General features: G+C 43.9%; 1 protein-coding gene, 1 long non-coding RNA gene and 1 other non-coding gene across 6 annotated transcripts in view; all 3 read right to left on the bottom strand.

Annotated features, from left to right (window-relative positions):
- Positions 1-2,727, bottom strand: part of LOC124993601 (uncharacterized) — a 5,423-nt gene extending 2,696 nt beyond the window's left edge. The window contains exons 1-2 of the long non-coding RNA XR_007110334.1: positions 2,626-2,727; positions 1,566-1,651 (exon numbers count right to left, since the gene is read on the bottom strand). This is a non-coding gene — a long non-coding RNA (uncharacterized LOC124993601). The remainder of the gene's footprint in view (positions 1-1,565; positions 1,652-2,625) is intronic.
- Positions 2,728-26,670: 23,943 nt separating this feature from the next.
- Positions 26,671-80,059, bottom strand: Tsc22d2 (TSC22 domain family member 2). Of its 4 annotated transcripts, XR_007110141.1 has the most exons (5): positions 77,291-80,059; positions 65,978-66,049; positions 53,032-53,189; positions 34,819-34,870; positions 33,490-33,576 (listed from the first exon to the last, which is right to left on the bottom strand). XR_007110141.1 is itself a non-coding variant. In XM_047563340.1 (4 exons), the coding sequence occupies exons 1-4, from the start codon at positions 79,255-79,257 to the stop codon at positions 33,316-33,318; spliced, it is 2,352 nt and encodes a 783-aa protein (XP_047419296.1). In that variant the 5' UTR covers positions 79,258-80,059; the 3' UTR covers positions 26,671-33,315. The 4 variants fall into 4 exon arrangements, 2 of the variants coding, with proteins under 2 accessions (XP_047419296.1, XP_047419297.1); XM_047563340.1 differs by lacking the exon at positions 53,032-53,189 and having other exon boundaries at positions 26,671-33,576; XR_007110142.1 differs by lacking the exon at positions 65,978-66,049.
- Positions 80,060-91,642: 11,583 nt separating this feature from the next.
- Trnav-cac (transfer RNA valine (anticodon CAC)) lies at positions 91,643-91,715 on the bottom strand. The gene has a single exon. It is a non-coding gene; the product is annotated as a tRNA-Val (tRNA).
- Positions 91,716-144,179: the final 52,464 nt, after the last annotated feature.

Below are 144,179 nucleotides of genomic sequence, written 5' to 3'. Positions count from 1 at the left end.
CTGTGAGATTAGATCTTTTGAAAGTTTTTGACAAAACTCTGATGGTATTTAAATTTCTTCCCTTAATACTTGGAAATTAAAAAAAAAAAATGGAGCCAGAAAAAAAAAAAAAAAAAAAACTAAGTACCTCCTTAATATTTAAGACGTTAAAAGAGTTTCATTTCTATGATTATTATTGTTTTACAATAAAAACAAAGGGGCATGCTCTCAAAAGGCACTGAGTTTTTGAAGTCCCTCCTTGCATCTTTAGGAATGCGTCTAGGCCAGATTCAATGTTTTTTGAAATTACGGTTGTAACCTGCTACTAGGTGTAGTACCAATTCAGTGGAAATTTAAACAATAAAATAAAATACAAAATAACAGCGTGTATTCTAAGAATTGAAAACTTTAAAGGTATACTTGTGTGAGTACTGGGTTCTCATGTAAAATCTATTTCTTACCGTGGATGTGATTGAAAAGTAAATTGCGAGCACCTGGACTACCCGGTGGTTCCCAAAGGGAAGTTCTGAGAACTTCCTAGAAACCCACATTCTCCAGGCTCGCCTGAGACTCAGTCAGAAACTTAGGGTGGATCACACCCCCGACCCCAGGTACTTTCTCTCTTTTTTTAAGGTGTAGATTTTTCCATTTTAAGCAATGGACAAACCCTAAAATTAAAGTGAAAAATAAAAGGTATGTGTCATGAGAAATTGTCCTTATTGAAACACAAGAGGATGGGAGGCAGAGCTCAGGGGTTCAGAGAAGCCTTTGTTCACTCCCAGACTCGGGCACTGTCGGGACTCATGTTCTGGAAGGGAAAATGGCCGTCAGTTACAGAGGGATTTTGGTTTTATGGGTGCAGTGAGGGGGGTCTAACTATTGGAAGCCATGGACGTGCAGTTTGGACAATCAGGCTAGTTGTACAGGTTAGAACTTTACCTTAGGAAGGTGGCTGTAAAAAGGTTGAAACTCATTGTTGTCTGGAGAGATAGGAGTCCAGACCCAAGAGATGAGAACTCAAATCTTGCCCATTGTTTTACTTTCTCTGGGATCCATTGTTTTCTGGAGTTACAATATTTGCTGGGCCTCCATTTAAGACTGATTTGCCATGGGGAAAGGTAAAGGTTCGGGGCCCAGCATTGAGTGCCCACCCCCTTCCTTCAGGGCCCCTTGGTATTAGGAAAGGGTTTGCCGGGAGGTGAAGCCTGGCTGGGTTCCCCGCCCTCCTCCTCTCTCCTGCAGGAATATCATGTTCCATAACCCTTCACTCATGACAGTGTTAGTACTGTTGTGACCTCATATTGTCATCTGTGTTTCATGGCTTATGATTTTGCTGTGGCTTTGCCTCTTCTTTTCTTTTTCTTGTCTTTTATTTAAATTGCGGTGGAACTTTCCCATGAGAGCTCCCCTTATAACAGATTTAAAGTGTGCCATGGAGTACGGCTAGCTGGTAGCACAATGGCAGGCAGCAAATCTCTGGAACTGTTTCTCTTGCATAAGTTTTTTTTCAGTGCTGGATATGGAACCCAGGGCCCCAAGCGTGCCACCAAGCTCCGTCCCCAGCCCACACAGCGGACATCTCCCACCTGGTGATCAGCAGCTCGTCCTTTCTTCTTCCCCAGCGCCTGGCACTATCGTCCTCTCTGCAGCGTTGGGTTTGACTCTTAGTTCACTTAAATAGAATGGGGACCAAAGATGATACTGGTGTTGAGAATAAAGCAGGTCCTGCCCCTTCCCCTGGTGTTGAAGGCTGAACACCAGAGAAACACTGAGGCAAAAGCAAAAAGTTTTATTTAAAGGATAGAAAGGGGGTGGGGAGAGAGAGAGAGAGGGAGGGAAGGAGGGAGGGGGGGGGAGAGAGAGAGAGAGGGAGGGGGAGAGAGGGGGAGGGAGAGAGGGGGAGGGAGAGAAATAGAGGGAAGGAGGGAGGGAGAGGGAGGGGAGAGAGGGGGAGGGAGAGAGGGGGAGGGAGAGAAATAGAGGGAAGGAGGGAGGGAGAGGGAGGGGAGAGAGGGGGAGGGAGAGAGGGGGAGGGAGAGAAATAGAGGGAAGGAGGGAGGGAGAGGGAGGGGAAAGAGGGGGAGGGAGAGAGGGGGAGTGGAGAGAGAAGGAGAGAAAGGGAAGGAGGGAGGGGGAGAGAGAAAGAAGAAGGGAGAGAGAGGGAGGGAGGAGAGAGGGGGAGGGAGAGAGGGAGAAGGAGAGAAATAGAGGGAAGGAGGGAGGGAGAGGGAGGGGAGAGAGAGGGGGGAGGAAACGAGGGGGGGAGAGAGGGAGAGGGAGAGAGAGAGGGAGGGGGAGGGGGAGGGAGAGAGGGAGGGGGAGGGGGAGGGAGAGAGGGAGGGAGAGAAGGAGGGGGAGGGAGGGAGAGAAGGAGGGGGAAGGAGGGAGGGGAGAGAGGGAGGGGGAGAGAGGGAGGGGGAGGGAGGGAGGGGAGAAAGGGAGGGGGAGGGGGAGAGAGGGAGGGGGAGGGAGGGAGGGGGAGGGGGAGGGGAGAGAGGGAGGGGGAGGGGGAGGGGGAGAGGGGGAGGGGGAGGGGGAGGGGGAGGGGGGAAGGGGAGGGGGAGGGGGAGGGGGAGGGGGGAGGGGGAGGAGGAGGGAGGCGGGAGAGAGGGACTCCTTCGCAGAGGAGGGGTCCAGAGCTGGTACCTGGCGGGGTGGAGGCCCTGCCCCGTGTACACGTTTCAGATTTCCTTTGTTCTGGTGTCCCCTCCTCCCGTCCTGCCTCTGTGACCACAGGAGTGATCCAGGGCGGCGCAGGAGCCATCCATGGGTATCACAGGCAGGGAACTGCCCAGCTGCTACTCATTAACAACTCCTGAGGGGAGGAGCAATTCCCGGAGGCAGGTGACTCTGGCCACAGGTTGGACGGGGGCGGAGCTCGGGTATTGGCATTTCGTCCCCTGACCATCTTCCTGGTTTTGCGCCCCTCCCTCACGCCTGCACTGACTGGCCTTGGGCGGCCTCAGACTCCTGTAGTCTTCTGCAATCTGAGTGGATGTCTCCAGTCTGGTTCTTCTTTCTGAAGCTTTCTTTAGCTGTTCGGGGTGTGTGTGTATGTGTGTGTGTGTGTGTGTGTGTGTGCTTGCATGCACATGTGCACACTTGTGTATGATTCCAGATACCTTTTAAGGTTTTCTATTCCTGAAAAAAGAATGCTGTTGGGATTTCGATGATAGGAATTGTGCTGAATCTTCATATCCCTTTAGGTATTATGGACATTTTAACAATATTAGTTCTTTCAGTCCATGAATATGGTTATATCTTTTCATTTATTTGTGTCAATTTCCTTCATCAATAATTCATAGTTTTCAGTACATGAGTTTTTTCTCCTTGTATAAGTTTATTCCTTAATGTTTCATTCTTTTTGATGCTGTAATGAATGGAAGCAATTTCTTAATTTTGTCCTCACGCAGTTGTCACATAGAAACGCACCTAGCTTCTGTATGTTGGTTTGATACTGATACCACCAGTGATGAAAATCGGTCAGGGCCCAGTCCGATTCCCTGATGTGAAGATGTGACACCTGAGAAATGCCCAGGCAAGCACAGAAGCAAGTTTCATTCAAAGGATGGGACAGAGATAGGCCCCCCACCCCGGGGGAAGTAGGGGACCCAGAGCTGGCATCTGAGGAGGAAGGGGTACCCTGCTCCTTGTGTGCATTTCAGAACTCCTTCTCACGCCCTCTGCCCACATCCTGTGTATGTGACTCCTGACCAAAGGCGGGCCAAGGGCAGGAAGGAAGCCCCCAGGGGCCAGGCAGGAAGGGCCCCAGGTGGGGAGGAAGGATTCCCTGGAGGCAGGTCACCTTGACCAGGGTGGCAGCAGGGGAAGGGCTCTGGAGGGTCAGAGCTCAGTCCTCCGGAGTCAGCCTGCCCTGCTGGCCCATCACCATCCCCCCCGCCCCCCTCCCCTGCCTTTGTCCCCCTGCCGCCTTTGTCCCCCTCCCCCGCCTTTGTCCCCCTGCCGCCTTTGTCCCCCTGCCTGACTCCCGCAACTTCACTCCACTTAAGAGTTCTAGGTTTCTGAGATCTTCACGAGTAAGACCAAGCCGTCTGCAGAGACGCTCTTACTTCTTCCTTTCTCATTTGGAGGCCTTTTATTTCTTTGCCTTGCCTGTTTGCTCTGGCTAGAATTTCTAGCACTGAGCTGAAAACAAAAGGCCAGAGTCGGGCAGCCTTGCCTGTTCCTGATCTTAGAGGAAAACTTTCAGTTTTTCCCACTGAGTGTGAAGTTAGCTGTGGGATTTTTCTTTTTTGTATTATTGGTGCATTATAATTATATATAATAGTGGGAATTGTTGGGATTTTTCATACATGACCTTTATGGTGTTGAGGTAAATTTCTTCTATAAATAGTTTGTTGAGAATTTTTTTTCATGAAAGAGTATTGAATCTTGTCAAATGCTTTTTTCTACAACTATCAAATTACTAAGTGACTTTTATCCTTCATTCTATTAATGTGGCCTATCACATTTACTGGTGTGCATACGTCAAAGCATCCTTACCTCCCAAGGATAAATCCCGTGATCCTTGTGTATGATCCTTGTAATGTACTGTGGAAGTCAGTTTGCTTGAAGATATTTTGTTGAGAATTTTTACATGCATGTATTCGGGGATATTAATCTGTAATTTTCGTGTGGTAGTTTTATCTGGCTTTGGTATCAGAGTAATGCTGGCCTCATAAAATGAGTTTGGAAGTATTTTCTCTTCTTCAATCTTTAAAAAGAGTTTGAGCAATTGCTGTTAATTCTTTAAATGTTTGGTAGAAGTCACAAGCAAAGCCATTTGGTCCTGGGCTTTTCTTTGTTCAGTTTCATTATGTTATTGGTCTCATCAAGTTAGACATTTCGCCATAGTCTTGGTAGGTTATATGTTTCTAGGAATTTATTCATTTCTTCTAGGTTATCCAATTTGTTGTCATATTACCATAATAGTATCTTATAATCTTTTTTCTGTGGCATCAGGTATAATATCTCCTCTTTCATTTTTCATTTCATTTGTCTTCTCTTTTTCTTAGTCTAGTTAAAAATTAATCAATTATTTCAAAAAAACAACGGCTACTTTCATTGATTCTTTTCTATTGTTTTTATATTCTCTATTTTATTTCTTTCTGCTCTAATCATTGTTATGTCCTTTCTTCTGCTGACTTTGAGCTCAGTGTGTTCTCTACAGTTCCTTGGGACATAAAGTTGGGTTGTTTGTATAGCGTGAAAGGACGGGAAGCAGGCCTCAGCGGGTTGAGAAGCCTTTATTCCTTCGTGGACTCCGGCACTGTCGGGGCTCATTTTCCGGATGCAAAAATGGCCGTGAGTTACAGAGGGATTTTGGTTTTATAGGGTACAGGGAGGATGGTTTAATCATTGGAAGGCATGGACATGCAGTTTGGACACTGAGGGCCTAGTTTACAGGTTAGAACTTTACCGTAGGAGGGTGGTTGTAAAAGGTTGAAACTCATTGTGGTCTGGGAGATAGGAGTCCAGACCCCGAGGGATGAGTACTCAAATCTTGCCCATTGTTATTTGCTTTCCCTCCATTTAGGACTAATGTGCCATGAGGGAAGGTCAAAGTCTTCAGGCCAGCATTCAGTACCCACCCCTCTCCCCCAGGGAGGTTAATCCTTGGCTATTTTCCCCTCCCTCCTCCCCAACCCCACCTCTCTCCATTTTTCTGGTGGGCGGGGGGGCACCTTACAGGAATATTATTTTCCATAAACCTTCAGTTTCAGGTCTTGTCTCTTTTTTCATGTAGGTGTTTATGGCCATAAATTTCCCTCAATATTACTTCTGCTTCTTGCAAGTTTTGGTATGATGTTTTTGCTTTTATTTGTCTTGAGACATTTTCTAATTTCCCTTTTGATTTCTTCTTTGACCCAATAGTTATTTAAAAGCATGTTGTGAGCTGGGGTGTAGGTCAGTGGTAGAGAGCCTGATTGGCATGCATGAGGCCCTGAGTTTAATCTCCAGTACTACCTAAATAAATAAAAACAATTTTAAGTGTGTTAATTTTCACATATTTGTGAATTTTTCAGTTTTTCTTCCACTATTGATTTCATTTCATTGTGATGTAGTTTCAGTCTCTTAAACTTATTGAGGCTTATTTTTCAACCTTACCTGTGAGCTATCCTGAACAATGTCCCATTTATGCTTGAGAAGACTATGTATTCTGTTGCTCTTGGGTGTCATTTTCTGAATATGTTGGTTAGGTCCATTTGGAATATGATGTTTGTTTCTTTATAGATTTTCTGTCTGTATGTTCTATACATTGTTGAAAGGTGGATATTGAAGTCTCGCACTGTTATTGTATTCCAGTCTATTTCTCTCTTTAGGCTGTGCATCTTTGCTTTATGTACTTGGGCGCTCTGATAATGGATGGACACACACACACATATATGTAAAACTATATATCTTCATAATGAATTGTGCCTTTCATCATTGTATAGACATGATATGTGAGGATTGATTTTAGGTCACTTGACTGGATTAAGGTATGCCTGGAAAACTGGTATCGTGTGTCCACAAGAGCATTTCCGAGGAGATTGGCATGTGAGTTGGATCGAATGGGGAAGAGTTGCCACAGTGTGCAGGCACCATCCAATCAGAAGGGGATCCCGAATAAAAGAAAAGCGGCAAGGAAAGGCAGTTTTCCTTTTCTCTCCTCACGTGATTCCACTTCTGCCCTTGGACTCCATGCACTTTGGGACTTAAACTCCAGGAACTACGTCAGAACTCCAGCCTCAGACTGAGTTATACCATGGGCTTCCTTAGTTCTGAGCCTCCAGGACCTGGGCTCAGCCATGCCCCTGCTTTCCAGGGTCTCCAACTTGAGATGCCTGTGGTGGGACTTCTCAGCCTCCATCATTTCACGAGCCCAGTCCCCTACTGAGCACGCTCATGTCTGTGCCTGTATCTGCCACTGCTTCTGTATCAGCATCCATATCCTATTGACTCTCCTAGAGAACACGAGCGGATACCACATGTCATTGGAACTTAAAAAAAAAATCCATTTGCTATTCTCTGTTGATTGGAGAGTTCAGTTCATGTATTTTAAAGTAATTATTCATAGGTTAGGACTTATGATTGCATTTTGTTAATTGCTTTCTCTTTGTAGTTCTTCGACCTCTTTGGCTGTCTCTGTGATTTATTGATATTTTTTACAGTGATGTGCTTTGGATTCCTTTCAATTTTTCTTTTGTGTTTCTGTTGTAGGTATTTTCTTTGTGGTTACCATGAAGCTTATGAAAAGCTTCTTATAGCTAAACAGTCTATTTTATTTTTTTGTATTTTTTATTAGAGCTTTATAGTTATACATGGTAGTTGGGCTCATCCTGACAATCTCATATATGCATGATAACCATCTATCTTAAACTGACTTTTTGCGTGCAAAAACTAATTTAACCTCTGTCTATGTTTTGTTATTGGTGCTATACTTTACATATTTTATATTGTGTGTACATTAATGAATTTTCCAATTTATAGTAATTTTGAACACATTTGTTTTTTGAATTTCATGCTAGAGCTAAAAGGACTTCCCACACCACAGTTTTCCTCTGTAGTATTTTTTGTACGTTCCGCCACTTAACCTTTACCAGTAAGCTTTTATACTTCTGTGTCTTCGTGAGGCTGTTCAGCATCCTTGCATTTTAATGTAAAAGGTTCCGTTAACATTTTTTGTAAGAAATTTGAGTGGTGGTGAACTCTCTCAGCTTTTGTCTGTCTGGAAAAGCCCCTTCCTCCTTAATTTCCAAAGGGCGGTTTTGCCAGGTGGGGAGCTGTTGGCTGGTGATTTTCTTCGTCAGAGCCCTGAAAGTCTCTGGCCTGCCAGGCTTCTGCTGAGAAATCCACTGTCTTATGGGGTTTCTTGTACTTGATGAGGCACTTTTTTCTTGCTTTTTTTTTTTTTTTTTTTTTTTTTTTTTGCGGTGCTGAGGATTGAACCCAGGGCCTTAGTGCTTGTGAGGCGAGCACTCTACCAACTGAGCTATATCCCCAGCCCATTTCTTGCTTCTTCTCAAGTTTCTCTTTGAGCTTGATTTTTGACAAATTGATTATCATGTAGACTTATGGGGTTAACCCTATTTGAGGTCTCTTGAGATTCATGAATCCATTTATCTATTTTGCTCCCCAAATTTGGGACATTTCCAGCCATTGTTTCTCTGCATAGGCTCTCTGCCCCCTTTCTCCTTCTCTTCCTACCAAGGTACTACCAAGGTACATGTGTAGGGTTGCCCAATAGCGTCTCATAATTCTCTTAGGTCTCTTCACTCTTTTTCATTATTTTTCTTTTCTCACTGGATAGTCTTAAATTGCCTGTCTTTGAGGTTGCTGGTTCTTCTGCTTGGTAAGTTGGTTTTTGAATCCTTCCAGTATAATTTTTAGTACAGTGATTGAATTCTTCGGCTTCAGAATGTGTTTGGTTCTTCTTTATCTTTTCTATTTCTTTGTTAATATTCTCATTTTGTATCATTTTCCTGTTTTTTGTTTGTCTATTTGTATTCTTTTGGAACTCACTAAGCTTCTTTTCAATGATCATTTTTGATTTTTGGTCAGTCAGTTTCCCATGTTTAGGATCAGTTACTAGAGATTTCTTTTGTGCATCTGATTGTGTCAGTGTTCCTGTTTTCTTTATGTTCCTTGTGGCTTTGCATTAGTGTTGGCACATTTGAAAACACAGCCCCACACCCAGTCTTTATGGATTAGCTGTAATTGGGAAAGACTTTCCCCGGTCAGCTTGGGTAGAGATTCTGGTTCTTCGGTCCTAGATGCCCCAGGCATCCTGAATTTTATTTTATTTGGTAGCTCGTAATCTCTTGCTTCTCTTGATGTCTGCTCATGCCAGTTCTTTCAGCACTCTGTGCAGGACAGGACAGAAGCCAGCCTCCTGGGGAGTATATGGACAGGCCAGAGACACTGGATATTCATGATGTCCCCCGAAGAAAGAGTCACGAGGTCCCTCATTATTGAGCTGATGCAAGTTAAGTGAAATTGTTCATCTAATCCGTATCGGTGTGACTGATCCTGATTTTGGCTCACATGGGAGTACTACAACTTCTTAACGAGATTCTGAACTTCTCTTAGAGGTATTTTTGTTATTTATACTGTTGTCAAATCGTGTTTCTGTGGGGTAAGAGGACTGGGACTTGCTAATCTGCTCTTTTGCTGATGTCGTTATTCAGGTGATGAACAACAAATGCTAAATTTTGGAGCCACTGGCCAGAGCGTTTCTGGGATTCATCCAGTTGCACAAGTTCAGGACTGTGTTAGTTATTTGATTAGTTAAGGCATCATTTTTAAAACTTATCTGATCATAAGAAACAGCTGGTATGATTTTAAAATACTCTAGAGATCCTGATTAAGCTGGTCTTGGGCAGAGAGGGTCTTGGAGCCTTATTTTTAACAAACATCCATGGTGATTCTTATACTATAGAAATGTGAAAACTAGAAAGTCTGTAGAAAATAAGTATTTTCTACATCAGAAAAATGACTCTTTTCTAGAGCAGAAAAAAACGCTTAAAGAGAAATCATTTATATGGAAGGAAAATGAGCTATTTGAAACAGAAGCTTAAAAGCTAAGAATAATCTGAACATTGTAACCGGAATGAGATGAAGTTTCTTACCTTTTGTAGGCCGAGACTGGCAAGTTCTCTTCTGCACAGCCTGCTCTGGTGTTCTGCCCCAGCACTTCAGGTCTAGACACAGCAGATACTAAAAATGTGCTACTCGACATGAACCTTGCTTGTCTATGATGTGTGGACCCCTGGGCCCAAGAGAGCTTGGACAGGTGTGGAGGAGATGTTTCAGATGTCGGCACTGCGGGATCAGGCAGACTTCAAGCCTGGGTAGGGTGAGACCTCACCTCCAAAAGTGCCGCAATTATACAATGTGACAGACTTCAAATAAAAATAAGCAAACTTAAAATAGTGTTCTGGGCTCCTGTATCACCTCACTAAAGGGCTACAGCGCTGCTTTTTGATAGAAATCTTATATATATCGGAACATCAGATTCGCTGCTATACATGGTCTCATTGAAGGACCACAGATGAAGATCCCACTTTATACACAAGAAGATTGGAAGGAAGGAAGGGAGGAAGGGCAGAAAGAGGGCAGCATTTTACAGTCTTCGTGTATTCTTGATTTACATGCTTTAGAAATTCCTAATTATGTCCTCCTTCAGAGTTCTCTGAGGCTCTTTCTAGAAATTCCTGGGTAGATCACTCGTCTTTATTTTGGTGTGTCCAGCCACTCTGCTTCCTTCTTTCAGCTTTAGATTCACTGGAGGAGCAAGGGTATGAGTGTTTATTTATTCCTATTTCTTATTTCTTGTTGCTGGTCCTGGGGATGGAACCAGGGCCTCGTGTATGCTAGGCAAATGCTCTACCTCTAAGCTACATTCCCAGCTGTAGGAGTGTTTAAAAATGTCACCAGTGTCAACACCCACCTCAATGAGCTGAGCCACCTGTGGATGGGGCCGGCGCAGGACAGCACTGGGCGAGTATCTGGGGCCGGGTGCTCGGGGACACGCTCACACGCCCTCCTTCCTATGAGGTGTTTTTCTTGGCGTCCCGGGGTAGGAGGTGACCTTAGCTTAGGACACAACTACGATCTTCAGCAATACAAGGAGTAAGTACGGAAGGCTGTGGATGTGACTTCTGGATCCGGTGTTTTCTGAAGTCAGAACCAAACTCTGAGATCTTGGTGGTCCCGCCCAGCGCTCAGGCCCAGGCACCCGCTTTACCGAAGCCGCTACGTCAGCCCTGCGGGGCGGAGGCTGCCCTCGGGGCTCCCTGCTGTCCCCGAGCTCAGGCTGCAGGGCCCCAGAAGCGCCCTGGGAAACTGGAAAGCGCGGAGGAGTGCAGCCCGTGTGGTCGCCTTCGGGGGGCTGCTGGCGGTCTGAAGGGGCACCACGAAGGCAGAGGGGGACCCAGGTGGAAGGGAATCGGGGGGCCGGGGGGAGATGGGGTGAGACCAGAACGATGCCATGCGCAGGTGCGGGAAGCCCCGGCACCCGGCTGCGCGGCCAGCCTGCGCCCGTCAGAGGCAAGGACAGGGGAGGGCGGACCGCAGGGAAAGCCGGCCCTGAGCTGAGGTGGAATTCCATCCCCGTGTGAGTCTGCCGGGTGAACCCAGCTGCCATGTCCGGCTTTTGAAGGGGAAAAACACGCAGAGCACCAGCCGCCGACGCCCTGTGCAGTAGGTGTGAGCGCCACTTTACAGGCAAGGAAACCGAGGCTCAGAGAGGCGCAGCGATGGAGCCGGGTGCCCAGCACTCGGCGCGTCAAGGCGCGAGGCCCTCCATGCGGGCCCCTCTGTGCCAGTCCCTTGCCCACCATTAATATTTAGCTGTATGTACTCTGTTTTATTCTTGCTTAAGATATTTTTAAATAGGTTCATTGTTTCATTTTATTTTGGTTTTGACATGAGCACATTTTGAGAGTTAATTTGACACGAGTGATATTCAAAGTGGGTGCAGGGACTTCGCCAAGGGAACCGGACCAGGATAACTTCCAGGCAGTCGCCTTCGGTGGGCTCTGCCTGAGAACAGGGTCCTGCCCCCGCCCCAGCCCACTCTCACTGCGCAGGTTTGCCCTGGGGACACAGGCCGCAGGGGCCGAGCAAACGGACCCTCTGGAATAAAAGCTCAGGTTCTATTGACTGGGTAACAGAGCCTTCTGCTACAAAGGAATTTCTTGCTTTTGATTTTGGCAAAGCTGAAGAAAGACTTAACCGAGTTATGAACTTCTTGACCACTAAAAATAATACCCGATGAGAGATCACTGTGTGGATTTTGGCACAGAATTCAAATGGACTCAAATATTGATACTGATGTAACAAACTCCAACTCTCATCTACTTAAGTCAACAAGACTCTTCAGAGATGACATCCACAAAAATGAAAACAGAAATGGAATCCGTGCCAAATCTGTCTTGTCCAACCAGACACCATTCTCGGTCTTGAATAAATGAATTGATCAAAAAAGATTCCAGGGGCTGGGGAGATAGCTCAGTCGGTAGAGTGATTGCCTTGTAAGCACAAGGCCCTGAGTTCGACCCCCAGCACCGCCCCCCCCCCAAAAAAAAAAATTCCAGCCACCGGGTTAGGGGTGTAGCCTGCTGGGATAGCACTTGCCCAGCATGTACAAGGACTGGTTTGTTCCCCAGCATCGGAAAAAAGTCACAACCCATACTGCCATACTCATTTTATTAGAGTATGTGTTTTTAGTACAACTTTTCTTTTTAAATTTAGAAATTGTCTATCTAGTGGGCACAGTGGCTAATCCCAGCGACTTGGGAGGCTGAGGCAGGAGGATGGCAATTTCAAGGCCAGCCTTGGCAACTCAGCAAGACCCTAAGCAACTGAGAGAGACCCTGTCTCAAAATAAAAATAAAGTGGGATGTGATTCAGTGGCTCGGTGGTAAAGTGGCGATGGTTCAAATCCCCAGGACCCTTCCACCAAAGTATCTATCATAAATTTTAATACAGATTTTTGACCAGTTCTGTATGGATATAATTATGATCATTAAGAAAAAATTTAATACCTTGAACTTTATAGTTATGGGTAATAAAACCATATTTTGCTTTATCAGCATATTTTTATAACAGCAAGAAGAACATGGCATCAATAAGACTTTTAGGCTTAAGCATGTGTTGCGGGAGTTGGGGTTTCTTAAGGGCAGCATGCTGTGGGGCAGATGGTTCTCTGCTGTGTCTGTGGGGTTGGGAGACCGTCCTGCACACTGACACCAATTAGCAGCATCCTGACCTCAAACAACTGGACTCAAGCGGCACCTCCCACAAAGTGGTGTTGGCCAAACTGCATCCAGATGTTACCAGAAGTTCCCAAATTGCCAGTGGGGAGAATCACCCATGGTTGTGACCCACTGCAGTAGGTGAAGTCTGTGGGGGGAGTAGAGCTGAAGGTGGGCCTGGCTCCGTGGTAGAGCACTTGCCTGGCCTGTGTGAGGCCCCAGGTTCCATCCACAGCCCTGCAAAAGCAAACAAATGAAAACATGAGTCACCTCTGCCTGTCACTGAAGAGCCTATTCATTTGGGGATGATAATGCGCATCCAGTCTCTGTGGAACTTAGATTCTACTCGGTCAGTCTGAAAGTGAGAGGACACTTCTTTTCTCCTTCCCATTGAGGCGTACATACACACACAGTAGAGGCTGATATATCATTTCTATTTCACATACCAGTTTTCATAATGGCCTCCTCGAGTCTGTTAACCTGTGCAACTGTGCAAGTGAGCGGGCTTCACTGTGGCGTTCCCACACACGACTGGGTCCCTGTCGTGTCCCTCCTCCCCGTCTCTGCACCCCTCCCGTGCACCCCTTCTGGATCCTCATTGTCCCGTCCTCTCTCAGGTCAGCTCGTTTTCCCCCCACAGGTGAGTCTGGTCTGTTTTCATTCCACATGATGACCTCCAGTCCGTGCAGCTCCTGAAATGAAGGGGTTTCACTCTCCTGGCTGAACAAGACTCCCCTGTGTGCGTGCGAGCGCGTTGTGTGCGTGTGCGTGTGTGTGCGCGTGTGTGTTGGTGTGTGCGTGTGCGTGTTCGTGTGTTGGTGTGTGCATTGTGTTGGTGTGTGCACGTGTGTTTGTGTGTTCGTGTGTGTTTGTGTTCGTGTTCGTGTGTGCGCGTGTGTTCGTGTGTTCGTGTGTGTTTCTGTTCGTGTTCGTGTGTGTTCGTGTGTTCGTGTTTGTGTTCGTGTTCGTGTGTGCGTGTGTGCGCGCATGTTTGTGTGTTCGTGTGTGTTCGTGTTCGTGTGTGCGCGTGTGTTTGTGTGTGCGCGTGTTCGTGTGTGTGTTTGTGTGTGCGCGTGTGTTTGTGTGTGCGCGTGTTCGTGTGTGCGTGTGTGTTTGTGTGTGCGTGGTGTCCTCTGCATCCGTTCCCTGTTGGCAGGCACAGACCGACGATCCCACGTCTTGGCCACTGCGAACATCGTGAACGTGGCCACGCAGGGGTCTCTTGCACGCCGACCTCATCGCCCTCGGAAAGGTGCCCCGGGGTGGAAACGCTGGGCCCGTTGGGGACCTGGGTTCGCTTTCCGAGGACCCTCGTCCCGTCCGCCTGCTGCCCTGACTCACGCCCGCCGCCGGGGCGGGTTTCCCCGGGCCTCGCCAGCACCCGCCGCGCTCTGCAGCGTGACCACGGCCGTGGGCGAGGGCCAGGCGGGTGGAGTCCCCGGGCCTGCACTTCTCCGACGGCTGCAGACGCTGAGCACCCGACTCTTCACCGGCCGTCCGCTCTCCCTCCTCCGAGTCAGGTCGGGGCCTTTTACGGATGGGCTCGCTGTTCTGTCCGGGGCTCGGATGGCGAAGACTGGAGCTCGCGTCCGACAAGACCTCCAGGCCCCGCCCACGTTTTCCAGGCGGGGCGGAGGCTTTTTAACTGGAGGGGACCCAGCTGTCAGTTCCAGGCCGGTTTCCTGGGCCCTGGAGTCCCGTCCAGGAGGCGCAGCCTGGCCGCCCGCAGTCCGGAAGGCTCCTGCGTCCCTTCCAGGGCTCGGTGGTGGCTCTTGGCCTCAGGGCTTGTGTCCATTCTCCGGCGCGGTCTGCACGGGGCCGGGGTCCAGTCCCGGGTCTGTCCGTGTGACGCGGAGTGGGTCCAGCGGCCTCGGGAAGAGGCTTCCTCCGCAGCGGGAGCTCCTGGCGGCGGGCCTCCTTCCTGGTCTCTCCTGGGGTCCGCGGGTGCTGCGCCCCGCCCGACGCCCGGCCCCGCTCCTGCTGCGGCCGCGGGCTGGCTCTGTGCCTCTGCGCGCTGCCGGGCGTCAGGTCCTGGCCGGGCCGCAGGTGAACGTCGGCGACGGTGCCCTGCGTTCGCCAAGAGCGCCCTCAGTCCGAAGGGGGCCCTGGACTTTCGGATCGCCCTGGGCAGTGCGGGCCTGCCGACGGCGTCCACCCAGCCCCTGAGTGTGCGAGGCACGTCCACCTTCTAGTGTCTTCTCCCAAGTCGTTCACGGTGGAGGGCTTTCACGTCCTCAGTGAGGTCTACCTTTCTGTGAGTGTGTGTGTGAGTGTGAGTGTGAGTGTGTGAGTTGTGTGTGTGTGTGTGAGAGTGAGTGTGTGAGTTGTGTGTGTTTGCGTGTGTGAGTGTAAGAATGTTTGAGTGTAAGTGTGAGAGTGTGTGTGTGTGTGAGTGTGTGAATGTGAGTGTGAGTGTGTGTGTGTGAGTGTGAGAGAGTGTGTGTGAATGTGAGTGTGAGAGTGTGTGTGTGAGAGTGTGAGAGTGTGTGTGTGAGTGTGAGTGTGTGTGAATGAGTGTGTGTGTGTGTGAGTGTGAGTGTGTGTGTGTGAGAGAGAGTGTGTGTGTGTGTGAGTGTGTGAGCGTCCACTGTGAGTGGGACTGACTGTTCCCTGATTCCTTTCCTCTCGGTGGGTTCCCTGCTGATCTGCAGGAAAGCTGCCCCCTCTGCGGGTAGGTCTGTCCTGCGCTGTCCTGGGCTTCCTCTCAGTGCCAGGAGTCCCTGGTGCAGCCCTGGTTGCCCTCTGCGTGTAGATCCCTATCGGCAGCAGGCCGGGGTCTGTTCCTGGGCCTTTTCTTTCTTTCTCTTGCCTGACTGCTCTGGCTGGAACTTCCAGCGCTGCACTGAGTGAGTGAGAGTGACAACCTCATCTTCTTCCTGATCCGGGAGGAAGTGCTCCGTCTCTCCCACTCGGGCGGGTGACGTTGGCTGTGGGTTTGTCATACAGTCTTTGTGATGTGCAGGTATGCTCTCTCCACTCCTAATATATCAAGAATCTTATCCCTGTTATCGTAAAGAGATGCCGAATCTTACCAAAGGCCTTTTCTGCACCTGTTGAGATGATCATGTGACTTTTACCCTTGATTGTACTAATGTGATGAATTATGTTTCCTGATTGACATCTGGTGATCCTTACTTGTATCCCTGCAATGAAAACAGTTTGGCCTATGCACTTTCTAATGTGCTGTTGACTCTGACTGGCAAGTATTCTGCCAAGGATTTTTGCATCTATGTTCATGAGGGATATTGATCTGTAGTTTCCTTTCTCTTTCTTCTTTGTTGTTCGTTGTCTGATTTCATAACGGGGTGCTACTGGATTGGCAGAACAAGTTTGGAAGGTTCCTTCCCTTTCTATTTTGTGGAATAGTTTGAGGAGCATTGGTATCGCTTGCTTAAATGTCTGGTAATACTTTGTGGTGAATTCACTGATTCTGGGATTTTCTTTATTGGGAAACTTTTTAATAACTATTTTAATCTTATTGTTATTGATTGATTTAGGATTTTTTATATTCTCTTGGTTCAATTTCAGCAGGTCATATGCATCCAAAAATTTGTAATTTCTTGATTTTATAAATTATCGGTGTGCAGTTTTTCAAAATATTTCCTAATGGTCCTTTGAATTCCATTGGCATCTGTTACACTGTCTCTTTTTTCACCTCTAATTTTATTTATTTGGGGCTTCTCTCTCTCTTGTTAGTTTAGTTAAGCATTGGTCAATTTCCTTTTCAAAGAAGCAACTCTTGGTTTCATTGGTCCTTTGCATCGTTCTCTCAGTTTTTATTTCATTTATTTCTGCCCTGATCTGTATTGTTCATTTATTTTCCTACTGATTTGGGGCTTGGTTCTTACTTTTCTAAGACTTTGAAATACATCACTAGGTTACTTATTTTAGATGTCTATTTTTTAATGTAGACTTTCATTGCTATGAATTTTCCTCTTAGCATCACTTTTTCTGTATGGGTTTTAGTATATTGTATTTCCATTTTTCCTTGATTCAGATCATGTTCAAATTTCCCCTCTGATTTAGTCAATGACCTACTGTTCCTTCAAGGTATGCCGTGTGTTTGGATAGCTTCCGCAGTTTCTCTTGCTGTTGATTTTTAGTTTCATTCCATTGTGTTTAGATGAGATAGAAGAAATTATTTCCATTCTTTTGAACTTGTTAAGATTTGCTTTGTAGCCCAATATATGATCTATTTTGGAAAAAGTTCCATGTGCTGATGAAAAGAATGTGTGTTCTTCCGCTATGGATGGAACACTCGGTAGATGTCTGTTGAGTCTATTTGATCTGTGGCATGATTTAACTCTTGAGTTTCTTTCTTGACTTTTTGTCTGGGGGATACAATGATTGGTGAGAGAGGGACAGTGAAGTAACCCCTGTTATTGTAATAGGGCTCAGCGCACCTTTATGTCGAGTTATGTTTGTTTTATGAACCAATATATTCATAGTTGTCATATCCTCTTGATGTAGTTGGTCCTTGACCAATGCATAGTGACCTTCTTTGCCTCTTCAAACTGATTTTGTCTTGAATTCTATTTTGTTGGATATAAGTACAGCTACTCCTGCTTAATTTCAGCCTGATTTGCTTGGAATATCTTTTTCCATATTTCCACTTTCTGTCTGTGTATGTTTTTGCAGGCGAGGTGAATTTCTTGTATGCAGCATATTATTGGTTTTGTGGGTTTTGTATTTGTTTTTGTTTTGGTGCTGGGGACCAAACCCAGGACCTGAGCATGCTAGGCAAGCGTGCTACTGCTGAACCACATCCATAGCCTGGATCTTGTTTCATTTAATCCATTCAAACAACAGTCTGTTCTTTTCATTGGAGATTTAGCACCATTTACATTCAGAGTTCTTATTGAAAGGTAGGTAGGTGCTTGTTCCTGTCAGTTTGTTGATTTTCTTCTGGTTGTTCTGGAAACTCTGTTTCTTCTTCTTTTATTCCCCTAGAAGTTTGATGGTTCCCTGTATTGGCAGTGTTGGGTTCTTTCCTGTTTTCATCTGTGGGTCTACTTTTCTAATGTGATCTGTTCTTTCACACACTAGCAGGATTTGTCTTTCTCTCCTTTCTGGATGTGGAATCCCCTCTTCTATAATGCTGATCGAGTGGTCTGGTGGCCATGGATCTACCTAATTCATGCTTTTCCTCAGCTATCATTGCTGGGTATAGTGATCTTGGTTGGCAGTTGTTTTCTTTCAGGACTCTAAATTCGTCATTCCACGCCCTTCTGGTTTTCAGTTTCTGATGAGAAATCTGCTGTTACTCCAATAAGTCTGCCTTTAAATGTGACTTGGGACTTTTGAAGCTTTTAATATTACTTCTTGGTTTTGTACTTTTGGCACTTTAATTCTATTACGTCAGGGAGAAGTTCTTTCCTGGCAGTGTTTATTTGGGGTTTTAAGTGTCTCCTCTACCTGGAAGTCCACGTCTTGCCCAGTGTCTGGGAGCAGAGCTGCTGCTATTTCACTGAGCATGCTCTCTGTGCCTCGCCCTGTAGCTCTCCTCCCTCTGGGGTGCTGACGAGATGATGGTCACACTTTTAGTGGAGTCCAGATCCTGTATGTTCTCTTCATTCTTGCTGTTTTTCTTCATTGCCATCTGAATTTAATATCTGGGTAGAGTTGTCATAAAGCTCCCATCTTTTTCCTTCTGCCGGATCCAGTCTGTTGTTGAGGATTTCAACTTTTTAAATCTGACTTACTGAGTTTTTTCGTTCCCAAGATTTGCTTCTCTCTTTTCCAGAGTCTCTGTCTCTTCATCAGACAACTCATTCACAGCCCACATCGTCGTTCTGAATCCACTCAGCTCTATTAACAGATCATTTTTCATCAACCTGAAAATATGTGATGGGGACACAGTTATCCAGAATTCCTTCAGGAAGAAGATCACTGCTTTGTATCACTTTATAAGTGGAAAATCAGTTGTTCTGATTGTTAGGAGTTGAATTGCGTTTCCCCACACATCAGATTCATTGAAGTTCTAACTACTGAAGTTCTACCTTCCATTAGGGTTTTTAAAGGGGTAATCAAATTAAAATGGGGTTATTAGGTTGGGTTCTAATCCACTATCACTGTTATTCTTATAAAAAGGGGAAATTATACACAGACACACACGGAAGAAAATGGTGTAGGAAGATGGATTTGTGGTGGCAGAGACAGACACTGGGCTGACAGCCGGAGTCAGGGAACGTCAGGATTGCTTGTCACCAAGAAATTAGGGAGAGATTTGAAGAGTCTGCCCAGAGTCCCACACCCCAGTTTTGTACTTCTGGCCTCCAGAACTGTGAGGCGATGATCTTCTTTTTTCTTCTCTTTTTTTTTTTTTCACCATCTAGGTCGTAGTCCTCTCTTAGGAAAATCCCTCATAAATTCACACACTTGTCATAAATTATGTAATAAAAAATATAATAAAAACAAGAAGTGCCCTGGCATGCTATGAGATCCCAGCTAGTTACTTACCAGCCTCCTGAAGACAGGCTGAGCCTCACTGTTTCCTTATTGAAAGAAGACTTGTCAATGTCACCCATGTTCACAGCGGCTGTTTGCAGTAGTGACAGGTGGAAGTAACCTAATACCCACCAATAGTGGCATTTCGGGCTGGGGCTGTGGCTCAGTGGTGGAGCACTTGCCTCGCACGTGCAAGGCACTGAGTTCAATCCCTAGCACCACATAAATAAATAAAGATATCATGTCCACCTACAACTAAAAAATATATTTTAAAAAAAACAGTGGAGTTTCAGGGGGAGATTAAGGGACTTTACAGCAAAAGCAAAGCGCTGAAGTGAAGAAGAATGACCAGAAAAAAATACACAGCCTTTATTGTATCATTCGATGTCCTCGAAGAGGAGGGGCAGGGACAGACTGAGCTGTCCGGTGTGGGTCTCCTGGGAAACCGAAGTCACTGATCACTGTCCGTTTCACTCCAGTTTCGTCTGATAATTCTGGTCCTGCAACATGCACAGGTAGTTACTCAGGGAGACCAGGAGACAGACACTTAGAGACGTTTAATCTGGATTAGAAGCAAGGAAGCTGGGGGTTAATTTCGAAAAGTAGAAATGGGAGTAGCTGAATCTTTTCAGAGTAGATATTATTTGAAACACAATTAGTGCACCTGAAAAATACACATGTAAAATGCTGATTTAAAACGAGTTCAGAAATTGCCTTTAAGCAGGGTTGTGTGATCTGTTGGAAAATGAGACCTCATTAACCAGGCCTCAGGGAAGAGCTCGGGGTCTGCGCAGGAAGTGGCTGGGTGGGGGTCACTTGCCGCCTAGCTAGTCCCCAGAGGTAACTCCTCCTCTTTTTTTTTTTTTTTTTTTAAGTATTTATAACTTCAAGTACATTTCTTCTAGCTTGTGTATTTTCAGAAATCTTCTCTATGAATTTGCATGCGGCTCTTCATTTTACTTGCTTTTATAAGGTTCTCTACCTGAGGGATTTTCCTTGGTCCGTCGTGCATCCCCACATGTGGGCCGCTGGTCTTTGCTGTCTTTTCTTCTCTAGGCTCCTCTCCACGGAGTGCTCCTCTGTGAATTGAACCAGGAGGTCCAGGGCCATTCCCACATGCTGTGAACTGATATGAGTGCTCTACATTATGCAGTCATGTTTTCTAGAAAAGTCTTGTGAAAATGAAACTTTCCTACCTTTCATATTTAGGGTTACCCTCCAGGGTGGTCTTAATGTTTGTGAGAGTAACTAGAGGAAGGCTTTCCCACATCACTTGGGTGCAGAGGGTTTCTCTCCATTGAGTTCTTCACGTACTCGAAGAGAACGGAGACAGATGAAGTTTGTGATGTCATTTCATTGCTCTGGGTGTTTCCAAAACTAGACTATTTAGGATTTCAGATATTCCAATTATAGTGGTTGTTGTTTTTTTTATTTTTAAATTTTTTGTACCAGGAATTGAACTTGAACTCAGGGAAAGTTTATTAATTTTTAATGTTAAGACAGGGTCTCGCTAAGTTGCTGAGGCTGGCTTTGAACTTGTGATTCTCCTGCCTCAGCCTCCTGGTCTCTGGGGTTCCTGACGTGTCCACCACTCCCAGCTCCGATCCTCCAGTTATGGTTGGAAACTGCCTAGGTGCATTTTGGGAGGAAACTGCCTAAGATTAAATCATTGAAACAGGGCTTATTGATATCATTTGTATCTTTTGAAAATCTGCTGTCATTCCAAGATTCTTGAAGGACATTGCTTTTTTTCATGAGTGCAAATTACCTTGGATTTCTTCTGGAATGTTTCTAGTCAGTTTCAGAATTGTGGCCCATTTCGCTTGCCACAGAGGCAGCTCCCGGAAGGCCTCCCCACACTGCCTCCCCACAGAGCATCCATCACAGCCACTTCTCTGGGGCGAAGTTCTCTACGGAATCCCCACAGGTCACTGGCTCCATTTCCGGCTTCTGGGGGTGTCCTGGTGTCCTCCCCAGGGGTCAGTGCAGGTCATAGTGTGACAGGAGCTGAGCCACTGGGACCTCTGTCAGCATTAAGGGTCCCGCCTGTGTCTCTAGGGGTCATTCTTATGAGAATTGGGGGAGAGAAGGAAGGGTCAATGATGACATCACAGCTGGGATCTGCGTTTTAAAACGCTTCGGCAGAGAAAAAAGGCGAATCACCACCCTGTGGCCACCACAAGACAGCACCACGAATTTGGTGGCTTACAACAACTGCCAACTATTCTCTCAGTCCTGCGCCCTCTCCGAAGACTCCACACCTACCCCTCGAACCCCGACTAGGTATTTACCCAGGAGAAGTGGAAATGGTACGTGACTGCTCAGGCTCAGAGTAGCCCCACGCTGGAAGCAGCCCAAACACTGGTCGACATACCGGATAAACTGGTCCATCTCTGCGGTGAAATACCACTCTGCAGGACAGAGAAGCCGACCGCGGATCCGTGCACGGTGTGAATCTTCAAAAGCACTGCAGAGAGCTGGAGAAGCCGCCAGTGCTGACCATCGACTCTTCCTGACTCCACGCACAGGAAGGCCCAGAGGAGAGAAGCTGAAGCATCAAACCCGACAGCCTGGGCAGAGGACGGGGCCAGCAGGAGGCCAGGCGCCACCCTCGGCTCTGGCTGTGGGGACCTCTACGCCCATTTGTCGAAACTCATCAACCCATTTATTTAAAATGGTGCATTTTAGCGTACCAAACATCCCTCAGTAAAAATCGATATACTTCAAGGTATATTTTGCCTGTTTCTCTGCTTTGATCAGCCTCTTGGAGCACCCAAGACCTGGCCATTTCTGCTTTTGTCTACAGGTCTTTCCCTGGAGGCAAAGTTATTCAGCTCGATGCAACAGAGGAGCACAGGGTTCAAAGAAGCACAGCTTTTGACATCTGGGCAGTCTGGGTTTTGAGCTGAGCAATGAGTTTCTGCCCTAATGACACATTAAACAACCGACCAACCCTAAGTTTCCTCTTTGTGCACCTCAGTCTCTACTTTCCTACGGAAATGGCGTAGGAGTAGCTCACAGCTCTGCCCGCTTCTCCTCTTCGCCACGGGAAGTAAAGGCAGAGGACTACAAGAAACGTTGGCCATTTTCATTCTAAAGAAATTCTCATATGACTAGACATAGATGCACAGAGAAGCAATTTCAGTTACCAGAAAAATAGGTGCCAACTAATGTCCGTTAGCAGGGAGATATCACATGGTGGCGTTTTGTACAGTACCACACGGTCACTGAAAAGGCTAACGACAATCTCCGTGTCACCTTGGAAGGAGGCCATCATGACTGTGGATTTGCAGAATGTGATTGAAGAATATGTTCAGTATGATTCACTTACGTTTTAAAAAGTACAAAATGTATGTGTGTCTTGATTACACACAGACTGCTAGCTCAGATTACAGAGTGGAACTAAGGATGAGTGAGGACAGAGATTTTGCTTTTTTCCTAAAACAATTTTGTTTTTGCACTGCTGGGGATCAAACCCAGGGCTCATGCACGCCACGCGAGCATTCTCCCACTGAGCTCTGTCCCAGCCTCAGATTTGCTTTAACAAAACAAAACAAAACCTCTACTGGAATTTTTCAATGAATGCTACTTATTAAGAAAACACACACTTCTAACCAAACTCACTCAACACCTTTCCCTGCACGAATCGAGGTTCATCTGGAGGGGGACCTACCTTCTACCCTTCCAAGGAGGATGTGCGCCAGCTGCTCTCAGTGTGCCCATTTCTGTGGCCATCTCTGAATCACAGAGCCACCTCAATGAGATCAAACAGAGGCATCAGCAGGAAACCAGCCAGGTACAGCTTCAACCCCGACTGTTCCAGAAAAGGAGTTCCTCCTTTCCTGTGACCTCTGACCCAGTCCATGGAAATGGGAGGAGACGTGACATACCCGGGCCCTGGCTGTAAGTCCAGTTCCCCCACCTGGAGTCTGAGATCTTGGGTAGATCTCAAGCTCTTTAGATTCTCTGAGCCTGTTTCCACAACTGTCCAATGTGCAACTACCTGGTTTTTTCCCCAAGTCTCACCAGTGCAGTTGTGATGATTCGAAAGAGTTGGGGCCAGGGCAGGGACAGGGGCAGGTTTTGTCAGAAGTGCTGTAAAACTTGGGTGTGTTATTACTTGGACAAAGTGCTGATTTATCAGCTGACCTGATTTATTAGAGGTGCTATTTGCAGGGACTAGAAAATTTCCCCCTCTTTTTTCTAGAGCTTCTGTTTCAAGAAGTGACGAGGAGAGGGTGTGGCTTTAACCAGATGCACCCAAAGAGGTCACGTGGTAAGGGAGAGCAGACCGTGCTCTCCCTCTGGGCTGGGTCCCTGTTAACTGACTGACATATTTTATCTGGTTGAATCCTCCCAAGGATCCTGTGATGTGGTTATCTCATCAGAAAACTCAAAATGCAGATAGACGTGGGATCCTCCCTGGTTTGTCCTTTCACTGATGAGTACCAGGTGCCAGGAAGCCAGCTGTGCTGGAGGAGTCTCCTCCAACAGGGATCTGGTTGAAGTGTCCCGGCTTCTGAAGGGCAAAGGGGAGTTCTCATCTCAGCTTCTGCTTCCACACCTTGGCACCCTGGTGCCATTCCTGGGCTGTCACTTCAAGTCCACATGCAAGGGCCCAGGACACGCTGCCCTTTCTCCTCCTGACCTGGCCTCCCCTCCCTCGGCTGAGGGACATTCTCGAGCATCTAGGGGTGGAAGCTGGCTCCACCAGTGTCTCCTCCCAGGGTGTGATCTGGGACAGGAGGTGGCCTCCAGGAGAGCTCTTTCCCAGATGACTCAGTCAGCTGTCATCGCAGCCATTTACCTAATGCTGAACCGGGATGGTTCCGGAAGCTGAAGTCAGCAAGCAAGCAAGGGGCTGGCCAGTTCCCATAACCACCACCAAGTCTCCACCTTGTTGGCCCTCTAGAGGGCAGGCCGGGCCAGTCTGAAGAGCCCCATTTTAACTGGAAGCTGATAGATATTCTGGGGACTCCTTTCCCATTTTTCTCAGTGACTGCTTTGGCAAGAATGGGCTACTAGGCTACTAGGTGGGATGGAGGCGGGAAAAGGGAGACCATGCTGGCTTGTGGTCCTTCAGAGGGCCACGGGAGACCCCGCCTCTGTGCCAACTGCCAGATCCTCTGGGGGGAACGGGGATTGAGCCCACAGCCTCATGTCCGCCAGGCAAGGCTCTAACACTGCTCTGCAGAGACAGAACTGGTCTCTAGATACTGCTTTCAGGAACACTTTACTTTGGGGCGACATCCCAGCCCTTGGTGATGTTTTATTTTGAGACAGGGTCTCCCTAGGGCCGCCCAGGTTGGCCCTGACCTTGCAGTCCTCCTGCTCAGCCTCACAAGTAAACTGTGCTTTCAGGTGTGCCCCACTGTGTGCAAGACCAGGCCTGTGGATTCCTAAGCAAATGTCCCATCACTGAAACTTCTAGTGTCTGGGGACACGTGGCTGTGGAGGAGCCGTGTTCACAGAGTACAGTGTGGCTGGCAGAGGTCCTGGGCGACTCGGAAGGGATGCTGCTCTCCGGGGGGCCGTCCCTGCGCCCTCTTTGAGGAGGCTTTCTGGCTGGCGAGCTTGCAAGGACACCGTCCGTCACACAGGGGGACCGTCCGCTTGGGATGCGTCCTGCCTGTGTAACTCCACTCCCTGGGCCCTCAGGCCATGCGGGTGCCTGTTCCTAGCTGCCCATGCTCTCAGGAAGCCCTGCAGCTCTGCGGGCCTCCTACCCGCTGCCCAGGGACCTGCGCAGGCCCGGCCCCTCCTGCAGACGCCTGTTCTCCCGAGCTCTCCGGTGCTCTTCCCAGAGCCGAACCCGCACGGCTCCGCAGACCCTCACTCCTCTGCGGTCCCGCAGTCCTGTCATTTTGAGGACTGGACGTGAAGGGAGAGGGTGAGGCCCTGCCTTCTTTCCAGGAACTACCCACAAGGCAACCGAACCGGTGTGGAGGGAAGTTTCTTTCTGGGGACGGAACGACAGAATCAGGAGTCTCCAGGACGTGGGAGGTGATCATCGATGCTGTCCACATCCCAGGAGGGGCGACCCGACAGCGGGGACAGAAGTGGAGACCAGCACTTAGGACCTGCTCTGACAGAACGCAAGCCCCAATCTGATGAGGCTGGAGAGCTAACTTGCACAGAAGACTCTATAGGACTGCAGTCCAGGAAACTCGGACTTCAGGGAAGGCCGCAGGTCAGACGACCCAGACTCAGAGACTTTCAAGGGAAAGGCGGCAGGGCTGGGAACCTGTGGATTAAAGCAGATTCGGAGGCAGCCCACCAATTCAGTATGTAGTCCTTATTTTAACCAAGATTCACACCAATACACTAAAAATTTATGACAAGCAGGGACGTGGACACTGGGTGTTTAGTGACACTGAGGAATCACTTTTACTTTAAGGGTGGAAAATGGTATTATGGCCATTTGTTTCCAAAAAATCATTATCTTTTTAGATATATGCTGAAATATACATAATAATGTATTTTATATATATCTAAAGTCTGTGATTTCTTGAATTTCCTTCAAAATAATGCCGAGGCTCAAGGGGAAAATGGGCAGGAGCCTAAGATCAGCCATGAGTAGATAATGGTCCATGCTAGGTGGCGGTACACAGGACTTCATTGCGCTTCACTTTCCCACGTGGTCAAAATGTCTGGAACTCAACGTAAACAAAATTTAAGAAAGCCACCAGAAGAAGGGATGTGGAATGTACAACCTCCCAGCCTTAAGAGGGCCAAAAATGAGCAAAGCAATCAATAGGACAGGGCGGCAAGGGAAAGTGGGAAGGGCCATAGGAAGGAGAGAACAGAAAATCAGATGCCAGTGATAATGACACACGGGAATGGAGAAAGTTCATCCATTAAAGGCAGATTGGGCTAAAAATAAGAAATTCAGTTATACTTTTCACAAGAGAACCTCTTAAAAATTAAAAGGAAATAAAGGCATAGAAACTATTGATGACACTAATTACTTGGTAACAAACAGGGATGGGGTCCAAAGAGCTCAAAAAGTAAGAACTGAAATGTGTGAAATAGAATGAGCAGCAATGATCAGTGGTGGACCCAGGAGGACAGCCGCAGGGCGGCAGCGGGGCCAAGGCCAGGCTGGTTGGGGTGAGCCGGACCCAAGGGGAAGTGCAGAGGAAGAGGCGCTGGGAGAGGACAGGGGGCTGCTTGTCTGCCATGGGTGTGTTGTTGAGCCTGTTGGATTCCCTCGTGCAGATGCAGAGGAAAGGCGGAGCAGAATAAGCGGTGGAGGCAGAAACATTTCCGGGGAGAGAAGACTGAAGCTGCTAAGACCCAGAGTGCCCGGGGCAGAACGCAGGGACAGAAGCGAACGCCTTCTGTTTTGTTCGTTTCTGATTTATTGATTTGCCATTACACAAACAGTACATGGATGCATATTCAAACATGGAACGTTACAGTTAGAGCTAACGCAGGCCACCAGACGGCTGCCACAGGCTGGCTGGTGTCCTGCTGGTCCTCTGCAGTGCACAGCCCAGGTGCGCTGTGGGTGCGAGCCCCGCTGTTACAGGGTGTCACCTGGTTACATGTATTGCTCTTCAGTTTCGCCCTGAACTTTTAACATTGTATCCTAGATCCTTCCCGTGGGTGCGCTAGGCCTCTCATTGCTTCTCATTGACAGCCTTTTGTAACCTAGCTGTATTCCACTCCCTTGTTTTGGTTGTCCAATATTATACTATAACAAGCAAAGGTGCAGATGACGTTACTGTGTAAGCTGCCCTGTGAACATGTTTCTTTTGGGTTATATATTAAAACATTGGAACTTCAGGGTCACAGGTGTGGGAATTTGGAATTCTAACGGCACCACCCAGTTGCGTTGAAAGAGCTGGGCTAGCCTGTGCACTGACCGCAGCGGGTTCCTGCTTCTCCACCCTCGCCAGCTCTTGATGGGTAGTCTTTTTAATATTTGCCAATTGGCTCTGAGAAGTTACTTTGTGTTTTCACCTGCATTTCCTTATTTTGCTGAGGGCAACTCTCTCTTCATGACCTACTTTTAAAATGATTTGCTTTTCCATAGCTTTCAATTTCTACGGAGGATATGGGAACAAAAAAACAGAAGGCTCACCGATAGTCCAGGTAGAACGGATTCTGTGAGAGATTCTAAACTTCTTACTTTCTTCCCAAATGGCCTTGCTGTCTCAGTACTAGCTAATTCCTTCTTTCCATAATGATTTGAAACACACTTTTATCATTTACTCCATATAGATATGTGTTTATTTCTGGATTCTCAGCTCTATTAGAGATTGATTTTTGGCATCGGGCACCTGAGTTATTCTTAACTTGGGTCATTGACTACTACCTGTTTTTGTTAGCCAGGTTGTGTTGCTTGTGAGGCAAGAGACAATAAATATAATTCACGACACATATCCTATTCTAAGTTAGATTTAAATCAGCTCCACTATCTATTAAAAACACAGGGTATTAAAAGATGTGTAAACTTCTCTCTCAGGCTAATTCCCTGTTGCAGGGGATACCTCACAGGTTGCAGGTAGAGGTGGAGGCTCTCTAACAGATCCCCTCTTACTAAAAGCATTGTCTGATGTTAAAGCTCTTTTGGTGATTTGAAGCCGCTTCCTGGAATAGCAAAGGGTCTCTTGACAGGGCCGTATTACCACTGTTTACAGGAGCCTTCCATCTCACTAAGGCCGAGGTCCCGCAGCCATGACGCCGACTGTCACCCTGGTCCTGCGCCACCTCAGCTTCTGCGTCATGCTGACCTAGGAGCCCGGGCTCGGCATAGATCACATCCATTCATCTTTCCATCCCTAAACGTCTAAGACAGGGCGCAGCACCTAAACTGAAAGAGAATCTAATCGCATCCCTCCAGTGTTTTTATAAAATTAAAAATGTACCCCAAATTCCTCCTGAACTTTGCTTTTGGTGCTTCACGAATTTACACATTTTTTTCAGTCCATGCAAGTCTGCCACTTGATTAAGTGATATCTAGTTATTTACTTCATTTCTAGTGATAATACTAGAACTGGACACTGACCTGAGGCTACATCTGCCCCTGTGGGAAGGTGTTCCTTTGCTGCCCATGGACCTCCTTGGGCTTCATCTATCTATAGATACGTTTCTTGCCTGTGAAATGAGAGCAAAACCATGCTCTAGAAAGTCTTTGGGGTGCAGTGGGCAAGAGTGCTTCACAGTTGTTATCTGGAAGCATCACAGGCATGCGGGACTGCAATGGGAAGGCGACCTGACTTCCTCCTGGGAGAGCTGAGGAGTTGCGTGTGCCTCGTTTTGAACTTCAGCTGCTTTTCCATGTTGGCACGCCTTTGCCTTCTCTTTTTGGAAGGGTGACCATGGCTTCTGTAGGCAATATCTTACTTTGTAAATTTAAATACTCTGGATCTGAGACGTCAGGTTGCTGGAAAATTCCTCTATCAGCTTCCCTGGCGCAGAGAAAGGAAAACAAAGTGACTCGCCACCCAGCTATGTTGGCCAATTCAAGAACCAAGTGGCTGTGCCAGTGCAAAACAGACTTCTGACTTTGCCATCGCTAATCCTGAAAAGCTGTCTTATTTTCCTTATTTGATGATTCCATTAAGGAAAAGAGTGCATATGTCTGTGAACTTGAACTTGCCTTATGTGTGCCTCGCGTAGCATTTTTATCTCTGAACACAGCATGCCATACCAACTGTACCCACTCAGTGCATAGTAATCCTCCCACTGACAAAGGGACGTCTGCATGTCAAGAGCAGATCTCGGTATGGAATTCTGGGACCTGCACAGAATTCACAAGACGAGGATATGTCTGGAATGTCGAAAAGGGGTACTGGTGCAGGCATACCTCACGAAACAACACGAGTAGTGTTGCTAGAAAACGAACAGGGACCACCAGGAGGCAGGAGATTGGCAGAGGTGCGGGACTGCGGCCTCAGCTGGGGATGGATCCACCTCAAAGGCCAAAAGGCTAAAAGCACAGCAAAACCTGTCGGCCTGGGGCTGTCAGGGCGACACCAGTGCTCCTTTCAGAGAGCAAGGTACAGCTCTTAGGGAAAGGCTCTGGAATCGTGCTAATCCTGGTCACCATAAAAGGATTAAATTTTATGTACCTTTAGGGCTGAATTGCCAGAGGCATAAAGTGACCACCAAGGTTCCTCCATGTCCCCCACCCTTTTGTGAGATTCTTGAAATTCTTTTAGCAGGAAACAAAGACTTGGGTTTCATAGAGCAGTATGTGGTTGCTGGACATAACAGACCGAGCTTTCCAGTATTAGCTGGGGCTCTTTGATTTTCCTTGAAGGGGCAAGGACCTGGGACATATTAGGTCGGGAGTGGAACACTGATTGACATGCAAAGAAAGACCCCAAACTTTCTCCATGAACTTCGAGGGAACTGCCTGCGCAACTCTGCCCTTTCATCACTTCTTGCCTGGATTCCTGTTGTCCCTCCAAAATTACTTCTCAGCTCCCAGTCTCAGTCCCCCCAGTCGACTTCCCACCTGCCACTGAGCACTACCACTCTGCCTAGTGTCTTCAAGAAGTCGCACTTGCTTTCTAAATAGGTGCCACAACCATCAGGGCTTGTGGGGCGGTCACTGCCAGGCTCTCCCCTGAAGCCCCGGGGCTGCCCCAGGACCCTTGTTCACGCTCTCCTCTAAACCTTTCTGCATTGTTTTCTTGTGCTTGGAATGCCCTTCCGAGGATCTTGCTGTAACCTCCACTCAGATGTCACCTTTTAGGACACCTACCCTGACAAAGCCATCTTTTGTACAAGTACTATGTAAGGATTTGCTTTTGTTTTTCTTTCCAGTTTCTGCTTTTTATCTGTTGGCCGGTCTGTAACTTTAAACTGTAAATCCTGAGGACTGAGCTTTATCCTTTTAACAGGATTACTGAAGAGAACTCAGTCATGTCTTAAAGAGCCTGCCACAGGCTATATAGCTTCAATTAACTTAATTATGAGTTAAAGTAACTATCGAATCCCAACTATCTGTGTGTGTGTGTGTGTGTGTGTGTGTGTTGTTTTAGGGGTGTTGCAAGTTGTAAGATCACACTGGAATTATGGAAAATGAATTCTCTTTGGGGAAAATTAAGATTTAAATTGTACACCTATTACTGTATTAGAAAAATTTCTACTTATGAATTCCTGGTTGGCTAAATAAACCAAAAGAATGCTTATGTAGCACCCTGGTCTGTAGACACTGCACTGAGAAATTAAAAATACATGACATACCTATACAACTGCCCCCAAGTTGGAGTTTCAACCAGCTAATATTCTAGCTATTTGGAGCAAGAGACCCAAAGCTTCAAGGTAAGACTGAAAGTTATTCAAGATCCTAAACAAACTGACCTACTGGGGGAATGCTTGGCACTTCAAATACAAGCCTGACAGCTTCTCCACTGTGCCCACAGGAGTGTGGGGCGTGCCTCGTGGGAGGTCTGGATATAAGGACTTCTCCTGGCAGCTGTTTTTTTGGCAGGTGGAGGTGTGGAGCTAAAGGGAGAGTCTGAGTTCTGACGGAAGGAGGTAAGCAAGGGCAGGCACAATAATTTTGCATTTTTGACGCTGCACCGTGAGTTATCACACCGCCCAACATTAAAGAGTACTAGTATTTAAGGCTCTTGAAACATATTGTCAAATTGCTTTCTCAAATACACAGAAAAGCCTGACTTACTACACGAAGCCCTGCACTTCAAAGATGCTTAACAACTGGCTAAAAATATTAACTTGCATTTCTTAGGTTACTAGAGGCTGAACCTTTAGAAACCACATTTTATTTTCTTCTGTGAATGTTTTCCTCCTTTTCTATTTTAACATGAGTAGAAGTAACTGCTGCTGTTACCATTTTAAACTTCAACATATTAATTTCCTTGATGACTGCTCTTCTCCTTTATGAAACATTACTCTATCCCCAGAATCAACACTTATCTCTTACTTTCACAAAAATTGCAACTTTTTTTCCCCAGTGCTGGGGATCAATGCAGAGCCTGGAGCACACGTGCCAGGCAGGTGCTCTACCACCGAGGGCATTCCCAGCTCTGCAGCCTTTTCTGGGGTTTCCTTCTCAGCCTGAGTGCGTGCTGCAGGCCAGTCCCGGAGGGTGCACTGGCAGGTCTTCGGTCAACATCCCCACAGCGAGGCTTTGCGCTCCACCTCACCAGCGTGGCTCTATTCAGACTCACTTCATGTTCTCAGGGTGACTCAAGCCTATAGTTAGTTCCTTCAAATATTTCTAGTTATTGACATTAAAAATGTGTCCACTGAAAGTACATCCTGCAGCACAACTAGAATATAAAATATTTGGTAATCCCACGTACATCTCAATTTTATGCCTTCTGTTTGTGGATAATCTAATCAAGTTTTTATTCAAATAAAGAACACATCTTTTTCAACATGGAGAGGTAACTTCTATTTCTCATTAACTCCTGATTAGTTAGCTGGCTACAGATACAGCACATGTTAATTTCTACAGGCACCTTTCTGAATTCAAGTAAAAGTTTTGGTAGACAAGGATTTCCTACTTAATGTAATATGAATATTGAGTACAAATATTGCTCACCATTCTTCCAATCTTTAAATTATTCACTTTGAAAATTTAAGAACTATCATTAAGTCATTAACAACACAGGTTTTCATTTAAGGAATACTCTGAACTGTGAAAATACAAATCTAGTCAAATTTTGAACACATATAGAGCCAAATATTTCAACAAAACTGCAGTTTAATTTCAGAAAATGTGTTAAAATATATATTTATACATCAATTTCTGACATACACTTAATGTGTTAGTATACACAAAATGATGCTTTCTCTTGAAACTGTATTTATGAAATGTACATTTTAATTTAAATACTCAGTATACACTGCACTTAATCTGCATGTTGCATTTATTAAATACATTAAAATCTGCAATGTAACAAAACGTTTTCTGCATACGAAATTCAAAACACCATTTTAAATGAACAAAAGATGGCTCACTTCATTTGTTTTTGTACAACTGGTGTACTGCACACCAGCTCAGCTCCACCACACTACCTGTTCGTTCTTTTTTATTTGACATTGTTCACAGACTAGTACATATTACAATAAGAGTGCTGGATAAAAACATGAGGTACGAAAGTGGTTCAAAGATTATAGGTCATGCAGATCATGCTAGACAGCAAAGAAAATTGTGACCGAGAAAACACTAAATAAAAATACATAAAGAATGTGCATTATAAAAAAAAAAAAAAAAAAAAAAAAAAAAAACAACAAAACAAAACTCCATTACACAGCTTTGCTTCTTTGGTTACAAAGTGGGTTGAACAATTTCACAGCTTTTTATTCCCAACCGAAAGAAAAGTCATACGAAATGTCGAAAAGCAGAGGAATCGTGGCAATTTCTCTATTAGAAAGTAGAAACAAATGAGCAAAATTTTCTTCATCAAAATAGCCCAATTATTCATTATATCACAATAACTGGTTGACTACCTGTACAGCTGCACTATATGTTCTTCATACTTACACTATACAAAATTTACATTCAAGCTGGGTCTTCACTACTGAAAATAAATACCAAAGCTAAATTGCCATTAGTGTTAGAAATATGCCAGGATTCTTTTGTTCAATTATTGCCTAAACGTTTTATCTATTAAATGCAATCCTGTCTTTCAGTTCCTTTACTGATATTTATAATTATTCAAAAAAATTAAAAAAAGTTCTGTGACATTGTTCATGTACATTATGAAAATAGCAGCCCTGTAATAAATAAAATACAAATAAATGAAAACTTATGTAGGCAAATATTACTGATATTGAAAGAAAAGTGGCTCTTTAGATGAACTGTTATTTATAACGTGGTGAGAAGGCTCAAGGTAAACCCATGGTAACAGGAAACGCGGAGAGCCACCGGAACTCTTAAAGACCTGCTCGTGCGCACCAGGTGAAACGCGGGCTTTCTGCTCCTTTTACTACACCCCACCGATTACTCTCCTTGTGTACTGGTGACACGGAACGGGACAAGGACAGCGCTGCATGACATCTCAGAGAGGAAGAGCTCTTGCAGAATGATTGTCTAATACTGAAAAGGCCAAACACAACCAAAGCGCGGCTACTTGCTTTCTACAGTGGGAGGAACAGCCGTGGCAGCCGGCCGCCGCGGTCCCGGTCCGGTCCCGGTCCCGTCCCGCAGAGTCGGGGCTCAGGCGGAGGAGACGTTGGGCTGCTGCGGCGCCTGCGCGGGCTGCGGGGGCTGCGCGAGCGCGGCGGGCTGCGGGGCGCTGCTACCAGGGTTGGCCTGCTGGGCGGGGAGCTGGGACAACTGGTCGCTGTTGGAGAGGGATTTTAACAGTGCGTTTTCTCGTTCAAGTAAAGAGTTTCTTTCGACTAATTCTTTTATTTGTTCCTTTAGAACTTCCACTTCTTCTCTCACTGCATACATCAAATGGCTTTTCACCAGATCCTGTGAAAACGAAATTCGGAACGTCAGAGTGAAAGGAAAAGGCACTGCTTTTTGGTTCTGGACCACCTGGTGCCTATAAACACGATTTGTTTTGGTTTTAGTTTTCCTGCTCCTGCTTTTAATGTTTCCCCTATACCACAACTGGCCTGGGTGATGGGTCGAGTAAAATCTAGTTCTCAAATACAGCAGCAAGCCCCAAATTCTCCTTTTCTTTCTTTTTTCGAGACAGGTTCTTGATATGATGCCCAGGCTAGCCTCATATTTGCGATCCTCCTGCCTCAGCCTTCCAAGTAGCTGGGATTACATGTATGCACTATCAGTCCAGCTCAAAGTTTTCCTTTCAAAATTCAGAATGATTTCCAAAAATATTCACTCCCCTAAATCAGACATTTAAGCTTAGAATTTAAAAAAAAAAAAAATCACATGCTTATAAGTTAGATCGAGACGACAAAGGAGTTATACTCCAATGAAAAAATGATATTAAATCAGCCACAGAACTACTTCAGAGATAAAGTGACCTGGAATTTCCAACTTTAAAATCTTAGGATTTATAAAATCCTAATACTTTGAGACTAACCGTCCTTATTTATAGTTTACCTATACTTTTAATTATTATTATTATTTTTTTTTTTCTTGTGGTGCTGAGATTGAAGGCAGGAGGTGCTTTACCACTGAAATAGATCCCATCCCTTTTTATTGTTTGAGACAGGTTCTCATTAAGTTGCTTAGACTGGCCTTGAATTTGTGATCCTTCTACCTCAACCTTCCAAGTTGCTGGGATTAGGGTTAGGGTGGTGCTATGTCTGGCAACTTTTAATATACTTGAATCAGTGTATTTTATATAACAAGAACAAAATCTTTAACAAAAAAAAGTAGCAAGAGCAGAGAGCAGAAACCAGAACCCGAAACCAGTCCACTCACTGAAGCTCACAGAGACATGGCTTTTGATGGGCAGAGGATGATGACCATACTCAGGGTGTGTGATCTCACCGGTCCCTCCAATGGCCCTTTTCAACTGAGATGCATGACATATGAGATATCCAGATGGCAGAAATATTTACTCAACCTGTACCTTTAGACTAAAAATTCTCAATGTTCTAACATTTTCAACTAAATCTCATTATTAAAAAATATAATTTAGTCAACTTTTAAGAAATTGTTTGTTATCTAGAATTGGTAAGCACCGAGTGCTTCATAGGACCCACAATCTAAGAAATTAGAGTACTATAAGCTTTTACTTACCATTGCTTGTTCTATTTTGTTGTCAATGGCTACAACACCTCCCCCAGATGCACTGGAAAAAATTAGAATATTTCATTAAATTATTCTATAAAATTTAACCTCCCTTCCAACTTTTCATAATGTAAAAGACATCTGTTTTATTTAAAACCAAATATGATCACTTAAAATAGCTTATTAATAAGTCTATTCTCCCAATTTCAATTACTCAAGAGTTCTGACTCTTAAAAAGAGGGTCTCAGTAAATGGATGATTTCTAAAATTCCTTTGTAGTTCCAACATTTGTAATTTGCCTGTGACATGTGTATGCTGCCTTAAAAGTAACTCCCAATTTTATTCAGGAGTTCTCCTGTCAGTGAGCAGTACCCTTTTATCTCTTAACACTTCACAGAACAACTACATAGTCTCATCTCTCTCATGTGGAAATCCCAGTGATTACGTGTGTTAAAACTCAGATGATGATTTAGAGATGGCTTCTAAAAACAATCCAGAGGGCTTTTGGGGCACAGCTGCTTAACGAGGAACTCAACATTCTGGCAAACCTACATGCTTTGACTATAGGTTACCTGCTGGCAAAAATCACCCAATAAGGCATGTGGTTTAGACCAGTTTTTCCAGAAAACAATTGAAAGCAGTCTAGCGAGGAAGTAAATCCCAAGTTCGAATGCTACTTCAGCACTTGTAAGATAATGACACAGAAGGTTGAATATTTGTCCTCTTTGGTGGTCTATATTCTCTCATGTATTAAGTAATAAAAGTAGGAAGATGTATCTACATTTTCTTATTGGTATTTTTATCAGTTTTGAAAAACAGTAGTAGGTATTAAAAATTACTCTTGTAGGGCTGGGGAGATAGCTCAGCTGGTAGACTGCTTGCCTCGCAAGCACGAGGCCCTGAGTTCGATCCCCAGTACCGCAAAAAAAAAAAAAAAAAAAATTACTCTTGTAAAAGAACATCTGATACTTTATTATATAAACACAAAGAAGTATTTAGAATAATTTTTACACAAAACATTACAATATATACAAAGTCAGAAGATTTGGTACTAAAATACCAGAAGACAATTCTACTTTAAATGGTTGTACCCTTAATGTTATATCAGATTAAGTCTCAGAAAATAATTGTGCCTTTCACACTGTGATCCAAGGAGGTCTGATTGTAATTCTGGTTCTGGTTCTCACTATCTGTGTGACCACCAACAAATCACTTACTTAGCACCCTATCCATAAAATGAAGGTGTTGGTGTCAAAACTTCAATGGACTTTCCACTTCTAAATCCCTGGAACTCTGAATACATGGAAAACACTACTTTTGTTATTTGAGCATTAACCACATTAATTACAGCATATTGTTTCACTTTTTGCTGTTGCCATTTCTTAGATGGAAAGGGTTTTGTATACCCAATAACTGGAAAGGACATACAGATGTATAACAAATACTTTATACATGTTGGGCTTTAAATGCTTGTAGAGGGCTGTGCAAAGCAAAGTAAGACTACATGCAACTATAAATTACAGAACTATATAAACTGTGAGGCTTTAGTGTAAAGTTCAGTGCCAGAATTCAAGTAACTATGTTTACCACAACTATCAACCATATTTGGGCAAAAAAGATGATGACAGGGAATTAGAGGAGCATTTGCTTGAAAATTCTAATCATACTTTCTGTATTTTTATTTCTACCAGGGAAGATTGAGTTAATTCTATTCCTTCAATATATATGAGTTAAATACTTTGAAATGTTATTAGCTTTAGTATCAGTTTTAAACAACTGAAAAAACTCTAAATGGTTTATTGCTTCTTGTTTAAAGATCAAAATCCTATACCTAAGGAATAATTACCATGCTATTCTTTGAATATTAATCTGACAAACTCTTGTCCTTGATTTCTTTTACAAAAGAAACAGACTTACAGGATGTAAATGGATAATGTTGTAGATACATATCCCTTAAAAGGTATCAACCCTTTTTTGTCCCATTGTTCCAGATGTGGAAAATCAAAAAACTTAAATACTGTGTATATCCATGTATTTATACAATATTATTATGTAATTATAAAACAATGTAATTATATATTATATATATAATATATATGTAATGTAATTATATAATATATAGTAATTATTATAATATTAATATGATATATATACATATAAGCTCTAGAATATTATTGCCAATTTATTTTAATGTACCTGTGTCAATTTTGTGGAAATATTTGCAGAATTGAAACCTTGGGACTTTGTGGGTTAGTATTTCAAGTCTGTTGGGCACTGTACTCTAAAAGAATTAAATCAGTCACAGACATGATTACTATCATTATAATGACCTTTGACTATTTTGAAGGCTGTTATTCAATAACCTAATGCAGTGGCCTCAGGATAGCATGCACAGTCATCTGGAGGTTAGGTAAAAACAAACTGCTGGGCTCCACACACCTCAGAGTTTCTGATTTAGCAAGTATAGGGTAGGACCAAGCAATATGCATTTCTAACAAGCTCCAGATGATGCCGATTCTGTTGCATGAACATGTGTGAGAACCACTGGCTTACAGAGATTATAGAGAAAGAAGGAAAAGGAAAGAAAGAAAATAAAAAAGAAAGGAAAAAAAACCCCTAACTCTTGTTTTAAAACTTTAAGGTTGGTATACAAAATTCTTCATGACCTTGACCTCTGCCTTGGACGGTCTCTTCTTACACTCCATCTGGTCTACTGCTCTATGGTCTTATATCACTACCTGCAATCTGTGGAATATAAGCTCTCTCAGGTTTCTTTGGCTTTGCAGGAAATGCTCCCTCATTTGGAGATGCTCACAGTTCCGATTCATGTGGCATCTTCCACTTGTCCCATAAGATTCTCAGTGCCAACTCTAATGTCTTTTGATTTTCTAAGGTAGAGTCAATCATCATCCCTTCTGCAGTCCACCAATAGTCATAAATTTTTTTGCAATGCAAGAAGGTGGAATAGAAAATTCTGGCTCCTCATATATGTATTGTGTAAATTCTTAGAAATTATTTAATATTTACACACTGCTGTTTTTTCATCTAAAATAAGGATTATATGTGCTAATTGATGAAACTCTTGTGAGGATTAAATGAGTTTAAATAGTACTTGGTATAGTTCCTAGCACACTGAGCACTCAATACATAATAATGATTATTTTTACCATTAAAATACTACTACTGGCGATCCTATTAGGCTGATATTCTTTTTTTTTTTTTTGGTACTGGGGATTCAACCCAAGGCACTATACCACTGAACCACATCTCTTTTTATTTATTTTTATTTTGAGATAGGGTCTTGCTAAGTTGCTTATAAAGGGCCTCGCTAAATTGCCAAGGCTGGTCTTGAATGTGCAATCCTCCTGCCTCGGCCTCCTAGTTGCTGGGATTACAGGTGTCCACCACCATGACTAGCCAATTTTTTTGAATTCTGAAAAATCCATAGTTTTTGAAGTGCAGCTCCTGGATCAGAGCATCAGCATCACCTAGGAAATGACTAGAAATGGAAATATTTGGATTCACTTTAAGTCTACTAAGTTGGACACTCTTGGGATGGGGCTAGTGATATATTTTAATAAATCCTCTTGGTGATTCTGATAGAAACTAATGTTTGAGAACCATTGCTTTAAATAGGAGATTTGTAAGGAGGATACCAATATGGTACTCTTAAGTAAATCAGAGGGTACTGCTCTATTTCAAGATCCCAGGATAAGGTTGAAAAATACCTTATCAACAAGGGTAGAAAGGTGTATTCTATGGTGTTCAATGTTAACACTGATTTGGCTTTCTTTTAAAATAAGAAAGCAATGAAGCTAAACAAATAACTTCCCTTAAAGTTTCTTTGCATCACCTAATGTTATAGTATCATACCTTTTCTTTTTTATTACTGCATTCACCACATCATATTTTGACGGTTAAGCAGTTTCCTCAACTTAAGCTAGCTAAGGGAAGCTTCCTGTCTTTCTTTTTAGTACTCTCAACAAAGTGGATATATACTCGGTATATAGTTAAGTATCCCAAAGGCAGACCATATGCTTTAGGTGAAGTGGTGTGCACATGTACATCCATACTCAAACTGAAACAAGTAAACTTCAAACCAAGTGCTATAATTACTGCCACAGAAGCATGGGGAAAATGAAGAGTTCAGAATTTTCCCTTTTAACTACTATTATATATACTATAAGTGCTAAATAAAGCCAAAGGATCATTTTTTTAAAAGCTTTCTGTTTACTATGGACCTTGAGAAGCATTTACACATAAATTAAAACTTGCAGATATGGAAGGAGTGAGCAGAAAAACAGAACTGTGGAGGCAGTAAGAAGGAATGCACTACCCTTTTACATGACAACTTTTTTACCTCCTGGAACTGTCCCGTAAGAACCAAATGAGCTTGAATTTGGTAAACAAAGCCAATTGCCACCACACTTGGAGGAGGAGTCAAACTCCCTACCAATGCCCAGGGAAGACAGCACGGCTTCCCGTGTTCTTCTAACTCGCCCCAACTGGCTCCCACCAGATTTTTTTGTTACTCAGATCTCCTTGATATTTATAAGAGATCCCTTGCAACCTCACTATGAAGAAATGAGGCTAGGTAGGTAAGAACCTTCACTTCACAAGTTAAAATCAGTGAAGGCAAGGGTAATCTAAATTGATTTCACATTTAAAAAAAAACTCTTCATGAGAAATCAACTTTATCTGTAGTAATGGGGACAGGTAATCATAGCTATTTGTCTAAAATAAGACCAATGCATAATTTTCCCTAAGTCAACATATTTTGACTACTTTGTCTTCTGTCCTCTTCTCTATACAAAGCTAATTAACAAAGCAAAAAGGTGGAGGAAAAGAATAATTAATCACTTCCCATTTTATGGCAGGCACAAATTATTTTCATCCTTTCAATAAGCCTGAGCAACATTCTTGTTGTACAAATAAGCCAAGTAACTTGCTCAAAGACACAATGCTCGGAACAGGATTCAAACCTAGACCTAACGTCAAAACACATTTCCTTCTGTAACAGTAAGACTGTGAAGAGGGAAAGCAGCTATCTGTGATGACTTAGAACAGATCCTGAGTCACGTTTATTGTGAAGAGTGCTTTAACTAAACACCATAAATGAATTGTGAAACCATAAGTATGGATCCAAAGATTAAACCACATTCATAATACCATTTATCTTATCTAGCACATTCCCAGATGTTCAGCTCTGAGAATAAGGGAGGCAACTTCTTAGAAAAGGCACATGCTCAATGTTTTTTTTTTTTTTTTTTTTTTTGCTCAATGATCTTTGAACAGTCAGTGTAATTTACCTATTAAGAAGCAAAATGTTCTTCTGGTTGTTAGAAAGCTAAAGATATCTTAAAACTACATGTGCAAACTAGTTATAAACTGATTCTTCATAAACTCATGAGTTGAAGTAAGCTACAAACCTTTCTTGGAAGTCCATCCTCAGAAATTATATACTGTGTTCCAATAAATCATCTACAATCTTCATTCCCCCCAACTTCCCAAAATAAAAGATACATCATTACTATCAAAATGACTAACAGTAATTCTAATTCCAGTGACAGTTTGCCTGTTCTCTAAAAAATCCATGTTTCGTTTGATTTTTAGGGAAAAAAATCATAAATTACAGATTATAAAGAATAAATCTAATGAATGCACACTTCAGCAAGCCTGTGAAGGTAAATATAATTTTAAAAAATTCACCGTCTTCTGTAAGAGTAAACTAAAAATTCTTGTTTCTAAAGAGTCTAGATAAAATAAATTCTAATTCATACGGAATTAACCTCTAGCAAAATGCAAACTTCTGCGATTAAGAATAAATTACTAGATAAATTTAACAGTAAATTAAGGCAGGAACTTAAAATTTTATGTATTCTGATTACTAAAGATAAATCCTACTAATGTAAAACAATCTGCTTAATTTTATGATTAAGAAACCCCCACAAAAATGCCCCATGGAGATTTTTACTAGTAGTAACACAAAATAAGTGATTTTAAAGCAATTATTCATCCTGAGTAAGCAGGTAAATGGCTATTTACAAAACTTATGTTATCATTTTCCTAAGTAGCCACTGTTACAGAGGTCTGATGAAAGTTTTTACCAAGGAACTATTAAAAACCAAGCTAAATATTTATGCAACAATGGATTATTATCATTTCTACAAAAATCTTGGTCACCGATGCCTTCAGCATATCTCATATTCATTCAGTTAGTTTTAGGTCAAATTCCTGATCCGGGGGTGGGGAAAAAACCATGTAAAAAGAGGACACATGTAGTGGACGGCATTGACATCATCAGAGTCCTGTTGTGGTGCTGTGCCAGCCAGGCAGGTGTTATCATGGGGCTGGGAGGAGAGTGTATGAGAACTCTGCCCCCTTTTTGTCTGTTTTACAATTTCTTGTGAGTCTACAATTACTTCAAAATAAACGTTTTTTTCAAAAAGATACATTCTTATGGTTAAAAATACATTCAAAGAATATGCATAAAGAAGTATGCAATCAACACAATGTCCCTTTTCTACCTCAGACGCCCTTGGTCCGAAGTCAACCATATTATTTATATTAAGGGTATCAAAAAAGATCACTTAAAAAGCATTTCTTTAATACTTCAGATTAGGAGAGGCTTGTCTATATATTTCTGAAAATATAGAAAAAATAAAAATCACCTTCAGCAATTTCCCTAAAATATAAAGTGCTTCTGGAAGTCTGTAAGACTAGGAGCTCAACAGAAAAACTGGGAGAATTCATATTGACAGTTCATAAGAAACACATGAAAAAATAATTAGTATTTCAATCAAGATAAAAATACAGATCAAAACTAATATAATACCATTTCCAGCACATATTCCCCATTCAACTCTCTTTTGACCTTAAACCAACAATCTTACATCTGAGAATTTATCCTACAGATATTTACATACGCAGGAAACACTATGTTTATAGCACACTGCTTATAGCATTGTTTAGAACAGCAAGGTTTCTATCAACAGGAATATAGTTAAATAAATCATGGCATGGCCATCTACGAGATTGAATAGTATGCATCCATTAAAAACATGAAGATATTTTTCTACATATTTAGATGGGAACAGTACTCCTGGAGATCTTTAAAAGTAAAGGTACAGAGGTGTGCTCAATATACTACCAGTTACGTGAAAGAATGATATACGTTGTAGGTACAAACTGAAAGAACACGCATGAGCTAAGAAAGCAGTTAGTTACCTGTTGGGAAGGTGGACAGACGGAGGACAGAATAGGAGACTACTATTATCACATTTTGGGAAATACTGAAAAACACATTGCCAAATGAAAACAGCTTGTGAAGGAGTTATTAACCTGTGTGGTGTGTAGTCAAGACATGAACAAATGGCAGACAGAGAAGTAATAACAGCAAAGAGAAGGGAAGGAAAGGAGGAGGGAAGAGCCGCCAACTCCACTTTCTGCAGAATCCATTTCATTCTGTAAGGTAAGGTACTACATTTACCATGAAAACAACAATCAACAGAAGTGATATTTGTGATACATAAAATTCAGGTCCTTGGTTTAGGGTGATTTATAGCCACCTGAAAATATGATGTCCATCACGTTTATAACTCCCAGTATGACTCTCTCTCTTTCTTTTGGTACTGGGGATGTAAGCCAGGAGTGTGTTACCACTGAGCTACATCCCCTAGCCCTTTGTCTTTACTTTGAGATAAGGTCTCACTAAATTACTTAGGTTCTAGCTAAGTTGCCGAGGTTGGCCTCAAGCTTGCAATCCTGTCTCAGCCCCCCAGGTCACCAGGAGTACAGGCATGTGCCACTATGCCTGGCTCAGTTATGTCTATTTATTCAAAATCAGCCTGGTAAGTACACAGTCAAAATTTAAGAAAAACAAATATGACATAATAGGCTACATAAACTTATGTTATATTAAAAATGCTTTCCAAAGAAGGTAAAGGTAAGATTAACATAAACTTCTTTTTCCACATATTTTTACATTTCTAAGTTATGATTTTTAAAGAGAATAATTTCAATTATTGGGGAACAAAGGATACATACCAAAGGGTTTAAAGTCAAGTTAAGAATTCAACACCACAGTGCTGAGCACTGTAAATTATTTCCTGAAGACTGAGAAAATAGGATATAACTGACAATTACCTAGACTTAGAGGGACACTGGTAGCTCAGAGAGAAAAAGGGGGAAGGGATTAGAAAGGATTTTAAATTCTGCCGACTTATTTCTAGCTCATAGCAACTAACAAAAACTTAAATAATATAATTATACAGAAAAGAAATAAAGAGGAACACAGTTCCATATATTCATTCTAGATATTCTAAAACCATTCCTTTAGTCTCCCAGGAGAGAAAGAAGCTGATGGTTAACCAAGCTTCTAAAAACATCAGAATTTAGTAATTAAAGTAAACCTTAATTTTAAAAAAAACTACATTTATTCAATACTGCTTTTAAAGGACTCTTTCCTTAAGAGTACAAAATTTAAATTAAAAATAGGAGAGAAAAGTCCAACAAAAATTCTTAGTATGCATGAATATAAAAATTCAAATTATTTCAGCTGGTTTAGGAAAAGGATAAAGATGAAGAAAGACTTCCAATGAAAGAACTATGATTAACAACTATTTTATAGTTGATGTTAATTTTCCTTTAAAAGGTTAATTACAGCATTCCTTTCCTTAACTAAGAGGAAATAATAACATTTAAACCACCTGAAGTACATGAGAAATTTTCATGATGTAATTGTATGAAAATGAACAAAATTAGGGAAAGAACATGATAGAAAAGAATGTCAAAGAAAATAAAAACAAAAAAGTAAAACTGTATTAAGATTTACAATTCACTTCAGAAACCAACAAGCACTGGATAGCCTTTCATCCAACAGTAGGGAATAAAAGCCTTATGGATATAGCTGGATCCACCTAAACTTTCTAAAATTCAAACTTCTTCAGTAATGACATAAAAATATCCATCTAGGGCTGGGGAGATAGCTCAGTCGGTAGAGTGCTTGCCTTGCAAGCAGGAGGCCCTGGGTTCGATACCCAGTACCGCAAAAAAAAAAAAAAAAAAAAAAAAAAAAAAAAAAATCCATCAGTAACTAGCTTACTAATGAAAGGTCTTCACATTCATTTCTAATCCTGACCTTTACTATATCATTTGAAAGGCCTGCTGAAAATTTAAATCGGATATTGTGGTTTGTTAATTCCTACTTTTTGCTCAGTCTCCCTCTGACTCTTTTGTGGAAATTCTATCACTCTCCTGTAGCTCTCAGCTTGAGTGTTTTCTCTTTTGTAAAGACTTCTCTAATCCTAAACAAAAGTAACAGTATTACTATGCAGTAAGCCCCCTTAAGGCACTAACCACATATAATGTGTAACTGTCTACAAAACTCTTAGGTGCTATACAAAATACCCACAAGTATGGCAGACATCTCTCTACTAATGAGTATATTTGCTGCACGAACCTGGATTCAAAAACTGCGAACTTGAAACTTGAGTCCTAACTCTAATTCTGAGGACTCTCCCTAGCTGTAAAATAGGATGGCTATGTAAGATCACTTCCAAAGCTAGTTCCTGCACTTAGCTGTGAAACCTGACTCTCTCTATAGAAATCATTAATATCTAACGATAATACTATGTGCTAACTACATACAAAAGAATAACTGGGGCAACAGTCCTTAATCTCATTCCTTATTTTTTGCCTACAGTTAAAAAATAAGTTCTTGCAGCCAAATATCTATTTCATACAACGAGGTAATCCAAATCCTTCAGAGGCAGTAGGTTATACATTCCTGACAAACTTCACCTCTTATCTCCCATATAGCTGAATCTCAGTAGCATGTAGCTTTCTGAATGACAGTTCTATAAAAATGACAGATGGCACTCAGTATTCTCTACATAATGGCTGACATTCGACAAATACTGGCTGGAAGAATATGAATTTGGGTGGCACCCATCAGTGGAAAGATCGCTAGATGTGGAATTAGTAAGTACACATTATAAGCTTGGCCTCCCCTCAAGTAATATGTCCTTTGGCAAATATCTCATTGGACTTTTTAAAAAAATCAATTAGTTTCATTGTTTTATGGAACCTAGTGTAGTCACGGAAATATTGTTTCTCTTTTCTTTCCTTTTTGTCCCAGGGCTAGAGTTGGTGAGAAGTGAAGATAGTAGTCATATTCAAGATAAGTCTCAGGGAAAAGTTATTTAAACAAACAAGGGGAAAACAGAACTGCAGACAGCAGAACACTGAGAAATGCGTGATCACAGGCAGGAGACAGCACTGTACTGAGGTCGAGCAGAATGGTTTTCAGCAACAGCAGCATGGTGAATCTGTAGATTGGAGAGACGGAGGAAAGGGATTCACCTATGGATGACGGGGTCTCTGACCTGGAACAGTGACAAGCTGGGAGACAGTCAGTGTGTCACAATGTGAGGGCAGCCAGGTTTGGGGTAGGGGTAAGGTGGGGTGTGCATGGTGGAGAAACCTGGGAATAAAGGAAAGAACATGAGCATTTAAGCTTCCTCTGAAGTGTAGATCCCGGTGGAGGAACTCGTGAAGGCGGCCATGAGAAACAGGGATCTAGCACTTCCTCGTTGTCTCTGGCCTGGAAGACTAGATCTGGCAGGCGGCTCACACCATGGGAGAAGATAAGCCTGTTTCAAAAGTGAGAAGATAAGCAGGGCACTGGAGAAAACCAGCAAGTAAAGAAATACGGAGAACAAGCGGCTGGGAGGAGGTGGCCCTTGGAAAGCTATTCATTCCTTTCATCTCATGGTCTCATATTTGCCTCCTCTTTCTCTACATAATCAGTATTTTTTTCAACTAAATGGCCACTTCTGAAGAAATCCTCTCAACTCCATTGATATAATGACACTTGAATGAAGTGAAAATAAGACTATTCCACTGTACACCAAAATCCAAATACCAATGAAGAGCACATCAATACTTTAGATCATTTTTTAGCTAACAATTTCCTTTAAACCTATTTCTTGAAGACACAAAGGACACAAGGGTGACATTTAGAATAGCTTTAAAGAAAAAGTCTAGCCCAGATATAGTGGCTCACACCTGTAATCCCAGTGGTTCAGGAGACTGAGGCAGGAGGATCTGAGTTTAAAGCTAGCCTCAGCAATTTAGTGAGGCACTAAGCAACTCAGCGAAACCCTGTCTCTAAATAAATAAATTTTAAAAAGGGTTGTGGATGTGACTCAGTGGTTAAGTGATCCTGGGTTCAATCCCTGGTACCAAAAAAAAAAAAAAAGGTACAGCATCAAACGATCATCACTCCATAATAAAATGAGAAAACAACTGTACTGGGGAAAAAATTTGACCTTTATTTTACTTTTAATAAATCAGTGAATGTTTTGCAATAGGAATGTTTAAAAAAAATCATACCAACTTAGCTCTCCGCAAAGAATCACCTCCAATAAATACAAAGATGGCGTGGTGAATATATAAGCCTTGAAGAGTGAAGCCATTTAGGCTGTCGGCTTACTATCACCTGGTTTAAGTCCCTTTTGTTCTCTACTTCATGCTGGGGGTCACACATTCTGGGAAGTAAAACCTTTCAGAAGTTGCCTAAGTGAAAAGTTGAATTCTTCAAGAATAATAAAGTATTTAAAAGCATAGGCTTTCAAAGAAGACAAGCTATTTTAAAATTCCAACTCTACCACTTACTAGTGGGGTGATCCCACCAAGTTTCTATATATAAAATGGGGTCACCGTTTTATTTATCTTAAAGGATTGCTGCTCAGGGCTATGTGAGGCTGTTTATAAGCCCTGACTGCTTTCTTCTATTGTCTGTATCAGTTTGAACTCTGATACTCTATAAGGGTTACTTCCTCAGTGTCTTAGATTATAAATTAAGTTAAACAACTGAGGCAGCGACATATAAATAAAAAATCAGTAATAAGAAAAAGGTTTTGTAGTTATGTCTAACCCAAAAGAACTGAATAATCCTAGTTATGCTGTAATAAATTTACTTGAGTTTTTGGTATTTAGTCAAATGCTAAAGATTCAATACAGTCACAGAATATATGCTAACAAAATTTGTTCATCTTGAGATTTAAATTCATAACATGGTGTACTAATAGAATTCCTGTGGACTGAACATTAATAAAGCTTGTACTGATCCTCTTTAGATTCTCAAAGTTTCATTGTTTACAATAAAATACTCTTACTTTGGGAAATTTCATAGGTTGCTGAAATGTAACTGGATTAATTTAACTCAACATAAAAGTTTCAAAAAACTGTGTAAATAAAAATGTCCCAGATCTTATTTTAGTATGTAAAATTTCAACAAATTATAACTAAAAGCAAATAAAAACAGTGGGATAAAGCATTGCTTTGCTTTTAAACAACTTACTGTCCTAGTCAATCACTGCTTTAGAATTACCTAAATCAAAAAGGGATTATGGCATAGGACAATAAAGTATAAAATAGTACTTCTGTAAAAATCTGGAGGGTTAATAGTTTTTCACTCAATAAGAACTATAATAAGTACACTGTCAGTGACAAAAAGTCTTTTAACAGTTCACAACCTTTTCTCATCTGTCCTTGAATTCTTGTAAGAGTAACAATTACAGAGTTTAGACAGACCGAATCTCACAAGGATCTGTACACTTCTGTGCGAGATCTTGTATGATGAAGCCCTAATTTAGACCATGACCTGGAGTCCAGAGTCCAGAGAGGAGGCGCCATCTGAAAGGTCTGTCTCATCTGCACTCGGCCCCTCCCTTCCTTGCCATCTTTCTGACTCTTCCATGTTTTGTTGTTTTCACCAGATATTCTTTCCTACACTGAACCTTAAAGGCTTAAGGGTCTACATTATAACACTGTGCACATAACTGATATTAAACATGTTACTCAAAGAAAATTATGAAACATGACATAATATTAATTATTTGGCAATATTTAATACAGGTAGTATTTTATTACCTAATTACATTTTAAAATTTGTCATGAATTGATGTTATGTTGGGTTATCATGCCAGGACAATGATCTAAGAAATTAACAAGTGATTTAAACTATTAAACTGATAGAATAGTTGTCACTGGAACACAGTAAAAATGTGCAGATCACAAGAACTTCTTTTTTCCCTGATAAAGTAGCTTAAATAAAAAGCCAGTGGGCCCTGCCTGCTGCTGACATTCCTCACATCTGGCTTTATTGAGAAAAAAAGAAAAGTATAGCAGTTTCTATGTGACACAGACAACTGAAGTAAACAGAAAATTATACAAGCAAAATTTTGAATCTCTGTGCACTGATCACAGTGATGGAAAAGTAACAGAAAACTTCATGGAAAATAAAGTGGAGTTTAAAAAAATTCTACTGATGCTCTGGATAAAAACATTGACAAAGACCTTTTCATATTGGAATCATGAACTTAGAGAAGAATCATCTGTAAATCTAGTGAAAGTAATCCTGTATCTCTCCAAGAGTTCTCTCAATGGACCAAGCTCAACCTAAAAGGAAAAAGTGAACGCAACGAAAGGTCAACAGGGTTTGCAGGTTTGGTCTGATAAAGAAGATAACTCAAACTGTCACACCTCTCAGCAAGCCTTGTGAACAAGCAGACGTTCTTGGTGCACCAGATGGGAGTCTGAAGAAATTCTGATATACTTCACTATTTTAACTTGATGGACACAAATAAAGGTCTCCAATGATAACATTACATCATTGCGACAATAATTAAGAAGTCAAGAGGATATGCTTGTAATCACTAAGAAATTAAGCAATGTCTCCTTATCCGGTTTGAAAAGAACTTTAAAACTATGTTTGTACTAATACTGTTGACTTAAATGGCCATGAACTGGAACCCATATGAGGGCAGCTATAAAACAGAACTAACTAGACAAGGTACCATTCCAATCTTTGAAATCTGTAGTGCAGCTAACATTCTTTAGTATGTTTCAAATGATGCTAATCATCTGAGTTTTCTGTTTCACATTTTAAGCTTCTCTGTTGTACAGAAGAGTTTATGAAAGGTTTAAACATGAAACTGTTAAAAAAATGACCATGAGACCAAGGTAAATATCCCTAGAAGTGTTCAAAGATGACAACTTGCAAGGTACAATGTAGACATGATTCAAAGTGGGGGCCAGCCAAGTGTTTAGAGTAAATGGCCACTAAATTCCCTTCCAACTCAAATGTGTAATTCTAGATTCAAGGTAAGCTGTGAGAGGTGGTAATGAATAAAAGCACTTTGGATCAGGCTTGAATCTCAACTCCATCACTTTTGGATACTGATTTCTGACAAATTATTCAGCCTCTCAGAAGATAACAACAAGACGAGGTAATGGGACTCAGTGAGATAACACATTAGTGTCTGACTCAAGGTAAACATTTAACATGTTACTTATATAATTTCTAGTGTTAAGTTATAGTGGCTAAAATCTAATCACAAAGTACAAAGGAACACTGATTTAGAAGTTAGACAATTTCTACATTTGTTTATTGCTTCTAATCATATTTAATTTCTGACATTCTTTTCAGATACCAAATTTTGGGATGCTACATGCAGAGGGATTTTGATATATTTAAATATTTATCAGACACTGGAGTTATAATGTCAAATAAATATAACCCCACGGTTTGAGCTTACGCTTTAATCCAGGAGATATACGAGTTATAGATATGGTAAATGCTAAGATAGGGCAAGATTTTAGAGGATGTTTGGGGAGCAAATAATATCTAGGGTTAGGAAAAAATGTTTAATAGAGGAAGTGTCATAGCTGGGCGGAGAAGAAGAGAACATTTAAAAAAATGTTCCAAGTAAAAAGAATAGAAGGCATGATTAGTCACATTAGAAAACTCAAATCATAAAGACCAATTAGAAGGTTGTTGCATCTCCATATGAAAAAGAACAGTGCCCAGAAGCGGGTAGGGGCATGGGAGATGGGACAGGCTGAAGAGACACTCAGTAGGCAGACTGCAACACCTTGTTCAGAGGACTCTGGGAGATCAGGGAAATGAAAATGCAAGAAGAGCTGCCCTACTGGAGGCAAGGGGTCTGAGTGCCTAGAACACACACCTGCCCAGGGCATAGAGACACAGCCACTCATGTGCTCCCAGCATAACGAAGAATGTCAGAAGAGGGTACGGCAGCATCCTGAGGATGCCAAAAATATTCAGGACAAACAGAAGGAAAAGTCTGTAAAAGAGTTCAAGCAGAAACAACCAGCAAGGTGTAGGAGAAAAATACGAAGGGACAGTATCACAGATGTCAAAAGTATCAAATATCAGTTTGAAATACAAATCCATTCACCTGTCAGTATGTTTTTAATTAAACGTTTTAAAAATTATTGAAAAGCTATTTAACAACCACAACTGCAACTATTAACATTATATATGTACTCAAAGTCAGGAAGGTAATATGCAAACACTGAGATAGTGTGTTAAAAAACTTGGATTAGATGTGATTGTTCTTGTTGTCCAAACTTTCCAAAATTTTAATTTTGAAAAGTCAAATATATTATTACTAAAGAAATTGGGGTACAAATGCATTATCAAGAAGGCTAAAAATATTATTTTCATATTCTGATAGGACTTATGAAATTATTTGTATATTCTTAACCATGGCAGTGAAAAAATGAAGTTTCTAATCAGCCAAAAAAAAAAAAAAAAAAAAAAAAATCAATTTAACTGAAGAGCAAACAAATTCTTATGGTTTTAACTTGTACTCGTTTTAAGCAGTATGATTACTTACTGTGAATTTAAGCCATATTTGGACACACAGGAACTTTATTATAAATACTTAAATATAGGGGACAGGTTATAAGGTTTGGAGCTCATCTCAGAGAAAAATAAACCAAAAGGATATACAAAGCAGGTACTGAGTAAGAAGTTTTTTCTTTTTCACTGACAAATGCATAAAATAGGCACAAAAGAGGTTTTTCAATAGAATTATTCAGAACTAAGGACGAATGGAAATTCTCATGAAGAATTTAGCAGGGAGTTTTCTATCTGGTATTTCCAACTACCACATGGAACATTGACAGCTCAAAGAAGTTTTTTAAAATGCCATCTAGTGCTTGCTATTTATAAATTCTGTATATTAGGGGTGAGTTCCTTAATGCTTATACTTAATACTATTCTAATAAGACTAGACTTTAAAATATGTACATATAATACACATTTGTGCTTATAATCATAAACATTAAATCTAAACAGAATTTCTTTTCTCACGCAGCAAGTAATTTTGAATAGTAAGCAACTTACGACAGGTTATTTTTTGGCCAATGCTCTACAAGATGACTTTGTAATAGAGGATGACTCACGGCTACTTAATTAAGTTCAAGGTAATCCAACTTTTTCATATCTTCATAAAATATAAAATTCTCCTTTGTCTTACCCTTCAAGTTAATCAGTTTACTCTGCATACAGGCCACTGACTGAGCGTTCATGCTCTAGTCAGTAAGCCAGACTTGAAGTCTAGTTTCTACTCAATGGCCACGTGACTTTAGCAAGTTATTTAACCTAAGTTTTTGATTTCCTTCTCTGTAAACTGAAGATAGTGATAATATCTAAAAATTAAATTAGAAAATGTGTCCAAATTACTTAGCAGAGTGACTGACACATAATAACCTTCAGTAGCAAAAACACAACTCCTTTGTGGAGAAATTCATCAACACTTGAGCACAGAGATTGAAATTTGAAATTCTTAAACCAGAAGCAGCGAGGCTCTGATCTGTCCCATCATTCTTACAGTGTCTTGAATAAATATCACTAGGAATCAATGTATTTGAAAATTTCTCTCATAAACCACTTACTTGGGCGCCTAACAAGGTGTGTCCTTTCGGGCATGAAACATTCCCTGGCAATATTAACTGTTTTGAAAATCTGACAAATACTCTTTCACAGGAATCTGAACATATGAAAAATGCTGCCCCATATTCCACAGAATTTCCAATTCTCTGAAGCCCTATTAAACATGGAGATCCTAGAGAAATTATTCTCTTTATAATCAGCTATGTGGATATATTATAGAAAATAAAGAAAACAGAACAGTATACAGGATAAGAAGTAACTTATTGGTTTGTTGTATGTATTTCCTTCCAGACTGCAATTGATCCAAATACTAATTTAAGAACTTTAGTTTAGAAAATATGATAAACATGAAGCTATGGACTACTGCATCAGAAATAATTTACATTATTCAAAAGACAGAATGGGTATGAGTGCATATAAGGAAGAAAATAACCCATCTCTGGTTAAGGATAAAGTTGGAAATACACAGTGCCTGTTTAGTTGGCATAACCCAGGCCTTTTGGCCCAACTCTACCCCCAAAGTTTTTACTGGTGCATAATAAGTATACAAAATGGTGAGAACTTTTGGTTTTTTTGGAAAATAAATAACTTCAAATAATTTTTGATAGGTTTCACAGGCTATGTGCAAACCACATTTTAATAAAAATATTAATCCTACAAATGTATGATTGTAAATATAAATTAACCCACTCTTTTTCTTCATTTGCAAAATATGACAATCTTCAGTTTAAGATTTTTAAATCTTGTCTTGAGCTAAATTCTATTCTAAGCCCACCCTCTCACCAAACAGACTTCTAAACAAAAGAAAAATAAAAAGGTACACAAAATAAATTAAAATTTATTTTTTTCTTGGCAGAGTACAATTCTGAGAGGAATTAATTTTCAGGGCATATAAAAAAAGTGTATTGACTTCTACTATATCATTTTCATATGATACTGGCACCTTAGGTGTTCTCCATGTAAAAATTAAGAAAAAAATTTTGGTTTTATTTTAAAACATTTAGAAGAAAATTGTCTTTTTTATCAAGAAAGTAAAATCCCCGAAAGCAATAAAATTAATCTATTTTATGAAGAGAATGATTTTTTAAAAGAAAAATAAGATATATTATTTATCAAATATCTCCTGGCATAATAATCAGAAAGTATTTTGGGCTCTTCACTATGCTGTAAGCATCTATGGCAGAGGCAACAGCAATATTTAAAGAATTTTAATGTGATACAGGATTCACTTTCTTTTTTAAACTGATGTATTCATTAAACACCACTGCAAAGATATGGCCTTAAGCCTCATATACTTATAAAGATTACAACTCCAAGTATTTAAAATTTCAAATTTTAACTTATATTTAATACTATACTCTTAGTAATACAATGTGCTCATTTTGTTCATAAATAGTCATGTCAATACAATAACATCAGGTATAATACATAAAATCTAATCCATTAAGTCTTACCAATTTATGACCTGATGAGACACTCTTGTGGACAACATTCAGTCCTTAGAAGCTAGAATAACCCTCCAACCATGTGAGGGCATCACAACTTTTAAACTTTCGGCTTTCGATCATTATTATGTCACATTCCTCCTCCGATGCTGAATTCTAAAAAAATTCTAGCAAAGAGTTTAAGTAAATAAGTGTTTTAATAAAATAGCCTTTAAAAATCTTTTATAGCAAAATTTTATGTTTTACCATGATTACACAACTGATATTTTATACTCAATATTTTAAATGTAAAATAATTTCATGTTTGATTTGGTTACTTTGAACTTTGAATTTCAACATGGACTTTCAAGGCCATCAGGAATACTTGTTAGTGAGAGTCAAGTAGAAATGGAACCAATTAAAGGTTTAAGATCAGGATCCAGAAATTATGATTTAAATACCACATACCTGATATAGAAAGTTTTGTACTCTATAGAATGGCATTTGAGTTCTACTGCTGGGTCCACATCCATAGATGACATTTTGAATTAGAGCTGGATTAGTACAATTGATGTGGATCATTTAAATGCTTAAAATAGCATTTGATTTTTATTCTTAAATCTTCGTCTGTTTCCACTGACCAATTATTAAAAGACAATATGTTAGTAAAAATAAATTTTTATGTACTCTATGTAATAGACATAGTAATGTATCCTACTCAGTAGTGGTCCTGAGTATGGGCAATGGAGAAAATTGAGGATAGGCAGATTTAATAATGAGAGAAACTACCTTGTTAAGAATATCATCCTAAATTTATTAAATTGTAACCAGAAAGTTTTCAATTGGGCATCTATTTTAAACCCTGAAGAATAATATCATTAATACTTTGTCTGATATGAATGTACATGTTACATTTTTAGTTGGCCAGTAATTCACAGAAAAGGCAACCCATGTTTGTGGGCATATTTTACCTAAATTAGCACCCTAAATAAAATGATATATACCTATATATAATATTTATATAATATATATACATATATATATAAAAAAATATATATAATGGGGCAATGGGTAAAGGGGAAAGAAAGAGGCATTATTGAGTAAGATCAGTATGTACAAGCTATAGAAAACTCAGAGTATTGTAAAGGAAACTCTGCAGCTATCTCAAGATATATTTGACCTAAGTGTATGGACTGGGTTATGCTGCTGTACAGACCTGAACTTTCAAGGGAACGGTTCTATCACATATGGTCATTTACAAATATGATCTTTCCAAATGTAATCTCACAACACATTTGACTTCAACAAAAATCATAGAAACTTATTTTGTCTTTTTCAAAGCACAGTTTTATAATGAAATCACCTGGGAATGCAAAAAAAATGTTTTTAGAAAGATTTTATGCAGTTCTTACTTCCTCTCAACCAAAATACTACCAAAAATTTTTTAATGCTCATTTTTGATGATTATTATTTGTGGGACAAATTCCATGAGAAGATCCTGTATGCAGTCACATTTAGTAAAATAAGTGCTTCCTGAAATATGTATTCATAATGCTGGTAATGTTCTAGTGTGCAAGGCTTTGATGAACTGGTAATTTAAAGGGCAGAATGTTTGACCCTTTGTTAAAGGGCCTGCCAACAAACATGCATTGTGATCACAAATGCCTGGAAAGCCTTTGGAAGACAGAATTAAACCAGAAATGAAAGCATTCAAATTCTTTTACTACGGAGCTTAGAGAAGAAAATTTAAAGGTGTGTGCATTGTACAAGCATGGCTTATGAGCTCTCCTACATTTAAAAAACACACAAAACTTTTATATCAAAAATTTCCTGAATATTCGTTATTAAAATTAGTTGTTACCAAGTACAGGGTCATATTTGAAGAGTTTTACTCACTTAATTCCAAACTGTAGAAAATCTTTATTAAAAACCTGAAATGAAACTGGGTAACTGAAGTTGTTTATAAATGAAAAGAAATTAATCAGATATTTTTTAAGACTTAAAATTGGAATTCTTCCTAAAAATGAATATTTTCAAGAAAGTTATATATGAATCATAATCTTGAATCTCTGACAATATTACTATCAGAAACGAATCCTGGACATTTCCTATAATTAATTATCATTTCATTCTTTTTCCATTTTTGAGGAAGAAAAAATCCCATTTAATTGACAATGTGCCATTAAAGGTTCTTAAAGAGTTTGTCAAGAACTAGGCTTATGTTTGTCATCACTTAGCTCACTTTTTTCATGGAAAATCTATATTAACAGAGCAAAATAGTGAGCAGGAAGGCAAAAAGATGAATGACTTGCTATTTCCAAGTAATTACCTGAAAAGTAAGTGATATGTAAAATCAAACAAACTGTTAAGAGTTCCTCATCCCCAGCTCAGTACCTGTTTGAATGCATGTGTTTAACTTAGTTGGATATAAAATTTCAATTTCAAGTGTAAACCACATTTCTTTCTTTCTTCCTTTTTTTTTTTTCCTCCAGTGCTGGGGATTGAACCCAGGGCCTTATGCTTGCAAGGCAAGCACTCTACCGACTGAGCTATCTCCCCAGCCCCCACCTAAATCACATTTCTTTAAAAATATTCTAAAAATTCTCTAGCACTAGTAATATTTTGCCACATTTTCACCTGCTGTTCAAGAAAGTTCACTTCACTGTTTTAAAAAAAAACAAAAAAACAAAAAAAAACCCCTAACTATGAGAAATACTTGCTCTTGAAGGTCTGAAATGCTTACTTTTAAATGGAGAAAGGGGGAAGTGTGGCATTTTCTGTATGCCCCAAATAAATTAAACACAGTTGTTCCACAGAGTATGTATTGGGGAAACCACTGTAGAAGAAATACCAAAGATAAAACTTATTTTTAAAAAATCAGTCTAATGTACATGATACAATAACAACACTAGAAAAAAAGTTTTGTTTCACAAAGTTAACATATAAAAAGACACACAACTACGAGAAAGGTCATGTTATCTGTGGTTGATCCAAGACCTAATTTAAGAGACAACTATTAGCTACACTAAAAAAAAAAACTAAGTACATGCATCTTTCTGTGTAGGTGTGGTGATGGGTATTGAAACCAAGGCTCTGATAAGCTAGGTAAGTGCTCTACCACTGGGCTATACTCCCGTCTGTGTGTGCACATCTGTGCAGAGCTTATGCTTGATAGAATGCACCTATACTGGTGAAAAATATGCAAAATACACAGTTTAAAGAATTTCATTAAGCTCTAAGGTAACTGTTAAACAGATCCTGTTTATTCACAATGATTTATACTGCTGGTCCTTTTAAAAGTAGTAGAAACACATACAATATATATTCATATTTCTCAAGTATATGCACTAAGGACCTGCATTACTTTGTTAACAGAAAGCTGTTTATTTGATTCAGAGTTTATTAGTAATTGTCAACATAAAGGAAAAGGAACTTTAAAAAAAATTAAGATAACATCACATATTATGCTTGTGAGAGGTGATATCTAATTTCTTGAGACAAAGTATATAATAACCATCCTAGCAATATATTTAGCAACATTTTCTGGTCTTGGCAATATGGAAAATAGAAACAGCTGCTGCAAATAAACACAGAAATTTTGTGATGACCAAGGGTTAACAATCACTGTGAAGAGAACAAGGATTAGTTACAACTCTTTTCCTTCTTTCCTTGTTCCTCTTCCAATTATATGTGGGACTAGGGCGAATATACCGTTTTTATTACCAGTTAGATATATAGAAAGAAAGGTGTTTTTGGCTTTCAGGACAAGTCTTATTTATACTTCTCTGTGTGTGTGTGTGTGTGTGTGTGTGTGTATATGTGTGTACACACAGAGAACAGCTTATACACATACATACTGTGAACACTACCATTAGCCTTGATACCAAAGTTGGGGGAAAAACCCCCTCAGTCTGTGGACTTTGGTACTGGGAGCAGATGACAGTCATGTTGCCTGCACACATTCTGTAACAAACTGAGGATACCACTATTTATGGCCCAAATATCATAATTTAAAAATTGAAAAATATAAGAGCATCTTCCAAATCTTTTAGCTTTTGTAATCAAGGACCTTCAAACTTTGAAATAATCAGGAGATAAACTGGCATAAAAATGCTCTTTCTTGAGAATATTTAGCATTGGCTACACACTTTAAATTATTATCAGTTAAATTTATTTCTGTCCAATATGAAAAATATTTTAGAAGTAGTCAAGTAAGTTTCAACACAGATGTTAATTTCTAGTAATACATGATATTTAAAATCTCTATACCCATCATAAAAATCTATGATATTCCCTGATTTGAGTCACTTGAGCTATTATGAGGAGTATGAGCACAAAAGAATGTGAGCTATACTAGAATATCAGGCATTTTTTTCCTTGTCTAACTACCTGACACTACAAATCTTTTTTTAAAAATATTTTTAGTTACAGATGAACACAATGACTTTATTTTGTTTATTTTTTATGTGGTGCTTGAACCACAATGCATCACACGTGCAAGGCAAACACTCTACCACTGAGCCACAACCCCAGCACCAATACTCCAAATCTTAATGAAAACGAAAACTTTACTACCTTCTCAACTGATCTAAATTTCACCCTGAAAATAACTGCAATCAATGACTTCTCAGAGTAGACTGGGGTGACTCAGGTTGAGAAATTTATTAAATAATGAAGGTGGTAAACAAATACACAGAAACATGTGGGCTGGGGATATAGCTCAGTTGGTAGAGTGCTTGCCTTGCAAGCACAAGGCCCTGGGTTCAAATCCCCAGCACCGCAAAAAAAAAAAAAAAAAAAAAAAAAAAAAAAAAAAAAAAAAAAAGAAACATGTAATGATGGTAAGCAGTTAAATAATAATTTCTCACAGTCAATTCTAAAATCTAATAATATGTTGAAAATCAGTGTCATTGTGTTGGGTTTTACCAGTTCATCTAATCACAGAAAAACTAAGAGAAGAAATGTCAAGGAACCAATGAAACGCCAGTTCAAATATATGAGGTAAGATCTCATTACTCGAGAGGTAACTATGGTTAACAATTCTCCAGCAGACAAACCACCTACCACAAATATCAGTATGAAACTAAGAAGACTGGACAGTTAACAAATAATTTGTAAATCCAAGTAACGATGTAAAAATGTCTTCTAATTACACTTCTTTTTCCAATTCAAGATAATTAAAAAGGCAACTTAATAACTATGTATAAAAGTCATTGTACAGGAAATAAAAGTACATGAATATACCTCTTGCTACTCTTAGGGACACATCCATTTTAACATCTGTATATTCTTCTTTCCTGGTCTTTCTCCCCCAAATTTGAGAAATAAAAGACGTTTCCTTATAAAACTTCCCTAATCCTAGTAGTTGTTCCACCTGGATTTCAGGCAGTACTCATGTGCCTTCCAATCCCCCAATAATACAAACTAGTTAGGCAGATACATCTTTTCCTTAGTGTTTTTATCCAGAATATTAGCACTGCTCTTTTTTTTTTTTTTTTTTTTGGTCAATATTTAAACTTTAAATAATCCTGTAAGAGACAACAGAAGTGATGTACCTGTAACAGGAGGCAAAAACAGGAGGAAAAAAGGCACTTCATAATTAAATGTAATCTATGGTCCTGAGCTTGGCTTTGGGATCAGGTAAAAATGGTTATGAACATTTTTGGGACAAGTGTTAGAAACTGAACAGAAACTGCATATCCTTATTATACAACAGCATATTAATGTCAAATGTCCTGAATTTGGTAATTATTCTGTTGGCATGTAAGAGACTAATCTTAGGAAACATGCTGAAGTATTTGAGGTTAACCAATAATGGTATCAGAAACTTTCAAGTGGTTTCTAAAATGTTAGGTTGGCAAAGCAAATAAATAAAACGTTAACAATCAATCTTGGCATGAAGACTACTGAAGTTCTTTGCTTTATTCTTGAAATTTTTCTATAAATCTAAAATTATTTAAAATAAAGATTCAAATATTTCCCCTTCTTTCTGGTTAGGAAACCTATTCCCAGGGCACTTTCGTCTCTAAAATCACTTATCCCCTTCAGACTTGATCCTGTTCTCCAATCATCAGCGGTGCTGCTCAAGGTCCTGGCCTGACCCTCGACCCTACTTTCTTCCTTGGCAATCTCGGGTCTTTACTACAGCTTGAATTCTAAAAATAAATAACAAAGTCAAACAAAAGATTCTTCAATTTCTTCTAGTCTTAATTTCTCCACTCAGTTGCGTGCACCTTGAATATTTCCACCAGCTCATCAATTCATCCACAAAATAGTTAAATACAAAAACATCGTCACTTTCTTCTTTCCAAATAATTCTTTCACTAATACTTCCTAATAGTACCAGAATTCCCCAGTCAGGGTTTTTGACATTCTGAAGTCAACTATGTGTGCTTCCCTAGAGTATCCAAGGAATTATAACATCTTGTAATCCCTACCTTCTGATAATCACTCCTCTTCATTCAAGCCTTTGGTACCTTTCTAGTATTTTTGGTCTCTGTCCAGTCCAGATTCTCGTCTCATATTATGCAACAATCAAATTTAACCCTCTGATCCCACATGTCCTGTCCTCTCACAGCAGTTCAATACTTCCTCTAACTGGACTGCTCCCTTTTCTTCAGTTCTTTTGTTCTACAAGACCAAATCCTACCCACCTTTTAAGTTTGCAATTAAAAAGTCACCTTCTGAAGCAGCTCTGACCAATCTCTCCAGTGTTCTTGAAAGACAAAATGCTTGAATTTTATAAGACATTATCACTTTCAATCATGTGATATCACATTTTCCCATCTTTTTCCATATTAAGAGCAAGTTAATTAAGGTCAGCACTGAGTTTTCCTTATCTTGTTTCTTCCAGTATTTACTTATAGGAATAAATAAACTTTTGCTAAGTCAAATATAATTGCAAATTTATCTTGATATTCTCCCTTAGCTCCATTCTGCACTATCATACAAAAGTGAAATTTCAAGGGTTTAGTCTTTTGGTTAGGGAAGGTGATCTCTCAGAGGACACTTAAAATGGCAACAGGAAAATCTTTGCAGGGTTAAGTGTCTATAATTCGGGACAAATATTTATCACCAGAGACTACAGTTGTTCCTTGGTGCCTACAGGGAATTGGTTCAGGGACCTCAGATGCTCAAGTTCCTTATGTAAGATGGAACAGTGTTTGCATATAATCTATACATATTCTCCTGTATACTTTAAGTCATGGATTACTAATAATACCTAACACAATATAGATACTATAGGAATAGTTCTTATACTCTATTGTTCAGGGGATAATGACAGAAAAGTCTGTACATATTCAGTACAGACGCAATTAAAAAAAATTTTTTTTTCCTCCCTGAGGTTGACTGAACCCATGGATGCAGAATCTGTGGATACAGAGGGCTGACTCTATAATAAGACCAAACATCTAATAGTTAAATGAAATTTGCAGGAAGGTATTCAGAATACTACAGGCATGGTTTTCAGTTTTATGTGGTCTTCTTTAATCTTTCACTAGAAGTCCCCAAACCTGCTTTCATCATACTCTACATATAACTGTATTTCCTTTTTACATACTGTTCTTATTTTTACATAACAAGAACTTGACTTATATATTGAGAGCATCACTTTGATAACCATGCACATAGCTTTAAAAATTTTGGAGGACCAGTTCTTATGGTCCTATGACTATGAACTGGACTAATGTCTGTGCATGTATGATTCGTGATTTTTGAATGAAGTTAGCATTCTTAAATTTCTAAGTCAGTTTATAACACATTAGTGCCCCTGCCCCCAGTTACTTTACCCATGTCTGGCACCACGCAATGAATAATTCTGTAGTTTTTAAGATGCTGCTGCTCTATTTATGTGTGGGGGCTTCATTGACTACCACTGTGTATGGCAATTCTCATTCCCAATAAGCTTAATGTTGTTTCTGAGGCACACTCCATCCATTTCCCTGTTCAGGAACACTACTTACTGCCTCTGACATGGGGTTCTTTCCTAATGAGGCACAGCAGTTTATGCTAGCCTTCCATGTCTTAAGCAAATACTCAGCTCTTTAATATTTGCTGATAAACGGGACCAACAATGACAAAGAGAAGTAAAGGAGCTTAATTCCAACAAGTACCCTTTCTCTCTCCCATTTAGAACTATGTGGGGGAATAAAACTCAGTGGAGTTGGCATTTTAAAGGTAATTGAATCTAAACCTCAAGTCAACATCCCTGATTAACACGCACCAAGACAGATTTATTATTTCTAGTGAGGCAAAACTACTTCCCGGGAGTCCCATTTACTTTCTTTAAGTAAGCTCAAGTCTGCTTGTTAATATAACACCTTCCTGGCAATTCAAGTGGAGAATAAAAAAAGTAGCTTCTCTAGTTTCTGTTTTTTAAATTTCAAACATATGCCTCTAGTTAGCTTTGTATTTAGATTTACTATTCTACAGAAATGTAATACAATGTCATTATCTTGTCCTGTTTTCTTCTACCAATACTGCCTAAAATACATTAATATTTTATGCCTGTTACTTACTTGTTTAGTACTATAAAAATTCAGTCAACTATCTTAACACATCTGTATATAATTTTTACTCTACCTACTCAACCTAGATTTCAACTTCCCTGAACTTTCATATTAAGTTCTTTCAACTTCTCAATTTCTGTACATGCCTTTGTACATGTACATAGACTGTTGAATAAACACCATCATCCAATAATAACTTTATCACTTGCCTGCTTTAATGTCATCTGAACACTTTATAAGTATGTCCTTAAGTTTTTATCTAAATCTGGGATCCAAGAATGGGCTTTGGAGAGAAAACATATAGCTTTCATCTGATTCTCATAGTACCACCACTGATTACCTGCTTGTCCTACCTTGGCTCACCCCTTACAGATTAAGCTAGCAACAGAAGCATACATAGGACGTGATACAAAGGAGTCCTGCGAGCACATCAACTGTAGCAAGGACTGACAGCAAAGCTGGAAATTCAGAAGTACCCTTAGTTAACTGAATCTCCACACCAGTCAAGACCACATTGGCGCCCTGGGTATGTTTATTAGGAGAAACTAGGTGAAGAGCATATGGGTGCACTTAGCACTATTTTTTAACTTTAAATCAAAATTATTCCAAAATAAGAAACAGGGGTGGGAGGGGGAAGGAGGAAAAATGGAAAGGAGGGAGGGAAGGACACTAAAAGGTCATTAAAAATCTGCCCTTAATTGTCAGCTTCTTGGATTACCCTCTACTAGATGTCCTTAAGTGGAATAGGCTGAAATGTAATTAGGTAAATTATTAAGTACTAAGGACAAATTATCAGGAACTGTATTTGGGGCAGCTATAACATAGTTCAGTCAGTTCTATATTCTTAGGGTACCTCCACATGATTATTAGGAGAGAACATTTAATCAGTACTAATATTCAACAAGTATCCCACTGTACAGATAAATCTCAAACATAATACTAGGTACTAACAGCATGGAAGCACCCTACTTATACAGCACGTCAGAAGTCAGGATAGGGAGGTGACTGGAAGCGGGAGGAAGAGGTCATGAAGGAGGTTACCATATCCTGTGTCCTGATCTTGGTGCTGGTTACATAGGTATTTTTACAGTTTAAACTATACATTTATGAGTGCTGTACTTTTTTGATACAAGTTGTATTTCATTAAAAAGATTTTTAAAGAGTCCTATTACCAAGTTTTCAAAAATCAGATTATCCGAGTTGTGAAACATGTTCTATTATATGGGATAACAAGTACTGGTTAATTACAGACCCAAGTTTCTTGGAGGATGAACAAAACAGAACAAATTATTTTATAAAGTACCCATGGTATTAATATAAAAACAGCTTAGTTCTAAATTTACTTCTAGATACAAAAATGAAATCTCAGAGTTCAATGAAAAGAATGGAAATTTTTTCTAATACAAATACTTAGGTTAAGAACATACTTTTTTTAGCCAGTAATTTAAAAACTAGATGTAATTAGATATAAATATCTAAACATTTTAACAGAAACCATTGAGTATTTACTAAAAGACTTTCCATAAACATTAAAAACATTCATTTTAATAACCCTTCTTCTACTCTCCAATCATTTCTCTTTAAATCACGGTGCTACCATAAGCAAGGACAAGCAGACTCAAGGGGATGGTGCACCTAGTAACGGTTACTCTTGCTTGTTAACTACATTTATGTAGTTTCTTCATGAAGATGAAACGCTGCAAGTGCTGATCAATGAGATTAGATTCGTACAAGCTACCTGATTTCTTCCTTTAAAGTCTCTTCTCTCTAGTACTCCTTTAACCTTACTGATCTGACATTTAAGAGAGGGTAAAATTGCTTTTACAGACAAAAAACTCCCAATGAGAACCTGGTCCTCAGTGACCATCAGGATAGGTTTCTAAATTAATTCTGTAGATTTAAGAGAACTAAAAATTTGCAAAGTTTAAAAAAATCATATTTTCCAGTTATTGCTCTGAAACGCTAACACACTAGAACACCCCTAAAAAACTGACTTTGTATTAAGACACTCTCTAGAAAGCTGTTTATGGAGCCACATTGTTCACTTTAATAAGCAGGTCTTCCTAAAAAGGGATGGGCTATTTTCAAGCTATCTGTATTGACAGTGCTTATATTTGAAGATGGCTTCGCTGATTGAGTCCCTGAGGATTCTGCAACAGACAAGTAGGGAAGACAGAAACCATGATGGCACACACAGATGGGAAGGCAGCTTGAGAAGAGCTTCGATATCAGTCCAGTTTAGGAAGCCCTGGCTATCCCAGGAGAGAATATCTAAATACAGGAAGGGGCCACAGGGTTGTTGAAAAGCTTCTCAACTTGCTAATTTAAATAGGAAAGGAAACAAAGGGCCATCAGGGAGCTTTAAGTAAATATGAGAAAAATACATTACTCATATTTTGATTAAAAAGAGAATAAAACTCAAAGAATCCTTGAAAGTGTGTGTGTGTGTGTGTGTGTGTGTGTGTGTGTGTGTGTGTAGGGTGGCAAAATAAACAAAGATTCCAGTCTTTCAAGTAAGACAGAAGAGGGCATCTTCTGATATCTAGGGCAAGTCTAATGAAAACTGGCATAGACTTAAAGGCTGTCCCTACTGAAAAGCATTCCAAGATTTCATAAACTGAAGCCTGAAATATAATATCTGGCAACATTGACAGGCAAAGTAAGTAGATTATGTAGTAGATAACGGTCCCCTTAACTCCAGAATGGTTCTAGCCACCACAGTTTTTCTCAATTATTTAATAAGCTAGTTGAAAAATTAAAAAGAAAGCCATTAGTCAATTTCCACTGGTTGAGCCTGTCACCTTGGTATCAATGGGCCAATTTATAGCACAGAATGGCTGATCTAAAGATCTAGTATAAGTTCTCATATTTTGGCATTAACATACAATAGACAGGTAGCCATTAACTTCTTTGGCTTTGGATAACAGGCTTCGAGAAAATATTTTTTTAACTCATGAAAAACTACAGATAAAGTAACTTGCTTATTTCTGATACCTTAAAATTTCTGGTACCTAAAAAACAAAAACAGATAAGAAGTATTTAGCTGTAACAACGAATGAGCAGTCAACTTCTATGTTGTTTTACAATGAAATGAAAGAAGCCTTTTAATACTAGATCAGAATTATACAAAATAAAGCTCGAACCTTTTTATGCTGTTTTTGAGAAAATGATGTATGTATTCATGCTGCTATAGTAGCTCATCAAAGTTAGATATTTGAAATAAAATACTGTTGAAAACGTACATTTCAAAGTAGAGTGCTATTTTCCCTTTTTCTTCAAAGTATAGATGCATGCTAAAGTATTTATACTCTGACTACATTTGGTAAGCTATCTGAATGATTAAACCTTCATGCTTGCTTCATGCCATAAATTACATTTACATATTAATTTATACTGCTAGAGCTGAAGTATTTAAACATTGATTTTATAAACTTGGTGCTATAAATTTTAAAGTTACAGTTCAAAAAGTGACTTTTTAAAAACACTTTTGGTTAAGTGTTTTTGTGTTAAGGAACACACCAGCTAAAAGGTACTTCTTTAGAAAATACCTTTACAGTAACACACACAAGCAAATCAAGCCTAAGAATTAAAAGAAAGTTTTGCTATTTTTAGGCAATGTAGACCAGGTCTTAATATGGTATGTGCATGCATTTAGCAATACTCTTTTCTAATGAAAGGGATGGAGTTGAGTCCTTGAGTATTACCCAAAACTATGCCAAAAGACACAAATGCGTTGCCAGGCAGAGTTAAAAGAATCTTTGTGAATTTTAAAAACATTGTTTGCACTAAACTTTTATTAATTAAACACAGAATGATGTAGTGCTAATAAATATTCAGCAAAATAACTGAACAGAGCATACACTACTTAAAATATGTGCTAAGCAGAAAGATAAACCAAAGTATCTTTGTCAAAAATGAACTGAGACTATTCTGTACTTTAATGTTGAAAATAAAATCTGTACATTTCTGTGAGAAAGCAAACTGTTTAAGGGGCTTAGAAAATCAGTAATGCAGATCTAGTGAACTCTATCAAACAAACTTGATCTTTAAATGCCTCATCACAAATTAAACAATGACTACTCAGATACCTTGGTCCTGTCCTTCCTTCAATTTTAAAATTTGAAATATTTTGTTTTATGTTACCATTGCTTTTACAGAGAAATCATATAAAATAGCACAAAAATTAAAATAATTTTTATAGAATGTTTTGTATTAAAATAAGTGGTTATTTCATAAGGCTCACAGAATATATAAATTCTTCAAAAAAATTACTTAAATGCACAAATGCAGTGGAAAAAAAGCATGTTTATAAAACTATAGACTGTCCTTTTGGTTTATTTTGCTGCTTTATCTCATGCTAGATACCATGTAATTTTTCCCCCTTAAAATAGCAAAGATCAGTTTTACGCAAAGCAATTCATGCATACACTTTTGCATGTATGCATTCCATATGTGAGTATTCATACCTATCCCAGAGGTTCTTTGATTCCTGAAACGTGTTCAAATGGAACGCTTGGTAGAAAGCAGTTGAAGGATTCCTGTGAGATCCGAGAATCAAATGGAAATGAGGTTGAGAATATACAGTACAATCACTACTTTAAAAAACAACAAAAAAGGAAAATTTTAGATTTCTAATACAGTGCAACTGCTTTACTGAAAATAACATGAAAAAAGCATATAAACTTGCTTAAAACACTGAAAGAAATTAAAAACTAGACAAAATCCAATAGACGCCAATAATAATTCAGGATCAATTTTCTAAAAGGGGTAATAATAAAACGTTAAATGGTTAACATCCAATTGTGACACTGTGTTTACATATGAATGTGACTAGTTTACAGCCTATCATTTGCCTTTATAAATATCCATTGGCTTAGCAGTTTAACAAAGCTATTCTTAGGTATTCATACAAAATGTTAAGTTATACCTTTCCTAGGATGTGCTGAAGTGGGAAGGGTTTGAGAATGAACAAGTGACTTTTCCTGGGTTGGATGTGACCCATTTCCACCTTCAGAATTCGTGTATTTATGTGTGGTTTTTCTTCCAGCTGGTGCAAAAACTCGGGTTGCAATGGCACTTTTAAACTTATATTACTACAATATCTCTTTAAAAGGTAAAAGCTTATTTACCATAATTATCCTTCATTTTTACCATTCCCTAGGGACACATTCCCAAAGGCTAACTGCACAGAATCCTAACTGATGGGCTCATCTGGCCAAGTCCCAGTATGTATGATTCACCTTATATTTCAGGACAAGTTTCTGAGGGAACTAAACTTTTGATAAACCTGCTTCCTAATAGTTCTCCCTCCTCTTCAGCATGGTTCTATAGTCTCCCTAACCACCAACTTGTAGGTTAGGGGAGTTAACAAATATCTGTCACTTCATTTTTAAAATTCTTGATCCATGCTGCAGCAGAAGAATAGCAGCAGCTAACAATGTAAATGTTTACTGTTGTACCAGATCCTATTCTAAGTGCTTTATGGTTTATTAGCTCAACTTTTGGAACAGCTCTACGGAAGAGGTCTACTACTTATATATTTCTACCTCACAGATCAGAAAATTCTATCCAACAGAACTAACTTTGCCTGATGTCATAGACTTAGAAAGTCAATCTGGTTCCAGAGCTTATGTTCTTAAACCTCTATGGTCAACATGTAGCAGCATTAAATTCTGACTTGTCTAGATCTCTGTTAAACAGTGATACTACTATTTAAGTCTTGTAGGATGATTTAAGAATTAAGACAATATCTAAATCTCCTGGAATACAGTCATTGCTCAACAGCTATCATTTTATATACAAAATGAACTTCAGACCCGAATATAATTCTGAGGCCCTAATAAATGCATTCAGAAAGTCTGCAGAAAATTAGAAAACTACTTCTAAGGTCTACTGCAAGAGTACTACTCAAGTATCAGTGATCATCAAGACAAATACACAACAGAACTCTGATTTCCAAACTCTGATTAAGACTAAGTTGTGTAATGTAACTGTACTTAGAAATCGGGCTGCCAAATCAAATGAAAACCAGCTGAACCAACTAGAAACTCAATTGTTTTTTGGTTTTTTTTTTTCCCCCCCTTTTCTTTTTCAAACCAGGCCTGCCTAGGACCATATGGGAACTAGTTTGCTGTCCTCACAGGTCTGCCTAGAAACCTCAAGTTTAGTCAGAATGACTCAAAGAGTTAGGTAGTAAATACTTCCCTTCTAAGTAAACTTGGAAGTTATTCTCCAAGTCTGGAATTAAAAATTCATAAACAAGTACTTTAAAGACACTTAAATATAAGGATGACATTTAAAAAAAAGAACTTCAGACTTTGGTCAATTTATCTGCCAAATAAATTGGTTTCAAATGAAGTCATGACTTAAATTATGAAATTCTAGCATTTTTTAGCATAACAGTAAAATGATTCTCGTAAGTTAAGTGTAAAGTGGAAAAAATCTAAGTGTGAAAAGAACCTATGAAATGAAATACAATGGACCTAATCTTTAATACATGTTGAGAATATGCTTAGATTGCAAAAGTTGACTATCAACATTTTTTCTACATATACTCAAAATGAAGAAGCCATTTGGAGTTACACAGTCTATATACCAAAGAAAATGTAAAACAGTCTAGAGTCTAAAGAGAAAAAATGTAGAGAGCCTAATCATGAGAAATGAGATCTTTGAGTGGGATGCAGCTGAGTGATAAGAATGCTTGCCTAACATGCATGATTCTAGCAGGCACTGGATTTGAACCCAGCATTGAAAAGAAAAAAAGAGAAAAAAAGGGTTTGTTGTTGTTCCTGGAATGCTTCAAGTGAAATGTTATCCATAAACTGAGCCCCTGCCCTTTTTTTTTTAAAAAGCAAGTAGCAATACTTTAGTCTCAAAATATTGATTATCAGGCATAAAAGATTTCAAGTCTGTGAAATCTAGTTAATTAAGAAATCTAAGGGGTCAGGGAGAAAAAGAGCCATTTGTAAATAGTAATGGGCCTGATCATCGAAGACTACAGTTTTGAAATGGCATAAAAATTAAGGGGATCAAGAATCCTAGGAAAACTTAATAGGATCATTTCAGAGTTACAATCTATAAAACCTGAAACATCAAAAGGTCAGTGAAATGTAAAAATTTATTAGAAAGAAATACTGAATTTCATGCAGTTTTGATTGTACACTATCTTCTGCCCAAGAAATAAAATCTGAAACTGGTTTCCTAACAACTTACTTCATTGTCCATACAAACTACCATTCTAAATTCAGAGCCAACCAAACAATTCTTAGGAAGACTGAGGCGTTTCAACCACTAAATGAAAATATTGCTTTACTATTTGGAGCCAGTTTTCAAAATCATTTAACAAAATATATTCCTTCCTTCCTGACTTTACATACTGAAGTCTATCATGACTATTCAAAATACGTGAAAATAGTGAATCAGAAAGTGACACAAAGCAAGGCACTTTAACAAGACACCATCTTTGTCAGTTATCTATCACAGGGAGGAAAAAATATATGCAAATACCCCACACTACAGAACAAAGGTGATGAAGCTTTAACGGATATGTGAGTCCTGAACTCAGCGAACACTTTCTTTTATTTATGTCAAAACTCAACTTCAGAGACTCTCTGAATAGAAACCAGGAAATACAATAAGCAGATCAACAAGGGCCACTTCGATATTATTATCTAGGGATTATAAATGATTAAAAATATCCTTTAGATAAAGGGTTACAATACAACACATCAGTTGCTACAGTAACTTTTTCTTCCTCCCATATCTCATACTCTGCCAAGTAATAAAAGCAAAAACTGGAAACATATAAGAGCACCAGCGTGGGGGGTGAAGATCTAAGTAGGAGACTGTGCTTTATCATTTATCACTCAATAGCTGTGTGCTTCAAATTTCCAGAGCCTCAGTTTCCCTAACTGTTTTAAAAAAAAAGGAAGAGGTTACTGAAAATAAGATTATGTATACAGAGAGCCAGACACTATTAAGCTTGGTTTGTGTTTAATATAGGGTTATAGTTTCCAAATTATGCTGTATGAAAACCAACTTTTGGTAGAGTATCTTAACATATACCAAATGTCTCATCTCCATCTAGGTAATATGGAGGCAAACAATACTTTAATTTAGAACTAGATGCATCAAACTATGCAACACATTCCAATAAGTGAAAATTTTAATTTGGGGGACTCAGTGGACCTCCATGTACTCCCCTAAACACAACCCTGTTGCAAGGTTTTAATTTAAAATACAATAATCACTGAAAGGGGTATTGAAATGGCTACAGTAAGTATTACTTGAACAATTAAAGGTTCAAGAAACACCTTTAATAGCAACCACGAGCTTATAAAAACTTAAATTTACCAAGATATTTATTTAAGCCTTTCACTCTGGTTCCTGTCAAATTAATCAATTTTATTTTCCAAAATGACAAATTCTTATTCTTCCCTGTCACTACATAAGTTGCTTTTTCCTTCAGTTTGGAAAATTATCCCTTTTTCTTTATCAGTGACCTAATCTGAATGACCCTTTTAAGATTTATTTCAAGAGTGAGTCTCAGAAGCATGCACATATAATGGGTTGGCCCTGAGAACACAAAATGGGTGCCAGGAGCTCAGAGATGGCAGAGCAGTTTGTGATTTTTCCTTTTTGTATATTTTGAATTTTGAACTACATAAATATATACTTATGCAAAGAATAACTTTCAAACAGAAGTCAAGTCTAACTAATACCTCGTATCCCCAATGATTTGATATCCCAAACTGTTCCCATTAGCACCTTATATTCATAGCCTATGATATATATCAAAGTATAGATGTGAAAATCATTTCACAGAGTCTGAGATCTTGGAGAACAGGATAATCTTATTTTTGCATCCCAGTGCTTACTACTCAGAAAATACACTGAAAGATGAATGATTGACATATTGTTGCTTTAACATTTCCTTGGACATTCAATCTGCTGAATGAATATTTGCAAAACTTTACTATCACATAATGGTCTAGTGACAAAAGTTTTGAAACAAGAGGAAGGTTTAAACTGGCAGCACTCTCATGAAGCTTACCTAAATGTGTTAACTCAAAAGGGCTGAAGGAATCTTAAAATCTGAACCCTAAATTCTAGCTTTACCAATGAGAAATACTAAGAGAAGTTAAAGAACTTGACCAAAGAAACCAGCAAAGTTGTGGCAGAGTCAAGTTTAGACTATAATTCGCTGCCAGACATAGTGGCAAACGTCTGAAATCCCAGCAACTCAAGAGGCTGATGCAGGAGCATCACAAGTTCAAGGCCAGCCTCAGCAACTCAGTGAGACCTTGTCTCAAAATAAAAAAAGAAAAAGGACTTGGGATGCAGCTCTGTGGTCAAGTGCCCCTGGGTTCAATCCCTTGTACCGAGAGAGAGAGAACGAGAAGTGAACACGCACTACAATTTGTCATATTTCTTACGACCTCGTGAGCTTACTGGCCTAAAACAACATCTCCTTTTCTCTGACTACATCCATGACATATAATTATATTCGCAGAATCAAAGTCAAAGACTACAGGTTCAATTTGTAGCATGTCAAGAGGTGATCTGGGACAGATAGCACTTGGGATGCTAAAATGGTCACATTTCTGTGATGCACACTTGTCATGCACATTGCCATCTCTTAGTGATTATTAACACATTACCTGCAAACCTTATTTAATACTTTAAGCCATCCAAGATGGGCATTATTCTCATGTTTCAAGCAGGGCAACAAGAGACAGGGCAAAGCAACTAGTTTAAAGTCAAGCACCTCAAGTATGCACAGTTCAGCTACATCTGATTCCACTGTTTGTAATGGTCACTCACATGGGATGTTAAAACACAAATTGGTTTTGGTAGATCAAAAGAGCCCCTCCCCTTTTTCGTCTGTCGTTTTCAAAGGTACGTCATATAAAGGATCTATTTTATTTTGGTTTAACATGAAATCAAAACCACTTGCTAAAACTAAATTCTATTTTAGAAACTAGTGAGCTTTAAATCTGCTTTGGAAATCCTTTATTCATAGATTGAACAATTTACTTGTGTAATAATGAAGCTGGATAGTCTGAAACATTAAAAATAACATTTACAAACACACTAGTATTACTTAACAATGACTGACGCATTAATCACAAAATTTATCTTCTACAAAGTGCAATATTCTTTAGCCAAATTTAGAGAAAGCTTATGGAATAGGAAATTTTAAGTGTTTTAACATTCACATTTCACTTATTTGTCCTACCTACTCTGACAGTAGGCGTGTGTCCTGGGCAACCACTAAGAGTCACCATCTCAATCACCTGTGGAATTTCCACTTAACCAACCTATAACACATATAAGACTCAAAGAATGAGAGCTCGAGCTCTTTCAATTCTTTAGAACGATTGTCAGTGTAAGTACGAAGAAACAAAGATGAAATGCTTTAGTCTAATCTGAGGTCTTGAATCTGGGAGGTTCAGAGTAGCACACGTGAAACTGAATCTACCAACTGAAAAGCAGAAATCATGTTTTTTAGAGATAAAGTAGCCGACTACCTTAAACATTACCAGAAAAGTTCAAAGTATACACATTAAAGTATATTTATCAGTGTCACGGAATGACACAAACTGGATTCTGTTCCTAGAATCTTTATGTGACAAACCCAATTTCAGCCCTGAACAAAGCCAGATTAGGAATACAACAAATATTGAGAATATTTTAAGAATCGCTGTTGGAAACACATCAAATCAATGATTCAATGATTCCACATTCATTGCGGATGCAGTAATTAGCATTATGCCACCTAAAATAGTAGCCTCAAATCACAAGCTCATGGGTTGATATAATGAAAAACTATAAGTTGAAAGAATGTACTCCAATTTAGGAATTTTGCTGCATATACTCTAAATACTGTCAACTCCTAAGCTTTCTTACTGGAAAATCTCTTCTTCCCATTCATAAGGAATTACTTAAGGAACATCATTCAGGCGACATTTAATCAGACAGTTCTGCTTTCGTAAAGCCTCTTTTTTCATACTTAAGTATTTAAAGAGTAATATTAAGAAATAGCATCTCTTCAGAAGAGGAAATATATACTGGTCCAAAACAATTATTCAAAGAAAACAAATTAAATCACTATTCCTTACTATTAACAAGTGTTCCTATTTCTTCTAAAACCATGTCACATGTTATGCCACCTTATTATCTTCAGTCTTGGTTACCAGCTACCACTTATACTTCTCCTCCCCCAACTCCTTATCATTTTAGGAAAGGAAAGTCAAAATCCTTTTTCACTCTCCTAACAACCATTCTTGTTAGGAAAGAAATTAACTTTGATTTATCATTTGATTGGCAGGGCTGCTACTCATTACTGGAGGATCTGAGAGCATGACTATTTCCGCACTTCTGGGCAGAGAAAGATCAACTCCACTCGAAATTAGCAAGTACCAGACCCATAAATCCAATATCTTGCCATTTCCAAATTAGTGCTATCAGAACCTTGAAGAATAATATCAGAGAGTACATATATACCCCTATTACCAGTCCTGTATAAAATAACCCTTTATAAAGGTGATTTAGTTCAGATTTGTGATCTTATACCTATCTTTCTTCCTCTACAGAGAAAAAACCAAGTATTTCTAAAATAGTTGTGATTTGTATTATTCCCACACCTGATAGGCCCTTATGTTTTCTAAAAACATTAACCAGTATTTGGCCTATATTAATTAGCACACAAAAAAATTGTAAACAATATTTGTCACTGTGAATATAAAGGCCATACTCCTACTGATGTAACTCTTGGTTTTAGAAATTTTAGGTATTCTGGGAAATCATCCAGCCTTTCTGGAAATCTGTAATTTTCTTTACTCTGAGCCATGTTTATGACTAAAATATATTTTAGTAATTAGGCACTCTAATGAATGCACCAATATAAGTTTTTATACTAAACAATGTCACATATGCATATAATCACATATGCATATAAATTTTACACTTCAATTACTCACTCTTTGGTAAAAACACCCTCTCAAAGGCTTATATAGACATAAGATGGTATCTGTGATTTATACAACAACCAAAAGTTGGAGAAGAAAAATTACCTCTATAATTCAACATATAAAGAAATGTAAAGCCCAGTGTGGTGGTACAAACCTGTAATCCCAACTAACCTGGAGGTTGAAGCTCGAAAATCTCAAGTTTGAGGCCAGCCTGGACAATTTAGTAAGATCCCATCTCAAAATAAACAATGAAGAGTGCTGGGAATATACACATGCTCAGTAGTAGAGCTCTTGCCTAGTGTGTCCAAGGCCCTGGGTTTAATCCCCTGTACTGCAAAAAAAAATGTAAGCTCCCAAGAAATAGATTCAAGTAAGGAGTTTCCATGTTTTAGACTTAAGTGCAGTGAGAGTTTCATGTAATACAACTCTAAAAAGTACCTATAGGTTTTACAGTAAAAATAAGCTCTGCCTCCTGGTATATATTTATATAATCCTCTCAAACTTAAAAAAAAAAAAAAAAAAAAAAAAAAAAAAGAAATAGAATTCCATTAAAAATACATACACACATTTACATGAATCCACAAAATTGTATTTATAGCACATCTCAGGGCACATTACTTAGTATTCACAATTTATCGTAAGTCATTAGCAAACCACAAAAATAAAAATCATTAACCAGATAGATAGATACATACACACACAAACACACACACACAACACTAAGGGATCCTTACAATTAGGTCTTGAGCTGCAGTTGACAGTTCACAATTGTGGCCATTCATGGGAGTTTCTGGAATGTGGCCTACAGAGTTCACACTGGTCAGTTATCTATGGAAAGCAATCTCTTACTGTATTCCTTTTAGGGCCAGTGATATTTTACACCTTTCCCCATTTAAAGGAGTCTGTTCAATGTATAGGTAGTTTAATACAAATTCTGTACCATTTAGTCACTGTAAAGATGGCTACACAATTCTTTATGATCTATATTTTCAATCATTGTTATATCCATCAGATTACACAAAATCAATTTGAAGAGTCTCAACCACTAATCATAAGCCTTTCTAATGAAAAAGTCCAAAAAAACGTATCAACTTCATGGTAATTAACAACATAGTCAGCAAGTAATGAAAACTGAGAACTTCTGCAATATAATCATCAGCCCTTTCAAAGGTAGAACATTTAAGATAGATTAATATAAGGCTGGTCCGTCAATATGAATGACCTTGAAATTGAACTTATAGAGTCTCATATTAGGTAATGGAACCGAAAATCACAAAAATAAGTGTTTGACCTAAAACCCACACCAATTCTTTTTTTTTTTTTTTTTGTTAATCTCTCATTTTCCCTCTTCTCAAAAAAAGACTGCACTTACTAAGGTCCTAAATTTACAAATATTTCCTTGGGATCTAAAGGATTTGTCATCTAGTCACAAAGTTTATCATAATTACTCAGGACCTCTCATTCCAATTTATTTTACTTTGAAGGACTGCAAATAAAAACTCATGCAGAATTTAAGAAAATGACCAAAACTAACATTAAAACCGAGATTTTTTTAGTAAAACTATAGTTTCCTCAAAACCACCCATCTCATAATTAATCACATGCCAGGAAAACTCTTTGATTTCAAACTAAAAACTTTAAAATGCCCTCTCTTTTACAAAGGTTTTTCATTAAAAAAGAAAAAAAAATTACTATTTCTATCTAATGGATTCAATCCTTCACCAGGTGTGTTGGTCCTGTGATTAAAAAGTCAAATGTGTAAGATTACATCTTGGAAACTAGCATGTTAAAAATCAATGAAAGGCTATAACAAAAATTAGAAGTGTACATTTGATTAGCAACACAGATTTTAGAAGACTGGGTGAGGGAGGGAAATGTCATGTTTAAAACAGGACTACACACATATCAAAGCCCGTAAGAATGATACGGTAGTATCTGTACTTCAAACATTCAGGTGTCTGTGAATGAGATTCTTAAGATGATCAAATTTTAACACAGTAAGGACAAATAAATGCATCTTTGAGGTCAGAACCTAACGAATACATTTCAAGAGTTTTCATATGTCAACAGATGTCTCTGCTTCGGGCCATAAGATCATATTAAAGCTCTGAGGAGTATAATCACATATTTACAAACTAAGAAACATGTGATGTATTTTTCATTCATAGGTATACTTGTGTATGCAAAGGAGGGTGGTCTAGAAACCAGCCATTACTTGAAAAGATATGGGGCAGTGTAAAGAAACAGAGGGGTAAATAAAAGGTTATTTACCAACTTATCAGAAAAAATTCGCATCTGGCAGTTAGAAAAGGTAAGAAGCCTGTCAATTATTACCAAAGGTGAAAAAAATGAACTCAATCTGAATTTCAGGTTTGTCCTTATGTATGAAAATGGGAGCATCTATAAAAACAGATTTTTCTAGGTAGCTTGTGGAATCAGTTTCTTTACTTGGTAGTCCCATCCATGTAAAGTTTCTTAAAGACTAGCTAGCTGAGCTCACATGTGGGGACTCCATACTCTCTAAGAGTTTCTCAAGTGGAAGAAAGACTCCCCACAAGCAAGTCACCTATGAAAGAAGATGAACTTTGAATTACAAAAAGTGGAGATTCAGTGAGCATTTTTCAAACCAACAGAAATCTATAACAAAAATAAAAGGCTAATTAGAAATGTGAAGTTAAGAAAAGAATGTGAAGATACTAAGAAACGAAAAGTTTTAACATCTCATTGTATTCTTCTACATACCAATTATTTTAAAAACCCACAAAAATAGCTTTGACGGTTTAACGCATCTAAAATTAATCTCACTCAAATATCCCAGTAAATGCCTAACTGTAAAATGTCTGAAACTTAACTCTGTAATTTTTAAATGTACTTTAAAATGTTGTAACAAGTCAGGATTTTAAAATCTACTATAATATATGTATTTGTAGTATGTCTAATTTCCCTGTGATTGTTTCTTCAAAACCACTAAAAACCCTCATTAAACCATAACTAAACATCAACTGTTGTAGAATGGTGTAGCAACACACAATTTACACTAGGACCATTAAAAAAGCATCCCTTACATAGAGGGTGTCAATTATTGACATTTACACTTTAACTATAAAATTACTCCTAATTTCAAGAACTACATGTTCTTTAACTATGTTAAAGAAATCTCATACCTTCCTTTCCTATATTAAAAAGACTGATGGAAGATAAGAATATCTTTCCCATATATTTTTTGCTTAAACAAACAATAATATCTCACAAAAGTCACTGGGAAGCCTCACCACCCCCTTCTATGAAAGGCTGAACCAAGTACGACCTTCAAAGTTGGATTTGACACTTCACTATCTCTTCAGCCTTTCAGATACACTGGAGATGATTCCTTACAAGGATTCTGTTTTGTACTGGTTTTTGCTGGAGGGCCTTCTGGTTTTCCAGAACAGAAAACTTGTTAATAATTTCATGTCTCAGCATCAAAACTCACACTGATAAAGCTGCCATAGTGCCATAGTGCCCAAAGGACAATCTTTTGGGAGCACACTAGCTACCGCCTCTATATTAAGGTTATGCTGAAATCCATATTTGAATCAAGTGTTGCATCCCTACCCATTTAAGCACTTAAAAAAAAACCAAAAAACTGTGACAAGTCCAATTCTCTCATTATACCCTTTTACTTCAGCAATTTGAATCAATTTCATTAAACTAAAACTTATTTAAAAATGAAGGCTCAACTGAAAAAAGGTAACTTCCCAAAGCTGCAACCTACGCTGACGCTTGGCCAAGCATTCCTATCCAACATTTAAAATGAGATTTCCATACCTGTCTTCATCACCATCAACAGGAATGGCTATGCTGAAGACAGAGGTGGCGAGGTTGTTCATAGGTGTTAACTGGAGGGGGTTGGCCAGGGCGTCTGCAACAGGAGGCTTCACGACAGGCTTATTTTCAGCAATGAGAGAAAGTGGCGGTTGAGGTAGGGGTTCTGATTTTCTTCTAGTATCGTCAACTTGCCCGACTAAAGGCTGGGTCTGAGTCTGAAACTGGCTTAGGTCAGACTGTGGTAGACTAGTTGGAGCGCTGTGAGTGCCTGGGGTTAAGGGCAGCCCAACGTGCTGGATGACGCTGCTGCTCCTGCTGACGGGCGTATGGCTGCTCAGCTGCTGCGACTGGGCCAGAGGCGCGGGTACATTTGGCATAGTAACAGAAGTGGTAGACACACTAGGCACGCTGGGAGCGGGCAACGCTGCAGGCACGTTTGGAACTCCGGGCACCACGGTGTGAGGGCCACCAGGCACGGCTGACAGCTGACCGCTGCCACCGATCTGCGGCGGAGGCACCGACTGGGGCTGCCCGGCCCCGGCGGGACCCAGGCCCGGCTGCACCACGCCTCCCACGGCAGCCGGGGGCACGCCAGCCGGCGGACAAGGCGCGGCCTGCCCGCCCTGCGCAGGTCCCGGCCCCGGGGCCACAGCTTCACTGGGCTGAGAAGACGCGCCCGCCAGTTGCGCGGCCGCCGAGGCGGCGTTCTGGCCGGCGCCCAGGGGAAAGCTGGCCGCGGCGGAAGGGGTCGCTCCGGCGCTGGTGGACGAGGGCTGCGCCGGGCTCGGCGGCTGCAAGCCCGACACGTGCTGCTGCAAGTACTCGCTCTGGCCGGAGGGCTGGACCGGCAGCAAATGCCCGGGCGGCATCTGAGGCTGGGGGTAGGAGAAGTGCGCGGGGTGCTGCGCCGCGGGGGCGCCGCCGGCCGGGCCCGGGTGCGGAGGCAAGGACGCGGCGGGCTGCGCCAGGGCTACATTCGTCGGCGGCAGAACCTGGGCCCCGGGCCCCGGAGGGACGCCGCCCGGCCCGGCTCCCGGGAGCTGGCTTGGCGGTGCGGCTGCCATCATGGGCGGCGGCCCGGCAGCGGCTCCGGGGAACGGCGGCAGCGGAGCGGAGCTCTGGGCCACAGCCCCACCTACGGGCGGCGGCGGCCCGACGCTGAAGCTCTGCGGCGGGGCCGCGGCGGGCTGGCTCGTCTTCTCCGACGGGGGAGGCTGCGACACGGCAGCCAGGGCGCTGTCAGTCCCCGAGTCGGGCCCGGGCGCCCCCTGCATGGAGGCCACCACCACCACCACCGACCCTCCGGTGGCGCCCAGGCCGCTGTCCCGCTCGGCGGTCTGGTCCAAAGTATTGCTGTGCCTGATGCAGTCCCCGGACCGGGTCAGGACGCTGCTGTCCGAGTCCCGCTCATAGTACTCCATGCACGTCCATCTGCCGCGGCGGTAGGGCTCCCCGCTCCCGTGGTCCAGCTTGATCACCCGAAAGCGAGAACTGCAAGTGGTGGGGGGCTGCGCTGGGGCTGCCGGCCCGGGTCCGCTGGACGCGCCCGCCGCGGGGGCGCCGCCCGGAGCCCCCGAGGTGGGGGCCGAGGTGGCGGCCGCCGCCAGGGAACTGGCGAGCGCCCCGGCCACGCTCCGGGCCGAAACGGCTCCTCCTCCGTTGGCGGGAGCAGCCGCCGCGGCCGCCAGCTGCCCGTCCAGGAGGAGGTTTGGGGAGACAGTCCCGGGGGTCTCCGTGTCCCCGACATTGTTGAGCGTCTCTTCGGAGGAGCTGCGCTCGCAGACCTCCTCGGGGCCGTAATCCGTGGCCCGGGAAACGTCGAATATCTCGGAGGAGACGTCCTCGGTGCGAGACTCGTCCGGGTCGTCCAGGCTCTCGGTGTCCTCGGTGATGCTGGTGGCCACCTGGGCAGTGGTGACACTGGTGATCTGGAAGCAGCTCTTCTTCTTGGCCGGCATCTTGGACATGGTGAAGAAGGCTGGCGGGCAGCGGGCACCGCCGGCTCCTCGGGGATCCCGCTGGAAACCGCGGAGGCGGCGCGCGGGCCCCCGCAGACAAAGTCCAGTTCGCGCTGCTGCGCGGCCGCCGCTGCGATCACGGGCTGCTGCGGGCCGCCGGGCGAGACATCCTCTGCCGCTTCCTGCTGCGGTCGCGCTGCGGGCCCGGCCCCTCGCCTCCGCGGCGGCTCCGCCTTCCTCTTCGGTCCGGCGGCCGCGGCGCCTCGATTCAGCCCGCAGCGGCGGCCAGAGCCCTCGGCGCGGCGCGGCCCGCAGGCCCGGGCGCGGCGGGAGTGGGAGGCGGCGGCGGCGGCGCGGGGGGCGGCGGCGCGGGAGCGGGTCGGGCGGCGATCCGGAGCCGCGGGCGGCTGGGCGGCGCGGGCCGCGGCCCGCCCTCCCGGCTCGGCCGGCGCTCAGCCCAGGGACATGTCGCCGTCTCCGGCGGAAGCCGCTCGGGGAGGGAGGCCGGCGCGGTCCTCCCTGACGGGAGCCACCCGCGGGCGGCGGCGGGCCTCCCCGCGCGGCTCTCGGGTGAGGGGCGGCGGCGGCGGGCGGCCGGCCGGCGAGCGGAGGCGCCCGGGCGGCCTGAGGGGGCGGCGGCGCGCCCGCTCGGAGCCCCGAGAAACTGAAATTCAAACTGCTGGAGCGGCGGCTGCAGCTCCCTCCCCTCGGCCAAGATGGGGCCGAAATGGCCGCGCCAGGGATGCTGGGAGGAGCCGCCGAGCCGCCGCCGCCGCCGCCGACTAAAATGCCGCCGCTGCCGCAGCCGCCGCCAGCGCCGCAGCCGCCGCCGCTCCGTGACGCGCGGCGTCGTGACGTCACGCCCCGCCCGCCGGCTTCCTGCGGCGCGCGCGTGGGGGCGGGGCGGGAGGCGGGCGGTTTCTGCGTCCGAGGTTTTTCGAATTTGAAACTTGCGCTATAGGTCGGTTCCGAGTCGAGGGCCGAGCAGTGCCGGGTTCACGCCCGGCGTGGCTCCGGCCGCAGCGGACGCCCCGCACGGTGGGTGGGCGCGCTGCAGGCTGGAGGTCGGGCTGGGGCCGCGGCGAGCCGCGTCCTGGGGGAAGAGGCCGGGGCGTCCGCAGGCCTGGGGGTGAGCGTGCCCGCCGGCGGGAGAAGGGAGGAGCCGAGCGGCGGACGGCCGGCCAGCGGCGGAGGCAAGCCGGCCTGAGCCGGAGGAGGCGCGGGCCAGAGGCCTTCTCCGCGCGGGCGCGGGCGCCGGCGGGTCGGCCTTGGGAAGACCGGCGCCGCGGCCTCTCGTGCCAGCGTGCCAGGGTGCAAGGGTGCAAGGGTGCCAGGGTTCAAGGGCGCAAGGGTGCAAGGGCGTCAGGTGCAAGGGCGCAAGGGCTCCAGGGTGCCAGGGTGCAAGGGCTCCAGGTGCAAGGGCGCAAGGGTGCCAGGGTGCCAGAGTGCAAGGGCTCCAGGGTGCAAGGGCTCCAGGGTGCAAGGGTGTCAGGGTGCCAGAGTACAAGGGCCCCTGAAGCGCTCGAGGCTGGCTTCGCTCACAGCACGAATTCGGCTCTGGTTGTGTGAACGTGGAACCTCCTGCGTCCTTCCTTTTGCTTGTCCTAAGACTCCGGGCTGGAGCCGGGTGCTGTGTGGTGGGACGGGAAGCACGCCTTCCTGCCCCAGCACAGAGCAGCTCCGAAGTTCCTGGAGACCTTACCATCTCGGAGCTGCTTCAGCAAAAGAGAATGTGAGGCTGTTTTTTTAAACCATGGTGGCTCTTGAACTTTGACACACCAAAGCAGCCCTCCTTTAGGTAAGATCCAAGAGAGCTTGATGGAAGTCAAGGTTTCCTATCTATTGTCACATCAAGACATATACTTCAGGGCTGGGGAGGTAGCTCAGTCGGTAGAGTGCTTGACTTGCATGCACAAGGCCCTGGGTTCGATCCCCAGCACTGCAAAAGACATTCATTAGTGTATCAACTGTTCTCATTGGTTCTCTAATCTTCGAAAAATGACAATGCTTTTTATCCCAAAAGATGTTTTGAGAATTAAATTTGCACAGAATTTGTAAAGTCTTTAGTTGTAAGTTTTTATAGAGAGAGATTCTTTTTTTTTTTTTTTAACTCAATATGTCCTTCAAACCCAACTGACAGAGGTCAGGATGTGAAATAAGACCACATAATAACATCCCTGTTTGTTAAGGGGGTACAGAGTAAAGAGACAAAGTGTAACATTATGCTGCTATTGTGGCAGAGATAGCTAATGGAATGTTTCATTTCCAAATCTGCAATTTTATTGTTAGAGATGATTTTCCATCAATAAGTTAGATGAACTGGTTAAATCCAATGTGAAGTTATAAAAGCTTAATTTAATTTTGAATTAATTCACCAGTTTGTTACAAGTGATTTTTAATGGGTGGTGTTGACTGGGAGGTTTTTGGAAAAATAAATATCATGTGCCTGTTAGTTCCATTACATTATGTTAGTAAACTTCTTGACTGTTTGCCATGATACTCTTAAAGCACATATTTAAAGGGGTAAAAAAAGCAACCTGTAAGACTATGTCTCTTTAAAGATTATCTAAAGGATTTATTAGGAAATGAACGCAAAGATAAAAGCTAATTTAGGAAAGATCATGAAGTAAGATAAATTCTGGTACAGAGAAGTTAAAAGACATTTTAGGAATATAAAATTTAAATGTTTCATGTAGATATGTAAGGATTTGTGTGTGTGTGTGTGTGTTTAAACTAATAGTTCTCTTTGAACATAATGTTTTTCAGAGGTTTAAAGATCCTACCTTCTTTTGTACATTTGTTCTTTAAAAATGTAGAACTTGGGAGGCTGAGACAGGAGGATCACTTGAGCTCAGGACTTCTTGAGGCCAGGCTGGACAACACAGTGAGACTCTATCTCTTAAATAACAAAAATGAAACCAAAACAAGCAAAAAAACCAACAAAAACCCTGGTTAAAAAAATGAAGAGAATTTATTACATCAATCTGTTAGGAAGAAATGATAAGAATTCTGGTTGTTGCAATAAGTTTGAAATCATTGTACAGAGGACAAAAAAATGGTATTGCTATTTTCAAGTTATGAAAGGATATATAATTCATAATAGGTTCGCAATGAATTAAAAACCTTTGAATAACTAATCAAAATGACAGAACGTAGGATGGACACACAAGTACCTTGCTGGGTGTGTGGAGAGTCCCTAAAAAGTATCATGGGACCCTGACTCACTGGAACTGGAGAGGTCCCTGGAGATCCCAGCATGGAGGCTAGGGGTCTCCGTGCGGTTATACTGGCTTCCTGCCTGTGTCCCCTAACCATACGTGGAGGCCGCAGGAATCCTTGATTACGGCTTCCAGAGCCCCAGCTTGACCGTTTGTCCTACATCTGGTACTTCCCTCAAAAATTTCAAATTGCAGCGGAGTATGGTAAGTACATTTAGGAAGAACAATGTAGGGGGAAAACCCACAGAAAACTAAGGACCATTTTCACCAATGAGAAAACATTACTTTAGCAAGATCTTCCCATCATTCGTAAACGTAATACCCTTGCACCACAGGTTATTATCTGGCCATATCAGTACCAGATGGGGAATTATTCATAGTCACAGGATCCTGAAATCTGAGTTACAGGTAGGGATACAGAAAACCTGATTGCCCTCATGACACTATTATATTTAAAATAACATCAATATATTACTCTACACACTCTTGAGCTAGGGAAAAGAAACTAATACTTTTTTGGTAGAAATTAAGGAACTGGCTGGGCTAAGAGAAGTCAACCTTTAGCACTTACGCTGTCAGTCACACCGTGACATTCACTGTTCATTCTCTGTGTATTAGAAACTGGACTGTCTATATCTTGGCCATCAAGTTTTTCTGGGGTTTAGAAATAGTTTATGTTTTCATCACCAAATTGTTGGAAAATGCAAAGTGAAGGAGTTGTTCTCAGGTTCTGCAAAGCTTTGCTAGAAATAAATATTAGTTGTCTAAACATGTAGTCCTTGATCTGTTTCTATGATTTTCCTGGTGTTCAGTTTCTGGGACAATATCATATTAAGAAACCCTTGCAGTGAGACTATCATGTGATATTATCCAAAAAGGAAAAAAAAAAGGTGTAGTGAAAGAGAAGGAGGACCACTGGAATTCCACGACACTTTATAAAGGGGTGCGCAATCTGATTGAGGGGTACACATTCTTACTTGAGAATGAGATGCTTAAGATTTTCACACGAGAAAACTTCTATTAGACACAAAGTTTGATGTGGTATGAAATGATGATTTTATATGATTTCCTTGAGTCCTATGACCTTTGAAGTTCAGGCAAAATATCGCACTTTGGAAGAAAAGGGTGCAGTTTGAAGTAATAATAGCAACAGTGTCCTTTTATAGCTGTTTTATTTCAGTATGAAATTTGGTTTAAAATCTTAGAAAACTAAAATATTAGTCCTGTAGCTCCACCATCCAGCCTCAGTGCTTCCCTGTAAGGCAGCATGAGTCCATCTGTTAATGACGGCTTGCTTCCTCTTTTTGGTGCACCATACGAGACCACTGGGGGTCATATTAAAGAAATCTATGTGGCCTAATGGGAGAGATCAGAAGTAAGAAAATTCCGGTTTTGCTATATGTCCGTTTCATGATTGCTGACAAGTCTTTTACCCCTCAGTTTCCCCATTGCTAAAAAGAAATAGGATTGTGGTGAAGTAGTAGTACAGTACCAAAGCCTCCCAGCAGCATGTGGGAAAGATAACCCACGTGGAAGTGCTTTGGTGTCTTCGAAAGAAAAGAGAGCAACTCCTTGGGATGCTTTTGGAAGTACCATTTTCAGCACCATTGGCTAATTTAAAAAGGAAAGCAGGCACTAGATTTTTGTGATTTTATGAAGAAGTCATTCTGTCATAGACGAGCTAGTTATTAACAGACCTTTAACGGCATATCCTGTGATAAAGTGAAACATCACTGTGTATTCTTTCTTGTATATATCAATTTGCTGTATAAACAGGTGTGACAATGTATTGCTTAAAATGGTGATATGCCTGTAATTTTATGTTGTAACTTTAGCACTCACAGAGGAACACTGAAAGACATTGCTAATTTCTGGACTTCTGGGTTATAGTTCCCTCTGTATGTTACTATTATCAGCTTACAAAGTTCTAAAAAATATGTTTGAATGTAGAACTGGTGTAAGTTGGATATAGATGTGAAAGAGGGTCCAGACATTCCCCACTGATAATCCAAACGTCACTCTAACCTGGTTGACGAGGTACCAAGTGTTGAAAGGTGTAGATAGAACTGGACTACCCTGTCTTCTGTTATGTTTTAATTCCAAAATAACTAGCTCCTCAGTCACTGAAAACAAAACACTTTTAGCCTTTAACTTTAGAATACTTGAAATCCTACTTTGAAAGCATTCATACTCACTAAAAGCTTAACTCCTGATCCATGTTTGCATAAAGATTTGGGTATTACTTAAAATATCCATATAATGAGCTACTTCTTAGCAAATTAATACTCACCTCCCCCCCACACACTCATCCTTAATCTGGGCTCTTGAGAAGAAAAGGAAGCCACTAACTGAAGACATTGGAGGGAAACAAAATCAAGACGAAAAGTTAACCTTAAATTATAATCGGGGCCATCAAATTCCTAATGAGTATTATTTTGATACCCACTTTGTGGCACTTTTTCCCATTTTTAAACTAAGTTGGCTAGATATAAATATATTTTCATCTTCAAATGTTTAGAATTTTTATCTTTTGCCCCATTTTTTTTTCTGGGTTTGGATACTAATCTTTCTTCTTTGCATGTTGCAATGTTCTAACCTCCAAGGAAGAAAAATCAACCCCTCCCATAAAAATACATATTTTCAATAAAGATAAATTATGTGGAAATGATTCATGTTATTCAAGTATTCACCACTGAACTTCCTTAACCACTATGATCAAAATAATTTTACCTATCAGTATTTCATTTGAAATATTTTACTTTGGTATAAAAAAATTCTCATGGTAGCATTAAACATGTCTTGAACATCCAGCACCAAATGTAAAACATAATACTAGTTCTGCTTATTCAGCCCCCGAAAATACATTTAGAAGCCTAATATGTGCTGGACTTGGGGAGACCAGTTGCAGACCTGAACTAGACAAGACGGGTTGTTGTTCTAATAGGTCTTGCATCTTAGGAGGGGAAACAGACACCACAGACCTATAGAAATGTAGTTTCAAATATTCATAAGTATTAAGGAGAAACAGAATAGCCATGCAGGACGGAGGTTGGCACGGTTGGATGAGTCTCCACAGGTAGGCTTGGGGAAGGGCTCTTTGATCCAGGGATAGGTTCATCCATAGCCAGGGAGGGGCCTTTTAGAAAGGGAGAGGAGCAAGGACGATGCCTCATGGTGGAAGCCATTGTGTGATGGAGAGGGACCCGGGAGAGGCAGGAAGGGGCCAAATGATGTGGACCTTGTTGGCCAAGAGAAGGAGCATGTACTCTATTTTCAATGTAATAGGAAGCCACAGGAGAGATAAGCAGAGGATTAAGTGATCTGACTTGCATTTAAAAGGAATCCTTTGTCATCTTCTAATATACACCATGTGGTATATTGTGTTTGGAAAGAATCTTTAAAAATAAATATATTTCTTCTTTACATGAACAAAGTTATTTTTCTTTTCATAGGGACATAATATTTGTGTCATACCAACATCATAGAAATATTAAGTGACATTTTGAATCAAAATATTTAATAACTTTGTAGTAAAACAACTAATTAAGTACCTGTAGGAGAGACATCTTTTTCTCTATAAAACCCCAACAGAGATTTTTATTACTTGAGATGAAATTAAATGGTCCTACTTTTTCTCCCTCCAGTACTAGGGATTGAACCTAGGAGTGCTGTACCACTGAGTTACATCCCCATCCCTTTTTATTTTTGAGAGAGGGTCTAAGTTGTCCATTTGACCTTGAATTTGCCATCCTCCTACCTCAGCCTCCCAAGTAGTTGGGATTACAGATGTGTGCCACCCACACCTGGCTGAAATGCCTTACTTTAAAAAAAAAATGAAAAAGAAGTAATTTCATGTGGTATTATTAGATAAGGGTGAGTAAAACCACCTGACAAGAACTTCCAAGAAGTAGAACTAATTTTAGGGAGGCTGAGGATTGAGCCCCATTTTTTTCAATGAGATAAAAGCACACATAGACAAGTCAGGGACACTTGGAAGTGTTCAGAGACCTGAGCTTTGGTATGGGTAGGTCACTTTTCTTTTGGAAACTACTGTGTTTCCTTGGAAGGGACGCTGAAACAGCAGGTGGTCTGCACTGGCCTCAGGGCCATTTCTCCATTACCTAGGTCACACTCTGGGGGGCTAACCTGGGTTCTTGCTCCACACCTTCTTTTATCTCCTTCCAATTCCAGGCCTAAGTGCTGCAAGTTCAATTTGTTCTCACCAAGCTAAAACCCAAAGCAGGGTCACTGGTCTGTGAGTTTCAGCAGGATAGATGCGTAGACCAGGATTCTCTCTGGTACACACATGGTTAATCTGCTTTCCTAGTGGAACAGGGAGAAGGGTTTTGTACCGTAGTCCCCAAGGGGAATGTGAACAGCCTGCTATACATTGCAAACGGAAGGAGAAGAAAGTTTGCTTATCTCATCCAACACTTTTGAAATATATTGATGATAATTTGGTAAATGTTGATGTTTTCAGATATGATTATAAAGCATTAGATTAGAAAATGAAAAGGCGGGCATGCCAGTTGCTGTGCATTTTTGTTAAATATCTTTCTAAAACTCTTAGTTTATTTTACGACTTAATTGTGAAGCTCACGAAGCTTCACATATCACCTTACGACAGCACTTTTTTTTTGGTACCAGGTCTTGCACCAGGGCACTTAGCCACTGAGTTAGGTCCCCAGCCCTTTCTATTTTTGATTTTGAGATGCGGTCTTGCTGTGTTGCTTAAGGCCTCACTAAGTTGCTGAGCCTGGCTTTGAACTTGTGATCCTCCTACCCACTGGGATTACAGGGTGCCCCACCTCACTTAGCACAATAGCACTTCTTATGGATAGACAAACATTGCCCAAACTTTATAGTCTGCCTTATTAGTGAACTTTACTTGTAATTGAGTTTTATTTCAAAAAATTAAAACCATTTTGAAGATAAACATTTTTCAGTATTCGATGAAATTTTAAAAAATGTTAGACATGGTAGAATACCAAGTGAAAACCAAAATTGTACCTCATCTTTGAAAGAAAAGTATATGTATACACAAGAAAATAATGTGGGTAAAAACATGCCAGAATTTTAATAATGGTTAACACTGAATGATGGGATTACGATGGGATTTGGGGTTTTATTTTTTAAAAATATTTTTCCAAGTTTTCTACTGTTTTTATCTGAATGTATTACTTTTATATGTTAAAATATGTACCTACAGACTCTAGCCTAAATCAAAGACATTTTGTAAAGGTGTAACAGTCAAGATTGCAGTTTTAGTTCATGAGATGTGACAGATGGCACTCAGAAAGGCTATCCAAGGTTAAATCACTCCTTGGGAATATTACATATTTGAATGCCATCAGAGATAATATCAGGGTGATTAGTGCCTTTTTAGTTGACTCAAACTAATGCAGAGAAACTTATAAGAGTTCAGAAAGGAATTAGGAGGACATCCAGGACAGAAAACTAATTAGAATAGAAGAAGCAGAGTTGAAAGGACTTGGCAGGTCAGGAGGCTTTTGTTCTCTCTGGCTGTGTGTCCTTGAACAGGCCATAACCTCTCTGGTCTCAGTTTCTTAAACTGAGAAGTACGGAGGTTGACTGAGGAGGACTCTTTAGTGCTCTAATTTTGTGAGTCTGGATTCCCAAAGGACAAGTTTGGGTTTGGGGTTTTACATGGAGCTGTCAACATATATGTGTCTACAAACTGCCTTTCCTCAGCCGTGGTGCCCACTGAAATGTGCTGGTGGCCGCCTGGTGCCCCTTCCCCATCTTCACCCGCTCTCCTCTGCACTCTGCATGCTGGGAAAATGAGGCTGTGGCTTCACCACAGAGCTCCCTTGTTCTCTGGCGCTCTGCTGAGGAGGCCAAGGGCAGTGGCCTGGCCGGGGTCTTCCTCCTCCTGGTGGGGCTGCCCACGCCCCCGCTCCCCTCCTGCCTCAGTGTCCCTCGTTGGGTCTCCTAACCCTGAGCACATTTCTGTAAGTACTCTTCATCGGTTTGTCCGAACCCCGCCCCTGAACTGTGCTCTCCACATCCTGCCAGGACTAGGTAAATAATACATTCCAGGGAGTCAGTTTTTTCTGGATTCCACACTTAGTTCAAACCCAATGTTTCCCATCTCCCTAGGGTAGGGCCCAAGTCCTGCCCCTGACCCACGCGACTGTGCTGCTCACTCTGCTCCCACCACCTGTGCCTTGCTCTGCACCCCACAGAGACCTGCTGCCTCTGCGCAGGCCCCAGCTGGCTGCAGGCTGAATGCCCTCGGCTTCACAGTGCGTCCTGCCCTGACCACACCCGTGCTGGAAGCCCCTACTTCCCGGCCCTCACTCCTGCCTTTTCCCCTTTCTGTTGCACTTGTCTTTTAACATACAATATTATTGTCTTGCTTGTTTTGTTTATTGTTTATCTTTCTGTACTAAAATGGACTATCCAACAGGGGAAGAGTTGCCATCTGTCTTGCTCATTCTTACATCCCTGGAGTCTGAGGTGCAGCCCCGCACATCCTGGAGCCTTGGTAAATATTGTGTCATGGAACGAGCTTTTCACAACACCTTACAAGATTTTCACTCAATATTTTCAAAGTAAAGAAATAAACGTGCCTAAAATCATAGAACATTGGGACACTGGGAAATTCTCTGCAAAGATAGGTACTAGTTTAAACATGTATTTTGAAGAAGAAAAAAGGGATCATTTTAATTATTAGACAAAGATGGTTTCTTTACCTTTTATTAAAGCATTTCCTTCTTTGTAAAAATTTCAAAAAATTGCTGGGAATGGTGGTGCGCACCTGGAATCAACAGTGACTCAGGAGGCCTAGGCAGGAGCATGGCAAGTTCAAGACCAGCATCAGCAATTCAGCAAGACCCTGTCTTAAAATAAAAATAAAAAGGACTGGGGATGGGGGCCAGTAGTAACGCATCACTGGGTTCAACCCCCAGGACACACACACACATTTTTTTTCCCCAGAAAATATGCAAGCTACGCATTGGATCATATTGCAGAAGTTTAGAGAATACAGCGTCTTTAGTATCCCACGGACAGTATAAGATAATTAATACACATTATTTTGACACTAGTCGTTTTTAAGCATATTTGATTCAAGGAACATTGAGGAATTTTAAATATTTGGTCTAATAGTTTAAATAACATTTCCTTTACATAGGAAAAGCAAATAGAACCATTCTAAGGGTACAAAGTTCTTTAGTATTTTGAGTGTAGGCCTTTGGATAAATCACTGCAGTAACAAACTATTGGAAAAAAGTTTTTATTTTGAATTCACAGGGTCTAAATACTGTGGCTTAATGAATACCTAGGGTTTTTTTTTAATGTCTTTTATGGGCTCCTTGGGCTTTGTTTTCCTCTTCCATTTGGTTTGACTGCTCTCATTTCCACACATTCTCATTAGGGTTTGGATCTCAGTGCAGGCCTCACTGCAGTGGGAACAAACTTGCCGTGCGACCCTAACTTTCCATTACACACTGGGGCAACTGAGCGATGATCGCCACAGGAGAGGCGGAACCACCACGTGAAAGAAGCCACGCGGGGGACATTTTTCCTCTGTGTTAATGTGGTTTCACTGTAATAAGAACTCAGAATAATCAACTAGTGACCAAACGTAAATCATCGACAAAACCCTGTTCCCTTGGCGTAAAATACCCAGTGCTTCTTGTTTGATGGTGATCTTCATGGCTGCCACGGCAGCTGGCATGTCCTAAACCCTCCGAAGCAGCTCATGACACTGATGCTTCAGTGTTCTGAGCACGAGAACAGCGCAGGCTTGGCGGGCGCTCTGTAGCTGTGTGCACAGCGTCCAACGCCAGGATGCGACCCTCAGTAGCGCTCTGGCCTGGAAGCACTGAGTGATCCCCAGGTTAAGACTTTGGTCAGAATTTGAAGCTGGTCGTTTTATTCTTTAAAAAGTGAATAAATATGTGAGGAGTACATGCTACTCCAGTAGTAGGGTCACTATTAATAGCCACAAGAATCACTCGGCATTGTATTTCCAGGGAGTTCTATGTGATTATTTTTCTAGTGGCATGCATTGTTTTACTTTTGATTAGAGAGTTACCGTCAAACAGTATTAAGAATAGCTGTCAATAAGTTGGGAGGATAGCTCAGTGGTGGAACCCTGCCCAGCAGCTTGGGGCCTGGGTTCCTACTCCCAGCTCTGAAGAGGAGGAGGAGGAGGAGGAGAAGGAGGAGGAGGAGGAGGAGGGGGAGGAGGAGGAGGAGGAGGGCATCAATAAGCGTAAGAACTCACCGTGGCCGTCTCTGCTCCTCTGGTCACAGCTCACACAGTCTGTCGCCTTGGCCATGCAGCACGTCATTGATCCCTGGGAACCTCTATCTGTGTGACCCTCGGCAGGTCACTGGACCCTGGCTTTGACTCCTGGTTAGTAAGCTGGATTTAAGGCATGCCCTCCACTGTCTGTGGGAATGCTTTGGAATTTATAATAGAGCAGCTCAGCACATGAGGACTCTTTCAAAGACAAGCATGATTCCAGTCACAAGTCTTTATTATCTCTAGTTTAGGAAACTGAAATTTAGAGAGACTAAGTCAGCCTTAAGTGTTTAACCACATTAGTGTCAAGAAACACACAGAATTATAGGTTTAAAAGGTTGATTTTCATAGTTTAGATAAGAAACTTGAAATTTAATCACACAGGGCAAAATACTGCCTCATAAACAAAGGATAGTACTTTCTAAACAGTATAATCAGATATTCATTCTGAACCATGAACTCATTAATTTTAATTATTTGTGTCAAACTGAACATGCTTTCATCAGTTATTGATCAGCATTCAGGTTAATTATGACAGCTGATGAAAAGATACCAATTTGGAGTTATTTTAATCATTAGACTGAAAAGAGAAATGCATAACATTTTTGATAAAATAATATTTTCCAAATATATATTCAAAATATATATTCAACATATATATTGCATTAGCAATAATTAGAATGATTATCCTTGCCTCCAATATTATTTCATGTAGCTTAGACATTAGAATAAAACCTCCTTAAGAATATCATATATTTTATAAAATGTCTCAATTTGAAGAGTTACCTTTAACTGAGATTTATTAAAAATATTATGACCTTAATTCATATGATTGAAATATTATTTGTATTTAGTAAACATCAGATCAGAAAAAGATCATTTAAATTTTTTTGTGTGTGTGTGGTGGTGCTGGGGTTTGAACCCAGGGCCTTGTGCATGTGAGGCAAGCACTCTACCAACTGAGCTATATCCCCAGCCCTAAAGTATTTTTAATGGAAAATAAAAATACAGACATATTTCAAATATGTATAATGGAGAGAGAATTGCCTCGTGCATCGTGCTGGCGTGTTCTGCTGGGTTCTCAGAAAAGGCAGAAGCAGTGGGGGACGGAGAAAATCAGACCAGGCAGAGCGGCAAATGCTGCATAACTGCGTCTCACATGAGCCTTATGGGATAAGTGTCATTAAGTCCAGGTTAGAGACGAAGAAATCGAGCACTCAAGAGTGTGGACTCAGAACCACAGTTGAAAGGGATCTGAGTGACACGCAGCTTCCTCCTCTCTGTTGCCCCAGTTCATAGTCCGTAACCCCCCAGGTCACATGTCCCGGATGTACGAAGAGGAGCTACTCTGGGATTTGGAAACCACATGCTGGTGGAAGCAGGATAAGAGATGGCTGGAGGTGGACAGGCCAGCTGAGAAGTAGGGCAGCTGGTGGGGAGGTTCTTGCCGGGAGTGAAGGAGCAGGATGTGATGGGCTGACAGATCTGGCTCCATGGGAATATTCTAGGCCAGACTCTAAGGGAAATGACTAAACAGACTCCATGTTGCTCTGAGACTCCATGTTATGTAGGAAATAAGCTTCTCCCATGGGAACACCCCGCCTCTGCGCCCATCATCAGTTACTTGGTGTGACATGTTTAATAATATACAATGGCAACTCCTATGTAGTAAAGAATTGCTCTCTTTGATCCCTATTGCTCCTAAACAATGTACCATGTGAATGGTGATTGTGTGGATGTTACCAACCATTCTTTAGTTTGTACCTAGGTAAGGGTCATTTTGACCCACTTCCCCCTCTGTCGATGATCTCATGATGTTAGTTTGTAATTTTGAATCATAGCAACAGACACTTATGATTGATGTGATTTTTGGTATAAGAACCCCTACAACCTGTGGTTGGGGCTGTTCTCCCAGTAGCCATTTTTTGGGGCATTGTGTGAGACAGTCAGCTGGCCAGCTTAATAAAGACTCTCAAATTTGAACTTCTCAGTGGTGATCGGTCTGTTCTTAAGTTGCGCCCCATAACACAGGAGGGGCTTCTCTCCCTGTGAAAGAGGCAGTGGACCAGGTGGGCCAGGGCCCCACAGCTTGCTGGGCAAGAATGGTGGGCACCGTCGCTGCGGTGGGTAGGGTTCTCTGAGGACTTCCGGTGCCCTTTTATTAAAGAGTGGGGCTTTGTCATATTACATAAGGGTTTCATTTTTTCAGTTCTTGAACAATGAAGGGCGGGAGGTTGGCCTGTCGTTCTGTTTCAGTTCCAGTGAAGATGGGCCTTCATCTGGAATGGGGGTCACTGTGTTGGAATCAGACTCTCAAGTCAGACTGTCTCCACAGCAGACCAGCAGATTCCCGGGATACCAGGCGGTGCTTTCTGGAGACTGCACTGTTTCCTGCCCCAGGGACGAGGACACTTGCCCAGCCCCAGCCTTGTAGTGGGCAGATCACCTCGTCAACCTGGGACCCTGCTTTCTTCCTAGACCCCTTCCAGTCCTTCTGCTCTGCAGTTCCATGAGACAGAGACTCTGCTCGCTGCTGAGGCCCCTGAGGAGAAAAGAGTCGTAACAGTCACCTTCCGTGTTAAAACTCTGCTCCACACATTTTGGTGTTCCAAAGATTTAAAGTTCATCAACTCCGTAGACTTCGGAGGCAGGGCCGTTGGTCTTTCCAGAGAGTATCTGAGTGTGTTCAGCATTGTTAGAAAATTCTTCTGACAGGTGAAACTGTTCTAGGAGTTAATTCATGTTTTGTAAATCTCATTTTGAAATTTAAAGTAAATGACTTGTTTTGGGTATCCTATTCTGGTGCTTTTGAAACCTCAAATCATTTGATCTAACACCCCCCAAATCACACTCCACTCAGAAGTTATTTTAGGGACCATTGTTTGCTACATGAAAGGGGCAGATAGAACTTTTTTGTTGTGGTTCTGTTTGTTTTGTAGTGCTAGGGATGGAACCCTGGGCCTCACACATGCGAGGAAGTGCTCTGCCACTGAGCTACACCCCTAGGCCCTGGATGAAAGTTCAAAGGTTAGAGCATTTCAGTTATTCCGCATGTTACGTGACGAATGCATGCTAAGTGGAAACATTCTGCTATCGTGTCACTTTATACTTTTATAGTGCAGTAAATTTTTTAGGTTCACGGATGGGTAGATCATCTTGAAAGAAAACAGAAAGATTTTTAATCATGTGAAAACATGCAGTGCTCTTCTCCTGGAGCTGACACCTGCTCAGTAGACACGAACCGAGCTCCTGCTAACCCCACGAGCCTCCCTACTTGCTGAAGCGAGGGGAGGGGTGATACATGATCCGTGGCCCCGGAGAGCGGAAAGCTGCTGGAAGGGGCTTATAGTCCCCCCGGAAGAAGAGAGCTTATCAAGTGTTTTCTACCTGATGACCTTGTTGAACCCATCAGGTGGTATTTGTGGAACGTAAGGAAACTGAGTCTCACGGGAGTTCAGTTACTTGAATGGTCGACTTGCTGTAACTTGCTCAGTATTTCTTGCCCCATTAATTAGGACGGGACCATGGCTGTCTTCCTCCCTCTGCAGCCCCAGGGCCTAGGTGGTGCATAATATCAGTGGCGCTTAGCTGCTGAACCACATCCCCAACCTTTTAAAATATTTTATTTAGAGACAGTCTCACTAAGTGCTTAAGGCCTTGCTAAATTGCTGAGGCTGGCCTTGAACTTGGGACCCTCCTGCCTCAGCCTCCAGAGCCACTGGGATTACAGGCATGCGCTATCATGCCTGGAAATGTGAATACATATTTGATGGATTAGTAACTGTTGGATTATTGGATCAAAGAAATATGGGCTGGCAGAGTATCAGCAGCACTGATCTTCTTCCCTTAAAGAGTTCTCTTGCACTCTGCCTCATTCCTGTTTATTGTTTCTGTTTAGTTTTAACAGGGCAGATGCTTGAGGTCTGGAAAAAGAATTGTGTATGATCTAAGTTTTTAAATAAGGTGAGAGATTGCCTTTGAAAGGCAGAAGCCAAACACCGTTGTGGAAGCACCAGGATCAAATCTCCCAGAGCTCAGACACCTTGAAGCCCAGCCGCAGAAGCATTCCTTTCTTTACGAAGAAGCAGTTGTGCCGTATGCATGGAGCTCTCCCCTTCCGTGGCCTGGACTCATTTTAAATCAGCCATTAGAAGAGACGGCAGAAGTTTGAGAGTCTTGAAGTATATTTCGTGCTTTGTCAGAAATCTGGAAGCGCAACATGGCTGATGCTAAGAGGCAGGATCATTAGCACTTCAGAATGGAAGAATGGAGTTAAAATGACCTTGGAAAAGTGGAGTTGTCAACACACAGAGGCAAAAATGGCAAGTGTGCGGTAGCCGTGACGTACAACTGGGCGGAACGGGATTCCCAGCATGCAGTCACCACATCCAGGAACCACAAACCAGTTCTTACAGGACAGTCTTCAGCCTACGGCAGGAGTACCCTGGTCAGTCTGGCATCTACAGGGTTAAGAGATCTGAGAGTCAGGTGATAAAGGGTAATTGAAACCTGGGACTGTGAAACCAAGGAGTTACTCCCGGCTCCCTAGTCTTATCCCTCACGTTCACAGCCTGGGAAGCTACTGCAGGGTGTTCTCCAGCGCACCAGGGGACATGGCAGGAGGACACGGGCTGGGAGCCCGCAAGGGTGTTCCCAGCACCGGAGACCCGGTGGCCCTCTGTCCAGTCAAGATATTATGGGGGGAGAGGAGAAATAGTTGTTTTCAAAAAATGAAAATGAAGGAACTCCCGATACAGTTGATATTTGAAGAAGAAGGTCAGACTGTGGATGGAGAGTGTGGGTTAAATCAGTGACAGCGCACAGAATGTTTAGCAAAACAAACAGAAACGGACTCCAGGGTAACACAACTCTGAGCCAAAAGGAAGAGTCACAGGGCCTTGCTGCCGAGCTGGACTATAAATAACAGACGCCTCACACCAGCACCCAGCCAGGGCTCAGCCAGATCCCTCAGAGCCAAGGATGGCTGCAGAGAGGGAAGGAAGGGAGCAGGAGCAAGTGCCCCTGAAATGCCCACGCGGCAGTCAGATCTCACCTAAGCCAGTGCAGCTGGTGAGGTGTGCATGTCAGTGCCAAAGCACCAACCAGCCGGTCAAGCAAAGGGCAGAACAAACCGCTGGGAACTTCACATGGTTGGAGCAGGACGACACGGGCCGGGGAAGCCCCAGGACTGTGTTCTATGATGATCCTTGTAAGTCGGAGTCTTTAAGCATATTATACGCACACATAACTTTGCTTAAAATGAACCAAAAAGATCAAATTACATAGCAACTCAAAGACATGGTTGAGGAGTGACTAATGATATCCAAACGTGGGGTGACGACGCTTGCTGTACTGTGAAGCCAGCATCTGGATCCGGCGCTGGGTCAGGGGAGCCTCGTTCTCTCTAGAGGAGTTTTTCCAAGCAGGTGAGCCAAGCGGGACTGGGTGTGCACGCCCATCTGGCGTGGCTTCTGTGCGGTTGTGAGCAGGGCTCGTGGGCACTGCCCCGGCCAGCGGGTGCCTCGTGGCTCTGGGCCTCGCTGGTGTGGGCAGAAGGCACTGCACTGTGAACACGCAGACCTCAGGGCAAACCACAGCTCCTGCACCTGCCTCTCTGGATCGCAGTTTCCTCATCTGTGAAATGGGGTGGTGACACTCACCTCAGAGCAGAGCTGACGATGAGTGACACTGTTTTTGAAGCACTTGGCTCGAGCTCAAGTGCATCAGCTCCTCCTCTCCGAGATGGTGGTCTCCTCCCAGGTTCGGAGCAGGAACCATCTGAATCACATGACGACCACTCAGCTCTCACAGGATCACGTAGAGAATTGAAATATACGTCTAGATATCTTCTCGTTTTACTTTCTCATGACACACGGGCCCTCCTATCCAGAGGTGGACGTGCTTTAGAAACAATGTGGTCAAAGTTCCTGGCTCCTTTGAGGTCCCGTCAACCCAACTTGAGGGCTTAGGCATTTCGTGCGTCCTTGCGTGGCAAGAAGACTCCAGGGAGCTCAGGGCCTTGGGTGAAGCGATGGTCAAAACACCCTTGAGACCCAGTGAATCATGGTTTACAAACAACAATTTACAGATGCAGGCATTTCCCCTGGGGCATTATTTACGTGAAGCTGCGAAGAGCGACTTTAGCACCTGAGTCTTAAAGAGGGGGCGAGGGGCAGGGAGACGTGGAGGTAGGAGAGACCCCTTGGCAGAGGGAAAGCCGCTGTTGAACGAGCCTTTCCCAGGAGCAGCTGTGGTCCTCTGGTCCTCTGCACTTCAGGCGGCAGGACAAGCGACCTGGTGGGCAGAGCAGCCTGCCCCTTCCCAGCTCGGGGCTGCTGCTGAGGTGGAGAGCGAGATGGAAACCCTCTCCGTGCTGCCGCCGCTCCAGTCTGCTGGGAGAGACGGGTCCTGCCTACAGCAGGAGGGACCTACGTTCACTCCAAATCCGCTCACGCGGGAAAGACAACATACTTCAAAACAAGAGCAAGCGAACCCTTCCTTCGCTCCCCCTCCTCTTCCACTCCCCGCTCTTCTTTCTTCTTTCTGTGGTCCTGGAACTCAAACCCAGGACCTTGGCGTAATAGGCAGACCCTCCACCGCGGAGCTACCTCCCACCCCTGTGAGTGTTTTCCATTTTCTATGATTGGCTCACATTAAATTCAGTTTCTCACTTTTGATCTGGGTGAAAGATCATTCAGTTCCCATTATTATTCCACTTTCTGTTCCTCAAACAGGAGAAAAAACCCTTTCAGTGATTCATCAGTCGAATGATCAGTCCTTTGCGTTGAGCACTTGCGGACTCTGGGGCCACCAAGGTGACCAGACAGAGGCTGCCCTGCCAAAGCCCGTTTCTGGTTAGAGGTGACAGTGGAGAGATGCATACCCAGACTTGCCAAGAGGCACCGGTGGTCAGAGTGGCAGCCAGAGCGGCGGCAGGTGAGGCAACACGCGGCCTCGCAGGCCCAGCTGGGGCTTCCCAGGGCGGCCACGGGGGAGGTGGAAGTGTGACTGGGTCTCGAAGCTGCTGAGAATCCGCCACCCGGCAGGGGAGATGGCGGGGGTGAGGTGGAGGTGGCGCAGGAGCAGAGTGGGGACTGTCTGGGGAGCGGCGTGAAGCACAGGGGCCTGGTGAGGAGAGCCGGGGAAGGCGAGGCCGCAGGTCCACAGACGACCAGCAGTGACGGGTCCAGGGCGGGGACACCGCTGATCCTGAGGACGGCCGGGTGGGGAGACTGGCTAGGAGTAGCCCGGGGTGCGGGCGCGTGGAGTTGTAGATTGTGGGAATGGGCAGGTCAAGGAGGGATGGTAAGTAATTGTCAACCCTCCAAACATAGGAAAATCGTGAAAAAGATGGGAAAGGTCTCTCCTGCCTCGGAGCCTGAGGTGACGACCCAGCTGCGCTGAGTCGACAGTCCCAGGGCCACGAGTGCACCGTGGATCTGCAGTGGGCCACGGCACCATCACGCGGCCCCTCACGGCTTCCGGGATTTACCACGGAGGCTATTTATGGAACAAGCCCGTTTTAGTCTCTTTAAACATCATATGATACACTTAGATCGCCCATTTTATTTTCTTTAAGAACCCTACAGAAGGCGATTAACTTTGCTTCTAGCACAAAAGAGAATGTCACCATAACTTTTCTGGGATTGGTAAAATGGTGGAAATGGAAGGCTGTGACTGAAGGTGTCTGTGATCTTGAACGTTTTCACCTAGACGAGTGAATTGAAGACTTTGCCAGAGCATTCCCACATTCCAGGCTTGTGGTGAAGAGGAGCCCGGCTCAGGTTTCCTGTGACTTTCATCTTTAGGAACCTGGGATTAGACATGCAAACACGTATGAAGATCCACGTTGGATTTGGTGATGATTTCACATTTTAACTAGATCCGCTCAAGCCGTGAGGGAGACAGCTGAGGCAGGTCTCTGGGGAGTCTTGCTGTTGCTCCTTGTTCCGCAGGCAGGAAGCCACAGGAAGTAATGCATTGTGAGGCGCGTTTCCCTGCAGGATTCCAGGGTCCCTCATTGTGTAAAGCTTTGCTTGCCAGCTGCCTGGAGTTCACATTTGTGCACTTGATTTTCCCTCCCGGATCATTTGTTGATGTTAGTTCTCAGAGATGGAAATCTGTTCTTATTTTTTTAAAGCCAGGGTTCCCCCAAGCCTGGCCGATTGAGAGAGGAACTTGATTAAGAAGCAAACATTGAAGTGGTCAGAATTGTTTTGACATGAAATAACCAAGACTGCAATAGTCATTAGGCATTTTTAATAATCCTTAGGATAAGTGCTTTGGGATGAATGAAAATAAGATCTGTCGAAATTTCAGATCAGTTTAAGATGTAGTGAGTTAGGAACAGGAACCTGGGAATGAACACCGTCCTTTCCTGAAAGACTTCGCTCTTGTCTGGTTGGGGATGATTTTGACTTTAAGGTCTCTGTGCCTGCCTTTCTCCTCGCTTCTCTACTTTCTTTCTTTGTTAGGGGTGACACACTTTACCCACTCAGTCATAGAATAAAATGCTTTCCGGTAGAAGGAATATTCCAAAGTTGAACAACTGGTTTTTTGAACACCTACACCAGGGCCCGCCCTCCCTCCCTCCCTCCCTCCCTCCCTCCCTCCCTTTCTTTCATTGGATCTTCATGGTTACACATAGTAGTTGGGCGCATCCCGACACAGCAGAGGTCTTTCGAACCTGCCTATGCACTAGATTACCTAGGAAACTCTCACAGACCACCAGCACACAGACCTGGTCCCCTGAATTGCTGGTTTGATTGGTTTGGGTGGGACATGGGCGTGCCCGGTCCGACTCCACTGGACAGCAGAATGGAGACCACCGACCTTGACTGTCCCTTGTAAATGGCAACCCCGGGCTCTTTTACGACCAGCCAGACCTGACTTCCCTATTGCCCACTTAAAGATCTCCCTTGGAGTCAGCGCGGCAGCGCATGCCTGTAATCCCAGCAGCTCCAGAGGCTAAGGTAGGATGATGGTGAGTTCAAAGTCAACCTCAGTAAAAGTGAGGTGCTAAGCAACTCAGTGAGACCCTGTCTCTAAATAGAATACAAAACAGGGCTCAGGATGTGGCTCAGTGGTCGAGTGCCCCCGGGTTCAATCCCAGTACCAAAAAGAAAGAAAGAAAGAAAGAAAGAAAGAAAGAAAGAAAGAAAGATAGATTACTCTTGGGCTAACTGTGAGAATCAAGCACTGTGGTCTCCAGAGGAGGGGTCCAAGATGATAGAATAAGGTGTGGGGAAAACATGAAACTTTTCTTTCTTTTTTTCCTTGGTGCTGGGATGGAACCCAGGGCCTTGTTCATGCTAAGCAGAACTATACATCTGAGCTGCTCCCAGCCCCCACCTCTATTTTAAAATCTCACTCTTGAATGACATCTGTTTTTATGACTTGTCATGGTATACAATATATTAACACAATAGATTAGAACTGTAAACCGAGTAGAGCCTTTTCCCCAAGATGTGGGTCTTCTAATTCTGTGCTTTCAATGAAGGCAGCTCAAATGTTGCTTTACATTTTTTTTTAATTTTTAATTTTTTAGTTTGTTCTTTTTAGATATACATGACAGTAGAGTATATTTTGACATATTATACATGCATGGGGTAAAACTTATTCTAATTAAGATCTCATTCTTGCAGTTGCATATGTGGTGGTGTATTCAAATATGAACATAGGAAAGTGAGGTCCAATTCATTCTACTGTCTTTCCTATACCCCTCCTACCTTTCTTCTCTTCATCCTCCCTTGTCTAATCCAAAGTACTTCTGTTCTTCCCTCCCCACCCCTTATTGTGGGTTAGTATCCTCATTTTGAAGAATATTTGGCCTTTGTTTTTTGTGATTGGCTTATTTCACTTAGCATGATATTCTCCAGTTCCATCCATTTACCTGCAAATACCATAATTTCATTCTTTATGGCTGAGTAATATTCCATTGTATATATATATACTGCATTTTCTTTATCCATTCATCTGTTGAAGGGCATCTCGGTTGGTTCCTTACTTTAGCTATTGTGAATTGAGCTACTATAAACATTGATGTGGTTGTGTCACTGTAGTATGCTGATTTTAAGTCCTTTGGGTATAAACCGAGGAGTGGGATAGCTGGGTCAAATGGTGGTTCTATTCCGAGTTTTCTGAGGAATCTCCATACTGCTTTCCAGAGTGGTTGCACCAATTTGCAGTCCCATCAGGAATGTAAGAGTATGCCTTTTCTTCCACATCCTCAACAAGAATGTTGGCTTTTTGGTGTGTACTGATTGCTGCAAGCCTGTCTAGAGCCAGCGTGACGTCTAATAAGGTGCCTGTCCCCCATGGTGGCTGCACTGTGTGGCCCATGGTAGGACAGAGGCTCTCTGGTAGGGACTGTGCTCCTGATGCAGCTCTGTCTCCTGGCCCCTCTGCTAGTCCAAGTTCCCTCTGAACATCTAAGCTTTTCTAAATGCACAAGCATTTTGGGGTATAGTAACAGAAGAAAAAGCTTTAATGTAGAAGCGGCTTCAACATATTCCTGATATTTGATGATAGTAGGAATCATCACAAGGTATAAAAGTGTTATTGTGATTATATTTTGAAAATATAAAAGGAAAATGTATCTTGTAGAAGCCTATTTAGAGGTAATATTCATGGGTTGAGTGGCTCAGAATCTGGAATGTGTGTTGAACTAATATGAGACATTGTCACCGTGATCAGAGAGGAAAGGCCGGAAGTGAGGAGCGGGTGCAGGGAGGTTGGCCGCGGCCTGACCAGCCAGGGGTCCGCGCTCGTTGGCTGAGTCCTGGCTACATGCTGGTCACTACTACGTCCCACTTACTTTTTTGTATGTCTGATTTCTCATACTCAAGCATTATAAAATCTTTGGGATCATTTATGTTTCAATCCCTAAAAAGAACACCCCCAGCCAACAGCCAGGGCACCAGGCCAGCTCTGGGTCTGAGCTGTGCGAGTCCCTTTCACGGGCGGCCGGCTTCCTCGGTTGGCCCCAGCCCAGGCCGGCCGGTCTGCTTTTCTCGGTGCCTGTCTGCCAAGGCCCGTCCTGGAGCTGGCGTCCCCTCTCTGCCTTCCTGGTTTCTCACAGGGACATTTGTTCTCCGCCTGGCCTCGGCCCCCGCCAGGCCACGTCAGAGCTGGTCAGCAGCCTCCTTCTGCCCTCCGCACTGGTGTTGCAGCAGCGGCCACGGCGGCCACTGTGCCTCTGCCCAGGCCCGCGCCCAGCAGGGCCAGGAGAGCCACCTGCCTGCCGCCCAAGCTCTCAGTTCCCGCCCCGCGCAGGGCTCCCCGCTCCCGCTCTGTCCTGTCCTCCACAGGGGTTTCAGGCGCGGCCGGCTGGGAGCTGGGGGCCTTTCTGCTCTGCGCAGTGGAAACCGCCCACTGTCCAGCCGCCCCTCCGCGGTGGAAGTCCAGGCGCGGGCGCGGCGCTTCCTTGGGGGTTTCGAGGCCGTCTACGCCTTCTGGAGTTTCTGCCCCCTTAGAAGTAGTCGAGTAGCCCTGGAGGTCCCTGCAGCACTCGACGCCGTGGCCGGGTTTCCAGGTGACCGGCTGCGCTGTCCGCCTCGTCGTCCCTCCTTGTGGCGCACGCAGCACCCGGCTGGCACGTTCTGTGACCCGGGGTGACGGGACCACTTGCCGCCACTCGGATGCCAATTCCGCTCCGCGGTCCGGGCTCACTCTTGACCCTGACCACATCGACCGCCCTTCCCTGCGGGCTGGAGATGCGCTATGGCGAAACCGGGCCGGAGACCCTCACTTCAGCTTGTGTCTCGGACACCGGGAGAACCCACCTAAGACCCTCCGGCCCACGACAGACTCAGGACCGAGACCACGTGGGTGGGGAGAACGGGACCCCCAGGGCAGTGCGGGTGGTCCTGGGAGGAGGGAGAAGCAGAGCAAGAGGGCCGAGGGCCGGGGGACACTCGGGCCCCTTCGTTTGGCTAGGAGAAGCTGGCTCATCCTGTGCATGTCTGAACGTCTGCTGTTTAAATGTCCAGTCGTAGGGGACCGTTGACGGACCAGGACGGCATGGGGGGAAAGGGCCTTTTCAGGCCCCTGCTAAAGCAGGAAGTGCCTGACACCGAAGAGACGGTCACTTGTTGACCTCTGCCCAGGTCAACGTCTCCTCTTCTCAGTCATGTATTTCCCGGGGGTGGATTTGATGGAGCTGGGGTTCGGACGCAGTTTCCGGGGCCCCTGAAGGTGGTTGCCTAGATCTTTTGCACTGGCCGTAAGGCAAGGCCCGGTCCGCGCAGGTCTGCCATGTTCTTTTCTGCACCAAGGCTGGCGGCAGCGTGTAGATGATGCTCGGCGTATTTTAAGCAGTGCTTTGTTCACTGAAGAGAAACTCAGGGATACAGAGGACGGATAACCGAGAGGATGAAGGGCTTGGCCCTCAGTCCGCGCTGCCCCTAGGGCCTGGTACGTGCGGTCCGCAGGCCTCGGTGCCCACATCCGCTCTCCCTGGCTCTTTGACCTGTCTTGGGATCTTGACGTCCACTCTCCTGTTGTTCTTCTCCTCGTGCACATTGTACGGTGGCCACCGTCCTTGCACGTGACAGGAATATCACTGTGCTTGACGTGGTGAATGGACAGGTGCAACCCAAGGGCGCCCCAAGGAGGGCACGCCCCTGCCGCGTTCCAGGCACTGTGGCCCCGCCCCTGCGGCCGCCATTCCAACGTCCGAAGCGTGGATTCTCCCCCCACCCTCTGGTTTCGCTTTCTGTGAATGCAGTCACAGCGCATGCGGTGTTTTGCCGGGCTTGGTTGGCTTCCTTGGTCTGGTACTCCTGCCAGAGGCCACGATCCTGGGAGTGATCAGACGCTCCTGTATGGCTGGAGGGTGATCTTTTTCACTACTGTGCAGCATTCCATTCCCTGGATGCCCTGCAGTTTCTTTAACCCCACCATCCTTGATGGGCACTGGTGTTGGCCCATCCTGAGCTCTTATGAAGAGTGCTTCTCTGAAGACGGTTTTACCTGTCTTCTACTGGACATTCAGACACTTGGAAGGGCGTGCTGGGTTATATGGTAGGCATGTTAACTTCATGGATGACACCAATTTTCAAAGTGGTTATGCCAGTCTGGCACTCTTGCTGGCAGGGTATGGAGTTTACTGTTCACATTCTTGCCTGCACTTGATATTTTCTGTCTCAAAAGCCCACACCACTGAAGGGAAGTGCTTGAAATTCTTCATTCCTCTGTATAGACAGGGAGTATATATTTATTCTTTTTGGGATAAGTTTTTGTGGGAGCACATAGATATTTATTTATTTTTATTTCAGGGGTTCTGTTCACTTAGAGGAACCCAGGAAAGCTCTTGTTCTGGTGGGTGGGTAGCAGTCTCTTGCTGGGGCTGTATGTGATCCGTGGTTGGGATGTCCTGTTTTGTGCAATGCCTGTTTAGGTCTTGGCCTACTTTTCTATCACTTGTCTGTTTTCCATCTTGACTCACAGGAGTTTTGATATATTCTGTTGAGTCCTTCCTGGACGTGGTGGGAATATTCTCTTTGCCAGGGCTTGGCGGACACTCTTTATGACCGCTTCTCGGGGATACAGGTTCTGATTTAATTCAGTCAGCTTACCCATGTTTTCCTTCAGGGTTAGCCCTTTCTGTGTCCTGTTGAGGAGTTCCTGCCTCTTTCAAGTCCAGGAAGAGGTTTCTTCTCAAAAATCACATTATTGTACTTTTCACACTCAGGTCTACAATGACCTAAAACTTACTTTGACATATAATTTGAGATAGAGGGTCAAGATTCTTTTCTCATATGTGTATCTAATCGAGCCTTTACCCTTGGTTTCAAAGACCATTCTTTCCCCATATAATGTGAGTTTTATTGAGCTCATGGTATTCTATCAAGTGAATGGGACATTTAACCATTGAGAGAACATTTCTGTTGAACTTTTCTTTTTTCTTTCTTTCTTTATTTATTTTTGGTACCTGGGATTGAACCAGAGGTACTTAACCACTGAGTCTCATCCACAGGTCCCACTGAGTTGCTCACTGAGTTGCTTAGCACCTTGCCAATGCTGAGGCTGGGTTTGAACTCGTGATCCTCCTGCCTCAGCTCCCGAGCTTCTGGGGTTACAGGTGTGCACCACCACACCCGTCTTATTCTTTCTTGATAGTTGGTTTCAAGTGACTATTTAAAGAAGGCTTTACTGGAATGAGTCTTAACATATTTCATTCTATAAAGAATAAAATTCAACTCAGAGTGGATCGAAGACCTAGGTATTAAATCACAAACAACCCTGCCCCGACTCGAAGGAAATGTAGGCCCAACTCTCCAACATGTCGTCTTAGGAACAGACTTCCTCCACAAGACTCCTTACGTGCAAGAAATAAACTAAAAAATCAAAAAATGGAATGGTACCAAACTAAAAAGTTTCTTCACAGAAGAAACCATGAAGAGCATGAAGAGAGAGCCTGCAGAGTGGGGGAACATCTTTACCACCTGCGCCTCAGGTAAGGCATTAATTTGGAGGATATACAAAGAACTCAAACAGCTTAACATCAAACAGCAACAACAAAACTAACCCAAAGAATAAGTGGGCAAAGGAACTAAACAGACAGTTCTCAAGAGAAGAAATACAGTCAACAAATATATGAAAAAATGGTCAATGTCTCTAGTAATTAGAGGGATGCAGATTAAAACTACACTGAGATTTTACCACACTCAAACCAGAATGGCAATTATCATGAGTACAGTTATTAAATGTTGGCCAGGATGTGGGGAAAAGGGCACACATATCCTGCTGGTGGGACTGCAAATTGGTGTAACCATTATGGAAAGCAGTGTGGAGATTCCTCAGAAAACTTGGTATGGAACCACCATTTGACCCAGTTATCCCACCCCTTGGTTTATACCCAAAGGACTTAAAATCAGCATACTACAGAGATACAGCCACATCAATGTTTATAGCAGCCCAGTTCACATAGTTAAGCTATGGAACCAACCTAGATGCCCTTTGACAAATGAATGGATAAAGAAAATGTGGTCTGTATACACAATGGAATATTATCAGCTTTAAAGAAGAATGAAATTATGGCATTTGCAGGTAAATGGATGGAACTGGAGACTATCATGCTAAATGAAATCAGCCAATCCCCAAAAACCAAAGGTTGAATGTTCTCTCTGATATGAGGATGCTAACCCACAATAGGGGGTGGGGAGGGAAGAATAGAAGTACTTTGGATTAGACAAATGGGGACCAAGGGAACGGAAGGGGCATGGGAATAGGAAAGACAGTAGAACGAATCGGACATAAATTTCCTATGTTCACATATGAATTCATCACAGTGAATCTCAATGTCATGACCATCCACAAGACTGGGATCTAGAATAAGATACATTCCATGTTTATATAAATATGTCAAAATAGATTCTACTGTCATGTATTAACTAAAAAATAAAAATGAAAAATAAAAAACAAAACAAACAAAAAAGAATAAGTATCAAGATGTCAAAAATGGCCAAGCATTTGTTACATATGATAAAATTCTTGGTTATAATTCTGAATTGACTGTTACAGGCCAAATAAAGGGTAGACTTTAAAAAGTAAATTTTCTCTGGAGACTTGCATAAATTAGTGTTTGGGGCAGCTTAGATTAATTCTGTTAACTGTGATGTAGATCTTATTTTATTAGGTGAACATTAATCAGTTGAGTAATTGGGTTTTTCTTCTGTATTCTGAAGATCAATTTTGGGAGTGTAACAAATTATTTGGTAACCAGGAAACCTGGTTTGAAAATACATTACACTATTAACATTTATGGTTTCTACATTACTAACATTCATTCACTCAGAGACTTGTTTAAAGGTCACTTTATTTGAGATGACATCATTTTTTTTTTTTTTTTTGTTACTGGGAATTGAACCCAGGTGGCTTTTTAATTTTTTATTTTGAGGCAGGGTCTCATTAAATTACTTAGGGTCTCACTAAGTTGCTGAGGCTGGTCTCTAACCTGTGGTCCTCTGCCTCAGCCTCCTGAGTCACTGAGATTGTAGGCATCTGCCACTGTGTCCAGCAGAGATGACATAATTTTGGAGGTATTAGAAAAATGAAAACTTATGAAGAGTTTTACAAAGATAGCTAAAATCAAAACTTACCTAGGAAGTGAGTTCTGTATATATTCTAATGGCAAATGTTGTGAAATTTATGTTTGAAATTTAGCACTTTTGTGTGATTGGATCGACCATTTGGTAAGTTTAGATTTATTCTAATAAAAAAAGCATAAAGTCAATATCCCTACTGGACTTCAAACATAGCATAATTATAGCTTAGCACTGGACGAACTTCCCATTAGTCTTATTTTTAACTACTCGGAAAGCGTTGCTGGTATTAATTAGCCTTTGACATGGATTTTCGCCCCTTATTAAGTTTCTATATTACAGTGAAATCTAATGTATCTGATTTTTAAAAAATTAATCTTCAGTGTCTAATAGTTCTGCCATTTAGAATGGTTATAATCCAAATAAGCCAGATGAATGTGTGATGAGTAAAGTTCATTATTTTTGGACCTCATTGAGCAGAAATTATTAGTTTTAATTTAAAAATCTTATAATTTACACTATATAAAATGCATTCAAACTGGACTTTTACCTTTAAGAATTAGATTTCTTTTTTTTTAATAAGACAAACATCAGTATATCTTTGCATATATTTGCTTCCACATGCATTAACATTTTTAACTCTGTTAAAATTATTTTAAGGCGAATGAATGTGGTGAAATTAGATTCACCAAAACCTTTGCACCTTTTATTTTCACACATGCAAACCAAACTGTTACGTCTTTTCAGGAAGCACAGCACCACTGGACAAAACAGAACTGAAAACTGGAAATCACAGCGCCAGGCGTGTGGGTCTGGGGAGTGCTGTGGTCCAGAGTGGCCCAGAGAGTGCGGCCGCGTCTGCGGGCAGCGCTGCGTTCAGATGAGACGGACCCTGTGGAAAGCCTCCCGGGTGGCAGACGCGTGGCCCCGGTGTTCCTGGCTGAGCTGTGCGCAGATCTCAAGGCTCACCCGGGGTGTGGGTGGCTGAGGGTGACGGGTGGTAGTTGGGAGGACAGCGCCTCAGGGCAACTCCAGGGCTCGGCCGTGTTTCTGGAACACGCTTGGAGCAACCTTGGCTTATGGAAGCCTGCTTCCCCTCGGGTCACCAGCTCGGCTGCGCGTCTCAAGATTCTCCCAAGGCCCCGAGGCTGAGATGGGCCTGGTGATCTTGGTGCTTCTCTCTGCCTCACATCTCCAGCCTGAAAGGTCACCGTGCTCCTGGTTTCCAGGTGGAGGAGTCCCTGTCCCTGAGCTAGCGTTCCGCGGATCCTTCATCCTCTCAACAGTCATGAGCTCTGCTCTCCCTCAGCACCGAGCAGCACCGCTCTGGACGTTCCCTGCATCAGTGTCCCCAGGCGGCGCCGCAGCTCGCCACCTGGTCTCAGGCTGTCCTTCCCCTTCCCGACCACTCAGCACAGTACAGCGTTCAGTATCTTCGCAGCTCCCGGCTCCACCTGAATCACCTGGCTTAGCCCGCGGTGCGGCAAGCCTCAAGACGGCTGGGCCTCTGCCTCCTGGTTCTTCCGGGCACAGCCGTGTGACACACAGTAGGTCCTCTAGAGGCCAGCCTCTCTAGTCAGGGAGCTTGTTTTGAGAGGGAGAAAGAGGAACAGGCAATCCCGTGGTTGGCGGCTGGGCTTGGAGTAAACGTTGGTGCTCTGGGATCTCCAGGGCGGGCTCTGCTCCTGTGGGGTCCAGTGGTCGGGTAGGCAGAGTGTCAGAGAAGGTTTCCTGCAGGCAGCCTTGGAACTGAACCTGGAAGGCCACGTAGGACATGTTTTTGGACAAGGAACCAGTCCATACAAAGGGCTGAAGGAAAGTCAGGTGATTCAGACAAGTGCCCGTGGTTCTGGGGAGGCAGCTGGCGGATGGGGGAAGGGAGGCTGGAGAGAAGGCTGGGAGAGGTGGCTCTGGAGTCAGGCTTGATCCGAATTTGATAAGGGCAGTAAAACTGGAAGGAATGGAATCGTGTTCAAATTAGGGTTTTACTTCTGGCAGCACCAAGGAGGGGAGGGGCCGCGCTGGGCTGCAGTCGGGCTGGAAACCCTCGGAGGCCATTCTGCAGAGGTCAGGCCCACTCCACCCACCGCCCCTTTCTCTTCCCTTCGTGTTCTTGGGGCACAGGCCCGGCCACGGTCCCGGCACACAGGAAGACCTTTGCAGGCTGACCTCCGTGGTCAGAGCACTTGCCTTCCGAAGGGACAGAGCGGCAGGTGCCATCTTCCTTCCACCTCCGCGCTCACTTCCCACTGGCTGAGGCCCAGACTGAATGAGGACCCCGAGCACCAACTCCAGGACCTGGCGCTGACCTGAGGGCACAGGGGGAGGGCAGCCTGGCCGTGCACTGTCCCCGGCGGTGGGGCGACATGGAACCATCCAGAGCTGCGTGGGTCCCTACGGGCCAGGGCCAGCCTCTTGGGCCTCACGGCCACAGTGTGCGCCACTTAGTGGGGGGATGCGTTCTGAGAAGTGGGTCATTGGCGGTTTCATCACAGGAACATCAGGAAATGTCCTGCATAAGCCCTGGTGGCACAGGCCAGCCTCCACGTGCCCACGAGACGCAGCAGAGGCCTGAGGCTGAGGCCAAAGAGGCCGCGTTTTCTTACACAAGTGGGAGGTGTCCTCCTGCAGCAGGGCAGGCCTGTGGCCTCTGAGCACAGCCAGCAGCCTGACGTTCACCGCCGTGGTCCGGCCTGTGCTGGGCGTGACGGCCTGGGCCGCTTTCCCGTGGCTGCAGGGGCCGTGGGTTGGTCACCACACCACGCGGGCGTGTGAGCAGGTATGTGGTCAGCGTCACAAGGGCTGTGATGGACGTCCCTGGGGGACCCGCGCTCCCAGCTCCATTCCAACGCGGTGGGACCTCTGTTGCGTGTGGGTGGTCTCTGACGGCTGCGTGGACACGGCCGGGCCTGTGTGCTCGGTGTCACTACTCACTGTAGGTCACGGGTTGTCAGCCAGCTCAGTTTCACCACCTTGGCGAAGACTGAAAGTGGAATCTTAGAGTCTGAACACAACAGCATTATCTTGTTAAGAGCCCTGGACTAAAGGGCAATGGAGCTGGAGTCCAGTTAATAATTAGAGGCGACTCTGTCCAGCTCTATAACTCAGTGCGGGCCCTGTGGGTTGGGGATCTATGCTACTTACACTAGGCCACCCGGCTTGGGACCTGAACCCAGGCCCTATGATTCCAAAGTCAGAGATTTTAGCCACTTGGAAATGCTCCTCCTGGTGGCTCCGGTAACAGTTATTTGAACGGACTGTGACCTGGGTCTCAGAGTCCACCTTTGTCATCTCTAAGATGACAGGATTGAGAGAGTCCAGGATCTTTTGCTCCACAATCAACCCCCGAGCATCCTGGAACCCTTGTTGACTTTTCTGTCAACATCTTCCTGCCTTGAGTTGGATCTGCTTCCTCAAATGACAAGGGACATGAATGGAAATCGTGACCCAGATGGGCAGCTTTCAAGGTGAACAGGGGCAGCTGGACACCGCGAGAGCCCCAAGCCCAGCCCCACAGAGTGAAAGCCTAGGAGAACACTGCAGAAGTGGCCAGGGGCTTTCAAGTTCACTCGGAGGCCCAGTGAGAATCCTAAGGAAATAAACAAAGGCACCTTAGCAACTAGTGCTGTGCGGGGTGGTGCAGGGCCGGGGCTGAGAAGGGAAGTCAGAGAAGGGAAAGCAGGACTTGGCTCGCCGTCTGCAGAGACCACATCGTGCCCAGAATAACGGCAGAGGAGAGCAGGCCCGCTGGGGACACCTGATCAGGCAGCGTGTCTGGAACGGAAAGATCACATGCCATCTGGGGGCATTTCCTGGGAATGTGTTTCCAGAAAACCCAGATTTCGTAGCTGGGAAGTCTTTCAGGTGGGAAAGAGGCAGGTCATGTGTATGTGGCTAATTGCACCATATATATTTAGGGCTTTGAGGGGTGCAGTTCGTGATTTGCTTTCTTAGGGTTTTCACGTCCGGAAGACAAAATTATAAAGGGTGAGGTTTTAAGGGAGGGAAGAAAAAGGCTTAGCTGGCTCAGGATAAAGAAAAAAGTAGAATGTCCATTGTGCAGTTGGTGCGGTGGGTCACCAGCAGGGGGTCCCCATTCCCGACCCCGCGGCCCTGCCGTTGCTCGACTCTGAAATAGGCTGCCAGAGATACGCAGAGCGCCAGGCATTACAGGCCCAGAGAACTTCTCGTACAGGAATGCTTTCCCACGTTGTGAATTCCATGCAATTCCGTTCTTTTCAGAAGGGTTTATCTAGTCAAAACTGGAGCCCGATAATCAGAAACCCGACTCATTAGCTTTTTGTCTAATTTTCTCCACTAGGATGAGGATGAGGCTCATTTAAGTAAAACAGGCTTAACATGGAGAGACTGGTTTCAAACCAGTTAATGTAGAAAGTAAAGCCACAACACCTATTGACGTGCAGAACAGGAGACAGAAAAATAAAATTGACATTTCTTGAGTTCCACATGCTATGAAATAAAGTTCTGAAAATGTCTCCCAGTGGTAATGGGGAAATAACCAACCAAACAACCATCTCCAGGAGGAGTCTGAAGATAGAAGAAACAGGAATTAAAGGAGCCACTTCGGGGCGATCTGGTTGTCAGGAGGCAGTCGTTAACGACAGGTGGGAACAGGAGGCACTTCACAGGTGGGAACGTTTGGAGCACTAAGGAACCTTTCCGGCCCAGGGACACAGCACATGCCTGCGCAGTCTCTGCGTGGGCCGCCTTCTCCTCCCTTTCTCTGCCCCTAGGTGCCCAACATGGGCAGAGAGACTCTGCTGCCTACTCTCCCATCTCTTCCATGGGACCAAAACCAATGACGTGAAGCTGCTCTAGGGAGAACAAGCGTTCATGGAACCAGGACACTTGTTCTAGGCACAGGGAAGCATACTCTGTTTATTACGTGCTCTTTTAATTCCAGGAACTTGGTATCAGAGTTTTCATTTTATGCTGGAAATAATCCACTTTCCATTTTGAACACGGGAATCAGAGAAGTGAGTTTGAACATTGGTCACAAGTCCCGTGGCTGCAAACAGGCAACGCTGGGTCTTCAACCCAGGTTGCACCCTTTCCTAAACCGTCTGACCCCGAAAATCATCATGCAAGTCGCTGAAGGGCAACTCTTGGTGGGCAGAGGAGATGCAGGATGACATCCGTGAGTTACCTGGGGGTGACCTGGGTCCGCCACCTGCTGCCACCCTGCACGGTCACACGTATGGCATGCACATCCTCGTAGGCGTGGGTGCTTACATACAGCAGGGTGGAGAATAATCATATCATTATTTTTCTCTTTGCAAAGATCATACAAGGACAATTGCAGAATATTTAAACATTTAGAAAAGCAAAAACAAGAAAAAAGTGACCCAAATTCTGCCACAGAGATAACCAGGGTTGACATTTTTACCTTCATCTCTCTAATGCTTTTTCTGTGCTTAGGTATTAAAACATACTGTATCTATACAAATATGTATTTTACAAAAAGCGATCATAATGTGTATACTTGATTTGCAACCTGATTCTTGCTTACATAAATACATTACATATGAAAGAAGTTTTTTACCTTAAAGTTAGTGGGACTGGATATTATAGCAATATTTAGATAAATGGTCCATTCCCATTAGAATTGAAAGTTTTACAGTATTTATTAGATGTGTGGAGATATCAGAGGAGAACTAAAACTACTACTTATTATGATTAATTAAACTATTATTTAGTTATATCTGCTAAAGTAATATTTGCTGTAGGAAGCATAGTAGCCTACTACCATATAAATTTGATGTCCATTGCTGAAAGGACCAAAAGGGCAGTGTACATAAAGCCGAGCCCTGTTTCCTTTGAGACTAGAAGTTTTACATCCCTGTAATCAGCAAGGCAGACACCAGACTATCTACTTTTCAGACATGATGAGACCTCAAATTACCTCCATTGCACAGAGGGCTGGCTGAGAGAGATATTCAGAGAGATTTCGTGACACGCCATCCCTTCTACTCCTCGAGGGGATTCTAAGTTCTGTCCTTCCATCAGGTAAGGTCTTTAGATGATAGGGTGTTTGTACATCCTGAGACTTTCACTGGCCTGAGGATCCTTGTAAGAAGCAGGCGTGTGAAATTCACTCGACATGCATTGCATAAATGCTGTTGAATGTGGTGTGTTCCACATTGCTTGGTGACCTTGATATTAAACTCTTTGAGAGAATTTATCATAGATTTCAGTGCCGTGAAAAATGTGTTGCTGAGAAAAGTATGTGTTTCTCCCTTCATTGTGATAACCGACTTTACCGATTGTGATTCCTGAACTCCTCACCCCCAACCAGCAAGCGCAGAGCCAGTTTGACAACAAATCAAGGAAATTCTGTTGCTCCTTAATATTGGATTCTTGGGTTTTCTTCTTTCACAGTATTGTTTGCTGTTTTCATTTTATTACCCTCCTTGATAATTGGTGTATAAAGACAGTTCTTCCTTACTAATTCTTTTTCTTTCATCTTAGGAAATAAAAACAAATATCTTTTTGCTGAAGAACTGTAGTATGAAATATTGTGCTTTACTACTTGATTAATTTATTTCATGCATTTCAGTCTGTATGTGGGTGTAATTGTTGAAGGTTCCTCTCCTGACCCTTGAGCTAGCCTCATACAGGAAGCTGCAGCTCTCTTTTTAATAATTTTACCTGGCTCCTAGTGAACCCTTTGACCTAAAGACTAATCCCTGTCTTTAGGTCAGAGAAATTTTCTCCTCTTATGTCTTTGATGATTGCTGCCCCTTCGACTATTTTTTCATGGAGCTGACTTTTTCTTGGAATTAAACACTCCTAAGGTGGCCAAGTCACATAATTTTCCTGGAATGTCCCAGATTCTAGCACAAAGCAGGACAGTTGCTCAACCTATGCTTAACTAAGTTATTGCGTGTCTGAGAACAGTGGTTTTCAAGCTATCCATCGTGACAGAGGAGCTTTTTTAAAAAAATTTCTAATCCATGTTGACTGATATTTTTGGAAATGCGATAAAAATAAACATGACCAAAACGAAGCATGTAAAATACAAGCCTGGTTAAAAGTACGGGGTTCAAAAGAAGTAATATTACTTGGTCAAATTGCTCTGAAAGTTTTAAATGCTTATTCTGTTTCTGCTGGTAGTTTGTAAGATCTGCTGCCGACCGGTGACCGTCCTGAGCAGCCCTGCCCGGGATTTCTCTGCTCTTCCCTGGAAGTCCCCTCCACCTCCTCCCCTGCGACCGTCCCAGCCCCGCTGGACGGCTCTCCCGGTTCGGGTACCCCATACACTGAGCCACGCCCTGGAAGGCAGGGGAGGGTCTCCGTCTCTGTCAGTGGGCAGCACCATCCCACTGCCAGACCGTCTACTGCCTGCTGTGTTCATTGAGTCTTTACTGGGACTAGAAAAATTACTACCAGATTTTTAGTTATGGTCGTTTAAAGCAGGGTGGGATTGTGGGGGCTTTTCTTCTTTTTCGTTCTTTTTAGCACTTCCTAATTTTTTTCTGATACACGCATTTTAGAAATGGGAAACCGCAAGCATTACTGTAGGGACTGAGATTGTGGAAGAAGTGACCACAGCCTCATCAGGGTCAGTAAAAGTCCCCTTTCGCTGTGGAGCTCAGTTGCAGGACAGAGGCCAGGCTGTGGGAGAGAAGGAAAACACGGGTAAACAACGCCTGCTGTCGCTGAGGAACCGGATCCGATCTCATCCTGCTCGGACTGGGAAAATCACCCAGAGATTAAAATGACTAATTTTAGAAGACAGTCAAGGAAACTCAGTACACATTTCCTCCTGGAAGCAGAGGATAGAAAGTGCTTCCTTTTCACGCTGTGTCCTTTTCCCTGTGGCCAGTGGGGTTGTGAAGTTCAATGCCCACCTCGTCTGCGCTGTGCAGACGCTGGATCACTGGCTGTGACCGCTGGGACTGTGAGTGACGGGCCTGGGTCCCTTCCCAGACGGCAGTGCTGTCTGAACTGGCAGTCGATCACACTCCAAGTGACTCATCTGCAGCGCACGGCATGGCTGATGCGGCGGCAAGGCCGTTTCGCCTGGTCCTGGTATCAGTGGAATTCTGTCACCTTTCCAACAGTTAAGTCATTGCATGATTGTGGGGTGACATCACTGTGCTACGAGATTATTGGCTGAAGACGAGAAAAAGCGTTTCCTGGACTGTGAGCCTTTCCAGCCTCCGAGCGAGTGCCTTGTGCTGCTCCCGCAGAACAGCCAGAACGCCACGCAGGACCGCAGGGTCTGTGGCACACAGGCGGTCCCCTAGCTGCCTCTCAGGGTCCCTCCTTTGAGTGGCCTTCCACAGGGTCAGTCCTGAAGGTGACACCATGACGTTCTCCTGAAATGAGGGCGTCTGACTCTTGGGGGACTTTGTAGTCTCCTCCTTGGAAGGAATAGTCCAAAAAACGTGGCTCACCATCTGCTGTCCACATCAGCACTGGAGAGCCGGTCAGCTGGGACCCCGGGAGAAACGTTCACGGCAGAAATCCTGGCTTGTGTCCAAGGGGACTGGTATTCCAGATTAACCACCGCTGAATACTTCCACCAAGTACATGTGACTGCACAAAATACCTTGCTCAAAAGAACCCGTGGGAGCACCTAAAGGCCAGAGCTGTGATGGACTGGATCCTGAAGGCAGAGCTGTGATGGACTGGATCCTGAAGGCCAGAGCTGTGATGGACTGGATCCTGAAGCCAGAGCTGTGATGGACTGGATCCTGAAGCCAGAGCTGTGATGGACTGGATCCTGAAGCCAGAGCTGTGATGGACTGGATCCTGAAGCCAGAGCTGTGATGGACTGGATCCTGAAGGCTAGAGCTGTGATGGACTGGATCCTGAAGCCAGAGCTGTGATGGACTGGATCCTGAAGCCAGAGCTGTGATGGACTGGATCCTGAAGCCAGAGCTGTGATGGACTGGATCCTGAAGGCTAGAGCTGTGATGGACTGGATCCTGAAGCCAGAGCTGTGATGGACTGGATCCTGAAGCCAGAGCTGTGATGGACTGGGTCTACAGTAACAAGGGCTGGTGCTCAGTGTCACCCGGCACCAGCACTCTTGTTGGTGGTTTACATACATTAGTTCATTTAATCCTATGACTTTATCCCCAAATTCAGAGGAGGCGTGGAGGAGGGTCTGGGTCACAGCTGGTAAAGTGAGAAGCCTGGACCTGAACTCACGTGACTCAGTCCAGAGGACGCGTCTGAGCTGTCGCCTTCTGTACATCCTTTGTGATCACCACTTCTACGTCTGCCCCTTCCACCTGTTTGTGTGACAGACTCAGAAGTGTGACCTCACGTTGCTTCATCAGCTCCGTGAGACAGATTGCACTAAGATCACAGCTGTTTTTGGAGGGTGGGTACTGGAGATTGAACTCAGGGGCACTCGACTACTGAACACATCCCCAGCACTATTTCAGATTTTATTTAGAGACAGGGTCTCACTGAGTTGCTTAGTGCCTCACTTTTGCTGAGGCTGGCTTTGAATGAGTGATCCTCCTGCCTCAGCCTCCTGAGCTGTTGGGATTATAGGCATGTGCCACCCTGCTTGGTGTGCCATGGGGCCTGGCCTGGCCATATTTTTGTTTTATATTTTGAGACAGGGTCTTGCCAAGTGGCTGAGACTGGCCTCAAATTTACTAATCCTCCTGTCTCAGCCTCCTGAGCCGCTGGGATTACAGGCATGTGCCATTGCACTTGGCTGTCTTAGTCATTTGGTAGTTTAATAAAGTTAGGCACAGAGAACACTGGTCACCAGAAGTAGGTAGGTAGATGAGAAAACTAAAGTTCCACCAGATCTGTGGCAGAGCCAGAAACCCTGCATGACCACTGGACTCCATCTGACCACGCTGCCTCTGCCAGATCCTAAGCCACTGTCCCCATGCAGGCGGGCGAAGGTGCGTTAGGTTGCTCAGGAGGCCTGAGTGCACAGAGTGGCATCCTGGTCTGGGACCCCCAAACAGAGGGGTCTGGTGAAGAGGGGCCAGAGGGGTCTTGGAAGTCAGCAATCAACTAGGAATGGTGCTGTGACGGAGACGCCCCGTCTGACGGCCTCGGCCATCTGTCCTCCCGAGTGCGGCCAGACCCCCTCTGCCCCTCCAGCTCCCATCTCTCTTCCTGTTGCTGATGCTCCCGAGGCGCGGCCTGCGCCCTTCCTGCAGAACACAGCCCGAGCTCAGCTCTCATCCTGTAGCACACACTCAGTTCTCGGGAGCATAGCCGCCCATAAACACGACGCTGAGTTCAGAGGCCCCAGGAGTGCGTGCGATTAGTGAATTCCGCTCTGTTCAAGGGCAGGTGTATCCAACGGTGCATGTGACCTATTACCTTCAGCGTATGGGTACTGCCTTCAAAAGCATGACTGCAGAACTTTGAATTCACAGCCAAAAGCAAAAATAAACACAGGAGAAAAAATTGAAAAAGAGTTTGAGTTTTGCAAAAATATTTACCCCACAGTTTTCAAGAATAAAGATCCCCTGTGGTAAGTTTAAATTCTTATTCTACTAAAGGAAATCGATGTATCCAAGTAAGGAATATTTATTTTGGGGATGTGGGGAATAAAAATATGTATGACATGTCTTACATGTAACTAAATGCTTTTAAAATGAGATCGAATACCCTAAGAGTGAAGCACATGAGCTCGTGTTGCTTGGCACTTGGGAGGGTTGGTCGGGAAACCCACTGAAGGAGGAGACACCGCAGGAGCTGTGTGTCCCGGGAGGGTCACAGTGGCTGACAGCAGATCTGTCCACGCAGAGAGGGAGCCTGAGATGCAGAGAGGGGCAAGAGGTGTGGCCGTGGATTCTCTGAGGACACACAGCTATCAGGCAATGTGAGAATCTCACGTAGAACCTGCCAGGATGACCAGTTATTTGTTTTGCTTTAATCGTAGCTTCTCGAGGTCCTGTGAGCTGGCCGTCTCCTGGCCCCGCCAGTCTGCCCTGGAGTGAGATGAAGCAGACTCAGCACTGTGAACACCTCAATGACGCCCGGAAGGTGTGCTCCTCTGGAACTCACTGGTGACGCTCGGTGGGCAGGGAATCTCTGCCCAGGCTTTCTGGCCGTGCCAGTGACCTGGGCTCAATCGCCCCATCTTCCCTGTTCTGAATTTATAGTTCTGCAAAATGGCAGGGTCCTTCCTCTGCAGGGCACAGGGAGAGGGGGACTGGTCCTTGGCAGCCTCTCTGAGGAGTCGCCTACCATCCTAGTCAGTGTCTGGGGATGCCATTCCCAGCCAGGGCTGCCTTAAGCTGAATGAATCGTCTGGTTCTTTGGTCACTAGTGCTTGGGGTCCTGAAGCCATTACTTCATCCCTGGGCTCAGACGTGGAGGGAGGCCCGCTGGGGTGGTTGGCTCCTCCGGCGGGCTGCTGCCTCCCTGCACGCCTGTCCCACGTGGGGTGGCCCAGCAGGTATGGTGACGGGGACGGTGTGTCCCTTCAGAGATGATCATAAAGGAAACTGAGCTGGTGCCTTCTCTCGTGCCCCTGCTCTGACAGAGGCCGCCGCCACGTCGTGAGGACGCTTGGCAAGCTGCAGAGGGGCCCTGGTGAAGAAGGAGGCTGCTGTGGACGGCCCAGGAGGGGCAGCGGTTCCCACAGCAGCGGCTGAGCCGGCGCCTGGAGCCGCGCCAGCAGCCCAGCCCCGCCTTCAGGTGGGGCCGCCTGGCTAAGCCTATGAAAGACCCTGACCAGGACCCACCTCCCCAGACCGCCGCATCCTGACTCCCAGAAGCCGTAGGCCATGGTGAATGTTCCCTGCTGTCCCCTGCTAGCGTTGGAGGCAATAGATGACTCTAGGCCTCTCCTGGCTATTCCCACGTCCGAAACTGGGATGCAGGGAGCTTACTTAGACCTGGCCTCTAGCAGTCAAGAGTAATTAGGAAACAAATAATCCACAATGGGAGAAACCCGGGCTGGACACAGGGGCACCCGGGACACCCGGGACATCACACACCAGTGTGCTCTGAGGGACCGTCCCTACCACAGGCCAGAGGAGGCAGGAAATGGAACCGTGAGCCCCATCTGGAGAGAAAGGGTCCAAAGAAGCCCCGCAATTTGGAACTCTGTCTCTAAAAGAATATCAGCCCTTCCCTGGGGGTGGGGGGAGGACAGAGTACCCGCAAGGACCCGCAGGACGGCAGCCCCGCTGTGTCTTAGGGAAGGTGTTCACTTCCGTGCAGCGATGGCCACTGAGTCACGTGACGAGTCCCTGCGAGGGGAGACAGACTTGCCCTCAGACATGAGAAACCACGGGCAGGCTTTGAGCAGGAGACGGACAGTCAGAGGCGAGTTCTGGACAGACAGCGGGTGGCTCTCTAGAAAGGCCCTGCCAGCCTCAAGGCAGGAGGGGATGGAAGCCATAGAGAACGCTGCTGTTCTTCCCTACAGTGCTAATCCTAGGGACTCGGAGCTTCTGACGTGTTTGTGCCACTCACAGGGTGTCTTTGTTTTTCGAGCTTTCATTTTGGAATAATCTCAGATGTACCAAAAAGATGCAGAACAAGTGCGAGGAATTCCTAGACACGCTTCTTCCGGCTTCCTCATATGTTAACATTGTTAGAACCACAGAAGGATTTTGAACTCAGAACGTGAACACTGACCCAGGTCTAGCCGCCTGCTGGCCTTAGTAGACTCTCGGGAGCCCTGCGACGGGCACACTGGCCTCAGTAGACTCTCGGGAGCCCTGCGACGGGCACACTGGCCTCAGTAGACTCTCGGGAGCCCTGTGACAGGCGCGCCCTTTCTGGTCAGATGGTCCCTGTGTTTGGTTGTTGTGTCTTCTTAGCCTGGGACGATCCGTAGCCCTCTTGATGTTCCAAGCCTTGACCCGGGAAGAGCGACCCACTTGCCTGGAGAAGGTTCCTGGCTTTGGTGTATCTCCTCTGATGTTTCTCCATGATTAATTAAGTCGTTGCTCGTGGTGGAGACGCTGCAGGAGTGATGTCAGGTGTCCTCAGTGGGTTACACTGTCTCATCATCGGTGATGCTACCTTTGACGGTTGCAGGGGGTGCGTCCCCATGTTCCCTCTGCAGCATCCTTGAATTGCTGTGCATCTTAGAAGAAGATACTTTCACATTCTGCGCATCTCCTGTTTCTCATCAAAACTTCACCCAGGAATTTTTAAATTATTGTATTAAAATCACTTTATCGACGCCCAAACTAATGATTACTTGGGTACTGCCAAATGGTGAGAAATCACAAGGTTTTGAATCATGTTTTCTGGTGGCTTTAAGACATGTGCATGATTTTGTTTTAAAAAAACCCTTTGAATAATGGCGCCTTCTTGTCCTCTTCTCGTGGGTGAGCTGTGCTTGCTGCCTCGTTAGTGAAGAATGTGAAACGGCAGACATGGTTTCTGAGGCCAGATCATAAGGGGCACGCTGTGTGGTTCTCTCCTTGCCCTCTCTCTTGAGTGGCCTTCTTTGGGGAGGACAGCTGCCATGTCACAAAGACCCTCAGGGCAGCTCTCTGGGGACATCCATGTGGACGGGAACTGCCACGCCTGCCAACAGTCAGCACTAACTTGCAGACCTGTGCATGAGTGGCCTTAGAAGCAAATCCTATGGCCCCAGATAAGCCTCCCATGACTGCAGCCCTGGCAGACCTACTGGCTGCACCCTCACGGGAGACCGAACCAGCACCACACCAGGAAGGCGCTCCAGGGTTCCTGACCTACACAAATGGGTGTGTGAGATCATAAATGTTTATTGTTTTAAGCCACTGAGTTTTGGTCTAATTTGTGATGCAGAAAAAGATAGTGAATGCATACTGATAGGTAGGTAAGAATCACCAGAAGAAAGTTCAAGAGGAGCTAATACCAGGAAAGAGAGGATACTCATGTCACTCAAAAGCCATGGGGTTGGCATGCATAAGAAATGATTGTAAAACCTGCTTTTCACCAGGTCAGTTAAAATTAACATGTCCAAGGCATCACATACACTGCTGGTCACAACATAAACTGGTGCGATCATTTCAGAAAGCAGTTTGACATACCCTGGAAAAGAGAAGGAACACGTCCCCATGACGGATTACCTGGTTCCTACTCCTGACACACAGGGAACAAAAACAGATGCTCAGGTACATCAAAAGGCGAGTGTGAGAACGTTCCGAGCAGTGTGATTGTAACATCTGGAAACTGGGAGAAACCCCAGTACCCACCAGCAGTAGGATAAACAATTATGGAATGCTCATTCACTAGATCATATACATATAAATGAAAAACTACAGCTGCAAGATAGACAGGATGGATGGACAGACAGGATGGATGGACAGACAGGATGAATGGATGGACAGACAGGCTGGATGGACAGACAGGATGGATGGATGGACAGACAGGATGAATGGATGGACAGACAGGCTGGATGGACAGACAGGATGAATGGATGGATAGACAGGATGGATGGATGGACAGACAGGCTGGATGGACAGACAGGATGAATGGATGGACAGACAGGATGGATGGATGAACAGACAGTATGGATGGATGGATAGACAGGATGAATGGGTGGATAGACAGGCTGAATGGACAGACAGGATGAATGGATGGATAGACAGGATGAATGGGTGGATAGACAGGATGGATGGACAGACAGGATGGATAGATGGATGGATGGATAGAAAGGATGGATAGACAGTTTGGATGGATGGATAGACAGGATGGATGGATGGATAGACAGGATGGATGGACAGACAGGATGGATGGATGGATGGACAGACGGGATGGATGGATGGATGGATGGACAGACAGGATGGATGGATGGATGGACAGATGGGATGGATGGATGGATGGATAGATGGATAGATATCCTGGTTCTCTTTATGTAAAGTTCAGAAGGAGGCAAAGCTTAACTTTTTTTTTTTTTTTTTTTTTGGAGGTGATTTCTTAAGTGATAAATCCACAAAGAAAACCTGGAAAGGAGAACACCAGGAGTCGCTGCTGGCTTCTCAAGGGAGGAACACAGCCTTGGGATTGGAAATGGGCTGTGTAGGGGGTGTTGTGAGAAATACATCATTCCTTTTTTTAAAAATCATTCTTATTGATGTTTATTTTAACACAGTAAATTAATGTAACATCTTTGTATTTATGTTGATAAATGCAACCTGCAAATGAGCTGCACGGATGTCGGTGGTGATTCATTGAATGGCACCCTCGTAGTCCACGAGCTACATGCCTTTATGTCTCACAGTCACCAGGTGGAACATGGGGTGTGAATGCAGCCCAGGACCTGGGGACTGGACGGGATCAGGAGTCCTAGCCAGCCGCTGGGCTCCACTGAGAGACAACTGGCCAGCCAGGAGGGAGAGTCGCCGGAGCGCGGCGTAGAGGCAGGCTGTGCGCCTGGCTAGCTGTGGAGGCCCATGGCGGAGGCCCAGGGGTCAGCTGTCCTAATGCAAAGGCAGTCCCTCACCTGGCGGTGAGGCCCAGGTCTTCACCCTGAGGCCGGGCAGCAGACGGGTTGAGAGCGGGACTGGTCAGCCTGGCTCTTAGGAGCCTTCCGCCCTGCGCCCTGCTGGACACCTGCACACCTCCTGCCTGGGCCTGGGCCCTGCCCTGGCTGCTGCCTTCCACCTCCTGCCCAGCACGGCTCTGGACTCCGCAGGTCAGAGGTGCTAGGTGTCAGCTGGCTGAAGAGCGCATCCGTCTCGGCTCTGGCCTCTGACTGGGAGCGAGGTCTGCTGAGCCGGGGCGGCTGAGCGGGAGGCGTTTTGGGGCAGGGCCTTCCTGCCCCTGAGTAGCACTGTGTGAACCCTGGCACGGCACGCCTGGGGCGAGGGATCTGACCCTCAGCCTCGCCCAGTGACTCACGGACTCAGCCCCATCCTGTGACAACCTGCCTTCCTCCACACCCGCCCCTGGGAACCGCCTCGCACAGGAAGGTCACTCACTCCCGCGCCCTCCACTCGGTGGACAGCCCTTCCTCGAGCTCTGCTGTGGACCTGGAAGGGTGACTCAGGGTGGAACAGCAGCAGGAAGGGCCCTGCCTTTGGAAATGGGTTAGCGCAAGACACACTTGAATTAAATCGAGCAGATAAATGTGGAACTGCCACTCAGGTAAGTGTCAGAATCTGACTGTTCATCACAGAGAGAGGCGACCTGGAAGGGGATGCCTAACAGTGCACACCAAGGAAGGACAGAGGAGACGTGGAAAGAAGGAGGTTGGCCAAGTAATAACTATCAGAGGACCTGCTCAGACCAACAGGGTGTTCAGGGGTTTGTAATACCACTTAAGTGATTATTACATGTCGATATTTATTAAATTACACGTATTGATAAATCCTCGCAGAATCCTGTAGAGATAAGAAACTGAGAATAAATAACCTAAGGTCACAGGTACACAAAAACTCATATATATTAATAAGAGCTTTACTGATGCACATTCCATAAAACTTACCCTTTGAAGTATACAGTTGGGTGGTTCTTCATATTCTGAGTTGTGAATTACCATTGTCTAATTTTGGAACATTTCCATCATCCCCAGAAGGGCCCCAGGGTTTCCTCCTGCGTCCCACCCCAGGCCCTGGTGACCACTAAGATGCTGTCTTTCTGAGTGGAGTTGACTCTTCTGGACACTTCACCTAAGTGGAGTTGGGCAATATGCAGCCTTTGATGTTTTCGAGATTCTTTCATGCTGTAGTTTACATCAGCATTTCATTTCTTTTTTTTCTCCCAAATAGTATTCCCCTGCATGTTAAAGCCACATTCTATCCATGTATTCATTTCTGGGCTTTCAGGTTGCTCTCATCTTTTGACCCTCATGAACAATGCTTCTGTGGATATTTGTGTACGATTTTCGTGTGGAAACGCGTTTTCATTTCTCTCGGCTGTGTTCTTAGGGGTGGAATTGCTGGGCGGGCCATTTGTCAACACTGCTTTAACCTTTAGAGAGACTTCCAGACTGTTTCCACATCCTGCCCCACTGGATGCCCCACTGGATGCCCCACTGGAAGCTCCCCCACGTCTCACCAGCTTCATTGTGCTCTGCCGTTTCCGTGGTGCCCTCCTGGAGAGTGGAGGCGCTGCCTCCGTGCCTTCGATCTACATTTCCCTAATGGCTACTGAGACTGGTGTGTCCGTATGCTACTGGCCATTCATGTCTTCTGTCGACTCACATCTTTTGTCCATTTCTAATTGGGTTGCCCTCTTACTTTTGTAGAGTTTTTATGTGTTCTAGATATAAGTCCTTAATTAGATGTATGATTTGTAAAACATCTCTTCTATTCTTTGCATTTTCTTTTCAACACCCGTCTTTTTTATGGAAAAATATTATTCCACTGTATGGATATGACACATTTTGAGTATTTATCCATCAACTGATGGGCATATGGATATTATAAGATATAATAATAACTATCTCCACCTCTTGGCTGCTGTCAGTAATGATCTGAACACGTACGTCCAAGCTCCTGTGTAGCCCTCTGTTCTCAACTCTCTTGGTGTATGTATAGAACAGCAGCTCCCAGGGGTGACTGGGACGAACTGCCAGAGCCTTCCACCATGGCCGTCCTGCGTGACACAATATCCTCATGTGGCTTTCGTTTGCACTTTCACACAGTGAAGTTTTACTAAGCTTGGATTCAAATTCAGGCCCACAGTCAGAGTTTGTGACCACGGGGCAACAACATCTCTCTTGCTTCTGGAAGTAAGGAAGGATCTAAAATAAGAGTGTTACTCATTGGATGGAGTTCTAATTGTAACATGTGTGCTCACCTCCAGAAGGCTTTGAAAACAAAGTTCTTTTGTTTCCATCTGGGATGAAGTATGTCCAGTGACGTCCTGTGGGTGCTGGGGTGCAGGGGTAGCGACAGGAGCGCTGGTTTGTTGTCCTTGGTGATTTCCGTGGTGTGGAAACTCCTACTCATTACTAGTTTCAAGCTACTAACTTGACGTCTGTCGGTCGGCTTGCAAAAGTCCCGAAAGTGTGACACTCAGCCCCGAGTGACGGGGGTCAGAGCAACAGCAGCCCACAGAGTCCATGGACTCAGCATGACACTCTGGCTTGCGAACATCTTTTCATATAAGACAAGACAAACTGGTCATCAGTTATAGAGGACGTAGCTACATGTGTAGAGAATCTAAGAGAATTAATTTAAAATTATCATAAGCAATAAGTAATTTCAGCAGTGTGACTAGATACAAAATAATTATACAAAAATTAACTTTCCTCATAAAAATAGTAACTAGTTAGAAAATGTGAACTTGAAGTTTTCTCCGTCGCAGTAGTAATTAAACATCAATAGTAACAAAACCATAACGTACCTGAAAATAGATTTAACAAGGAATGCAGAGTTTCTATAAGAAGAAAAGTCTAAAATTCTTTTGAGGGGCATGAATAAAACCTTGAATAAAATGGAAGATGTACTCTAATATCTTACAGGAAGACAATACAGTATAATTGCCTCTTTTCCCTGAATTATTTTATACATCAAATGCAAACTCAATTAAAATCCCAAGTTTTTCTAATGGAAAGAGCAAAGCAATAAGCAAGAGGGGTCCAGGACAATTTTGAAAAAGAAGACAAGGGAGAAAAGACCTATTTTAGCATATGTGAAACTATGTTTCAAAAAAAATAGTAGTTAAAATAATGTAATACAGAAGCAGGATTTATTGTAGATGAATGGAAAAAATAGGTAGTTTAGAAAAAGTAGAGTTTCAAGTTAGAAAGGAAAATTCCATAAATGGTATGGGGACGATTGGCAGGCCATTTGAGGGAGGAGTCCATATAGGTCAAAGTTCTAAGCACAGAAAATTATGCCCTAAAAGTGCTAGAAGAAAACATGAAAGTAATTATTTTTGTAATGTTGAGTTGGAAAAGTTGTGTTTTTAAAATAACAAGAAGCCCAGATGCCACAAATAAGCTATACAAAAATTTTAAGCTTCTATAGAACATAAAAAAGATAAACCAAACAGCAACACAAACCCAGAATAATTTTTTGTAGTACAAGCATCAAAGACTAAATTTAATAAAATTGTTACAAATAAAAAAGAAACAATTTTAACAAAAAGCTGGAAGAAAATGAAGAATATTTAAATAGAGGAAACCAGTAAAAGTGTCCAAACATTAAAAATATCCAGTCTCACTAATAATTAAAATACATCTGTGAACTCATTATTTGTGAATGAAAGCAGTAATGCTAAAGTCAATCTCTCTCCTTTCAGTCATGAGGAGATCGGGGATGTCCATCGGTGATGACGGCGACGATGTGAGCAAACTGAGTCTTCCTTCAAACTGACGAACAGCTCAATTGGCCAGATCTTTTGGGCTGCAGATGGTCCACACATTGGTAAACTTCTAAAGATGCGTACGCTTTAACCCCAAAATTCTACTTCTGGGGCGCTGGCGAAAGGAAAAAAAAAGAGGCCCAAGAACACTTTTTCAGTCAAGAAAAGCACGTTGCATAATAATATGTTTGATATGATAGGTCTCTAAGAATACAACAGAACAACTCTCACAAACAAATACGTACAAGAACGTAAAGGATTATGCACCAGGCTGTTTAGCAGTGGATATAACTGCTAATAGGGTCATGGGAGATGTCCATTTCTTTTTTTTTTCTTTTGACTTCATGAATGTCTATATTGTTTAAATTTTTACAAGCAATATGCATATTTCTTCCTCTTGAATTCAAATGAGACCATACATATAAAAGACCCAAAGATACAAAAATAAAATTATAGGACAAATAATAAACAGAAAATTCATCACAAATATGAAACACGATTAATATCTTTAATAATATCATTTTTCGTTTTCTTATTTTTCAAAAGTTTGTTCTAATTAGTTATACAAGACAGTAGAATGCATTCTGACACATTGTGCACAAATGGAGCATAACTTCTCATTCCTCTGGCTGCACATGGTACTGAGTCACTCCAGTGGTGTAATCATACATGTATAGAAGGTAATAATGTCTGAATCATTCTACTGGCCTTCCCATCCACACTGCCCCACCCCTCCCCTCGCTCTCCTCTGCACAATCAAAGTTTCTTCTTTCTTCCCTACTCTCCCCTCCACCATGGATTAGCATGCACTTATCAGAGAAAATATTCAGCCGGGCTTATTTCTCTTAGCATGATATTCTCCAACTCCATCCATTTACCTGAAAATGCCATAATTTCATTCTTCATTTTAAGGCTCAGTAATATTCCTTTGTGTATATGTTCCACATTTTCTTTATCCATCCATCTGTAGAAGGGCACCTAGGTCGGTTCCACAATCTAGCTATTGTGAGTTGAGCTGCTATAAACACTGATGTGGCTGCATCACTGTAGTGTGCTGATTTTTCTTTTTCTTTTTTTTCTTTTTTTTTTTTTGCAGTGCTGGGGATTGAACCCAGGGCCTTGTGCTTGCGAGGCAGGCACTCTACCAACTGAGCTATATCCCCAGCCCTGATTTTTCTTAAGTTCTATATTCTGCACTAATTTTTACAAAAGTAATCATACTTTTATTTTATAATTATAAAAAACAAAGCACAGTGAAGTTTATTTTTTAAAAGCCCCAAATCTCTAGACTCTGAGGCACGGGAGAATTTCCCCACCACTGTGTTCCTTCCTTGGAATTCAAAATGGCAGGAGAGAGTGGAGGGAGGGTGGCCCAGTGACTTCCTGAGTGCGTTTCGGAATGTATTTCCTTTAGAAATGATGCTGTAAATGGTGTTGCGGTCCCCAGGCTGACCCCGCTCTACTGCGGGTGGCAAGGGGGCTTCCGATTCCTACCTGTGCACCCAGCTGCCCACTCTGATATTGGTGATCACAGGACACACGAGTCCTGGTGCAGCTGGCAGCTCTGGAATGTGCTTCACCATCAATAGAGAACTGCCTCCCCAAGGGGAGGGGATGGAACGGCACCTGGAGTGGGAAGGGGGCTCGTCAGGGCCGGGGTCGGATGTTTGTTTATTAATCATTTTGTTCCAATTAGTTGGACTTTACAGTAGAATGCATGTATGCATTTTGATAAATCACACACCGATGGAGTGTAATTTCTCCTTTTTCTGATTGTACATGTTGCAGGATCACATTGGTCAGGCTGTCATACATGTACATGAGGTAATAAGGTCTCTTTCACTCCACTATCCTTCTTACCCCCAGACCCCTTCCCCACCCTTCACTACCCTCTACCCAATCTAAGATTCCATCTCACCCAGTCAGGATGGCAATTATCAAGAACACAAGCAATAATAAGTGTTGGCATGGATGTGGGGAAAAGGTACACTCATACATTACTGGTGGGAATGCAAATTGGTGCAGCCACTCTGGAAAGCAGTGTGGAGAGTCCTCAGAAAACTTGGAATGGACCCACCATTTGACCCAGCTATCCCACTCCTTAGTTTATACCCAAAGGACTTAAAATCAGCATACTACAGTGATGCAGCCACATCAATGTTCATAGCAGCTCAATTCACAATAGCTAGATTGTGGAACCGACCTAGATGTCCTCCGTTTGAAGAATGGATAAAGAAACTGTGGCATATATACACAATGGAATATTACTCAGCTTTAAAGAATGAAATTATGGTGTTCGTTGGTAAATGGACAGAGTTGGAGAATATCACGCTAAGTGAAATAAACCAGACCCACAAAACCAAAGGCGGAATGTTCTCTCTGATTTGCGGATGCTGATTCACAATAGGGGGCGGCTAGTGAAGAAGAGTTACTTTAGATTAGGTTTGATGTTCTTGACTCTTTCCTGTATAATGTTTGTCTGATTTCTCACCCACTCTCTGTGTGGACCATGATGGCAATCCTGTATCTGCTTCAGAGATGCGAGGGGACAAAAGCTGATGACAGGGTGTTTGACCCTCTCAGTGGATAGTGTTTTCCTGATTTTGAACGGACTGATTTCCAGGATCTGAAGGGAATGAGCAGCACATACTGGATTAGAGTCAGTATTTTTTTCAGAGTTTATCCTGCAGTGAATATTTATGGGCTATTAGAATCCACTGAAAATAGAAACGTCACGTTCTTGTTTACATGCAATACTAATTACAAGTGGCAGGAGATGCTAATTTTAAACTAACTTTAAAAAAAAAAATCAGCTCAGAGGAGCTTAGTTTAGAACTAATATATATGATAAGCACTCCAAGGGACTATTTGGATCAATTGTTATCACTGAGCTTGTATAAATGTGTGTGCTGACCATTCTGATCCCATCTCTGGCCTCAGGCTACTTTTGGTGAAGTTCTGGAAATGCCATGCCCAGGAGCATCCAGGCTGTGTGGTCGATTTGCCTGTGGATGTGGGTGTGGTGTGTGTCTGCACGCACGTGACCTGGTGTATGTGCACGCACGCGATTGATCCTGAGATTACTCAGAACATTGGCAAATAGTATTCTTCACATTTCGTGTTGGCCTGGTGGCCTAGACGGATACGTGGTTGCGGCGTGAGACCCTCCCAGCCGCTTGCTGAAGACTGGTTGCATCCTCTGTTGGAGACCCTCATCCACATGCCTGGTTCAGACAGTGAGCCGGTAACAGGCTCTGGGAGAACAGAGCACGTCTCTGCCCACAGAATTCCAGGCACCAGGATGAACACATATGCCCTGTGTACTTAGCATGTTCATATGACTCAGTATAAATGTCCGCCTTCAGAGCCTCATGAGTGTGTCTGCAGAGGGTCTCAGTGACTTCATGCATTTTCTCACTCTCAGTGAGTTCTCTGGCACATTTAATAAACCCTCTACTATTCCTGATTAGGAAGTACTGAATTTCTGAGGTCTTAACAAATACCATGTTTCTCTTAAATAGCATAGAAGCTATCCCAGCCTATGTAGACTAATCGATTTGTTTTTGACTTAACATTTATTATTTTAAAATAAGATGTGTAATACATATTCTTAATGGAAACATACAAAATACAGGTAAATAACAAGAATATCATGCCTAATATTACTCCCTGGAGACACAGCAGCCGTGATAACCCTGATACACTCCTCAGACTTTCTTCTGTGGCTATATACACGTGCATATAATTTTTCACAAAACAGGTTTCTGTATAGGCGTCTTAAAGCCTTCAGACTCTGCTTTTAAAAGTGAACACACCAAGGATACCTTTCTATTTCCAGTGTGCTACTTAATGGCTGCCAGTCAGGGAGTCTGGCTACAGGGGAGGGGTCGCTGGCCCCCAAGGGTCTGGCAGGAAACTCGTCGAGGCCCTGGCCCGGCCGCACCTCGTGCAGGAATGGGTGGTCGGGGCTGGGATGGAGCAGCGGCACCTCGTGCAGGAATGGGTGGTCGGGGCTGGGATGGAGCAGCGGCACCTCGTGCAGGAACGGGTGGTCGGGGCTGGGATGGAGCAGCGGCACCTCGTGCAGGAACGGGTGGTCGGGGCTGGGATGGAGCAGCGGCACCTCGTGCAGGAATGGGTGGTCGGGCTGGGATGGAGCAGCGGCACCTCGTGCAGGAACGGGTGGTCGGGGCTGGGATGGAGCAGCGGCACCTCGTGCAGGAACGGGTGGTCGGGGCTGGGATGGAGCAGCGGCACCTCGTGCAGGAACGGGTGGTCGGGGCTGGGATGGAGCAGCGGCACCTCTGCCAGGAATGGGTGGTCAGGGCTGGGATGGAGCAGCGGCACCTCTGCCAGGAATGGGTGGTCAGGGCTGGGATGGAGCAGCGGCACCTCGTGCAGGAACGGGTGGTCGGGGCTGGGATGGAGCAGCGGCACCTCGTGCAGGAACGGGTGGTCGGGGCTGGGATGGAGCAGCGGCACCTCGTGCAGGAACGGGTGGTCGGGGCTGGGATGGAGCAGCGGCACCTCGTGCAGGAACGGGTGGTCGGGGCTGGGATGGAGCAGCGGCACCTCGTGCAGGAACGGGTGGTCGGGGCTGGGATGGGGCAGCGGCACCTCGTGCAGGAACGGGTGGTCGGGGCTGGGATGGGGCAGCGGCACCTCGTGCAGGAACGGGTGGTCGGGGCTGGGATGGGGCAGCGGCACCTCGTGCAGGAACGGGTGGTCGGGGCTGGGATGGGGCAGCGGCACCTCGTGCAGGAACGGGTGGTCGGGGCTGGGATGGGGCAGCGGCACCTCGTGCAGGAACGGGTGGTCGGGGCTGGGATGGGGCAGCGGCACCTCGTGCAGGAACGGGTGGTCGGGGCTGGGATGGGGCAGCGGCACCTCGTGCAGGAACGGGTGGTCGGGGCTGGGATGGGGCAGCGGCACCTCGTGCAGGAATGGGTGGTCAGGGCTGGGATGGGGCAGCGGCAGAGCCTGCCTGTGACACAGGAACCCTGGCTTCCATCCCCAGCACGTGAAAAAAAAGGATCAGCCAAGAGGTGGCTGCTCGGAGGACCGGGTGTTCTTGTGAGTGTGCGAGTGTGTGAGTGTGTGAGTGTGCGAGGCACTTCAGTCTGGAACTGAGCTGGGGATAGAAAGGGGAGCGGATTGCAGCCCAGAGGCAGGAACCCAGGGTCAGAGTCAGGGTTGGCTTTCTCCACGCTGCCACTGAGAATCCTGTTTGCTTCTGTCGTCCAAATCATTTTGGAGTTTTATTTTTCAAGGTAGAAGGATAGACGTATTTTATTTGATAACTTTCTGTGATCATTTAAAATCATTTTAGCATCTGATAGGCGTGTGTTTCTCTGTTTATTTCATTTTATTTTTTGCGGTGCTGAGGTTTGAACCCGGGGCCTGTGCATGCTAGGCAAGTACTCTACACCAAGCCAAATCCCCAGGCCTGTTTCCTCCACTTATACTCCAGCTGGGTCCCCAGAATGTCAAGAGTGGGCGTGAATATCCTTGTTAAATGCCTTTCTGTGTGGTTGAGAAGAAGCGGGCATAAGAGCGCTCCTCGTCGACTGGTAGAGATTCACGTGATGTCCACTGAGGCTGTGTCATAGGCCACACTCCCCTGGGCCCCGGACAGGTGGAATGGCCCACAGAGTAGTTAACAGTTCATCAGACGGGAACAGGGCACAGCGGCTCAGAGGACCAGGAGGGTCCTCGGCAGGTCAGGGTCGTGGGATGGATTCATTTAACTGGTCAAGTATGACCTTTCAGAAGCCTTCAGGACCCTCCACCACCACCCGGTTTGAGGTGAGTCGGCAGAGCCTCTCTAAACAGTTTAACGTCTGTAAGTTTTGGAGGAACTTAGTAAGTTGGTCATTTGACAAATTGATGAATTCACTTTCAGCAACTGGTTTTTGTTTAACTGGCCTTTTCCCCCGGGGCTGGTCTCAAGGGACAGTCACAGAAACCGAGTTGGGATTTTGAAACGCTCAGAGGCTCCAGCGGGAAGAAGGCAGTGAACCGGTGAAGGAGGACAGCGGTTGGAGGTGAGAGGAAGCCGCTCAGAGCAGGATGGGGCTGCGGTGCCGCAGAGCAGGCACCGGGGAAGTGGAAGGAGATCAGGACAAAGGCAGGCCAGGCGTGGAGGCTGTGTGGCCCAGGACGCCCCTGCGTCTCCCCGTAGGAAACGGAATCTGCTGGAGGATTTGAGGGGGGGGCGAGTCAGGTTGCATTTTAAACGGAAGGGGTTGGAGGGTGGACTGAGCGGAGGGGTGTGGAGGGAGGAGTCCAGGCAGAGCGAGCAGGATCCGCGGGGCGCCATGAGGGATAGGCTCTGGATGCGGGGTGCTGGTGCTCAGCACGGCTCCTTGCGCTTAGCAACTGTGTGCTGGGGCAAGTTCCCTAGCCTCATCTTGACCTGGTTTCCTCGTCTGTACTATGCTGATAACAATAGCTGTTAGATGAAGACAAGTACGCAGGAGGAGTCCAAGCCAGAGCAAGCCACACGGAGCCCCCGCCCCTGCTAGCCGTCACCATGGGAAAACAAGGGTCATTGTGTTTCAGAAAGTCAGAGACAGCCAATGATGGTCCAGACTCAGGAGGACGTTGCAGAGATTGTGCAGGGGGCCTGGGGATGGAAACGATCAGAAGAGGATTTGACAGTGTTTTTAGGGGGTTAAATTCGGGAGCAGGAACAGGGTAACGGATGGAAGAGAATGGATTCTGCTCTGGACATGAAGAGTTTCAGGTACTTTTGAATCATAGAGGTGGAGATGTTCAGCGGGCAGATCAGTATGCAGGCCTGCAGCTCAGGAAGGAGAGGTGAAGGCCACACATGCTGAATGCCAGGGTGAGACCCTGACCAGAAATAGCTGCCGTGCTGACACTGAGGTAGGAAAGCCATCTCATCCACGTGGCCCTGATGAACAACCCTGTCTGTACCCACAGGGGGACCTTGATGGTTGGCTGAGTTGCAAATCTCCACCATACAACTTCCGCTCATCTCCCTGACCGAGTGGGTCTCTGGACCCTGACACCTTAATATGGGCTGAATGATTTTTGTCCCTCCTCTGAATTCACGTGGTGAAGACTAACCCCAACTGGGGCCTTTGGGAGGGAAATTAGGGTTAAGTGAGGTCACAAGGGTACGACTGGTGTGGGGGGGTTAGTGCCCTTGTAAGAAGTGACACTATTCCCTATACAGGTACATACAGGAAAGGCCACATATGCCCTCAGTGAGAAGGTGGTCGTCCACAGCCAGGAAGAGAGCCTTCACCAGAAACTGACCCTGCAGGATCTTGATCTTCAGAACTGTGAGAAAACATATTTTTATTGACAAGTCATCTGGTCTCTGGTATTTTGTTACAGCAGCCTGAACTGACTGATATACATTGATGTAAAGGGCTCCATTTCTCAGGGGCAGGTTCCCTCTTCCACTCTCTATGTTAGGATGTGTTTCCCACCATCCTTTCCAAACACTGCCCTGGTACTCATGCTGGCGTCTCCTGCAGCATCCTGCACAAGACTGTACCCACAGGAGTTCAGCAAACACCAGATGCACTGAGGCCAGCTGGGAGAGAGTCAAGATCCTGCAGCAATTTGTGAGGAAGTCACTGATAATGAGCTTAGAGCAGGGCACTGGGTAGAACCCCTGGACAAGGTCATGGCCTTCTCGACGGGAGAAGACTCTTGAGCGTTTTGTATCACGCAGGCCTTTGGAGAAGGGTGTGGTACTTGGCTCTTTCAAATTCACTGAAAAAAACCTTGTGGTTTTGAATCAGGGTTTATCTAACGCAATGGAGTGTGAAGGTTAAAATCAACAATGGTTCACATCCCTAATAATTCAGGGCGATTGTTAGTATTACCCACGCGTACACACACATTAGCTCACACATGAATAAAAAAAAGAAAAATCGGGCTGGGGAGATAGCTCAGCTGGTAGAGTGCTTACCTCGTAAGCACAAGGCCCTGAGTTCGATCCCCAGTACCAAAAAAAAAAAAAAAAAAAAAAAGAAAAATCCCCACACGAACAACAACTAGCAACAATAACGAAACCACACAAACACAGCCAACCAACAAGAAGACAACAGAAAAACACATAAAAATTCAACAATGGCGCTTGTTAACTCTCCTGGGAATCATTTAGGGTTGGCAGAATATTCTCTGGTGGAAACCGGAGGTGATGCTGTGATTCTAGATCTTTCTGTGGGATGCCAATGCACTCTGAAGGTCATGGTGGGAAGAAGGAAGCTTACCTGGGGCGTCTCAGGACCCCAGGAGGATGAGAAGTGGTGATGGATCAATGCCTTTCCCTCTGGAGCGTCTTCCAGTACCACCCGCTGACCTCCTGAGTGTCCGACGCTGGGCCTACTGCCTGTCCTCCCAAGAGCATGCAGAGACCCTTGGAGCATGGGTGACACTTGCAGCTTAGCTTGGAAAGCTCCTGTCGGGGGACACCAGTCACAAGTGGCCAATGAGCTTGAAATTTGGCTTGTCCAAGTGGAGACGTGCTGTGACTTTAAAATGCTCACTAGACTTCAAAGAGCTTAAACATGTAGAATATTCATACTAAATTATTAGTTTTAGTTAAGATAATATTTTAAGTGTTAGGGTAAATCAACTGTTAATAAGATTGAATTCATGTGTTCTTTTTTTGATTTACTTTTTTAACCTGGCAACTTGAAAGTTTAAAGTTCTAGACGTGGGTTGTACTATACTTCTGTGGGCACGCTCCAAGACTGCGCCGTCGGAAGGTAGGTGTACTTCCTGTTCTTGGCAGGATGCAGAGTTCACGGGAATCTGTCCCTTCCCACGTGACTCATGCCCAGCTGTGTACAAATGCAGTTTTATTGTTTGTGTAATAGCCCTCTGCACATTCAGAGAGCCTTTCATTAGAACACCGCAAACATTCATTAATCCTCGCTGGCGGGCGGAGGGAGACTGGTGCTCCCGGCTCTGTTTTGCAGGCTGTGGAATGGGAGATGCAAGCCATTTGCCCAGGGCTATCCAGGGCAGGATGAGTCTGAGAATAGAAACCGAGTCACTGCAGTTAATCACGCATCAAGCAGCAAAGTATCTATCTTCTGAGGGACAAACCTCTTCCTGGTAGGAACCATGCTCCTTCCAACCGGCAAAATGTCAAACGTGCAGAGAGCAGGACAAGGCAGTAATCGCCGTTGCTCTAACCTAACCCGTCTGGCATCAGCTCTTAGTAAAGTGCAGAATGACGAGTGGTCTGTTCGCTGTCCACACTGTTTCAAATGCTCTGGAAAGGCAGCAGCTGCCTCACTCTGGAAGCAAATAAGCACGATCCACTTTTGATGAGCTCACTTGTTTTTAAAATTCGGTTTCTCACTTTTGAAGAGAAGCGCCGCAGGCAAGAGTCTGTGGTCTAGGTTGGACTGCAGACTGGCAGAAGAGAGGGCCGCTTTGGAACTCCGCGGTGGCCCTGCTAGCTTTCTTCCGTCCTCCTCCATTGCTGGACATCTCCTCTCAGAAGCACACGCATCAGAGCTTTGGTGAGTGAGTGTTCTCAAAGAGAGGCCAACTTCACACAGCTCACACGGGAGGGAGGTCATCAAACAGACCTCAGGCTTTCCGGCCAAAAGCGACTCGAAGCAGGTCTGGTTTCCCCCCCCCTGTTTTTGTATTATTATTATTATTATTAATTATTATCATTTTGCACCAAGTTAATAAAAGAGAGGCAGAATGGAGGCTGTTACAGCCTTGGTCAACGTGACTAAAGTGCTGGCCCCTGGTGCACGTGACGGCATGGCTCCTCCGTCCCCCTCGCCCCGTTTCTTTGAAATATAATTTGAATAATCGCGAAGCCTCCCAGTAGTGCTGCGGGGCGCCCGTTTCTCCCGTGTGTGCCTCCCTGGCGGCAGCGTGCCCACCGGTGCCCTCTGCTCCCACCCCTGGCAGCCCCACACCTCTCAGCGTCCCTCGTCCTGTGGCAGGAGTGTGGTGGAGGCTGCCGGGAGGTTCTTAATTATGCCCTGGCCGCCTGGGGCGCGAGGCCTGCTTGCGGGCGCAGGTCTCGGAGGGCCCCGCCTCCTCCGGTGTGAGACACATTCCTTCGCTTCCTCACCTTTTGCTTGAACCAGAAAAGAGGCTCAGAGACAGTCATGCGTGCTCCCTGCGGTCCCACCCAGCAGAGGCGGGAGGCCTGGGCGTGAGCAGAGCCCCGGCCCCTGGGGTCTTTGATACCCCTGGGCGCAGAGTGGAAAGAGGGTGGGCTTGGCAGGCAGGACCGTGAGGGTCACAGGCTGGAGGGGCTCCTGAGGTTCCTTATCCTTCTGAACTGGCGGATTCTGCTTTTGGGGGTAGTGGGAGGAGGAGGAGGAAGGCTGAGGTAGGGGAGGTGCTTTGGGCATGTTGAGTCCTTGTGAAACTCTCTAGAATGGCCTCTGCCGCTCTTACTGGCCGCCACTTCCTGCGGTCCAGTCTGCCCAGGTGCCTCCCCTCCCCTCCCTCGGCAGTCCGGGTGGTTCTGTAGGCCTCCTTGGCGTCTCTGCCGCCGAGGTCTTCTACACAAGTAACCTCCTTGTTCCGAGTCCGTGCCCATGGAAAGCACGGAGAGGCGAGCCTTCCACACCTGCGGGAAAGGCTGCCTCGGGCCGCGGTGGAGAAGGTCTGCAAGCACAGGCCACCTTCCTCCTCTCAGCTGCGGGCCAGAGGTGCCGGATCTGGCTGAAGTACCATCCGAAGGGCAACTGAACAGACGGGGATGATCGGTCCCAACTTCGGTCTTTATTTAAGGATGACCTATGCAAAGCGTAGATTTTTAAGTGATGCTGAATTGAAGTAACGAGAATATAATCATACTTGCACAGAATTAATGAATCGATGCCACTTCTCAGCAGGGGAGGTTGGGCTGTAGGGGTAAAATCATACACTGATGGAATTTGAGAGTGTTAAGGATCCAGAAAACAAATATTTTCCCCTCCAGGGCTGGTCTTGGAACGGGGCCCACAGTTCTGCACAACCACAGGGCTGTTGGCTCCCCGGCAGCCGCGAGGCACGGCCGGGGCCCGAGCTTGGCGCCTTCTGCCCAGGCTCTGATTCAAGCCTACAAAATAGCAATCTGCTCTCCATGCACCCAGCACAATGCGGGCCCTCTGAGCTGCCACTCAGGCGGGCCTGCGAACACTCCCGGCCCTTGTTCCTGATTCTTGGCATTGTTTGGGGCAGGAGTTCAGGGAGAGTCACACACTTCCATGCTGGGAGAGGCAGGGCCCCTGGCGGCTGGCAGGTCATCCGATGGCCGGGGCCATGGCAGCAGCCAGAGCAGCTGACAGGCCGTCACACCTCTCGGCAAGTTTGTCAGACGTTTAGGTATTTGGGGTGGTGGTTCTAAAGAGTCTGATTTCTCCCCCTTCATCTCCCAACTCAAAAACAAGAACCGTGAGCCGTCTCTGGAGCACGTCCTTCGACAGGGCAGGTTGCCGCAAAGGCTGGTTGTTCTGCTTCTGTCCTTTTAACATCCTGCCAGCGTCAGGGCTGCAGTGAGGCAGCCACCCAAGTACCTGAGGGTGACGGATGGAGGGCGACAGCAGCCGGCGGTGACCTGGGAATCCTGGGCCTTGCGAGCCGATGGCTCATCCTGACGCAGTGGGAAGGACGGTAACGCCAGGAATGCCGCTCTGGTGGCACGCTCGTCACAGGAGGGCCAAGCGTCCTCGCCCGCAGCACCGTAGGCCAGGCACCGAGCGGGCTTCACGCAGACTGGTACTGACTTTTCACCCGCTTACAGGCTGAAAGGGACCGTGATACTACTTTATAACCATAACGGTTGCTACGTTTTGAGTCCTGGGTTCTAGGATCTTTAAAAATAATCTTGTAATCTTCTAAAGTGTTTCTAGATTTAAATTTATTTCAACTGATACATAAAAATATAAAAGTACAGACACTTTGTGTAATGTTTGAATCAGGTGAAACATGTCCATCTCCTGACATGTCTGTCATTTCTCGATGATGAAAACCTTCAAGATCTGTTCTTGCAGTTTTTGTAACACACGGTGCATAACTGCTACCTGCAGTCACCCTCCTGGGTGAGAGCCACTGGCCCGTCTCCCTCCTGGGTGACTGTGATTTAATGCTCACTGGTGGAGCTCTCCCCATCCCTCTCCCAACCAGGGATTTTGAATATGTTTGTTAATTTAAGCCTAAGGACAGCCTTCGGTTCCCAGATATGTACACTGTGGATCCTGGGCGTCGGCAGTTAGAATGTTCTGTCTGACCCCCACACCAACACTCCTGGATTCACTGCATTGAACTACCTTCCTGGGGATGGACATGAAATCAACGGATTTCTTCTCCCCTCAAAAAATGACCATTTTCAGCCGGGCACAGTGGTGCAGGCCTGTCATCCCAGTGGCTTAGGAGGCTGAGGCAGGAGTTCAAAGCCAGTCAGAAAAAGCGAGGTGCTAAGCAAGTCAGTGAGACCCTGTCTCTAAATGAAATACAAAATAGGGCTGGGGCTGGGGCTCAGAGGTCGAGGGCCCCTGAGTTCAACCCCAACCCCAAGGACAAAAAAAAAAAAAAAAAAAGAAGAAAGACCATTTCCTTTGATCTTGGACTGCGCTTTATCTTAGAGAGACGACCACAGCTGCTCTTGCAGAGAAGACGCGACATCTAACCCTGAGAAGCACTTCCATTTCTTCTGAATGAACTGAAACTGGACCAGTGGGGTGTACCAGCGTGACCAGGTCTCCGCCCTGACGAGAATGCTGGGCACACTGAGCCAGGGTCAGGGCTCCCTGGACCTTACCCACAAGTCGCCAGGCGTCACTGGAGGAACTCGAAGCCAGGCCTGGGGAGAGCCGCTGCTCTTTTTACTTACGTGTTTGTCTTTCATGTCTTTAGTGGTGCTTGGGATTGAACCCGAGGTTCCATCGTCTCCCACCCTGTCTTACTTTGAGATGGGGTCTCCCCGAGTTGCCCAGCTGCCTCAGCCTCCGGGGTTGGTGGGTCACAAGTGTGCACACCACTCCCAGAAGCCACCGCTCTGAAGTCAGCAGAGCTGAAGACGTGTGGGCTGCAACCCCTGAGCTCCCGATGTGGCTCCTTTGCTCAGCCAGCTGTTTATTCAGTCAGTAGAGGTCTCTTCTCATCAACCCTTTTAAATACGAAATGCTGGGTAAACGTTCAAGGAGTGAAAATCAGCACCCGGCCAAGTCCAGCTGTCTCACCTCAGCTCCTCCGCTTTACTGCTACCCCTGTCTTGGGAATCCTTCTAGAACTGTCTAGGCATACCTTGCCTTTCCTTTGGCCTTCACAACTGTGCTGTGCAAAGCCTGGGCACTGGTTTACATGAGGTGAGGACCAGCACTTGGGCCCCGAGGAGGCAGACCGGGAGCTGGTGTCCCAGGAGGACCGACCGCACCCTCGTGGAGGTGCTGGTGTGGCCTGAGTGGATCGGTGTGTCCCGTCAGGGTCACAGTCGGTCGCTGTTACGAATGGTGAAGTGCTGGTGTTTGCAGATCATTTTTTAAATAGACTAAAGCTTATTCCTTTAAGAATTGTGTTGCGTCCTGATTGCTTTTGTGAGAGAAGTGTGTAGATCAAGCTGCTTCCCTGAGGGTGGTGTGAGATCCTGTGCATGCCTGCGTGTGCCCTCCGTGACTGTGACCTGGTGGACATTGTGGGGGTTGAGAACCGCAGACACGTCAGGGTGCAAGGGCACATAGTTCCTCTATTTTGGTGGGATCCACTGAAAAGTTTTCCCTAAGTACTAGGTGCTTCCCATTCAGTTGGGGTACTGGTCTCCTGGTGATCCCACTGCAGAATATCCACACTTATAACGGAAGCCGAGAAGGAAAGAGGCAAAGCTGCCGCCTGGACTGAACACCACTTGGGACAGTAGTTTGGACACGGTCAGGTGGATGATGCTTTGCAGATTTCAGAGACAGCTGAATCTGTGCATGGGATGCCAGCTACTGGTGGAAGGCTCGCGGCAAATCCTCCCAATGCTGCTGGGATTTGTGGGAGAGTCTCTGGAGCCTGCAGGCTTTGAAGAGGGAGGTTCTGCGGTGATGTGGTTCACAAAGAGTTCACGCTTATTTTGGTTCACCTGGATTCTCACCCCAGATTGAATTCTGGTTCCAGTAGGCTTGAAAACCCACTCCTGACCTGGATGCACTCTCTCTTCCGTGTCTGATTGGGAGTTAACGAGAGAAAATAAAAAACAGCATAAATAAATTTCACATGGTTTTCGATCCTCGGTATGAGCTGGCCTGGCTCCCTCAATCAGCCAGGGGCAGAGAAAGTTTTGCAAACTCCAGTGACCCTTGCAGGAAGCCTGGTCTACATCCTGCCTTCAGGAGAAAACCCAGAGCGTTAGATGTGCCCTGTTTCTGTTTCTGTGGCAGCTGACCTCGCAGCCGTCCTAGCAGAGAATGTGGCTCAAGTACATTCTCAGCTTCATCTTCCCAGTGTGACCGCGAGGGTAAGGCTTGCCGTCATTATGACACCTGGGCCAACACGCCTGTGGGGAGCAGGCACAGCTGGGTCGCTTGCCGCAGGACCAAGCAGTCTGTCCAGGGAGCTCCTTCCATGGGCCTTGAACGGCAGCCCAGCTGGACGGCAGGGCTTTCGTGTTTGTATCATGGCAGAAGAAGATAGGTATGGCTCTCCTCTCTCACTGAATGAAACTAACCAAACTTGTACGGGTATTCAAATTTCAGCTGAAAAAACATACTGACATGTGTCACTACCTTTTAGAAATCAACTGTAAATGCTGTGATACAGGGAACAGGGTCTGGAGCTCCTTTCTGCTTTTCTTAAAAGGACTGCTATGAAGCAGAACTAGATCTGAGGGAAACCTCGCTTTTTCACCTACTCCCCAAAGCCCCCCACAGCCCCAGCTGAGATAAATGAAGCACAACGTGTGTTTTCCAAGCACCTTACAGGACCCTACCCATTTGTTTCTTCCTTTTGCTTTGAAAATGACCCACAAAGAGATAAAATTACTTGCATCAGTTCCTACAGAACAGCAGCCAAGGTTTTATTGAAAACGTTGTCCTCAAACTCTTACACGTTGTCTCCTGCCTCCAGTAGAGAGGATATCAAGTGTAAAGACAGGAACACACACCACTGCACTTTCCTCTCCGTTCCATTGCCAGACTCTTCCAACCCGCCATCTTGTTTTCTTTATTACCCTGTAAAGCCAATCAAGAGGCACGGTGCGTTTGAATCTCAAGGGCACACAGGACTGGCCAGAGACTGTCCACACTGCATCATTGACCAAGTCTCATCACCCTCTCACCTTGCACTGGGCCTGGCAAGACATTTTTGTACCTTGGGGAACATGCTCGAACTCCCTGGTTTCTTATAAAGCTCAGAATTCTGGAAGTTCATATTTCTTTATGTGACTAGATTCTTTAATATTTAAGAAAAAAAAGATAAAAGTGTCATTGACATCTGGTTGGGAAAAAAAAAGCCAACAACTTGAAAACAAGTCAGGATTTCCTTTCAAATGCATACAGTGTATTCTGGAGTATTGCTCAGAAGAGCGATGCTTTCAAGTGCTATGAGAAACAATTTCTTGATGAAAAATAATTTAATGAAAGATGTTTGTTGATCTGAATTTCTTTTCTCTTTGAAATAATTCTCATCCTAACTTTGCTCACCCAAACCTGCCCTGTCCAAAAAACAGTACCTCTAAAAGCTGTAGTTCTAAAGTAGATCTTGAATCGGAACAGTGACAAAATGCTAGTTAGAGGTTTAATGGAAAAAAAAACTCAAAATTTTATGTTTTTAGAAAGAGACTAAAAGGCTGCATGCTGAAAGAAGAGCCTTGGGTTATTTGTTTTCTTTTTCTTTTTTCTGTTTTCATTCTTCCTGTAATTTGGGAAAATATTTTTCAAACAACAATAACAAAAAGACAAACTGTAGTTTTTGTATTTTTAGTGGATTTGATTTATCCTGGATCACCCTGTACTTGGAGACACTGACTTCTGACTTATAAAAAACATGTGCCTTAAACTTCAAGAGCTTATCAGAAACTATCATGGAGTCTGATAAAATCTCTGCCCTAAAAGAAAAAATGTTGGAGCAGCACAGTACGTGCTGAGATAAACATTCTGGACACAGTGAATAGTGAGGTTGTTAACTGATGATGGGCACACCTGAATTTTGGTAAGCACGACCCACAGCACATGGTGAAACCCTGCGTCCCGAGAGAGTGTCTCATCCTTACTAAACTCACTGGAATGGCACCTAGTCCATATAAAGCAAGGTGCAATCAGTCAGGGGAAAGCCGCCCATCCCGTCAGACCTGCCTGCATTCCTTTCCCTCCCAGAGATTCCTGTTAAGAGGGTTCATCCTTGGGGAATGCTTCGACACCCTTTGGAATCAGTGCCAAAAACTGGCGCTTTGACAGCTTGATAAAACCTTATTTCATGCTGAGATGGAGAAAATCTGCCTCTGAGAGGGGTCAGTTATCAAAGGCAAGGCCAGATAGCAGCCATAAGTCAGCTGGCAGATCCTGGAGATGGGAGCCCCTTTGAACTTGTGGGGAAGTTCAACGGCAAGAGTGCGGATTCCTGGGAGAAGGTCTGTGGCTGCCAGAAGATAAAGCAGGTAAGTAGCTTCCCCGCTGGACCCAGGGCAGGAGATGGAACCCACGTTTGGATTTTGTGCTGGGGAGGGAGTAATGGAGACGTTTATGAGAAGCTGGGCAGACGGTTGATCACTGAGTGTTGTGGACCAGAGTCCGACCTGTCAGTTGGAAGAGGGAAGTAACTGGGGCGAGCAGATGCCAGGGTGGGAGCAGCCCCGGCTCTGGCGATTTACTGAGGCCTCCGAGTCCCCTTCCTGGGGACTCTCTTTGAAGTCAGGGGATGCTGGGAACAGGTGTGGGGTGAGGCTGGGGAGGGACCTGGGGTGCCCTGGTGGCACCATTTCCCCAGACATCCACTGCTTCCCTGCCCACTCAGTGGCGGGTGCTGCGTGTCCTCTCTGCCTGGCGCTGTGCTGGGCTCGGGGACTCAGATGAATGCACACAGGACAGCTCTGCTCTCAGAGGTGGAGGTGAACTCGGATGTTGACCAACCTCTAATCTTATCCTTCGGACAATCAGCTGCAAGGCCTGGACGCGTGGTTCCACGTTTCTGTGACCTATAGCTAATGTAAATGCCTTTTTAATACAGGCAATTCGTGAAGTGTATGAAAGTGCATTGAATGCTGATGCTATTTATAAGGTTTATTTTAACCTGAATTTATTCATTAGGAAAGAAAAATCCCAGGGGAACAGACCTTCCGTTTTGATTGCTGTTTTTTTAACAATGTGGTTATCAATTCCACGTGCTGGAATGCATGGATAGTATTAGAAAGGTATTTGACCAGTTGAGAGACATGGATGATTTTTATTTTGATCAACTAGACATTGAGTTACTACACAGAAAAAAACCACAGAAATGTTTTGTTTATTTTTGCCTATAAAGACATCAATGGTAGTTGGTCAACCAAATTATAAAAGTGTTTTAAAAAAAATAAAATCTCTGTTTTACTACCTAATCCTCTCTGAAGGAGGGGGAAAAACCTATTAGCTTCCCAAGACATGAAAGCCAATTAACCAATTAAGAAGTCATATTACAAACTAGGGAATGATACTGGCCAAATTATATTCTTATATCATGTGCATGTACCAATATGTAACAATGAATTCCACCATTATGTCTAATTATAATGCACCAACAAAAACTTGCAAAAAAGTCACACTACACTTACAATCTGTAATATATTGTTTACATAAGAGCCGCTTCTGATCCGTCAGACTATAAAATAGGGGGCTGGGGATATAGCTCAGTGTGTAGAATGCTTGCCTGTCAAACACAAGGCCCAGGGTTCAAACCCCAGCACTGCCAGAAAGAAAAAGAATATAAAATAGGATTCTACTTGGATTCAAATGTCTATTTCCTCCATAGATGTAAACTACTTTGCATAATAGTCACACATTTCGGGGCTGGGGAGATAGCTCAGCTGGTAGAGTGCCTGCCTCGCAAGCACAAGGCCCTGAGTTCGATCCCCAGTACCGCAAAAAAAAAAATAAATAAATAAAAAAAATAGTCACACATTTCTTGCTCAGGAGCCCATGGAGATTGGATGTGATTTTTGAGGGTCCCCAGGTAACGAGCCCCGTCCTGGGTATTTATGCTCTGGACAGCTGT

Source organism: Sciurus carolinensis, chromosome 9 (genome assembly GCF_902686445.1).
Source record: "Sciurus carolinensis chromosome 9, mSciCar1.2, whole genome shotgun sequence".
NCBI classification, from domain to species: Eukaryota; Metazoa; Chordata; class Mammalia; order Rodentia; family Sciuridae; genus Sciurus; species Sciurus carolinensis.
The sequence above is the reverse complement of the archived record's forward strand: the minus strand, read 5'-3'. Positions and strand labels throughout refer to the sequence as shown.

What these genes read in the sequence shown, in the direction of transcription:
- Tsc22d2 (XM_047563340.1), bottom strand. Translation starts at nt 79,257, where the DNA reads ATGTCCAAGATGCCGGCCAAGAAGAAGAGCTGCTTCCAGATCACCAGT. An exon ending in GTTGATGGTGATGAAGACAG is followed by an intron (nt 66,050 to 77,290) that starts GTATGGAAATCT and finishes CGGATCTCACAG; the next exon opens with GAATCCTTCAACTGCTTTCT. An exon ending in TCAAAGAACCTCTGGGATAG is followed by an intron (nt 34,871 to 65,977) that starts GTATGAATACTC and finishes AATTTTTTCCAG; the next exon opens with TGCATCTGGGGGAGGTGTTG.